The sequence below is a fragment of the Dipodomys spectabilis genome, unplaced genomic scaffold, assembly GCF_019054845.1.
Source record: "Dipodomys spectabilis isolate Male_0828 unplaced genomic scaffold, ASM1905484v1 ptg000573l, whole genome shotgun sequence".
NCBI classification, from domain to species: Eukaryota; Metazoa; Chordata; class Mammalia; order Rodentia; family Heteromyidae; genus Dipodomys; species Dipodomys spectabilis.
Genome location: NW_024871250.1, coordinates 130,680 through 265,790, shown reverse-complemented (window position 1 = coordinate 265,790; position 135,111 = coordinate 130,680). Strand labels below are relative to the sequence as shown.

The 135,111-nt window shown below is 62.1% G+C and overlaps 6 protein-coding genes across 7 annotated transcripts in view; 2 read left to right on the top strand and 4 right to left on the bottom strand.

Moving 5' to 3' along the window:
• Window positions 1–36,895, bottom strand: part of Myo9b (myosin IXB) — a 48,648-nt gene extending 11,753 nt beyond the window's left edge. Inside the window, exons 1-15 of the mRNA XM_042670645.1 lie at window positions 35,998–36,895; window positions 19,576–19,670; window positions 15,872–15,934; window positions 15,585–15,684; window positions 15,240–15,340; window positions 14,169–14,298; window positions 12,936–13,025; window positions 9,961–10,077; window positions 9,458–9,592; window positions 8,240–8,361; window positions 5,095–5,236; window positions 4,680–4,884; window positions 3,583–3,661; window positions 2,181–2,270; window positions 945–1,061 (exon numbers count right to left, since the gene is read on the bottom strand). Coding sequence (XP_042526579.1) covers window positions 945–1,061; window positions 2,181–2,270; window positions 3,583–3,661; window positions 4,680–4,884; window positions 5,095–5,236; window positions 8,240–8,361; window positions 9,458–9,592; window positions 9,961–10,077; window positions 12,936–13,025; window positions 14,169–14,298; window positions 15,240–15,340; window positions 15,585–15,684; window positions 15,872–15,934; window positions 19,576–19,670; window positions 35,998–36,828 — 2,417 coding nt within the window. The 5' untranslated portion in view covers window positions 36,829–36,895. The remainder of the gene's footprint in view (window positions 1–944; window positions 1,062–2,180; window positions 2,271–3,582; window positions 3,662–4,679; window positions 4,885–5,094; window positions 5,237–8,239; window positions 8,362–9,457; window positions 9,593–9,960; window positions 10,078–12,935; window positions 13,026–14,168; window positions 14,299–15,239; window positions 15,341–15,584; window positions 15,685–15,871; window positions 15,935–19,575; window positions 19,671–35,997) is intronic.
• A 16,756-nt stretch (window positions 36,896–53,651) lies between these two features.
• Window positions 53,652–63,856, top strand: Haus8 (HAUS augmin like complex subunit 8). Its single transcript, XM_042670601.1, has 11 exons — window positions 53,652–53,765; window positions 57,034–57,089; window positions 58,583–58,635; window positions 59,674–59,755; window positions 60,323–60,424; window positions 60,834–60,928; window positions 61,353–61,418; window positions 61,497–61,655; window positions 61,870–62,011; window positions 62,604–62,745; window positions 63,512–63,856. Exons 1-11 carry the CDS (start codon window positions 53,737–53,739, stop codon window positions 63,696–63,698), a joined length of 1,113 nt encoding a protein of 370 aa, XP_042526535.1. The 5' UTR covers window positions 53,652–53,736; the 3' UTR covers window positions 63,699–63,856.
• A 3,302-nt stretch (window positions 63,857–67,158) lies between these two features.
• Sin3b (SIN3 transcription regulator family member B) lies at window positions 67,159–88,763 on the bottom strand. The gene is given in 20 exon segments (XM_042670602.1): window positions 67,159–67,585; window positions 67,902–68,106; window positions 68,210–68,304; window positions 68,643–68,735; window positions 68,931–69,104; window positions 69,357–69,526; window positions 69,869–70,403; window positions 70,746–70,929; window positions 71,159–71,397; window positions 72,010–72,126; window positions 72,845–73,052; window positions 73,815–73,933; window positions 74,227–74,316; window positions 75,407–75,529; window positions 80,811–80,954; window positions 83,217–83,423; window positions 85,726–85,876; window positions 87,609–87,661; window positions 87,663–87,716; window positions 88,618–88,763. Coding segments are annotated over 20 exon segments (3,294 nt in total). The 5' UTR covers window positions 88,720–88,763; the 3' UTR covers window positions 67,159–67,354.
• Window positions 88,764–91,056: 2,293 nt separating this feature from the next.
• Window positions 91,057–110,899, bottom strand: Nwd1 (NACHT and WD repeat domain containing 1). 2 transcript variants are annotated; one of them, XM_042670677.1, is made up of 18 exons: window positions 110,816–110,899; window positions 110,060–110,176; window positions 107,766–108,063; window positions 105,610–106,918; window positions 103,840–104,043; window positions 102,870–103,029; window positions 101,660–101,777; window positions 100,797–100,955; window positions 99,340–99,537; window positions 96,505–96,627; window positions 96,065–96,273; window positions 95,463–95,735; window positions 94,620–94,710; window positions 93,874–94,030; window positions 93,398–93,546; window positions 92,219–92,769; window positions 91,502–91,607; window positions 91,057–91,355 (listed from the first exon to the last, which is right to left on the bottom strand). In XM_042670677.1, the coding sequence occupies exons 1-18, from the start codon at window positions 110,897–110,899 to the stop codon at window positions 91,057–91,059; spliced, it is 4,605 nt and encodes a 1,534-aa protein (XP_042526611.1). The 2 variants fall into 2 exon arrangements, with proteins under 2 accessions (XP_042526611.1, XP_042526610.1); XM_042670676.1 differs by having other exon boundaries at window positions 93,398–93,674; window positions 93,876–94,030.
• Window positions 110,900–115,052: 4,153 nt separating this feature from the next.
• On the bottom strand, window positions 115,053–126,134 carry Tmem38a (transmembrane protein 38A). The gene is made up of 6 exons (XM_042670683.1): window positions 125,969–126,134; window positions 118,732–118,888; window positions 118,441–118,625; window positions 117,611–117,698; window positions 116,545–116,662; window positions 115,053–115,507 (listed from the first exon to the last, which is right to left on the bottom strand). The coding sequence occupies exons 1-6, from the start codon at window positions 126,090–126,092 to the stop codon at window positions 115,265–115,267; spliced, it is 915 nt and encodes a 304-aa protein (XP_042526617.1). The 5' UTR covers window positions 126,093–126,134; the 3' UTR covers window positions 115,053–115,264.
• A 1,022-nt stretch (window positions 126,135–127,156) lies between these two features.
• Window positions 127,157–132,328, top strand: Smim7 (small integral membrane protein 7). The gene is made up of 5 exons (XM_042670684.1): window positions 127,157–127,252; window positions 127,335–127,376; window positions 128,160–128,212; window positions 130,042–130,132; window positions 131,931–132,328. Exons 1-5 carry the CDS (start codon window positions 127,227–127,229, stop codon window positions 131,944–131,946), a joined length of 228 nt encoding a protein of 75 aa, XP_042526618.1. The 5' UTR covers window positions 127,157–127,226; the 3' UTR covers window positions 131,947–132,328.
• The last annotated feature ends 2,783 nt before the right edge of the window (window positions 132,329–135,111 follow it).

Sequence of the window (135,111 nt, the reverse complement as noted above, 5' to 3'; positions counted from 1 at the left end):
TTTGGAAAATGAACGGGGCGGGGTGGCCAGAATCGAGGGCACCGCACAGAACTCGACGTACACCTCAAACCTCTTTGGATCGTTACTTCACTACACAGAAAGAAATGGATGTTAAAACCGCCTCCATGGGCTGGGAAGGTGGCTCAGTGGTAGAGCGCTCACCTCGCATGCCTGAGGCCCTGGGTTCGATTCCTCAGCACCACAGACACAGAAAAAGCCACAAGTGGTGCTGTGGCTCAAGTGGTAGAGCACTAGCCTTGGGCTGAAGAGCTGAGGGACAGCGCCCAGGCCCAGAGTTCAAGCCCCAGGACTGGCAAAAACAAACAAAAACAAACAAAAAACCCTCAACCCCCCCACAAACTGCTTCTCTGCCGAGCATGGTAGCATCCACCTGCAGTCCTAGAACTTGAGAGGCTGAGGCAGGAAAACGGCTTGTGAGCATCCTGGGCTAGGTGGCAAGACCCCAGCTTTGGATAAGAGGAAAAGGAAGACAAAGCATTAAAAAAAAAGAAAAAAAAAAGAAAAAAGTCCCCTGTGGCTGCAGGCACTGGTCAGCCGCCGGGGCCGAGCCGGGGCCGCTGTGCTCAGCCGCCAAGCAGGGGCCTGGCCGGCCATGCTCAACCCGAGCGAGAGCCCTGGCCACATGCTGGCAGCCCAGATGGCCCCTGGTGGGGTAGGACATGGGGTCCCCCGGCCTGAAGGCCAGCACCCCACTTTGCAGTGGGACCTGGAGTCTCGAGTCCTCTACCAGACATCAGGGGGGCTTTGCTGGGAAGCTGGGCTGGGGTGCAGGGGCCACCCCCATTTCCCCAGCTGTACTGGGCAAGGGGGGCTGGCGGCAGGAATGCGGTTCCAGCACCAAGGTGGGGGGCCGGGCTCGGGATGGAGGGCTGGCAGGGATGAAGCGCGGGGTGCGGGGCGGGGCGCGGGGGGCCGGGACTCACAGGATGAAGGTGTGGGGCGGCCTGTGCAGCCGGCTGAGGGACCGGAGGAGTCGCCGGGGGTCCCCACCCTGCCAGGGCAGTCCTTTGAGACTCTGGATGATTTGGTTATACAAATCGCTGAGGGCGGGAAGGGGTCGGGGGTCAGAGAGCAGGCGGGGAGTCGCAGCCCGCCACCGGAGCACCCCGCGTCCCGAGCCCCGGGCAGGCCGCTGTCCCCGTCCCGGAGGGCAGGGGTGCGGAAGGCACCTGACACCGTAAGAGGCCCCATGGTGCGGGGTTGGTGGACCGCAGCCGTGAGCTGGGGGTGGTGGTGGGGGAATCACTTTGCTCAGGCGGGGTCCGGCCAGGCCCCGCGCAGGGCTTGGAAGGAAGGTGCGGGGCAGGCTGCGGGAGTGTGCCCGCGCCTGCTGGCCATCCACCCCGCAGACAGAGGCAGCCATGCTGAGGTGAACTTCCAGTCCAGGAAGAGTGCTACCCAGGGTTTTTGGGGGACCAGGGTCTTGTGCTTGCCAGGCAGGTACCCCAACGCTTAATGCTACACATCTCAGCCCTTTCTCTGCATCGGTTTCTTTTTGGGTCAGGGGGCTTGAACTCTGGGCCTGGGCGCTGTCCCTCGGCTCTTTAGCTCAAGGCAATTGCTCTACCCCACAGTGCCATTTCCGGTTTTCTGGTAGCTTATTGGAGATCAGAGTCTCACGGCTGGGCTGGCTTTGAACCCTGATCCTCACCTCTCAGCCTCCTGAGTAGCTAGGATGACAGGCGTGAGTCACTGCTCTCTGGGCTAGAACTGAAATCTTTCTGGGGCCTGGTGTTTGCTAGGCAAGCACTGTACCACAGAGCCACGCCCTTCCCACCAGGCCACGCCCCTGGCCACCAAGCCACGTCCCAGCATCCTTAGTGGTTAGTCACGCTTAATCTCTGGGCTGCTGGCCTGGGCGGGGAGGGGGGTGCGCCTCAGTGGCCCCTCGTCTGTGTTCCAGGCACCACGCGAGTGCCCGGACGCACAGCGGCACTCACCTGCGCCCCGTCGCCCTCCAGGGAGGCACAGTCACCACCGTCACGTCTGGGCCTCGTCAGAGCGCTCAGGGCGCCTGCAGGCCCCCCCCCCCCCCCCCCCGCTGATCGGCGTCTGAGCACTGGACGCTGCCCTCAACTCTGCCCTGCATGGCCCGGGCAGGTGGCTTGTGAGCTGTGCCTCCCTGGTCTCAGGCGGAAAGAGCCCTGTCTTCTACTTACTTCTTGCTTTCACAGAAAGCAATGATGTCCTCAAAAGTGCTCCTATCGAACTCCTCAGAGCGGTCAAATGAGAAATCTAGCATAGAACAGCTGCAAGGGAGAAGGCCAATGAAGCTCGGCTCCCGGGTCCCGGGGGCGGCGCTGCGGGCCGGGTGGGAGCCCCTGCCGCGCATGCGCTTACAGGCCACGGCTCAGCCAAACAGGAGGAAAAAATGGAAAACTCCAAAGCGCAGAAGCACGTGGAGGATGGGCTGGGAAGGCGGCTCCGTGGTAGAGCGCTCGCTAGCATGCATGAAGCCTTGGCTTCCTCAGCACCATACACAGAAAAAGCCAGAAGTGGCGCTGCGGCTCAAGGGGTAGAGGGCTCACCTTGAGCAAAGCAGCTCAGGGACAGCGCCCAGAACCACAGTTCAAGTCCCAGGACTGGCAGAAGAAAAAAAAACAAAAACAAACCGGCACATGGAGGAATGTGTTCTTTTATCTTTTGTGAGTAAAAAAAGGTCAACTAGGATTGTTTTCTCTTTTTGGAGACCAGATCCGCCTGTGTGCCCTGGCTGCCCTAGACCGGGTGAGGTTCCCCCCAGCCTCCGGAATGCTGGGGTGCTGGTGCCAGCGCACGGGCCAGAACACCCCTTTCTAAAAGCAGATGCTGCACTGTGCCTCATACGGTCACTTAACCAGCGGCCAGCCCTAACTCCGCTGCCTGCTCTCAAGACTCCCTGAAGAAGCCGCGCCAATGGCTCCCGCCTGTCATCCTAGCTACTCAAGAGGCTGACATGTGAGGATTGGGGTTCAAAGCCAGCCTGGGCAGGAACATCCATGAGACTCTGATTTCCAATAAACCACCAGAAAATCAGAAGTGGCGCTGTGGCTCAAGCGGTAGCGCGCTCGCCTTGAGCTGAAGAGCTGAGGGACAGCGCCCAGGCCCAGAGTTCAGGCCCCGCACCCCACCACCACGAACAAAAAGACTCCCTGAAGTTTTGTGATGAAGAGGCTGAAAATGAACTGCTTTTCACTTTCAAAGGGAAAGTCTGGGGAGTTCCTGCTTTGGGAATTTGTGAACCTTGAAGGGAAAAAAAAAGTCCAGGACGGGCAGCCCCGAGCCCGTGCGCACAGCCTGCCTGGCCGCTCCACGCGCCCACGCCCATGCCAGGCTCTGCGCATGCTCAGCTGCCCGGGCCGGGGAGAGGGGCCCTCCTACGAGCTCCAGCTTGAGCTGCCCCCCTTTCCCCACAGCAGGGGCCCACCAGGCCTGGCCTGGAGGCCGAGCAGCAGCCTTCTGCTCCTTCTGGTGCAAAGGCTGCTGGGTGGCCATGGCATGGACACAAGGCGCCTCAGGAAGCTTCCACCGAGGCTGCTTTCTCTAACGGCTGTGGAATGGACCAATCAAGGCCTTGCTCACCGGTACAGCTTCTCCGACGGGGTGCCGGCTGCTCTGGGCTGCTCTCCGGGGCCCTGGGGACCAGGGCTACTCGCGTCTGCTGGGGACAGAGGGACGCTGCTGTGAGGGCCTCCCAAGGCCCCGCGCAAGCCAGGCAAGTGCTCGCACCACCTCGAACTCATGATCTTCCTCCACCTCACCTCCCAAGTACACAGCACCAGCGCTGTGTCTCACCACAGATGCCTGCCATCAGTTTTTGTTTAGGTTGGTGTTAAGGCTTGAACACGGGCCTGGCGCTGTCCCCGAGCTCTTTTGCACAAAGCTAGAGTTCCACCACTTTGATCCACAGCTCTGCTTCTGGCTTTCTGGTGGTTCATGGAGATTAAGAGTCTCACCAGGACTTTTCTGCCCTGGCTGGCTTCAAACCATGATCCTCCGACCTCAGCCTCCAGCGCAGCTAATATTCCAGCTCTGGCTGCTTGCCACCATTTTTCTTTTCTTTGTCTCTTTGCAGCACTGGGATTTGGACTGAGAGCCTCATGCTTCCTAAGCAGACACTCTACCACTTAACCCAAACCCCTAGTCTTTCCTTTCCTCATATGCTTTATTTTTCAGAGCGCTTGTATTTGTCCCTGGCACCAGCTTTGGATCACAATCCTCCAACTTGTGGCTTCTCACCTATGTGGGATTACAGTATGAGTCGCCATACCAGGCCTGTCGGGTGAGATGGCGGTCTTACCCAAGTAGCTGGGATTAGAGGTATACGCCACTGTGCCAGGCCCTCAGATCTTTGTTCTCGTGCTTAGTCCCTAAACAATGCAGCCTAACAAGAAGTGCTTTCATGGTAACTATTGGCTGCCGTGGCACAGGGGAGGAGGGTTGGGGGGGTGAAGTCTGTGGGGGGGGGAACTCCTCACAAAGATGACATGTGACCAAAGGGACGAAGCACTTACAGACTCTGCTCTCTGTGGAGGTCCTTACTGAAGGACCACTGTGGCTACGTCTGAGGGAATGGAAAGTTCTGGAGCCAGCTGGCAGCAGAAGCTGGAGAATGTGTGCATGCTGGGTGCTGGGTTACCGTGGATGGGGGGCATGGTGCTGGGATGGGGCGCCCCTACCTGCTGCGCTCTGGGCCCTCTCTGCGCGCAGGCGCCCTGCCTCCCGCAGCACCGCCATGGCTCGGATGGCGGCCCGCAGCACGGCCCAGCGGAACACGGCCACGGGGTCCATGCCGATGAGCTCACGCACGTAGGAGCTGTCGCTGCCTCGCAGCAGAGCCACGATGTCCGGTCTCATGTAGTCCATGTTCTTCTCCCGGAAGTCCTGGGGGGAGGGGGGGAGGGCCGCGGCATCACCCCAGGGGTCAAAGGGCTGGGGCGGGCGGGACAGGGCCATCCCGAGAGCTAGGGACTGGTCGTGCACCCCAAAAACCTATCCCACAGCCTCGCTTGCACGGAGACTTCAATCCAAGGGCGTGGCAGCCTGGTGCGCTGCCCCCCCCCCCCCCCCCCGCCGGGTGCGGGCGGGCCGCACCTTGATCTGGTACTTGACTTTGCCTGCGAAGTGCTGGATGATGAAGGCGGGCTGCAGCACCGGGGTGCCCAGGAAGTACTTGTTGTCCTCGTGCTGCTGCTTGAACTTGGCCAGCAGCGTCTGGCTGGTGGCGTGGGGGAAGCTGGGGAGAGATCACGGCTTCAGGGCGGAATGGTGGCGGGTGGCAGGTGGGCCTCTCTCTCTGCAGGGCGGGGGGGGGGGCAGCAAAGGCCAGCGCTGTGTGCGGCCAGCCGCATGCCCCGCCCACCCCCCACCTGGCTGCTCACCGCCCGGGCTTGGGGACATCTGTGAACATCTGTGCCAGCCGAGCCCTGGACACAGGCCCACCGCAGGCAGCCTTCAAAACCACCTCAGGCTGGAGAGGCTGCGGGTTTTGGATCATCTACACCTTCAGGCCAGGCTGGAGGGAGGGGGCACCCCCTGTGCCCTGGATGGAGAGAGGGGGCCGAGGGCGGACCCGTGCTCCCCGTGCCTGGCTGTCTGGCAGGAGCTGCCCTCGGCCTGGCGCACTCCGCCTGGGCCTGGCCTCACCGTGCGCACAGCGGTGCCAGGCGCGGGCAGATGCCCGGGGCTGGGGCTCAGCACTGCAGGAAGTGGGGGATGTGGAGCTGGGGACACAACTCAGCTGCGAAGAGCTACACCATGGTAGCGGACCGTTTTTAGAAAGGTCAGAGTGCAGGGACTAAAACCTCCAGAGAAAGGCTGGGAAGGTGGCTCAGTGGTAGAGCGCTTGTCTTGCATGCATGAGGCCCTGGGTTTGATTCCTCAGCACCACATAAGCAAAAAGAAAAAAGCCAGAAGTGGTACTGTGGCTCAAGTGGTAGAGCGCTAGCCTCAAGCTGAAGAGCTGAGGGACAGCGCCCAGGCCCAGAGTTCAGGCCCACAACTGGACCCAAAAAATAAAAAATAATAAAACCTTCAGAGAACAGAAGAAGACGCAGCTCACGCCTGCCATCCTAGCTACTCAGAAGGCTGAGATCTGAGGATCGTGGTTCAAAACCAGACCAGGCAGGAGAGTCTGTGAGACTCTGATCTCCAATAAACCACCAAAAAACCGGCGCTCACTTTGAGCAAAAGCTCAGAGACTGCGCCTAGGCCTTGAGCTAAAGAGCCGAGGAACAGCGCCCAGGTCCAGAGTTCAAGCCCCATGACTGACAAAAAAAAAAAAAAAAAAAAGAACAGAAGAGGCCAAGACTGGACCAAGGCTGATCAGCCAGGCCCTGCCTCACGAGCCCTGGAAATTCCTACCTCACCCTGTCTGTCTGTCTGTGCTGTGCCAGGCAGGTACTCAGCCAGGACTGGTGAGCGCCCATCTCAGGGCCGCTCGGCCTACCTCTGTGTATGCATTCCACCCGAGCTGGCCGCAGAGTAAAGCGACGCGTCCAACCCATCCTGAGCGGGGATTTGGTCTGAGGCACTGGGGTGCCTCACCTGAGACCCCACCAGCCCCGTGGGGTGTTGTGAGGTGTGACCATGTCTGCAGAGGGGACTTTCCATGGGAGCAGGGCCCTGGAACGCTCGGCAGGTAAGCAGGCATCACAGTGGATGCTGTACAATGTGTCTGATGTCCGTTGAGGAAGAGGAAGAGGAGGGAGGACAGGGAGACAGAGGCACGGGCAGGAAGAGGCAGCTGCAGGCCACAGAGCCCTGGAGGCTGGAAGAGCTAGGAACTGTCCTGTCCTAGGAGCTCTGCAGAGAACAAGGCCGGCATGCAAAGGCCTGTTCCCCGCCCTGTGGGGCTACTGGAAGGTGGTGGAGCCTTTAAGAGGCGGAGCCTGAGGAGGAGTTAGGTCACGGGGGCGTGGTTGAGGGGCATGGGGGGGCTCTGAGGCACTGTGAGGCGGGGCAGCTTTCTCGGCGGAGTGCTCCCGCCACAGTGCTCTGCCTCACCACAGGCCAAGCCCCCAGGGAGCAAGAAACGGGAGGAAAATGGAGTGAGAAAGGGCTGGGGCCGCCGGCTCGGCTGCGCCCTGACCTGGCTGCAGCACCGGGCTTGCCCCGGGAAAGCAGTGGGGTGGGGTCCCCCGATCTTAGCCGCCCTTCCAGCCTTGCCCAGGCCCAGACCTGTGTGCTAGCGTCTGCAGCAGCAAGCTGCACTTTACACACACGAGGCTCAGGGCTGGGGCTGAGAACATGTGAGACACCAGTGCGTGTGCGTGCGTATGCGTGTGTGTGCGTGAGTGTGTGCGCGTGTGAGTGCGTGTGTGCTGCGCGTGTGTGCGTGTGCGTGTGTGCACATGTGTGTGCGCGTGAGTGCGTGCGTGTGTGCGAGTGTGTGCGTGCGTGCGCGAGTGTCAGTGCGTGTGCGTGTGAGTGCATGTGTGCTCGCGCGTGTGTGTGCGTGCGTGCGAGTGTCCGTGTGTGCGTGTGCGCGTGTGTGCGCGCGTGCATGTGTGTGCATGTGTGTGTGCGTGTGTGCATGTGTGTGCGTGTGAGTGCGTGTGCGTGCGTGTGCGCGCGTGTGCATGTGTGCGTGTGTGTGCGCGTGCGTGCGTGTGCGTGAGTGCATGTGTGTGTGCGTGTGTGTGCGTGTGTGTGCGTGCGTACATGTGTGTGCGCGTGAGTGCGTGCGCGTGAGTGCGTGTGCGTGAGAGTGCGTGTGCATGTGCGTGCGTGAGTGCGTGTGCGTGCGTGTGCGTGCGAGTGTCCGTGTGTGTGTGCGTGCGAGTGTCCGTGTGTGCATGTGTGTGCACGCGTGCATGTGTGCGTGTGCATGTGTGCGTGTGAGTGCGTGTGCGCGTGTGTGTGCGCGTGCGTGCGTGCATGCGTGTGCGTGAGTGCATGTGTGTGTGCGTGTGAGTGTGTGCGTGCGTGCGTGCGTGCGTGTGCGTGTGTGTGTGCGCGTGTGCGTGTGCGCGAATGTGTGTGCGTGTGTGCGTGCGAGTGTCCGTGCGTGCGTGTGTGCTCGCGCGTGTGTGCGTGTGTGCGTGCGAGTGTCCGTGAGTGCGTGTGCGTGCATGTGTATGCGTGTGTGTGCGCGCGTGCATGTGTGTGCGTGTGTGTGCGCGCGTGTATGTGTGTGCGTGTGTGCGCGTGTGCACGCGTGCGTGCGCGTGTGTGCATGCGCGTGTGGTCACGCACGTGTTGGGCGCAGGGTCCCGGTGCCACGCTGGCGGCCACTCACCTGCTCTCCTCGTCCAGCAGGTGGAAGAGGCCGGTGGGCTTCTTGCTGATGAGGTGGATGCAGCCCACGTTGTCGGTGTAGTCGATCTTGTGCCAGGCGATGCCCTCGCTCTGGTACTCTTCCTGTGGGGGGAGGGGAGGGCGCAGCACCCCTCAGACTGGGTGTGTGAGTGCGTGAGCAGGTGTGTGCACGTGCACTAGTCCTGTGGCTTGAACTCAGGGCCTCACACATCTGCTGGGCTCTCCTGCTCAGGGCTAGCACTCTACCGCTCGAGCCACTCCTGCAGTCCCGCTCGGATATGGCGTTTGAACACTTGAGGTGCTGGGGATGAGGCCCCAGGGCTCCGTGTGTTGCGAGTCTGTGCGTTGGTGTCTAGCCCTTTAAAAGGCAGGGCCTGGCGCCTGGTGGCTGAGGGCAGCGTGAGGTCCTCCCTGGCCTCCACTCCGGGTGGCAGGAGGCCTCAGGGGTCAGCAGCGGTCAGCCGCCACCCGCGTGTGACACCAGCCTGGGAGCCTGGGAGCCGCAGAGCTAACGTCCTCACGAGGCAGCCGCCTCCAGCCTCGTTACAGCCACAGAGAGCCAACGGCTGACCCGGTGCTACGTGAGCACGCCCACATCAGCATGTGAGCAAGACGGGCACGGCGTGGATCCGGAGCGGCCCACGGCCACCTCAGCCTGGCTGTCCGTCCTGTCCCCCTCCCGCCCGAGGCTCAGCGCGCAGCAGCATGCTCCCTGCCCAGCAAGCCACAGCTTCCCAGAGAATGAAACCCTGCACGCACGCACGCACGCATGCACGCACGCACACCAGGAGCAAGCCAGAAGAACCAAGCACACCCACATCACCACTCACCCAGTCACGACACCCAGGAGGGCACACGGGGAGCAGCAGACAAACACAAGGGAAAACGACTGCCCTGGAAAATCCTGTATGACGCCACTAATACACCCTGTGACCACAGCTGGGGGCGGGGAACACACCGAGGTGCCCAGACTCGGGTCCCAGGGGACACGGAGGGCTGGGAGCGCGCGTAACGCCCTCCACCGCGCACCTGGTGGACACGGGGGTGGGGACGCCGTCTCATGAGCACTTTGCCCGGGATGGCCTTGAGTCCCAATCCTCCTGACCTCTGCCTCCCCAGCACACAGGTACAGGCACTGGAGCAGGCGAAGCCCGGAGATCTTCCCTGCATCTCATTGCAGTCCGTACCGGCGCCTTACCTGCTCCAGCTTGAAAATGTGCTGATTGAAGTAATACTGCAGCTGCTCGTTGGCATAGTTGATGCAGAACTGCTCGAAGCTGTTCCGCTCGAAGTCTTCAAAGCCAAAAATGTCCAGGACCCCGATGGACAAGCACTGGGGAGATGAGGGGCCGGCGTTCAGTGGGGCCTTCCCGGGGGAGCATGCAGGGACTGCTGCTACCAGCTTAGCCTTCACCTTGGAAGCAGCTCCTCCGTGTGTGTGTGTGCGCGCGTCCAGAACCCAGGGCCTCACCATGCTAGACCAAGTGCTCTACCTCAGAGCCACACTCCCACTGCCACTCCTGCATACAGCCATGCCTCCTGCCCCTGAATTCTGCGGTGTGCTCCGCCCGCCTGCCCACCCACCCGCCCACCTGTCTGCCTGCCCACCGGCCCACCCGCGTGAGAAGCCAGGGTCTTGGCAGCCTCTGGCGGCGGATGCAGCCCTCCCTGGCTGGCGCGGGCTCGGGCAGGCTTGCTCACCGAGACGGCCTCCTCCATGTCCTTCTTGTTGAGGAGGGCGTGGTTGATGCGCAGCACGATCCAGTCAAACAGGGCGCTGTACAGGGACTTGGCCATGGAGTCCCGGGCGGTGATGGCCTAGGAACACAGGGGTGGGTTTCTGTGTGCGCACGGGTCCTGGGTCTTGAACTCAGGGCCCGGGCACCGTTCCTAAGCTCTTTCACTCAAGGCTACAGCTCAAGCCACAGCTGCACTACCCTATCGGCTTTTTGTGGTTAACTGGAGATTCAAGAGTCTCAGGGACTTTCCCCGCCGGGGCGGGCTTTGAACCGCAACCCTCAGCTCTCGCCTTCCACAGGAGGACTGCAGGCGCGGAAGCCTGCTGCTGTGGTTTTTCTTTTCTTCTCTTCTTTTTGAGACAGTCTTTGCTAACTTGTGTGTGGGCTGTCCTTGAACTCAAGACTCCTGTCTCCACCTCTCGAGTAACTCAGCTGGGACTACAGGCGTGTGCTTACACACTGGGCCCTACAGGCCCGCCGCTGTGCGGTCACGGGCCGCGGGCCGCTGCACTCAATGGCAGCTTGCACACACACACTGGGTCCCACGACGTAAGAGAGCCCCAAGTTTTCCCATCTGCAGGCGCTCTGCATTTCTGCGCGTGGCTAGGATTGCGCCCGAGCCTGTGCAGGGCAGACTGTGTCTCACACTGTGTGCTGTGAGGCCTGTGCGGTGGCTCCTGGGACGGGGGCCGGCCGCTCTGTGCTGCGTGCGTTTGGAGCTTAGGAACGCGGCCGGCGGCTCGCGGAGCCAGGCGCGCAGCATGCTGCACTTCTGGTGGCATGAGGACCCCCACGATGACAGCGCAGCGAGGAGACGGCACAGCCCCGGCGGCCGGCACCGCGGGTCTGCGCCGCTGTCCGGGCGGTGCCGCTAACTGCGGGCCGCTGCCCCGGTTCTGGCTTTTCTGGATCCCGTGGGAAGCAGCTGCCCCCCGCATCTCTCTCATGGTGGTGCTGAGGGGACCCGGGACTGCCAGGGTGCCCACGGCACTGTGGGAAAGGCCCAATAGCTGCTCTGGGGTGAGGGGCCCCATGCCCTGGCGGCCGCGTGACCAGGGACTTTCCTGTGACCGGCGGTGCTGCAAGTCACGCTGCTCTCAAGGGGACCGGCAGAGGTGGTGGGGCCGACTGCCGGGGGGCCGTCAGCTGGCCGCCCTCCAGAGGTCACATCCGGGCCAGCCCGCCAGAAAACATCATTGCTTTTGGTCTTTGGAACCTGAGCTCTGGCGCTGAGGTAGAAGGCAGTGTTTTATAGCTCGTACGTACACAAATGTGTATGGTTGTGTGTCAATAAAACTTTATTAACAGGCCAGTGTCCTCTGTTAAGAACCAGGATTCTAGCGGGGTGCTGGTGGCTCACACCTGTCATCCTAGCTACTCAGGAGGCTGAGATCTGAGGAACGTCATTCAAAGCCAGGCTGGGCAGGAAAGTCCCCATGAGACTCTTATCTCCAAAGAACCACCAGAAAACCAGAAGTGGCGCTGTGGTTCAAGTGGTAGAGCGCTTGCCTTGAGCTGAAGAGCTGAGGGGCAGTGCCCGGGCCCAGAGTTCAGGCCCCACAACCACCACCAACAAATAAGAACCAGGGTTCCCACGAGCATATCGGGACCCAGAGCGAAACGTCCCGGCGCCAGCTCAGCCTGAGGACTACAGCGGGCCTTCCGTAACACACGGCTGCCCCCCATGCCTGCTGGCCGCAGCCCGCCGCGCTCAATCAAGACCGCATCCCGTGACCTGGGGGCACCAGGGGGCGCTGGGGGGCTGCCGGCTCAGGATGAGGGGCATGCCCACCCACACTGGGCTCTGTTCGTGAGTGGGGATTCCCCGCCCCCCACAGCACCGCGCGCTCACCTCTGCTTGTGAGTGGGGACCCCCCTCCCCGTGCGTTCACCTCTGCTCGTGAGTGGGGACCCCCCACCCCGCGCTCACCTCTGCTGGTGAGTGGGGATCCCCCACCCCCCTGCACGCTCACCTCTGCTCGTGAGTGGGCCCCCCCCGTGCGCTCACCTCTGCTCGTGAGTGGGGACCCCCCCCCGTGCACGCTCACCTCTGCTCGTGAGTGGGGATCCCCCGCCCCCCTGCACGCTCACCTCTGCTCGTGAGTGGGGATCACCCACCCCCCCGCGCGCTCACCTCTGCTCGTGAGTGGGGATCACCCACCCCCCCGTGCGCTCACCTCTACTCGTGAGTGGGGACCCCCCCCGTGCGCTCACCTCTACTCGTGAGTGGGGATCACCCACCCCCCGCGCGCTCACCTCTGCTCGTGAGTGGGGACCCCCCCCGTGCGCTCACCTCTGCTCGTGAGTGGGGACCCCCCCCCCGTGCGCTCACCTCTGCTCGTGAGTGGGGACCCCCCCCGTGCGCTCACCTCTACTCGTGAGTGGGGACCCCCCCCGTGCGCTCACCTCTGCTCGTGAGTGGGGACCCCCCCCGTGCGCTCACCTCTACTCGTGAGTGGGGATCACCCCCCCGTGCGCTCACCTCTGCTCGTGAGTGGGGATCACCCCCCCGCGCGCTCACCTCTGCTCGTGAGTGGGCCCCCCCCACGCGTTCACCTCTGCTCGTGAGTGGGGACCCCCCCCCGGCGCCATGTGCTCACCTCTGCTCATGAGTGGGGACCCCCCCCCACGCGCTCACCTCTGCTCGTGAGTGGGAACCCCCCCCCCCCGGTGCCGCGCGCTCACCTCTGCTCGTGAGTGGGGATCCCCCCCCCGCGCGCTCACCTCTGCTGGTGAGTGGGGACCTCCCCCGGCGCCATGCGCTCACCTCTGCTCATGAGTGGGGACCCCCCCCCGCGCGCTCACCTCTGCTCGTGAGTGGGGACCCCCCCCCCGCGCGCTCACCTCTGCTCGTGAGTGGGGACCCCCCCACGCGTTCACCTCTGCTCGTGAGTGGGAACCCCCCCCCCCCCCCCCCCCCCGGTGCCGCGCGCTCACCTCGCCGAGGCTGTAGGGCAGGATGAGCTTGTCGTTGACCGTCACCGCTTTTCTTTTGGTCAGCACCTCCACCAGGATTTCTCGTTTCACCTGTTTCAAGGTCAAGGAGAAGGTGAAGGAGATGAAGAGCTTGCAGGAGCTGCAGCCTCGAGTGGGGAAGCCCAGGACCCCTGTTCCCCCCCCCTCCCGCCCCCCAGGCCGTGCCCAGGGCTTGCCCAGGCCCGGCTGGTCCACGCAGCTCCTGTGCCAGGGCAGCCACCAGACTCCCACAGCCTGGCCCTTCTGTGTGCCAGCCTCTGCCCAGACAGCAGAAGCGGGCAGCAGGGCCCCTCCCCACAGCGGTGCTCCTGTACCCCTGGGAAAAAAGCTGAGCCCCTCTTGTGAGAAAACCCAGAGGAGAACAGACTTGGGGCGCGGGAGGCGGCTGGAGGTGCAGCTCCTGGGGGGCTTGGCCCTGCAGGGCTGGCTGCTCCCCAACAGGCCACCAAAAGAACCAGACGTCTGTCGCCCGGCGTCTGCTGAGGGTGTCTCCCTGCTGAGCACCACCAAACATGGACAAAAAGTCCATGCAACTACGCTGCCATTTTTTTTGGTCGGTCGTGGGGCTTGAACTCTGGGCCTGGGCGCTGTCCCTCAGCTCTTCAGCTCAAGGCGAGTGCTCTACCACTTGAGCCGCAGAGCCACTTCCAGTTTTCTGCTGGTTCACTGGAGATCAGAGTCTCATGGACTTTCCTGCCTAGGCTGGCTTTGAACTGTGATCCTCAGATCTCGGCCTCCTGAGTAGCCGGGATGACAGGTGTGAGCCACCCAGCCCAGCTTGCTGCCCTGTTTCATGGTTTTGTTTTTATGCGGTACTAAGGTTTGAACTCTCAGTTCCATGCTTACTACGCAGGCGCTCTACCTCTTCAGCTACACCGAAGCCCTGTTTTTTGTTTTGTTTCTTAAACACTTTTGCTGGTACGTGATGTGATTCAGGCTGGACTTGAATTCTGAGCTCATGCCATCCTCCTAAGTGGCTGGAACTCCAGGCGTGCACTACCATGCCTGGCCCAGCTACGGTTTCAAAGCCGCTTTCACTTGAAGGTCTGAGGCAGGTGGTGGCCCTGCCCGGAGGCTTCCTGGGGGGGCAGTGGACCCCCTCCGCGGGTGGACGCACTGAGGAGGCGGGCGGTCACTGCCTGCGTGGGCCCGGCTGCCCTGCGGCGGCTGAGGGAGAGGGGAGGGCAGAATCACCTTCAGAAGCTGGGACAGCGTGTCCAGCACCTCAGGGGGCCCCACCTCCAGGCCTTCGTCTCGGCCCGTGGCTCTCTTCTTGTAGGTGACATTCCCCAGGTACAGGATGGCCGAGAGCACGGCGAAGATCCTGGAGGGACACAGAGCGTGTGCGTTCCCAGAAGGACGGACTCCCGGGAAGCTGGGCGGAGGCCGGGTGCGCAGGGAAGGCCGGACCCGACTCAGCGTTCTGTGGACCATGTCCACTGGGGGATGGGACTTAAAAAAAAAAAAAGCTGGGAGGGTGGCTCAGTGGGAGGGTGGCTCAGTGGGAGGGTGGCTCAGTGGGAGGGGGCTCAGTGGTAGAGGGCTTGTCTCACATGCATGAGGCCCTGGGTTCGATTCCTCAGCACCACATACACAGAAAATGCCAGAAATGGCGCTGTGGCTCAAGTGGTAGAATGCTAGCCTTGAGCAAAAGCAGCTCAGAGACAGCGCCCAGGTCCCGAGTTCAAGCCCCAGCACTGGCAAACAAGCAAACCTAGTTTCTACTTTTTAATTTTTGCAGTACTGGGGTTTGAACTCAGGGCCCTGCCCCTGGTAGGTGGCCGTTCAGCCACTTGAGCCCCCTCCAGCCCTTTTTAAATTTTACTTTTCAGATAAGGTCTTGCTTTTCTTTTTTGGCCTGGGTTGAGGGTCAGATCATTATCTTGTGCAGCTGGGATCACAGAGGGAACCCCCCATGCCCAGCTTATGGGTTGAGATGAGAGTCTCAACATGTTTGCCTGGAGCTAGACTTGAATGGTGAGCCTCCCAGTCATCTCTGCTGGGATTACGGGAGTGAGTCACTGTGCAGGGCCTGTACTCTTTGCCTTGAGATAAGTGACCAAACTCACAATCCTCCCCTGTCCTGGGCTAACAGGCGTGTGCCGCCGTGCCCAGCTTCGTGTTGGTTTTGGCTGGTCTGCGCATGCACTCTGGCGCCTGGCTGTCCTGGGAAGGCCCCTATCGGCCTTCTGGGCTGGGATGGGGCTCTGGGAGAGGGGGGTGGCGTATCGGGCCAGGGCTGCCCCCTGCAGGCCGCTTGCTTACTGCTTCTTGGTGGCGGGGAGGAAGCCCACCATCTCCATGGCCTGCTTGAGTCTTTCGAAGTCATGCTTCAGGTCTTCTCCGTCCTCGATCTTCAAGTTATGCTGGAAAAAAAAAAACTGGAAGCATCCCGTTCAGGGCGGGGAGGGGGGGGCAGTGGGGGGGGCGGGGCGGGGCAGGGCGGGCGGGAGCTGGGGCTCGGGCTCCAGCCCAGGGCCAGGGGCCAGGTCCGGGGACACAGGAATGAATGGGCTCCTTTGTGCCGCCCCCTAGGAGCCATGTTGGGCCGGCCTCCGACCTCCGGCCGAACAGAGGTGGCGTCTGTGGCGGGCGCTGGCAGCCGTGTACCTGGTTGAGGTAGAAATAATCTTCAGGCTGTTTGAGCTGAAATTCCTGGCGCTCTTCCTCGCTGACTCCCAGTAACAAATAATAGAACACGTGGTAGTTCCTGCGTCCGGAGAGGAAGAGAAGAAAATGTCACTTGGGGAGGGAACGCAGAGCGGCTCTCCGGCCATCCCAGAGCATGCATTTGCAGAGCGCTGCCCGGGGCCCAGGACATTTGCTTTTCCCCTTTGGCCTGCACAAAGACAGAGCTGGGGCTGAGTCCCAAGACAGCCCGGGAATGAACAGCCTACCTCTCATCCTTCTCCTGAGAGACCAGGCGGGACTTTTCAAGCAGGTATTTCTCCACCACGGCCCTGTCATCACGAGGAGAAGGGAGGAACGGTGCGTGTGAATACTGTCTGCACACTGTTTCCACACCTCCGCCCTCCCTCCTGAGTGCGGTGATGGAACCCAGAGCTGCGCACAACCGGGAAGCCACAGTTCTGGAATGTTCCATGACCACATGGGTACTGTCCACCTGGCCACAGGCCTCCTGTGAGGCCTGTCCCTCGGTCAGGCCCGATCCGGTGTGGGGAACTGTCATCAGCATCTTTATTTCCCTACATCGAAGTGGTCGCTTAAACTAGAATTGCTCAAGAAAGGCAGACCACAGCCGGCCGTGGCCGGGGCGGCGACCTTCCATTTTTCCTTCCTCACCTTCGTTAGTTACCTGTGGGTCACCCAGGTCTGCCAGCAAAAATGGAAAATTCCAGAAATAAGAGTCCTAAGTTGTGTACTGCACAGCACCGATGGAGGCCTGTCCGCGTGTCCCTGCCCCCGCCGCTCGTGGCGTGGCGTGGTTGTGAGATCAGCCCACGCCGCACCGGCCCAGCCGTGGCCTTTGTTTTTTATCAGCGCTCCCGTCTCCTCGGTGACTGCAACCCCAGCGACCTGACCGTCCAGCACCACTCAACGCAAAGCTGCACACGCTTCCTTCCTAAGAGCCTGGTCAGGGTCTGGAGGCTCGGCTCAGCGGTAGAGCACCTGCCTAGCGAGTGCAGGACCCCGAGTTTTTGTTTTTTTTTTTTAATTTTTTTTTGGGTCCGGTCATGGGGCCTGAACTCTGGGCCTGGGCGCTGTCCCTCAGCTCTTCAGCTCAAGGCTAGCACTCTACCACTTGAGCCACAGCGCCACTTCCGGCTTTTTTCTTTTTGCTTATGTGGTGCTGAGGAATCGAACCCAGGGCCTCGTGCATGCAAGGCAAACGCTCTACCACTGAGCCACCTTCTCAGCCCCTAGGACCCCGAGTTTTAAACCTCAATACTGCCGAAACCCAAAAGCAAATGCCCCCCAAACTCGGTCCACAGTTGTCACTCTGGAGGTGGTGGGCCTTGTGAGAGGTCCTCAGGCCACTGTGGGGAGAGCCTTGTGGAAGGTCCTCAGACTACTGGGGGCGGGGCCTCATGGGGGTCCTCAGGCTGCTGGGGGCGGGGCCTCATGGGAGGTCCTCAGGCTGCTGGGGGCGGGGCCTCATGGGAGGTCCTCAGGCTGCTGGGGGCGGGGCCTCATGGGGGCCCTCAGGCTGCTGGGGGCGGGGCCTCATGGGAGGTCCTCAGGCTGCTGGGGGCGGGGCCTCATGGGGGCCCTCAGGCTGCTGGGGGCGGGGCCTCATGGGAGGTCCTCAGGCTGCTGGGGGCGGGGCCTCATGGGGGCCCTCAGGCTGCTGGGGGCGGGGCCTCATGGGAGGTCCTCAGGCTGCTGGGGGTGGGGCCTCATGGGGGCCTTCAGGCTGCTGGGGGCGGGGCCTCATGGGAGGTCCTCAGGCTGCTGGGGGCGGGGCCTCATGGGGGCCCTCAGGCTGCTGGGGGCGGGGCCTCGGAAGAAAGGAACTTCCCTTGGGGTCTGCTCGTGATGGAGGTGGTCTTTGCTCTGCCACGTACTCCTGCCATGACGGACTGCCCCTCCAGCCCAAGATTCCAGGCCTGTTCATCACACCCTGAACCTGATCTACCTCTCTCCAGGACTCCATGACGGGGGGGGGGGGGGGGGGGGGGGGGGGGGGGGGGGGGGAGGGGCTGACAGCTGACAGGGAACAGTAAGAATGGACAGGCAAACCACAGCGCACGTCTGTTCTGCAGGGTCTGTGGTCTCTGCCATTGCCTGAGTGGCAGAAAGTCTCTTATGCAGATTGGGGTAGGGGTGCTGTTTGGAAAAGGGGGGTCCTTGTAGATGTAGTGCACGGCTGAAAGATCGTTCTCAATGAGCTGGGTGGGCCTGAAGCCATCCACCACCGCATCCTGAGAAACTAGCAGTGGTGGCCCGGCACCGGTGGCTCCCACCTGTCATCCTAGCTACTCAGGAGGCTGAGATCTGAGGATCACGGTCCAAAGCCAACCCGGGCAAGAAAGACTGTGAGACTCTTATCTCCAATAAACCACTAGAAAACTGGAAGTGACGCTGTGGCTCAAGGGGTAGAGCGCTCACCTTGAGCTGAAGAGCTGAGAGACAGAGCCCAAGCCCAGAGTTCAAGCCCCACAACCCCCCCCCCAAAAAAAGAAACTAGCAGCGGAAGAGGCAGACGGGGGGGGGGGGGGGGGGGCTGAGGGGGAGGGGAAGGGAGGACTCAAGCAGAGACTGGAGGACGGGCCACAAGCCAAGGGAGGCCTGGGCCATCAGAGGAGGGAGGGCGGGTGGCAGGAGGGAGGCCTGGGGCCATCAGAGGCGGGAAGGCGGGTGGCAGGAGGGAGGGAAGGTGGCAGGAGGGAGGCCTGGGGCCATCAGAGACGGGAAGGCAGGTGGCAGGAGGGAGGCCTGGGGCCATCAGAGGAGGGAGAGCGGGTGGCAGGAGGGAGGCCTGGGGCCATCAGAGACGGGAAGGCAGGTGGCAGGAGGGAGGCCTGGAGCCATCAGAGGAGGGAGGGCGGGTGGCAGGAGGGAGGCCTGGGGCCATCAGAGGCGGGAAGGTGGGTGGCAGGAGGGAGGGCGGGTGGCAGGAGGGAGGGTAGGTGGCAAGAGGGAGGCCTGGGGCCATCAGAGGCAGGAAGGCAGGTGGGAGGAGGGAGGGCGGGTGGCAGGAGGGAGCGCAGCTCTATCAGCCCCTGGACAGCACGCTCTAGCCCTCTGGCGCCTCCAGGAAACCTGCTCCTGGTTCTTGTGTCTTCTTTTTTGGGGTGCTGAGGCTAGGACTCAGGGCTGGGCGGGTGCTCTACCCCAGGACTCAAACCAGCCCCAACGCCTGTGTTCCGTCCCCCGATGGCAGCACTGTAGCCGGCGTTGGGGCCCGGGGCGGAGGGCGCGGGCCGGGCCTCGGCTAGAGAAGCAGTGTCCGAGCTGCCCGCGGCCCACGAGCCGCCGGGCGAGAGAATAAGCACGACACTCCATTGTCTTCTTTTGTGTCAGGCCTAGGGCTTGAACTCCCAGCTCCAGGCTGGGGTGCTGCCACGGCAGCCACACCTCCACTTCCAGAGTTTGGGTGTTCACTGCAGATGAGCATCTCACCCATTTCTCTGCCTGGGCTGGCTTTGAACCACGATCCTCAGAGCTCAGCCTCCCGAGGAACTGGGACAGGCGTGGGTCCCGTGCCCACGGCTGCCGTCCCCGCCCCACAGCAGGGCAAAGCTGGGGGGGGGAGTCCTGGCTCGGGCGCGCCTGAGCCGCTGAGAAGCCACACCCTTCAGAAACACCTAGTGAAAAACAGGGCTGGAGGCGTGGCCCAGCGGCATCGCGCCAGCCTAGAGAGAGCAAGGCCCCGAGTCCAAACTCCAGTGTAGCCCAAAACCCACATCAACACAAACCCCCACAAAAAGCCACCTGGCCCGGGTACACGCCATGGCACCAGAACCAGCGCGTGACCATGATCGGGGGCCACGGCGCCCGCCCGGCTCAGGCCTCGACCCGTCAAAGCCCGGGCCTAGCCCCAAGCCTCGGTGCGCCATCACAGCAGTGGGGGGGGGGGGGGGGGAGCCCAGGCTTCCTCCCCAGTGTGTGGCCACGTCCGGGGAGGGGGCGCGCTTACCCTCTCACGATGCCGCTCTCCAGGTAGTTGACCTGGATGAACTTCCCGAACCTGCTGGAGTTGTTGTTGTGGGCTGTCTTGGCATTCCCGAAGGCCTGTGCGGAGAACGGAGGCCGGCAATCAGACCACAGTCCCTGTGGGTCCAGCTTCCCTGTCCCCAGAGCGGCCCAGTCCCCCACGCAGGGGCGGAGACAAGAGTGGGGAGGCAGGGGCTGGGGAGAGGGGGATGCAGGGGCTGGGGGGAGGGGGGAGGCAGGGGCTGGGGGTGGGGGAGGCAGGGGCTGGGGGGAGGGGGAGGCAGGGGCTGGGGGAGGGGGGAGGCAGGGGCTGGGGAGAGGGGGATGCAGGGGCTGGGGGGAGGGGGGAGGCAGGGGCTGGGGGTGGGGGAGGCAGGGGCTGGGGGGAGGGGGAGGCAAGGGCTGGGGGGAGGGGGGAGGCAGGGGCTGGGGGTGGGGGAGGCAGGGGCTGGGGGGAGGGGAGCTCAGTGCGGCTGGGAGAGGCCCCGGTTCTAAAATGGAGAAAAAAACTCCAAAAGCCAGTCACGATTCTGCACCGACAGGGACTCAGCGCAGGGACACACCTGGACACCAATATGGCGGCCACTCAGTCCCTTTTACAGGTGACGGAAACTGAGGTGCTATATGATATAAGCAATCACTAGAAAAAAGAAAAGAACAAAGCCAGCCCGGTGCCAGTGGCGCACGCCTGTCATCCTAGCTGCTCAGGAGGCTGAGATCTGAGGATCGGGGTTCAAAGCCAGCCCAGGCAGGAAAGTGCATGAGACTTATTTTCAATGAACCACCAAAAAACCAGAAGTGGCGCTGTGGCTCAAAGTGGTAGAGCGCTAGCGCGGGGACAACACCCAGGCCCTGAGTTCGAGCCCCATGACCGACAAAAAAAAGATAAAATTGGGAGATGAGGAGCATTAGTGGAGATACATGGTGGGGTTCGATAGTTTGGGGGTGCAGGACAGAAGGGTGAGGTGAACACACTGTACAAGCATGGGGGCACTTCATGCGAAGCCCCGGTAACGAATGTATACTAAGAAACAGAAAGCAACGCTGACCTCCTCTCCCCGCACATCGCCAATCCTTTTATTTTGGCACAGGTCCTGGGGCTGGAACAAGCGCTTGGGCTTTCTTTGGCTCAGCTTTGTTGCTCAAGGCGAGCGCTCTTACCACCGGACCACTGCTCCGCTTCTGCCTTTGTTTTTTAGTGGTTCGGTGGAGGAAAGAGCCTCACAGGCTTTTCCTACCCAGATCGGCCTCAAACTGCAGTCCTCAGATCTTAGCCTCCTGAGCTAGGATTACACAGGTGGGAGGTACCGGTGCCGGGTTCACGGAGCTGCAGATACGCAACCACAGCTATGGAGAGCGACGCAGAATGTTCCGTCCTTCCGCGGACAGGGAGCCTAACCTCTGTGGGAACAGCAGCCAAAGATGGCTTCTACTCGCGAGGGGTGAGGAACTCGGCTTCCTGACGCGAGGCCTGAGCCCCACGCGGGCAGGGCTGGGGGTTGTGACGCCGCCAGGTGGCACAGATGGCGCGAGGGTGCGGGGAGGCGGGGCTGGCGGGGACGCCACAGCGGCGCACACTGCGGGACGGCTGTCCACCCCGCAGGGAGGGTCGGGAGGGTCGGGAGGTCCCCTGGAACCTCCACGTGGGGCGCGGGGGACCGGGCCTGGGGGAGAGCGGGAGTAGAGCTCAGGAAGCTCTCGTAACCAGCTCTGTCTGGCCAGGCCTGGTGGCGGTGCCTGTAATCCCAGACACTGGAGAGGTAGAGATGGGACCATCACGGTCAAAGGCGCGGATAAACCAAAGCAAAAGGGCTGGAGGGGCGGCGCCAGCGGTCGAGCGCCCGTCCTGAGCTCAAGCCCCAACGCCGCGGGAGAAGGAAGGAGAGCAAAGGCAAGGAAGGCTGCGTCCTGTCCCATGGGGGGGGGGGGGCCTTCAGCCTGGGAAGTCGCAGCCTCCCCAGGCTCCGCTCACCCCAGGGCCGCGGAAGTGAAGCAGGAAGTTACCTGACACGGCCTGGGGCGGGGCAGCCCGGGCGGCTCCACCCCCAGGGGATCAGAGCCTGCCTGCTGCCCAGGTGGGGACCCCAGACACAGGCCCGGACGCCCCAGAGCGCCCAGCCTCGCAGGCGCTGCCGAGACCCCGCCAGGCGCAGGCCGGGCTGCGCCCGCCCGCCCGCCCGCCCGCCCGCTGACCTCACGCGTCTGGAATGCGTCTCGGCACACTGACACTTCTCCAGGCCCCGCTAAAAATATCCGGTCGGTGCCATTAGACATCCAGGGAGGAAGCGCTGGCCGGGGGCCAGGGCTCTGCTGAGAGGCGCTGCCTGGCCTGGGCAACACCGCCGGGGACACTCAGACCCCAAGTGCACGGGGGGGGGGGGGGGGGGGGGCGCGCAGACCCCGGCTGCAGCAGTGACTGGAGGCAATCTGGCTCAGAGGCTGGGGGGCCATACGCAGAACACCCACCAAGCCAGGGCCAGAAAGGTCTTCATGAAACTCAGGGAACACGGCTCCTTCTTTTCTTACATTAAAAAACAAAACAAAACAAAAAAACCCACGGTGTAGCAGGGCACAGTGGCTCACGCCCATAATCCCAGCTCTATTGTAATCTTGATCCCAGGGGATCAAGATTCAAGGCCAGGTTGTAAGTTGGAGAGACTCCATCTCGAGATTGGCCGGGAACAGAGACACTGCCTGTCACCCCAGTGACCCAGGGAAGCACAGAGAAGCACAGCAGGATCACAGTCTGGCCTGGCCATAGATTAAAAAAAGAGCAGCATGAACAGGGGCCGAGGGCTGGCTCCAACGCGAAGCCCAAGTTCAAAGCTCAGTACTGCTGAAGGTATTGCACAACAAAAGCCTGGCTGCTCGCATCCGCCCCGTGCTTCAGGGGAAAAGTTTAAGCTGAAGGGATCAGAGTTGCCCGGCTCACTTCTGCGTGGATGTCCAAGGGAGTGACATCAGCAGGGGGAAGAGCCACGCGCACCTGACATGACGTCCCAGACGCTGCTCACAACAGTGCACAGGGAGCAAGCGAGGGCCGCCAGCGACCAATGCAGAAAGGTAACGTGGCACACGCTCACAACAGAGCACTCCGCAGCCAAGCCAGGCGCCGGTGGCTCCCGCCTGGCATCCTAGCTACTCAGGAGGCTGAGATGTGAGGATCGCAGTTCAAAGCCAGCCCGGACAGGAAAGTCTGTGAGACTCTGCTCTCCAATGAACCACTCAGAAAATTGGAAATGGCGCTGTGGCTCTAGTGGTAGAGCGCTCGCCTTGAGCTGAAGAGCTGAGGGACAGCGCCCAGGCCCAGAGTTCAAGTCCCATGACTGACGAAAATAAAAATACCACTCAGCCATAAAAAAGAATGAAAGCCTGCCACTCGGGAGGACTTGGATAAAATGCCCTAAGCCAGACACGGAAAGACACACACATACACACACACACACACACACACACACACACACACACGGAAGCAAAACCAGGTGAACTCACCAAAGCTAAGCCTCCAAAGTTGGCTTCCAGGCCAGTGGGGTGCGGGGGAGACGCCGGCCAAAGGGTACGCGTGGTGTACCCAGGGGGCCATGCTCCAGAGACCACTGCCTGGCATCAAGCTGCAGCCTGGCGTCAAGCTGCAAGCCGGGCTGGGCCTTCCCATCTCAGCAGCTGAAGGCCCACACCAACAGCACACTTTGTCTCCCGTCCACGGGTGAGCCACGGACTCTCGGGGAATGGGGGGGGGGGGGGCGCGTGTGCGCGCGTGTGCGTGCGTGCGTGTGTGTGTGTGTCAACCTCCCAGACGGGCCACAGTCTCTTCCGTCGACAACTGTCCTCCCAGACTGACTTGCAGCTGCCTGAGAGGAACATTCTAGAAACTTCTAGTGGCTTCCTCTAGGTCACCTTTTCCGGTGGGGTTGTCCTTTGCTTTTCTGAGCTTCTGACGGAGCTTTCACACTCCCTGGTTGGCTGCCATAGTTTAGAATGTCTTTTTGTTTTGCCCAGGCTGGTCCCTCTCCGCCTTCCAGGTGGCCGGGACGCCGGGAGCGTGTGCCTGGCGCCCGCCGCGGGGTGCGGGCGGCCCCGCGGCTGCGCTGGCCTCTGTGACGTAGACCGTGTGCGGAGACTCGTGTGGGGGCTCCTGAGCCCCCCCCACCCCTCCCTCACACACAGGGGTCGGCCCGGCAGGGACGCAGACTCAGGAAGTGGGGAAAGATGGGTCTCCGTGGGGTCCCGCTCCCCAGGGGGGCAAGGGAGGAGGGCAGCGGAGGTGGGGGGCGGCGTGGCCTGTGGCTGGGGTAAGGCAGTGGAGTCGCTCTGAGCTCCTGGCTCCCGGCTCTGTGGAGGAGGAAGTGGAGGCTCTCTGGGGCCTGGCTCACACCCAGCTTCCGCTGGGCGCTGGGCGCTGGGCTGCTCTCTTCCGGTTGCCCAACAGGCTTGGGGCTCCCCGCTGGCACTGGCCAAAGGGGCCCGACACCGTCTGCAAAGAAGTGTGTCGGGGGCGCGCAGGGCTGCAGGGACGGGGCGCCCCTACCACAGCGATCCCCCCCACACCCCCCCACAACACAGCAACAAGAACTGCTTTAGGACGGGCGCCTCCCTCCTAGTCAAGCCCCCAGGTCCCGCTGCAAACCCCGCAGGGCACAATCTTAACGTGAACACCCCCCAATACAATTACTGGGGCTTTTCTGCCTTTCTGTACCAGTCCTGGGGCTTGAACTCAGGGCCTGGGCACTGTCCCTGAGCTTTGTCACTCCACGCTGGTGCTCTACCACTTGAACCACAACTCTACTTCTGGCTTTTTGCTGGTTCACTGGAGGTGAAAAGTCCCAGGGACTTTCCTGCCAGGGCTGGCTTTGAACCGTGATCCTCAGATCTCAGCCTCCTGCGGAGTGAGCCACTGGTGCCCAGCCAAATTACTGTATTTTGTGTATGAAACTAAGATTTGAACCCAGGGCTTTCCCACGCCGTGCACAGCGTTTCTAGAACTATCCATCCCACGTAACTGAGACTTGCAGCTGTGATCAGCGTCTCCCCATTTCCTGCCCGCTCCGCCCCCCAGCATGGGCTTGACTAATAATTTAGATTCCTCCCAGGGGTGAGATCATGTGGCATTTATGTTTCTGTGTCTGGCGGCCCGCGCCTCACGTAATGCCTTCCAGACTCATCACACGGCGGCGAGCGGCAGGATTCCATCTCCTCTCCCCATCCTCCATGGGCTGCGTGTTAAACCCAGGGCCGGAGCCACAAATCCCTCCCCCATTAGAGATGGCAGGCCCTTCAACCCACAGTCCTCCTGCCCCACCTTCCAAGTGCTGGGGTTACAGGTGTGTCCTACTGTACACCCAGCTAGAATATCCTTCCAGGTGACTCCATTGTATAGTTATTTCCCTCCTTCCTCCTCTCAACCTTTTTCCCCTGTCATGGCTCCCTCTCTTTCTCCCTTCTTTCCTAGAAATGGAAGCGGGGTCTCCTGCATGCTAGGTGTGCTGTACTGTACCCCTTCTGGAGATGGGGTCTCGCTTTGTAGCTTGGGGGGAGGGGAGTCCCCAGAACTGTCAATCCTCCTGTCTCAGCCTCCTGAGGATTCCAGGTGCTGGGACTCGAAATGATTTAACTCCTAGGAGAGGAGCCCAGGGCAGTGGCACATGCCTGTAGTCTTGGCCCTCAGGGGGCTGGGGAAGGAGCGCGTGTGGGTTGTTGCAGGCCAACCTGGGCTCCACGGTGAACCCCAGACTCAGAGCACAAACGAAGGAATCATCTCTGTGTGACCTCCAAGTGTCAGCCTCCCTCCCTCCCTCCCTCCCTTCTTCCCTCCCTCCCTCCTGCTCAGCTCAGCCACAGACATCGCCAAGCGAAAGGCCTGGCCCTGGGGCCACAGGCCGGCTCTGGCCAGCAGCGGCCGGCGAGGGCAGGCTGTTGCCTGGGGGGGGGAGCTCTGCGGTGCCTGACAGATAACGGCAGCGCAGTATTAACAGCAGCGGCAGCGCAGTATTAACGGCAGCGGCAGCGCAGTGTTACTAACGGCAGCGGCAGCGCAGCTCTGCAGCCGCCGGAGCGCGGCCGCGCTGCTACCCGCAGCACAGCGCGGCGCAGCGAGCAGACGGCTGCACACGCCAGCGGGCCTGTGCTGGCTTTCACGCCCCTCCTCCACTGTCCACAGACACTCTTTGCTGCTGTGCTTCTGGAGACGGGCCCCCAGAGCCCACCCAGGCCAGCCCCAAACCTCCATCCTCCGGCCCCAGCCTCCCAAGTCCCGTGACGGCGGCGGCGCCCCGCCCAGGGAGGCCTTCCAGGGCACCAAATACACCTGTCATTTCCAGCTTCCCTCAGATGTGGCTTCTCCACAAACACAGCTTCTACTTCTGTCTCAAACGGGCTTGGATCGTTCCGGAGGGTCGGGACTGTCGCCGGCCGGAAAGGCAGGGACTGGCCCTTCCCTCTGCTGGCCAGCGCCCGGCCCTCCCTGCTCTCTGGAGCTCGCCTGTCCCCGAGGCCCAGCCACACCACGCAGTCCCACGCAGTCCCCCGTGCTGCGCCCATCACCCTGGCCTCCGCTGAGCCCCCCATCACCCTGGCCTCCGCTGAGCCCCCCCATCGCCCTGGCCTCCGCCGAGCTCCCCCCCCATCACCCTGGCCTCCGCTGAGCTCCCCATCGCCCTGGCCTCCGCTGAGCCCCCCCATCACCCTGGCCTCCGCTGAGCCCCCCCATCGCCCTGGCCTCCGCCGAGCTCCCCCCCCCCATCACCCTGGCCTCCGCTGAGCTCCCCATCGCCCTGGCCTCCGCTGAGCCCCCCCCATCGCCCTGGCCTCCGCTGAGCCCCCCCATCGCCCTGGCCTCCGCTGAACCCCCCCATCACCCTGGCCTCCGCTGAGCCCCCCCCCATCACCCTGGCCTCCGCTGAGCCCCCCCATCGCCCTGGCCTCCGCTGAGCTCCCCCATCGCCCTGGCCTCCGCTGAGCCCCCCATCGCCCTGGCCTCCGCTGAGCTCCCCCCCCCCATCGCCCTGGCCTCCGCTGAGCCCCCCCCCCATCGCCCTGGCCTCCGCTGAGCCCCCCATTACCCTGGCCTCCGCTGAGCCCCCCCCCCATCGCCCTGGCCTCCGCTGAGCCCCCCATCACCCTGGCCTCCACTGAGCTCCCCCCCCATCGCCCTGGCCTCCGCTGAGCCCCCCATTACCCTGGCCTCCGCTGAGCCCCCCCCCCCATCGCCCTGGCCTCCGCTGAGCCCCCCATCACCCTGGCCTCCGCTGAGCCCCCCCATCGCCCTGGCCTCCGCCGAGCTCCCCCCCCCATCACCCTGGCCTCCGCCGAGCTCCCCCCCCCATCACCCTGGCCTCCGCTGAGCTCCCCATCACCCTGGCCTCCGCTGAGCCCCCCCATCGCCCTGGCCTCCGCCGAGCTCCCCCCCCCATCACCCTGGCCTCCGCTGAGCTCCCCATCGCCCTGGCCTCCGCTGAGCCCCCCATCGCCCTGGCCTCCGCTGAGCTCCCCGCTGCAGGCTGGTGTCGCTGCTGGGCCTTCCCGGGCCCCGAGGTCCCCGCGCGGACGCCCCGCCCCAGGTGCAGCCAGCGTCCTGTGGCCCTGGACACCCACTTCCAGTCTGGCCTTGTCACGGCACGCACCAGAACTGAGGCGGTTGGGAGGCGCGGGAGGGTGGGGTGCAGCGGGACGGTGAGCGGGGTCTCGGGCGTGTGAGCCCTGCGGTCCCGACCCCCAGCGAGTCCCTGGCAGACCGAGGAAGGAGGCAGCTGGAAGCCGTGGGCCCCACGCAGCCCAGACACGGGCGCCGCCCCCTGGGGACCCCCATGGGATGCGTCCTTCCACGGGGCGAGCGCACCTGCTGGGGCTGACGGGGTCGTCGGGGCGGGGATGGCGGGCGCGACGCCTGTGCCCGGCTCCAGCCGTGTTCTTCATGACACGGCCCAGCCGTCTACAGCAGCTGCCCGCGTCTTCCACTCAGCCCAGTGCCACGGGGCACGCGCAACGTCCACGCGCTCACACTGCCTACTTAGGGAGTGACAGCCCCAGGCTTTGGCGTGAAAGGAGTGAGCAGCCTCTCGCACTGTGTCACAGCAAAGGACGCTGGTCCCGAAGTGACAAGGAAAAACACAAGTCCGCCTGCAGGGCACAGGGTGGGCGTGCGTGCGTGTGCGTGCGTGTGCGTGTGTGCGTGCGTGCGTGTGCGTGTGTGTCACTTTTTCTCAAATACTTTGGGATGCGCACTGGACCGAATCGTGGGTCCGGAGGGCCGATTCTGTCAGGCAGCAAACCTTCCCCGCCAAAGGCCCAACCGTGTGGACTTTGGGAGCTGCGTTTGTCACTGGGGGAGGACAAGGTGGCTCCAGGCATTACGCAAAGGTGAAGGCATGGCCATGCGCCAATGAAACTTTATTTGTAGAAACAGGCGCTGGCAGGTGTAACCTACGGGCTGTGGTCTGCCAACCCCTGGCACAGGCAAAAACAACGGAAGCCCAGTTAGGAGAGGTGGTGGAGATGAACAGGGCAGGAATGGTGAGCGGCAGCGAGGGGGGTCAGGATGTGTGATGGGGGGGAAGAAGGGGGGGACGCGTTCCCTGCGGTGGCTCTGGCTGCTCTGCCTAAGAAGCGGAAAGGAGGGACACTTCTGGTGTTGGTTTAAATGGTGGCACACTCTGAAGCCCTAGCTACTTGGGAGGCTGAAGTCAAGAGGATCACAGTTCAAGGCCAGGCCAGGCAGAGTGTTCCAGGGACCCCCATCTTAACCTATACGTGTGTGTGGGCGGGGGGTGGGGATCACAGTTCAAAGTCAGCCTGGGAATAAACCACCAGAAAACTGGAAGTGGCACTGTGGCTCAAGTGGTAGAGCGCTCGCCTTGAGCTGAAGAGCTGAGGGACAGCGCCCAGGCCCAGAGTTCAAGCCCCACGACCGACAAAAAAAAAAAAAGAAATCAAACGCCGTGGGTGAGGGGCTTGCTGTGCGCTGGGCTGGAGGGTCACTTGTCAGCACTGGACACCCCGACTGTCACTGTCAGCACCGAACTAAAACTCCCTCCGGGCTGGGTGCAGCTGAGAGGCGGAATGCGTGGCCGGATGCTGAGCACCGCCACATGGTGACTAGACCAGCACCGGTGATGCACGCCCGCGTTCCCAGCTACACGCCTTGGGAGGCAGACGTCAGGACTGCAGGTGGAGGCCAGCCTGACCCCATTTCAACCAACAGCTGGGCATGGTGGTGGTGTCTGACATCCTAGCTTTGAGGGAGAAGTACATAGAAGGACGCTGCTCCCCTGGGAAAAGCAAGACTAAAAGTAACCACAGCAGCAGGCTGGGGATGCGGCTCGGTGGTAGAGTGCTCGCCTAGCATGCATGAAGCCTGGGTTCCATTCCTCAGTACCACAGAAGCAGAAAAAGCCAGAAGTGGCACTGTAGCCTTCTCAAGTGGTGGAGTGCTAGCCCTGAGCCAAAGAAGCTCAGGGGCAGTGCCCAGGCCCCGAGTTCAAGCCCCAAGACTGGAAAAAAAAAAAACAACAAAAAAGGGGTAATTCAGTGATGGAGCAGCTGCCTAGCAATATGAGGCCCCAGGTTCGATTCTCAGTACTGCCAAGATGTAGCAACTCCAGTGACACAGACTGCCAAAAAAAAAAACCAACCCTGACACAACAGGCCAAGAGGCCAGGCACTGGTGGCCACACCTGTAATCCCAGCTACTCGGGAAGCTGCGACCTGATGATCCTGGCTCAAAGCCAAGGGCAGGAAAGTCCTTGGGACTACTACAATTAAGTACCAGCTAGCGCTCTACCACCTGAGCCACAGCGCCACTCCTGGCTTTTTCTGTGTCTGTGGTACTGAGGAATGGAGCCCAGGGCTTCACGCATGCTAGGCGAGCGCTCCACCACTGCGCCCCTTCCCAGCTGAGGACGGGTCTGCACTGGCATCGGGCCAGCTATGCAGCACCCCGGAGCCCCGGAGCGCAGCCTGCCCCTCTCCGGGTTACACAAGCAGGCAAGCCCCTCCAATGAGGGTTGTGGGCGTCTCTGAGCACCCCACGCACTCAGTCCCGTAAACCAGGTTTTTTTTCTTTTGCTTTGGTCGGTCCTGGGGCCTGAGCTCTGGGCCTGGGCGCTGTCCCTCAGCTCTTCCGCTCAAGGCGAGCGCTCTACCACCTGAGCCACAGCGCCACTTCCGGCTTTTTCTGTGTGTGTGTGGTGTGGAGGAATCGAGCCCAGGGCCTCATGCATGCGAGGGAGCACTCTACCAGGAGCCTCCTTCCCAGCCCCCAAATCAGATTCTCAAAGGCACCTTTGACTCCCGCTCGTCTCCCGGATGACCTGTCCTTGCTCTGATGCTAGGGCCTCTGCAGCGGCTGCGGCTTGGCCTGTGGGCGAAGCAGCTCCCTTTCCCACTGGCCACGGGGCAGCACACGGCCCTCCCACCGCTAGGCCTGCCAGACCCTCAGCTCCCCACAGCCGGTGGCTGAGGAGCCGGGATTCCCCCATGCCACGGGGGTCAGGGGTGTGGGTGGGTCTCCATGCATCGCCTCGGATGTGAGGCACCAAGAGTCTGGAAGCCACACAAACCGAGGCGCCCCGTCCACTGCACACAGGAGGGAAATGCTGCTGTAACAGAGCATGGAGGAGCGTCCAGGCCCAGAGGTTAAGCCCCACGCCGACGAAGAGGAAAGGAAAAAAAGCAGCCAGATAAAAAGGCCCAGTGTGCCAGCAGCTCACACCTAGAATCCTAGCTGCTCAGGAAGATCTGAGGATGAGGGTTCCATGTCAGCCAGGCAGAAACACCTGTGAAACTCTTATCTCCAGTTAAGCACCAAAAAGCCAGAAGTGGACCTGTGGCTCAAGCAGTAGAACACCCGCTCTGAGCGAAAGGCTCAGGGATAATGCCTAGGCACCGAGCGCAAACCCAGGACTGGCATTCCCCCCCCCACCAAAAAAAGGCCACGTGGTATGACCCATATATCAGGTGGGCCGGGGGGGGGGGGGTCGAGGGGAGTGGGGGGAGTCGGGGGGGTCACTGACTGCTGATGAGGACAGGGTCTCCTTTCGGGAGCGATGGAATACTCTGGAACAGACAGAAGCCATGTTTGTACAGTTGCTATGACTGTATCCAACGAGGCTTGTCTGGGCAGTTCAAGCTCGTGTGGCACTGGCACGGGTTCAGCTCCCGCAAGGGCCTCGCTGGCTGCTCATGTCACGGGACAGGAAGGTTTGAAGGCGCACTCGCCTAAGGAGCGACAGCACCACCAAACCCTAAGACAGAGACGAGGTTCCCAACCTCCCTGGCCTCCACGCCTCCAAATGACTTAAAGTCCTATCGCTAAGCCCCGCCTCTCACAGGTGCCGCCCCGCCCACATCGCCACCCAGGAGCGCGAGCTGCGGCCTGGGCAGCGGAGGCTGCCCACTCCAGCCACCCCCAGCCCCGCCGCACCTTTGCACGGAACCCGGGATCAGAAGCCAAGAGCAGGGAGCTCCCACACGCCCAGCTCAGGACTTCAAAAACAGTGTCACCCTGGCTGGGTTCCGCCCGCCAGGCCAGGGTGGCAGTGTGCTCACGCTGGAAGGGGACAGTGACATACTGTCCCCAACACCAGGCAGAGGGGAGCCCACCCACACCCCACGGGGAGGGGAATGGGGCTCTACAGCACCACCAGGCGGGGCAGGGGCTACGATGACCCCTCCCCCCGGGCATCGCCCGCGGCCCCCAGAGATGGGGTGTCGGGGACTCCCCCTCCCCCGCGTCTGCATCAGCTGATGGACCCAGCTCTCTGCAGCGCTCCCGGCTCCCTTCCTGTTTGGGGGAGAACTGCAGAGCCAGGATGCAACCCACGACTGCGAGGTGGGGGTTGGGCGCGCAGTGACACCCTAACCTCAGAACATCAACTTCTCCTTTTGAGGCGCTGACAGAAACTCCCCAGGGGAGCAGGCCCTGCGGCCCGAGGCCTAGCAGCCTGGGGCAGGGCAGAGCGCGTTTTCACGAAAGCACACACCCAGGGTGAAGACAGGGCCCACCAAAGGCTTCCTGGGGCGTGGGCCGTGGCTGTCACCTGGTTTAAACACAGGGTCTTTGCAGATGTGGTGAAGACAGGGATCACAGGACGGGGTCATCTGTGATTCTGGATGACCCCAAAACCCAGTCATGAGAGCACAGGGAAGACAGTGAGGCGGACAAGCACCAGGTGCAGGGAGCAGAGACTGCACGCAGCAGGGCTGCAGCCATAAGCCAAGGGGTACCGGGCGCAGGCGGGGGGGGAGGGGGGGAAAGGGGGCAGGGCAGGCCGGGGGGGGGCAGGCGGGGGGGGGGGGATGGGCAGGCCGGGGGGGGGACAGGGCAGGCGGGGGGGGAGGTGCCGGGCAGGCGGGGGGGGGCGGGGCAGGCAGGGGGGGGGAGGGAAGGGGGGTGCGCCAGGCAGGCGGGGGGGGCGGGGCAGGCGGGGGGGGGGTGCACCAGGCAAGCAGGGGGGCGGGGCAGGCCGGGGGGCGGGGCAGGCCAGGGAGGGGTGCCGGGCAGGCTGGGGGGGGTAGGGCGGGGGGGGGGGGGGGCAGGCCAGGGGGGGGCGTGGGGGGCAGGAGGCTCCCTCTCAGGGCTCCGGCACATTGGTGCTCAATTTCTGGCCTACAGAACCCTGAGAGGGAATTCCTGCTGGCTTCATCAACCCGTTTATAGTGCTTCACTACAGTGGCCACAAGATCCTCATGTGCCAATATGTCTTTGGGACTCAGTTCCCTCATCTTTACACGGGCCCCGCTGCTGTGTGGATTTTGACAGACGGTGGATGAGCCCTAGGAAGCCCAGCGCCCGACACAGTGGACAACAGGAGGACACGTGAACCACTCAGTGCCACGCGGGGGAAATACTCAGCTCAGAAAGCGTGGGGCCTAGCCGGGCGCGGGCGGCTCACGTTTGTCATCCTAGCTGCTCAGGAGGCTGAGCTCTGAGGATTGTGGTTCAAAGCTGTCCTGGGCAGGAAACTCCATGAAACTCTTATCTCCAATAAACCACTAGAAAATCAGAAGTGGAGCCGGGCACCGGTGGCTCACACCTGTCATCCTAGCTACTCAGGAGGCTGAGATCTGAGAATAATGGTTCAAAGCCAGCCCAGGCAGGTAAGTCTGTGAGACCCTTATCTCTAATAAACCACCTAAAAACCAGAAGTGGCGCTGTGGCTCAAGTGGTAGAGCGCTCGCCTTGAGCTGAAGAGCTGAGGGACAGCGCCCAGGTTGAGTTCAAGCCCCACGACCGACCCAAAAAAACAAAGAAAAAGAAAAAGAAAAGCTCGGGGCCTACAGGTGACACCTGTGCGCTCGGCATCCGATGGCACGGACTCCGGGGGGGGGGCAGTCCCCTGGGGACACTCTGGTTGGCACCCCTGCGGAGGGAGGTGCCACTGGTGAGAGGAGGCCAGCGTGTCCAACGCCCTTCCGTGCTCCGGGACCGGCCCGCGCAGAAGAGCCTAGATTGGATTTGAACGCACCTTGCCCCTTGGCACAGGGTGGCCCCGGGAGGCGTGGTCGCGCGGACATGGCGCTGGCTCCGGTCCAGTCGGAGCCCTCGCGCAGCTGGGCACAGGCTGCTGACTCACGGAGGGTCACCACGTCACCCGCGCAAACGGGCTGGTGTGCCAGTCTCTGAGGGGACCAACCCCAGGCGCAGAGGCTGGCAGGGCCTTGCCCGGCTTAGGGCCAGGACCACCATGGTGGCAGGGCTAGAGCCCCCGGGGACAGGGGCAGCGAATGGCACCAGCCCCGCCCCCCAGGCCCCTGTGTGCACCCTGCCTCTCCAATCTGCGGACACGACTTTTTTTTGGAAATACGGCTACATGGATCCATTTTTTTTCTTTTTTTTGTCACTCGTGGAGCCTGAACTCTGGGCCTGGGCGCTGTCCCTCAGCTCTTCAGCTCAAGGCGAGCGCTCTACCCCTTGAGCCACAGCGCCACTTCCAGCTTTTTCTGTTGATGTGGTGCTGAGGAATCGAACCCAGGGCCTCATGCATGCGAGGCGAGCACTCTACCACGGAGCCACCTTCCCAGTCCCAGATCCATGTTTTCTAAACTGCTCAAACAAATTGCCTTTATCTGGCGCGGGTAAGCGATGACCCAGCTCACTGCTGGGAGCTGAAGAAACCCCAGGACTGGGGCAGAGAGCGGGCGGGAGAGGCGGGAGGCGCTTTGGGGAGGGCAGCCCGGCCCCTCTGCTAGGCCCCGCGGGACGGAGGCCTGCCACGCTCTGACTGGCTTGCGGCCTCCAGGACCGCGAGGCGGGGGCTGCGGAGGGAGCCTGCCCCCCTGCCCTGCGTGGAGCGTGCGCGCCGAGCTCCAGCCCCAGCCACGCCCTGCTGGGCATCAGCGCGGAACGTGGCACGGGCGGGCTCTGGTGTGTGCCGCCTGCTGGACCCCAGACAGCGAGCAGCCTGCGTGGTGAACTCCCCCGTCGGTAAATGCGCAGCCACACACTTCCATCCCAATGTCCCTGTCTCAGCCTGGATGTGGGTGCCAGGGAGGACCTCGCTTTTCCTCCTGGCACACGCAGCATGGTCTGGTCTCCGGCCGTGGCTGAGCTGCTGCCGCAGTCACCGGGCATCACCAGGGCCAGAGCTCCATCAGACAACCCTCCTGTGCACACACAGCCCAGCCGGGCACGCAGCGCGCGGGACTCGGGCACGCGACATGGTCTGTTCCGGGAGGTCACGCGGAACTGCAGAGGCGGAGCGAAGCCCGCCCCGGGGCTTGTGTGAGGGCAGCGCGCGTGCGCTGGGGCTGCGATGACAGAGAAAGCCGCATGCGCCACAGGCTCTGGGAAATGGGACAGGTGCGCGGCCACGAGGGGCAGACAGGACGGCGAGGCGCTTCCACTGACCGCGCTCCTCTGGGAACACTATTTCCTTCCCAGCCATGCACAGCCACGCACGGCCAGCGCAGGTAAGGGACAGCCGTGGCGTGGGCTGCGTGGTGAGAGGCAAACTGTAGCGAACAGAAGGAGGTTGATTCCGAGGTGGTTTTTAAGTTACGCGGGTGGGGGCTGGGAGTGGAGGAGGCGGGAGAAGCAGAGCCGTGCGTGGCCGGGCCGGCTCCGATGGCCCGCAGGGACATCCTGGCAGGGACCTGGGCGAGGTGGAGACACATGGGGTTTCCATGAGTCCACATGGTAGCCCCCAGCGCCACCAAAGACAACAGGCCAGAGGGGGTGAGGGCCCCCCAAGTCCCTGCCAGCCTGGAGGAGGGCTTGAGATCACACAGTCACCCTTGGGAGCCGTGAGGGCTCAGCTCCACGACACCCCGAGAGCCAAAGCTGCACAGAACACGGCACCCACCTACCTAGGCCCGGCCTGCACACCCCGCTCCACACCCCGCCACCACCCTGCGAGACACACACAGCTAACCACGCCTGTGTGCTGTGTGGACACTCACAGACAGAGGTTCAGAACCAAAACAATTCTGTTCATCAAAGGGAAAGGCAGATGACTGCACCCACACACCGTGTGCCAGGCAGCACCCCAACGCCGAGACCCATGGGAGCATCCTACCCAAGAATCCATTCCGTGAGAGCCAGGGCAATGGGCGTGGCGGCCACTCGCTGGCCCCGCCCACTGCCCCCGCGGTGGACGCCATGGTGTCCTTTCCCCATCTGGGATACTCTGAAGCTGGGGCATGGCTGGCTCTGGGGAGCCGGACCCTCCTGGGTCTCACCAGTTCTGAGAGACAGGGGGAGATGCTTCCAGAGCTTATAGGATGGTCACCGGCTTCCCTAGGCCCCCCGCATTCCAGGCCACGAACCCCGCCCCAAGAACCGCAGGCCCCCCGATGGCTGAGGATGGCCTCTGCGCTCTCGGAGGCGGCATCCCTCAACTCCTCAGCCCGCACCGCCTCTTCCTGCCTAAGAAACTCACGAGACTGGCTTCCCCGAAGGGCGCAGGCCTGCCGCTGGCCCTGCTGGAGTTGTGAGGAGCAAACCACCTCCAAGGGCGGCCATCTCTACACCTGCGGGCCGAGTAATAACATCTACTCTGTGCATGTGTGCGTGTGCGTCTGCGTGAGTGTGTCCTCCCGAGCTGTAATAACGTCTACTCTGTGCGTGTGTGCGTGAGTCCTCCTGAGCTTTTATGCTCAAACCTAGGGTTATACCACTTGAGCCACAGCTCCGCTTCCTGCTTCTTGGTTGTTCATTGGAGCTTTAAGTCTCATGAACTCTCCTGTCCAGGCTGGCTTTGGACCGTGATCCTCGGATCTCAGCCTCCTGAGATGCTAGGATGGCAGGCGTGAGCCCCTCCCACCCCCCAGCTTAAAACCTAATCTTATTAGTTTTACTATCATTTCCGTTGCTGGACAGAGACAGGACTCTGGACCTTTGCACATGCTGGCTATGCAACCACTGTACCGAGCAGCCCAGCGCCCACCCATCTGGAGGGCTCCCGGTGCTCACCTCCAGCACGGGCCCCGCGCCCAGGATGGTCCGCTCCACGCCGCTGGCGTAGCCCTTCTGGCTGAAGGCAGTGAGGCAGTGGATGAGGAAGTTGGTGCTCTGGGTCTTGCCCGAGCCACTCTCACCGGAGATGACGATGCACTGGTTCACGCGCTTGCGCAGCATGGCGTGGTAGGCCACGTCGGCCAGCGCGAACACGTGCGGCTCCAGCTTGCCCAGCTGCTGGTTCTCGTACATCTTCACGTACTTGGGGTTGTAGATGGGCAGGAAGCGGAAGGGGTTGACGGCCAGCAGGATGCTGCCGGCGTACGTGTAGATCTTGTGCTGCAGGAAGCGGCGGTGCAGGGTCTCCAGCAGGGCGCCCTCCGTCAGCTCGGGCAGGTCGCAGAGGTCGTCAAAGTCGGCCGGGGGCCGGGGCAGCAGCCCACGCTCCACCAGGCGCCGGGCGGGGCCCGCCGGGGCGCCCGGGGCGCGCGCGTACTGCAGGGCGCCGTCGGGGCCGCGCTCCTGCAGCAGGAAGAAGAAGCCGTCTTCCCGCGGGTGGTCGTCCTGTGCGCGGCGCGGCCACAGCAGCACGCGGTGCGCCGGGGCGTCCGCCGCATCCAGCACCCACTCCTCTCCGCCGCTCGCCCGCACCTCCACCAGCGCGTAGCGCCGCGAGCCGTCCAGGCGCAGGCTGGCCACCGCGGCCCGGATGACCTCGGACGCTGTGCTGTCCCGGCTGGCCGTCACGCGGCACGGTGCCCGGCTCCCAGGGGGCGAGGGCGAGCGCAGCCGCGGGTAGATGCGCAGGTGGAAGGCGCCGCCCGCCTCGGCCTCGCGCGCACTCATCCTGCCCGCCGCCGCCGCCGGGCCTCCGCATGCCTTCCGGGTCCCGTCCGGTCCGGGCGCTCCTGCAGCGGGAGGGGACGAAATGGGGACGGGGTCAGCACGGGTTGCGGCAGGGAAAGGGGGAGTCCTCCAAGGACAGGATCGTCCTGGGGGACTGAGGGGCCCCCTCCCTCTGGGAAAAACGGGGACCCCTCTGTGGATGGGACTGTTGAAGAGTCCCCTACCCGCCCCAGCAGGCTGGTCCACCGGTACCGGGCGAACCCCGGGCCTTTGCACACTAAGCAAGCTCTCTGCGGGGAGTCACAGCGCCACAGCCCCTTCCGCTGTCATTTTTGGATTTTTGGGGGGGAGGTAGTACTGGGATTTGAACTCAGGGCATCGTGCTAGGTAGGCTGGTGTTCTACCACTTACACCCCACCTCCAGCTTTTTCTGCTATATTTTACTTTTTTTTGTGGGTCCTGGGTCTTGAACTCTGGGCCTGGGCGCTGTCTCTCAGCTCTTCAGCTCAAGGCAAGCGCTCTACCACTTGAGCCACAGCGCCACTTCCAGTTTTCTGGTGGTTTTATTGGCGATGAGTCTCATGACCTTTCCTGCCCGGGGTGGTTTTGAACCCCAATCCTCAGATCTCAGCCCCCTGAGTAGCTGGGATGACAGGCATGAGCCATGGCGCCCGGCTTCACCGTATTTATTTGTAAAACAGCCTCGGTCGTTGGCTAGGCTGGCCTGAACCCCGCAGGCCGCAGGCAGAGAGCAAGTGACCCTATCTGGAAAATAACGAAAGCCAAAGTGCTGGGCCCTGAACTCCGGGATCCAGGGTCTGTGCTTGGCATGAGGCCCTGAGTTCGAACCCCAAGATTTCAAAAGCAAACAGGAAGGTGCACGTGGGCTGCTGGAGACGTCTTTTGGATGCTGGCTCCACGGACAACGCCCGGACACCCACGTCTCTGAGTGACGTGTGCGAACGGCGCTCCATGGGGGGGTAGGGGCTACGGTTTGGATCTGGTTTGAGTATGTCCCCAAGCTTCATGCCGGAGTCTTGCTGCCTGACCTGACACGGGAAGGGGGCCTTTATGAAGCGGGCCTCGCGGGCAGTGGTGGGGCCCTATCAGCTCCCTCCAGGGTGGGCGGTCAGGAGCTGCAGGCCGGGGCCCTCCATCCCTGGGGCTTTCTTGCCGTGTGACCCATTCACCACAGGGGCGGCTCTGCCCATGCCATCCGCCACCAAGAAAGACCTCACTAGAAACTACCAGAAAAGGACGGATGACCCTCCTTCCAACCTCCAGAACTCTGAGCTAAATCAACCACTCTTCACTTATTTTACCAGTCCTGGGGCTCGAACTCAGGGCCTGGGCGCCGTCCCCGAGCGGCTTCTGCTTGAGGTGAGTGCTCTACCACTGGAGCCACAGCCCCATTTTCAGCTTTTCCTGTGTGTGTGGTGCTGAGGAACAGAACCCAGGGCTCTGTGCTGCCAGGCGGGAGTCTACCCCTGAGCCGCCTTCCCAGCCCCCAACTCTTTTGTGTTGCACAAAAGCCGCAGGGCGTGCCGGGTCCTGGGGGGTGGAGAGGCCGTTCAGACCCATCCAGGTCAAGCCAGCAGACTCCCTTCTCCTCCTCCGAGGATGCTGGGCTTTGGGGTTGTTGTGTGCCAGTCTCGGGGATTGAACCCAGGGCCCAGGCACCTTCCCTCCACTTTTTGCATTCAACCGCTTGAGCCAAGCTCTACTTGCAGCTTTTCCCTGCTCAACTGGGGTTAAGGGTGTCAAGGACCCCCCCCCCCCCGCCCCAATTCAAACCACCATCGTCAGATGGATCGCAGCCTCCTGAGGCGGAGTAGGTTTCAGGCAAAAGCCTTGGGCGGGCGCCGTGTCCAGGGCTGGTTTTCCAGGGAAAGAGTGAGCGAGAGGGGAGCAGCCGGGCGGCCGCCGTGCAGCGGAGCCATCACCGCCGAGCGAGCCCGGGCTGAGAAGGCTTCAGGTATTTACCGCGTCCTCATTTCTAGAAGGCTCTGCCCTCTCACGGAGCAGGCACAGGAGCCAGCACCGCAGCCCGGAGCAGCTGGGGACGGAGGCCGCGCGGCCATCCACGCGGGTAAGGAAAGGGGCACAGGAACACCCGCCCCACGTCCCGGGACGCAGACCCAACAGACGAGGCTCCGTAACCTGTGCTCGGATAACATCCGGATCCCCCTGGGCCGACCAGTGCCCCCCCCAGCACTGCGAGACCCACAAACAGAAAACCCGGGTCACGATACACACACAGAGCCAGGCCGCCCTGCGGGTCCGTGGGCTCCGCCGCAGAGCGTGCCTGGCCGGGTGTGGGCCGCGACGGGTCGCGCACCGCATTTCCAGCCGATCGGTCGCCGGCTCAACCATCAACCCGAGATGCTTCTTTTCTCTTTACCGTGGCCCGGGCTGAGCGGAGCTGACCGTTCTCCCGCCTCAGCCTTGCCAGGGCCAGGATTACAGCTGGCGCCTGGAACGCACCGAGTTTCCCGTCTCACAGGTGGGAGGAAGCCACGTGTCCACCAGTGGGCAACAGACACAGGAGCCCTGCTCCATGCACACCGTGGAATATTACTCAGTCAGGAAAAGGAGCACAGGAAGCTCCCACACACCCTACGACGTGGACAGGACTGGAACACAGGGAGCTGAGCGACAGAAGCCACACACGGAAGGCGGCACACAGTGACCCACGGACAGGTAACAACCCAAACAGGCCAATCCAGAGTCCCAGAGACCAGGGGCGGCCTGGGGCTGGGGCGGAGCCTCCTCTTGGAAAAGGTAGGAATGTTCTGGAACCAGATAAAGGTCCTCCTTGCACAACACTGCCAATGTCCAGATTTCACACTTTAAAACAGAGAGCCAGACACCAGTGGTTCATGACTGTCATCCTAGCTTCTCAGGAGGCTGAGATCTGAGGATCCCCGTTCAAAGCCAGCCAGGGCAGGAAAGCCCAGGAGACTCTTATCTCCAATGAACCACTAGGAAACAGGAAGTGGCGCTGTGGCTCAAGCCACAGAGCGCTCAAGACAGCGCCCAGGCCGAGTTCAAGCCCCACGACCGACCAAAAAAAAAAATCAACAGGGTTTTACGCTCTGTGATTCTCACGTCAGCAACAGCTAAGACTCAAGGCTAGCTCATCCCACCTATAGAAATGCTAGAAAACGCCAGCTTGCCCCCAGGGCAGGAAGCAGGCTGCTAGCTGTGTGGAGGGGGGGAGGGGGAGGGAGGACTGCACACCTTCCAGGAAGTGGCTGTGCGGTGGTGCAAGCCTGCAATCCCCGCATACAGCCTGCTCAAGGCCAGCCCCAGCCTTACACACACACACACACACACACACACACACACACACGCACGCAAGCTCCCATCTTCTGGTCAGTCCTGGGGCCTGGGCACTGTCCCTGGGTTTCTCGTGCTCCAGGCTGGCGCTCTACCACCGGAGCCACAGCACCACGTCCGGCCTTTCCTGCCAGGCTGGCTCAAACTGCTGACCCTCAGACCTCAGCCTCCTGAGCAGCTGGGATGACAGGCGTGAGCTGCCAGCGCCCCGCTGCAAGACCCCATTTCAAGAACGGTTCAAAATGACGGGAACCCTGACGGAGCTTGTCTAGCCTTTATGGAACACTTTGTCATGTGCCAGGTACTGAGTTCCTGGAACCACACTGCAGGGGAACATGGGGGGCGGTAAGCACACCCCAGGAGCTGAGGGGGGCAGCCCTGCCACCCGACAGCACCAGGGTGGACAGCCAGGAGGAGGAGGAGGAGGAGGACGGGCGAGGAACGCAGCCCCCAGACTGCCGTTCTGCGCCTCCGTCAGCACGGAGGGCACACCCCGCACCTGCACACGCACGCGGTACACGCGGCCAGTGCTGCGCACGGTGTTTGTCGAGGGGGGTGGGATCACCCGAGCCTGGGTGACACCACACGCCCTCAAAGTGGGGTCCTGCTGAGACATCGACGTACACGCGCGTGTTCAGCACGCGCACACTCCACGCACACGCCACATCCATGTACACAAGTGGTCAGTGTGCACAGTGCAGACACACAGCCCGCACGCTCCCGCACAGCCACACAGCCCCGCGGGTGGCATGCACTGGGGGGCAGCGGGGGTATGCACTACTTGTGGGGCGCACACGCCCCCAGCTCTGGCCACTTGTGCTCTGGAGCTATGACAGGACCTTCGAACCCTGTGGCGTCCGCCACCTGACCCGCGGGTCCCCAGCCTCTCCTGGGACCACACGGGGCCCAGGGAGCCCCGCTGGGGACAAGGCCTGAGATGGGGGCTCCCAGCTTGGGGGTCCCTTTGTTGAGAGGCCAGAGAAGAGAAGGCGTAGGAAACCATCCTGCCAGTGATGGGGGTTTGGGGGGGCCAGGCCCAGGAACAGCCCCTCCAAGGCCCCCCCCAGGCAAGAAGGAAGTTGATCAAGCTTGCTTGACGCCAGGCGGCCAGCCGGGACCCAGGAATCGTGCCTGTGACGGGAGGAGGGGGGGGGCGGGGGGAGGGCCACCGGGGAAGGACACCCGGGAAGGTGTGCAAGCTGACAATGAAATCCAACGGCTATCATCAAAGTACGGAGGGACCGATGTCTTTATAAAAGAACTTCTTGATAAAAGATGTTCTTTATAAAAGAAACCCTGAGCCGGGCAGGCGCCGGTGGCTCACGCCTGTCATCCTGGCTCTCAGGAGGCTGAGATCTGAGGATCGCAGTTCAAAGCCAGCCAGGGCAGGAAAGTCCATGAGCCTCTTATGTCCCATAAACCACCAGAAAACCGGAAGTGGCGCTGTGGCTCAAGCGCTCGCCTTGAGCTGAAGAGCTCCAGGCCCAGAGTTCAAGCCCCAGGACAGACAAAACCAAAACCAAAAAGAGCCCTTGGCCCGGTGTGGTGGTGCATGCCTGTCATCCTGACTACCCGGGAGGAGACAGGACGGAAAACTCCACCCAGGGGGCCTAGGGCCGCGGCTCCAGTGGCAGAGTCTCATCTGGCCGGCAGCGTCCTCTCCCCTGCTCACCGCGGTGGGTCCCGCGTGGCCCCTTCCCTTCCCTGCTAACGTCAGAGGGGCCCAAGCTGTACACGCCAGCCCCGCGGGGCGGAGGCCCGGAGCGGGATGTGAAACCTGTGCTGGAGTCCCCCGCTGTGCCTGCACGAGGGAAGGGGGTTTCGACCACCAACCTGTGGGCCGCAGGTCCCACAAACCATGACCTCCAGTGTGCCAAGGCTGCCAATGCCTCACATGGGGGCCAACAGAACGGCCCCCAGGATCTGTCAGGCGAAGCTGTGTGCCCGCCGCTCATGCCTGCCCGCCACTCACGCCTGCCCGCCGCTCACGTGACTGGGGAGGCTGGCACCGAGGGGACTGTGGCCCCAACCCATGGCCGGCAGAAGCGCTGGAGGCCCCATCTCAACAGAGAAGATGGATGGAGACAGACACCGTCACCCCAGGGACAGCCGCAGACCTAAAGTAGGCAGATCGCAGCTCAGGAGAGCATCGTATCTCCAAGAGAATCCGCAAAAACAGGGCTGGAGGCAAGGCTCGGCAGAAAAGCTCCTGTCCAGAAAGCAAAAGGCCGTGGGTTAGAACGCTTTGTCCCATAAAAATTCTGAAACTAGCCGGGCGCCGGTGGTCACGCCTGTAATCCTAGCTATTCAGGAGGCTGAGATCTGAGGATCGCAGTTCAAAGCCAGCCCGGACAGGAGAGTCCATGAGACTCTTATCTCCAATAAACCACCAGAAAACCGGAAGTGATGCTGTAGAGCTGAAGAGCACCCAAGCCCAGAGTTCAAGCTCCACGACCGACCAAAAAAAAGAAAGAAAACTCTGAATCACCAATTCCAACACAAGTAGAAGAGTCTCGCATTCTTGCTCAGTTGTTTTTTTTTTTTTTTTTCCTCACAGCTGGGGCTCTACCACTCGAGGTATACACCTCCAGCCTCGTATTTTGCTGGTTAATTGGAGACTAGAGTCTCAGGGGCTTTTCTGCAAGGGCTGGCTTTGAATCGCGATCCTCAGATCTCAGCCTTCTGAGTAGCTGGAATGACAGGCGTGAGCCACGGCACCCTGCAGTACAAGGTTTTGCAGGGCTTCACACTTGCTAGGCAGGTGCTCTACTATTTGGACCAAGTCCCTACCCCAGGTCTCAAAGCCTCAAACCCTCAATCCTCTTGCCTCAGTCTACCCAGGTCTGGGATTACAGGTGTGCACCACAGCATTTCAATAGGCCTTTTAAAAACCTGAGACCTGCCGGGTGCTGGTGGCTCACGCCTGTAATCCTAGCTACTCAGGAGGCTGACATCTGAGGATCGTGGTTCAAAGCCAGCCCGGGTAGGAGAGACCGTGAGACTCCTATCTCCAATGAACCACCAGAAAACCGGAAGTGGCGCTGTAGCTCAAGTGGTAGAGCGCTCGCCTTGAGCTGAAGAGCTGAGGGACAGCACTCAGACCCAGGGTTCAAGCCCCACAACCAACAAAAAAAAAAAAACAAAAACCTGAGACCTGCTGGGCACCTGTGACTCACATCTGTAAGCCTAGCTGCTCAGGAGGCTGACATCTGAGGATCACAGTTCAAAGCCAGCCTGGGAAAGAAAGTCCATGGGACTCCTATCTCCAAAGGACCACCAGAAAACCGGAAGTGGTGCCGTAGCTCAAAGTGGTAGAGCGCTAGACTTGCATGAAGAAGTCCAGGGATAGCACCCAGGCCCCGAGTTCAAGCCCCCGGAGTAGCTGAAACCTGAAGATGACAGGTTCGGTGGGGGCAGTGCTGATGTAGCCTCCCCGGGCCCATCCTTGGTCCTGGGCTAAGTCTGACTCTTTATAGGAAGGAGGCTTGAGAAAAAGAGAAGCATCCAAAACTGGGGCCCTGGGGGCGGGCGGGCTGCGCTCCAGGGCTGGCTGAGCCGGCGCGCTCTGACCATCATTTTGGCGACGCTGTGGATTCACCGGAGGCGGCAGCCGGGGGCCTCCACGGAGCGCAGCATGGCTGTTTCGTTTATATAAGGCCATAATCCACAGCTGCATGTTTAGGGGATGAAATCATGCACGAGGCTAAAAGGAGAAGCTGCCATTACGGTGGGATGGTCTGGGGAGCCGGGCGCACAGCTCAGCATCTTCGCCAGAGCCCGCGGCACAGGCGCGCCGGAGCCGTCCCTGGGGGCTGCCGGGACGGGCCGCCAACGACGCAGCTCGCAGCGCCAGGCAGGCACATGCTGCGGACCGAGCCGGACCGTCACCCCAGCACCCGCAGCCCGTGCTTCCCCACTGAACCCCGAAGACGCGCCTACTCGTGGACCTGAGGGGACGCAGGAGAGGTGGCCGGGCCTTCGGAGGGATGGCCCATGTGGGGGGGGGGACCCCAGAGCTCTTCAGGAGTCAGTGATGGACGGGGTCCAGCTCAGGGGTACCACACATGCTGACCTCAGCGACCCGGAAGGGCAAGTCGGGCAGCTGGGGAGGGCGGGCGGTGCACACCCCCTCAGCACCCCTGACGGCAGGCGTGCGGGCCGGCGCACCCCACAATCCAGCCACTGCTGGGGCCACCAGGTTGCGGCCATCAGTCACAGCAGCCCGGGACGCAAGCCCCGGTACACGGCAGCAGGGATGCTGGGTGACGCCGCCCCAGCCTGACCCCTACCCGGCCTGGCCAGCTGGGGGCTTCCGAGGGGTCCCCCAACCTCTGTGTGCCCCCACACCAGGCCTGCCATCCGACCCGGCGGGTCTGAACCCCGCCATCTGAAGGCAGCCTCATTCCCGGTGTGTGCCTGGCAACCCCAGACCCTCAACCCCTCCCCTCCTCCAGGGTCTGTCTAGGTCTGGTGGGTGAAGCTACCTTCTTTTTTTTGGGGGGGGGGGAGGGGTGCCAGTCATCAGGCTTGAACTCTGGGCCTGGGCACTGTCCCTGCACTTCTCAGGCTCAAGGCGACCTTCTAGTTTTCTGGTGGTTCACTGGAGATAGGAGTCTCACAGACTTTCCTGCCCGGGCTGGCTTTGAACCGCGATCCTCAGCTCTCAGCCTCCTGAGTAGCTAGGATGGCAGGCGTGAGCCACCGGCGCCCGGCAGGTGACCTTCTTATTTTTGTTTTGTTTTCTTGAGACACAGTCTGGATACGTGACCCAGGCAAGACTGGAACCTCAAATCTTGCTCAGCTCTGCAGGGCAGGGATTACAGGCATGCACCACCACACCCAGCCTGACTAGCGTCTCCCTCTGTTTTCTGTCAGTCATGAAGCCTAAACTCTGGGTCTGGGCGCTGTCCCTCAGCTCTTCAGCTCAAGGCTAGTGCTCTACCACTTGAGCCACACAGCTTTTCCTACTTATGTGGTGCTGAGGAATCCAACGCTGGGTCTCATGAATGCGAGGCAAGCGCTCTACCACTGAGCCCCCTTCCCAGCCCTATCTTCACTCTTTTCAACCAATCAATGTTCTTCCAGCTGGATCAAGACTAGCCTAGGCAAGGTTAGCAAGACCCCATCTCAACAACAAAACACACACTAACAGGGCTGGGAGCATGGCGCTCGCGCAGGAGCAGCTGCCTAGCATGTGCAAGGCTCCGTGTTCCATCCTCAACCTCACCAAACACCTGAGTGCGTCCTAAGACAATTATCATCCCTCCAGCGTCCGCCCCAGGCCAGTCTGGCACTGGACAGGAAGTACAAGACCAGGAACCTGAGGACGGTGCAGAGGCGGCGCCGCCGCGCACTGGCCTGCCCCCACCCACCACTTCCGCTGTCACCAGTGGGGTGGCCGCCGGTCCCAGCACTTGACGGACAGAGGCTGCCAATGCTGCTCCATGGCAGCCTCCCTCCCCCCGCCGGACACTGACATCCCAGGGCAGGAGGTGGGGCCAGGAGGCAGGGGGCGTGGCAGGGGCGGGGCCTGGCATGGTCAAAGTCTCACCCCAAAGGCACCACAGAGTGGGGGTTCAGAGTATCACAGGAGTGACTAGGGGAGCCCCCGGGCTTGAAAACCAGAGTGTCAGCACTGGGCATTCCCAGGAGAGGTGGCACAGGGACTGGGGGGCCTGGGCGGCGGCAGGGGGTGCAGAGCCCCGTCCCATCCCTCTCAAGGAAGGTACAGAGAGGCCACGGGACAGCTGGCCCCTCGGGCCGTGCGAAGTGCGGAGCCTTCCCTCCGGAAGCTGCTGGGGGACAGGGACACGCACGGGTCCGCTCTTTGGTTGGTTTTGCGTTTTGTGCTACTAGGGCTTGAGCCCCGGGGCCCACGCACGGAAGGCCCAGGCCGGCCTGGGGCTCGAGCTCCTGACCGTCTGAGTGCCTGCCCCGCACCTGCCCCGCACCTGCCCCGCGCCGCTGCTGAGGCCGCTCAGTTGACCACTGAGGGAGCGGGAGAGCCAAATTAGGGCAGGGAAGAGCGGCCGCCTCCAGCAGGAGCAGCTGGAGCTGGCGGGGCCTGGGGCTGGAAGGGTCACCGGGACGCGGGTCAGCCTCCCGGGGCCTCGGCAGCCACCCGCCACCAGGTGACAGGAAGAGGCTCAGTTTCGCCTTCACCCAGGCAGGCCACTATGGTCTGAGGGTCTGTTCCCAAAGACACCCCGAGTAATCAGGTCTGCTGGGCGGGCTTGGGATAACAACAGCCGTTCAGCCCGGGGCCAGGAATGAAGTAGCTGCTCCAAAAACCCTGGATTTTTTTTTTGTTTTTGAGCACTGATAGATCAAGCATTCCTAATCTCAGATGTCCAGAACCAGAAGCATTTTGAAGTTGGGAATATTGACAATACTCCGTAAGTCATCTTGGGGAGCCAGGCATACTTGGCTCCTCCTTTAGTCCCAGCACTCAGAAGGCAGAGATAGGAGGATCACAAATTTGTAGCCAGCCTGAGTTACAGAGCAAGACTTTGTCTCCAAACAAACAAAAAAGGCCAGGTTTGGTAGCACAAGCTTGTAATCCCAGTGGCTCGGGAGGAGGAACTCGAGCAACTCAGGAAGCTGAAATCTGAGGCAGCGAAGGGAGTCCAGGAGACTCTTATCTCCAATTAATCACGGAAAATGCCGGAAGCGTCACTGTGGCTCAAGTAGTAGGGCGCTAGCCTTGAGCCAAAGAAGCGGAGGGACAGCGCCCAGGCCCCGAGCTCAGCCCCAGGACTGGGAAGAAGAAAAAAAGAGGACAGGGGCTCCCCTTCCGGGGTTTCCCATGATGCCCTTCAGCCCCGCCTTGCAGATGGCACTGCGTGCTTGCTTTTTAACAAGGCTTCCTGTCATTTTACACAGTCGACCCTCAGTACACAAGGGACTGCTCCCTGGCCCCCCATGGGGGGAGGGGCCTGACCCCCACGCGCAAGTCCACTGCATGAACGGGGCAGTGTCTGGGAAGGCCAGTGCCCGCGCTCTGTCCTCTGGGTGGCCCCTAGAGGCTGGGCACCACGAGCACGCAAGGTCAAGAACCCAGATTGTGAGCCGGGCGCTGGTAGCTCACGCCTGTCATCCCAGCCAGGAGAGGCTGAGATCTGAGGATCACTGTTCAAAGCCAACCTGAGCAGGAAAGTTCATGAAACTCTTATCTCCAATAAACGACCAGAAAATCAGAAGTGGCGCTGTGGCTCAAGCGATAGAGCGCTAGCCTTGAGCTGAAGAGCTGAGGACAGCGCCAGGCCCAGAGTTCAAGCCCCACAGCCGACAAAATAAAGACAGACCCTACTGTGTGCGTGCTGCTCTCCCACCCCTCCGGCCGCCGTGGGCTGCCCGGCAGACGCAGGAAGCTGCAGTCTGGGGTGGACTGCACTCGGCACGCAGCTGCGTCCACAACTTCACTGAACTCCGCCACCACCTCTGAGCCACCCCGGGCCTCTGCGCCGCGGCCATTCCCCGTCCCTCCCTCCCAGCAGCCACAGTCCTGACCCCTGCGCAGGAGGCCTAGGGGGCTCCCAGCTTCCATCACCCCCAACCCCAGCCATGGCTCCGCCTCCTGCCACGAAGCCCCGCCCTGCCCACGGTCTCCAAAGAGCCTCAGCGACCGGGTGCTGCTCCCATCCCGCCGTCTCTGGTCACCCATGACAACAGCTAGCCAGGATGGGTGGCACCACGACGCGCCACCACACAGCCAGCTCTCCAGAATACGCATCCAGGCGCCACGAGCCCGGCTCCCATCTCAGACCAAATCACTGCAGTCCCCAAGGCCGCGCGGGGACACAGCGACTCAACGGCCGGGCCTCGGTTCTGAAGCCCCGCCTCTGCTACGGCAGGGGTCCCTTCTGGGCGATGCTCCCCACACCTGGAAATGCGGGGGGGGTCCTCCAAGGGGGGCGGCCCAGGCCAGCAGGGTCCCCGCAGTCCCAGAGGAGGGGCACAGCTGGCCGGTGGGGTGACCAGAGCCAGCACCCCTGCCCTGTCTCCACCGGAGGACCACCAGATGCCCACCCTCATCACCGCCCGTTCCCTCCCGTTCTCCCGCCCGCCCTGCAAGTGTCACCTGGATGCGACCCGTGGCCAGGGACGCGTGGCTCACCAGTTACAGTCCCAGGTGAGCGCCCTGGTTCACCAATCCCAAACACAGCCCAGCCCTGGCAAAGGCTGGGTGCCTCCCGGGCCCCGCCCCCAGGCTCCAGTGACAAGCCCAGGCCACTGTCACAGCTTGCCCACTGCTAGGCACCCTGCGCTTTCCCTAAGATAAGATCGCCATACAGAGCTCACGCTGGCCTCGAACTCGCCATCAGACTCCTGCCTCAGCCTGCCAGTGCTGGGACTACAGGTGTGAGCGTCCGGTCCACCTGTGGAGTTCTCGCCGGGCTGTTCATCCAAGCCCTAGCTGAACAGAGTGGAGCCGCATCTCCCACAGAACCCCCACGGCCGGTCTCAAGCCACACGATCCACAGAAGGATTTTAGGTTCCAGAAACTTCTTGGTACAATCGTCACCTGGGGCAGTAGCTGGTCCCAAAGCCATGTCCGGTGAGTGGAGCTGCTTCTGGATGCCTCCTCCCTAGACAGCAACGGGAGCAGGGAGCCTCGGGCCTCGCCCCATAACCTGCTTGTAAACTCCATCCAACCCCCGCCTGACACACAGCGCTTCCCAACTGGCCTCTAAAATACCCTCGGGGAAATCCCTCGAGAGGCCCTCCTCCTCCTCCTCCTCCTCCTCCTCCTGCCTCTCTCCCGTCACCCTTCAGAACACGAGAAGATCCAGAAAATTCCCTGCACCGTTAGTGTGTGGGCCCCCTCCCCCATCCCCACCTGCTGAGGTCCTCTCCACCTCAAGACACGCCGGAGACAACAGGCCCACGGCAGTCACCGGAGAGGACGACTACCCACTACCGTGGACACAGTGTTTTCCTCTTCTGAGACAATCTCAAGATGCCTGCCAGGCTGGCCTGGCCTCAAACCCAGGGTCCTCCTGTCTCTACCTCCCAAATGCTGGGATTACAGGGGTCATGCCTACGCTCAGCTTGGAGACACAGCCCTTCCTCTGTATGGCTAGCATCTAGAAGAAGATACTGGGATATGGAGACGGGCCCTGCGGGGGAGGGGTGGAAACCGACCTTCCAGAAGCATCCAAACCTGCCAACACCTTGACTGTGCACGCAGGCCTTTTGAGCCAGTGTGTGGTTCTCGGTTCCCGCCTCTGTGACAAGCTCATGCCGGCAGCTCAGTAATGAACCTCCGGGAGCAGAGCCGGCTCCCACCCGAGTGGCAGGGCTGACCGCGCGTGAGTCACAGCAGGCCGGCTCATCCCCGGCCCCGCAGGCTGAACCCCTGAATCACCGCTGGATTCATCCTCAGGCTCCGGCTCCGCTCCTCTAGGAAGTGAGCACCAGTCCAGCTCACCGGCTGCGTGGTGAAACACGTCTAATGGCGGGGCTCTGCCCTGCCAAAGGAAGCTGAGGGCCGCCCGCCCGCCGGCCGAGGCCGTGGCGCTGGTGGGCCGTGCGGAGACAGGGCCCTTTGTTCTGCCACTGGGGATGACGAGGGCAGAAGAGAAGGGCCTGTCTTGCTCCGTAGGGAGGCCACGCCTGGGCTGGCTGGCTGGGGGGGCAGAGCAGGGGCTGCCTGGCACAGTTGGGCTTTGGGGACACCGAGGGGACAATGGGCAGCACCCACAAGGGGTCATCAGTCAGATGGGCCCGCCTGTGGGCCGTCTCCCCATGGGGGGGGGTTAAAGAGCAGCCAGAGGGGAGGGGAAGGGTCACGGGGCGGGCGAGTGAAAGGTAGGGGTAGGGGCACTGGGAACCATCTGGGAACAAACGCTATCAGCGTGCACTGGGGAACAGACGGGTCGTCTGGGGCACCCGGGCACAGATTGCCGGGCTCACAAAAGCCACATTCATCCGGGCAACCTCCAAAGTTTATTTGGGGAAGAGAATCTCGAATCGGGGAAGAAAACCAACACTGTGTTCCCAGATGAGGACAAGCCCGCCACAAGAGCAGGTCGGCGGTGACAGGAGGGAGACACACAATGGCCCTGGCTGTTCCTGTCACTCCCTCCCGTCCTTCTGTCCCCCCCCCACCCGACTAGTCCTCCCTTTCTTTTTTAAATCTAATTCCCTCCCTCCCAGATTAAGAAATAAGCATCTGGCAGAACTGCGTGGCTGGAAGCCACAGGATGCAGATTGTATCACAGAGTATCTGCTGGCCACCAGTCTGTGTTCCCTGAGTGACCTCAGGCCCCGGCTGGGGATGTGTTTGGTTGTAGGGAAGCACTAGCACTGGCAATCTGAGGAGTGAAGGCCAGAGGTGCTGCCTGACTGCCACGGGGCACAAGGGGGTACCAGCACGGTTGTGATTTTTTCTGGGGCTCTACTCTCCATCACAGAGGTGCACAGAGATACTTCAAGTTGTTGATGGTGGTCGCGGGGCTTGAACTGGGCCTGGGCGCTGTCCCTCAGCTCTTCAGCTCAAGGCAAGCTCTCTACCCCTTGAGCCACAGCGCCACTTCCGGTTTTCTGGTGGTTCACTGGAGATAAGAGTCTCACAGACTTTCCTGTCCGGGCTGACTTTGAACCACAATCCTCAGATCTCGGCTTCCTGAGTAGCCGGGATAACGGGCAAGCCACTGTGCCCTCTTGATGTTTCAAGCTTTTTGTTTGTTTTTTTTTGTTTGTTTGTTTTTTGGGGTCCAGTTGTGGGGCCTGAACTCTGGGCCTGGGCACTGTGGGCCTGGGCTGGGGAGGTGGCTCAGTGGTAGAGCGCTTGCCTTGCATGCCTAAGGCCCTGGGTTCGATTCCTCAGCACCACATAAGCAAAAAGAAAAAAGCCGGAAGTGGTGCTGTGGCTCAAGTGGTAGAGCGCTAGCCTTGAGCTGAAGAGCTGAGGGACAGCGCCCAGGCCCGGAGTTCAGGCCCCAGGACTGGACCCCCCCCCAAAAAAAAAAAGAATCACTTGATGCTTCAAGTTTTAAGAAAGCCCAGGGAGCCAAGCCTCGGTCACGACCTGCCTGGACTGCTTGGGAAAACAGGGTCTAGGTCGCTCTTGGCTGGCGGCTGGCTCATAGAAAGGCACCCGCCGCACCAGGGCCACCCTGTCCTCCTTGCTGGATCCAACGCTGACGTCACCACGCAGCCCTGAAGTGGCAGCAGCTACCCTTCGGGGAAAACCTGCTGCCCCTGCCCTCTAACCTGAGCTCCGTCACTCTTCCCGCATGGGGGGACTCCAGATGCCCCGTCAGAGAATGAGGGTTCTGCTCCGTGCTCAGGCACCCGCACACCCAGCCCTTGCTCAGCTGCACTGAGGCCACCCAACGGTGTCTACCTGAGATGGAGCAGCTACGTGGCAGCTGTGGCAGCGGGAACACATCTCACAGCCAAACAGCAAGGGAATTCCCAAGCCCCCACCTGATCTACAGAGTCACCAGACAACTTAAGGCTGGATTTGCCCAGGAATTCCCAGCCAGAAAATTCTGAAACTTTGGGAGCAGGTGCTGTGGCACAAGCCTGTCTGACAGCCCTGCTGTGCATCTATGTGGCAGGTGCGGCGCGGTGGTAGCGTGCTTGCCACGCACACCAAGGCCCATGAGCTGCAGACTCCCAAAGGCAAAGCTCCATCAAACCAAGGGAGGGCGGCTACCAAAGCAAAGCTAAGCAGAGAGCGGCTGGGGGTTCGGAGATGCTGATAGAGGCTGATGCATTCATCCTGCAGGTGGAGAACCCGACGGTCCTCCCTAAGATCCTCCCTCACCTCTTAAAACCAGGGCAAGGGAAGATGGGAAAAGAGTTCACTGCGGTGTCTTGGCCAGAGCAGCCCTAGTCATTATCTGTAGAAAAAGGCATCAATCCACCGCTGTAATTGTGTATCCTGGGGCAAGAGAGGCTGGAAGCTTTCTTCTTTCAAGGCCAGAACATTCTGGAAGTGAATGTGGTGGTGATTTCTCTGGGGCCTCCGCTCTATTCAAGCTGCCCAGATTCATCTATAAAAGGAGCTATAGACCAGCCCACCCCCCTCCTTTTTTGGGCAAATGTAGATAAAGGTTCTTCACAGTGGGGGTCAAACGGGGCAGGGGGAGCAATGTCAATCAAGCCTGGCCGGCTCCGGGCCCAGCCAGGACAGACAAGCCTGGTGATAACGTTCTAGTCAACACATACACCTGACAACTGGGAGACAGAAGCTGGGACCCTCAGGCTGCAAAGGGGGTGTCTTCTCCAACTCCCTCCCCCCCCACACACACATCTCAGCCCAAAGAAACATGTGGGAGAGAGGCTTTGTCACCGAGCCCTGGGTGCTGAGGGGCAGAACCCCTGTGCTGTCATTCAAGTCCAAGGATGAAACTCCGGCCCTACACAAGGGCCCCAAGGTGCTCAGAGCAGCTCCTTAGCTTCCGAAACACAAGTTGGGGGGGGTCCCCTGATGCTCCTTCTTTGCTCCCGGAGAGCGCCCCCCCCCCCCAAATCCACCTAGTCCCATCTAAAGGGAGCAGAGCACTTTCCAAGACAGGAAACGGACCCAGTGGGTTCTGCGATTCACCCGCGGGGTGGGTCCGACTGTCTCAGGGTTCAAGGAGGAAAGGGGGGGGCAGTGCCGCCCTCAGGGCCTGCACCCCACTCTCTGCACCGCGTGTCTCCGGCCTTGTCCGTCTCCGCGCTCCTCCCCGTCGGTTCCCCGGCGCTTCCCGGCGGGTCCCCATCCACGCATGCCCCCTGCACGCACCCCTCCTTCACGGCGGCCAGCGCCCAGGCAGCGGGTTCGCGCGCCGGGGGCGCAGGCGCCGCCCCGACACCCTTCAGCGATCGCGCCGGCGGGCCCCGAGCCCCCCGCCCCCCGCGCGCCCCCCGCGCCGCCAGCCCGGGCCCCCGCCCGCTTCCTGCGACCCCCAATCACCACGCGAGCCACGTCCTGCTCCTCGGAAGCTGCTGGAAGCCGCCGTCCCGGGGCCCCCCGCCCCGGGCGCGCCCGCGGACGCCGCTCGGCCGCCCGGCGGCCCTGACCACTTCCTCCCGCCCCGGCCCTCCCCGGCTCCCCGCAAGCGCCCCCGCGCCCGCGGCGGGTCCCCCGCCACCGCCTCACGCACACACAATGCGCGCCCCGCGCCGGCCCGCCCCGCAGCCGCCCCCGGGACTCACCTGGGCCTCGGCCGCCGCGCGCCACCGGCCCCGGGCCAGGTCCCCGCGCGCCGCCCGCCAGTCGCTCCCGGGCCGCTCCGCCCCGCCGCGCCCGCCGCCGCCGCCGCCGCTCCCCCGCGCGCTCGCGCCCACTTCCGGGTTCCGGAGGGGCGGGGGCGGAGGGCGGGGCGCGCCGGGGCGCTGCGGGGGGCGGGGCGCCGCCAGAGCCACGCCCTCGCCCCGCCCCGCCGCGCGCGGGCCATACCAAGTGTGCGCCGGCCGGGGGGAGGCGCGCTCAGGGCGCGCCCGCTGGGCTCGGGGCCGGGCCCTCCGCGCCGCGGCCACCCCCACCGTTACTCCGCAGCGTGGTACGGCCCGAGGCCCAGGGCGGCGCGCAGCCCTTAAAGCGCCGGCTTTTGAGTGGAAGGCGGGAAAATGGCGGACTGCTCAGGACTCGGGCCTGGGTGAGTGGAGGCTCGGCAGCTGCGGGATCGGGGGTGCGGAGCGGCCCTGCGGCGGAGCGCCGGGGAGCGAGTCGGAGGAGCCCGCTCGCCCGGCGCTGTGCGCATGCTTGGGAAACTCGGGCTCGGACCCGAGTTCGCGACGCGAGCCCTCCGTCCGCTTCGATGCCATCGGCTCGGCCTTTCCCGGGCCAGGAAACGGGGCTGACGACGCCCTCCGTGAGGCACAGAACGGCCCCGGACGGAGGGCACGGAGAAGAACGCGGGCCCGGGAGCGAGAATCCGGCCCTGGGCCCCGGGCCCGGCCTGGGCGGCTCGGCCCCACTGCGCGTGCGTGCCGCCGTTGGGCGCCTGGGGCCTGGATCGCGGTTCGAAGCCAGGCCCGGGCAGGAAAGGCCCCGTGAGACGCCTATCTCCACAACAACAACAAGCTGGAAAAGGAGCCGTGGCCCAAGTGGATGGAGTGCTAGACACGAGCGAAAAGGCTCAAGACAACACCCAGGCCCTGAGTTCGAGCCCCGGGACTGACTCACAGGCCCCGCGGCCCCGCCCTTCCCGGATTGACCCGCAGTCGGGTCTTACGCTGTGTAGTCCATGCTTTTCCTTTCTTTGAGCGGTGGTTTTGGGGTTGAACCCGAGGCTGCTTGCTTGCTAGGCGAACACCAGATTCAGCCGTGCCTTTCGCCCTCTTTGGTTTTGGTTTTGGCCCGGAGGGCGCGTTTTTAAGACAGGACTCCCCGAAGACCGTGACCGCCCTCCTAATTGCATCTTGCCATAGGTTTTTTGTTTTGTTTTGTTTTTCCTTTTTTGCCAAGCTAACCTGGAACGGTGATCCTCCTGCTCTGTGCTTCTCCCCGACCCCAAATCCTGGGGCTGAACTCTGGGCCTAGGTGCTGTCCCTGAGCTGCTTTGGCTCAAGGGTAACGCTCTACCACTCGAGCCACTTCTGGCTTTTTCCGTGATTATTTGAAGAGTCTCATTAACTGCCTGGGCTGGCTTCAAAGCACGCTCCTCAGATCTCAGCCTCCTGCGTAGCTGGGATGACAGGTGTGATCCACTGGGGCTGTCGTGATCTTGGCCTTCGGCGTAGCTGTGTTGGTAGGAGTGCAGCATCATGCCTATCTATTAAGATGGGGGCTCTCAGAGCTTGTTGGCTAAGCTGATCTTGAACTAAAACCTAGCTGCAACTACCTGATGTGAGAAAAGTGTTTTTTCTATCAATGTAATTTGCTTCCTTCCCGTTAATCTTGAAGGAATTGTTTTTCTTCAGGTTCCTGCTTTGGCCTGGTGGCCTGGCCCTTGTTTGGATTCCTGTTTGATCACATACATTTGATTAAGGCATCCTGTTGGACATTCCTTGAATTTAGTAGCATCCTTTAAGCCTCTTCCTTTTGCAGACTGTGAACCTTAGCTCAGCCAATGGGAGCTGAGGGGCGTGGCCTGGTTTAGGGATACAAAAGGAGCAGCCTCCCTGCTCTTGGGTGTTTGCTTGCCAGATTTTTTGGTCGGTCATGGGTCTTGAACTCCGGGCCTGGGCGATGTCCCTGCGCTCTACTCTTTAGCTAAGGTGTGCACTCTACTACTTGAGCCACAGTGCCACTTCTGGTTTTCTAGTGGTTTATTGGAGATAACAGCCTCACCGATGTTCCTGCCCGTGCTGGCTTTTAACCACGATCCTCAGATCTCAGCCTCCTAAGTAGCTAGGATGACAGGCGTGAGCCACCAGCGCCCGGCTGCTTGCCAGATTTTTGGCTGATGGTGCACTCTTCTGCAGAAGTTAACTCGGCCTTGCCAAGTTCTTGTCAAGGTGGTGTCTTCATTCCTGTGTGACACTCAGACATTCTGAACTGTGAGCTGTCGGTCCCAGGTGGCTTCTACACCGTGTGCATGCGTATGCCAATCCTTGGTCTTTAACTTGGGGCTTGAAAGCTGTCCTAGGGCTTTCATGCTCAAGACTGGCGCTCTACCACTTGAGCCACAGCTCCACCTCTGGCTTTTTGGTGGTTCATTGGAAATAAGAGCCTCAGGGACTTTCCTGCCTGGGCTGACTGGGAACTGCGATCCTCACGTCGCTCCAGCCTCCTGAGTAGCTGGCCTGACAACGATAAGCCACCAGTGCCTGGCTGCCTGGGAGTCTTTATGTCACATGCCTGGCCTACCCAAACACACACACACACACACACAGCACCTCCTCCAGGCCAAAGGCTTGGGGTGCTCACCGCCGCACCCCAGGGCATGCGGATGCACAGAAGCCTGGAGGAACGGGTGGCCAGCCCATAGCTGATTCCACACCAGACAGCCTCGCTCAGAACTCTTCCCATTCTTTCCTTGGCCCAGGAATTTGACCCACAGGGGCTCATGTGACCCCCACTTACGTTGTCCTGGGACGGCCTTGGGACCAGACTTGTCACTAGCTCCAACTAATGGACAGACCTCTTGATTTCTCTGCTTTTTTATTTAGTGGTCCTAGGGATGGAACTCGGCTTCACAGTGCTTTACCACGCATGCGTGGGTCTGCTACCAGTACTGGGGCTTGAACTCAGGGTCCACATTCTCACGTAGCCTTTTCCCCCAAGGCTAGCACTTTACCCCCTTGAGCCACAGCTCTCAGCATTTTTGCTGGTTAATTGGAGAAAAAGAGTCAGAGGTTTGTCTTCCCAGGGCTGGCTTTGAACCGTGACCCTCGGATCTCAGCCTCCTGAGTAGCTGGGATGACAGGCCTGAGCCACCCACCCTGGGCTGACAGAACTCTACCACTGAAACCACACCTTGGCCCTCCTGTTTGCTTTAGCTAGTTTTCACATGGGTTCTGGGTTTGCCCAGGGCTGGACCAGGCAGAGCTGCTTGTTCTTACGTCTCCTGCATAGCTGGAGCACAGGCGTGTATCACCGGAGCTGAATTGTTCATTCATTGATTAGGGTGGGGTCTTGCTGCTGGGCTTGGTGGCTTGCACCTGTACTCTAGCTCCAGGGAAGTTCCTGCAATACAATAAGCTACTCAGAAGAAGCGGGAGGGGGCGCTGTAGCTCTGGTAGAGAGGTAACCTGTACTAAAGGAAGATCAGAGACAGGTGCCCAGGCTCAGAGTTTGAGCCCCAGGAATAGCAAAAAAAAAATTAAGATGAGGTCTTCCTATCTTTTTGCCTAAACTGGCCTTTGTTTAGTCCTCCTGATCTTGGCCTCCGAGTGGCTGGGATGCAGGCCTCCGCCTTGCATGGATTCAAAAGGTGCTGTTTCCGGGGTGACGTGGCTGAGCCGTCTCTTCTCTTGTAGGAAGCTTTCGGGGCCTGCCACCCCCTCGGCCAGGGCGAAGGGGAAGCGAGCACAAGGTAAGCACCGTTCCGCCGGGACGCCGCAGTGCGTCTTCTTTTCCTTGTTCTTTTTTTCTCTTTGTGTTTGGTGTGTCCTGGGTCTTGAACTCAGGACCCGGATGCTACCCCTGAGCTATTTTTTTTTGCTCAAGGCTAGCACTCTTGCCACTTTTGAGCCATGGCTCAAAAAGCATTTTGACGATTCATTGGTGATAAGAGTTAAACACAGTTTCCTGCCCTGGCTGGCTTCAAACCACAGTCCTCCGATCTCAGCCTCCTGAGTAGCTGGGACTACGGGATTATGTAGCACAGGTTTCTTGCAGTGTGTTTGGGGAGCACAAAACCGGCTACAGAAAGGGGGCGGCTGCTCTGCCTCTAGCCACACACTTCAGGGGCTCCGGAGTCTGCTGACCGCCGCCCTGCGGCTCGGAGTGTGTCCGGAGAGAGTGGAGTCCTCTGGGGCCCTGGGGGTCCCTCTCCACCTTGGGGGTGGGGCTGTGTTCGAGAACACGTCCCTGAGCATGATGTCCCCAGAAGTTAGTGTCACTCTAAGCCCCACCTGCTCACCCTTAGCAGAGCTCACCCTGGCAGTGTGGTGCTGCCTGTGGGCACGCTTAGAGGCCAGCCTGGCTCCGAGAGCCGCGTGCACCGCGCCCGTCCCTGCAGGCTGAGCTGAGCGCAGCCGCGTCCCCGCCCCTCGCTGCCCAGCTGGCTGAGCTTTGCCTCCTTCTCTCCGCCAAAGCAGCCAAAGCAGAGTCCGGCTCCTGGCGCAGGCAGTGGTGTTGCCGGCCGGGCTCGCCCTGCCAGGCTCGGGGCCTCAGCCTTGGCGCTCTCCTCAGTCTCCCGAGGCCGGAGGGAGAGCTCTGCCCAGAACACCTAGAAAAAGCCCGAGACCTGCATGGCGGCTCACGCCTGTCATCCCAACTACTCAGGAGGCTGAGATCTGAGGATCGTGGTTCCAAGCCAGCCTGAGCAGGAAAGTCTGTGAGACTTTGATCTCCCATGAACCACCAGAAGACCAGAAGTGGCGCTGTGGCTCAAGTGGTAGAGCATTTGGCTTGAGTTGAAGAGCTGAGGGACAGCGCCCAGGCCCCTAGTTCAAAACCCACCACCGACAAAAAACAAAAGGCCAGCAGTCGTTGGAGAAGGGCAGCAATGCGCTCCCGCAGGCAGCCCAGGCCTCTCGCTGGCGAAGGGCAGGGCGCAGCACGGCTGCGCGCACCCCGCCCTCCACTGGCGCCTCCCATCGCTGCCGCACCTGCTGCACCCTCGCCCGGCCCGCGTGCCGCGCGTGCAGCTGGGCCGGCTCCGCACCCACCGTGTCCTGTAGGTTTTCCCGCAGGCAGCAGGGGGCGCACAGGCGCTGGCGGGCACAAGGAGGCCGCTTCCTTTTTCTGTTGCTGAGCAAGCCGGGCTGTCCACGCCCGGGTCTGGGTGAGGCCGTCCTGCCGGTCAGCCTTCCCCGGTGCCCCGTGGTGGTCTTGTCATCAACCGCCGTGTGTCACCCGCAGGAGGAAGAGTGGTCGAGTCCCGATACTTGCAGTATGAGAAGAAAGTCAGAAAGGTGAGGCGCATATGATACTTGCATAGCTAGCGATTTCGGTAACTACAAGCAGTGGCTAAGGGTTGAGGGCCCCTCATCCAAAATGCCGGGACCACGAGGAGTCAGGCTTGGGGTGTCCGCAGCTTTCCTGAATCAAAATCTGAATTGCAAGTGCCTCAAGATCTGGAACTTGAGTCAGGCGCCTGTGGCTCCCTCCCGCCCATCAGCCTAACAACCCAGGAGGCTGCGGTATGAGCATCATGGTCCAAAGCCAGCCTGGGCAGAAAAGTCCCAGTGGGACTCTGATCTCCAAGGAGCCACTCAAAAACAAAGTAGAGCAGTGGCTCACGTTGGGCGCCAGCCTCGGAAAAGCCCATGACGGACAAAAAAGGAAAGGGGAAATTGGAACTTTCTGAGCTTCCATCGCATTGGCCCTTAAAAGGTTTCTGGTTTTGGGGTTGGGAGTTAGGGTTCCAGCAGTGTGGACGCTACGCCCCATGTGCGCTTCACCCGAGTTTGGGGGTCCTGGGAGGGTGCAAGGGGACCCCAAGCGGCCCCCGCTGGGCGTGTGGTGTAGACTTGCCTCTCTCTGGGATGCGCATGTGCTCCTGAACCCCAGCTCTTGATGGAGATGGGGTCTCAGAAACTTTATGCCTGGACTGGCCTCAAACCACAATCCTCCCCACATCTGCCTCCCCAGTAGCCAGGATTATAGGCGTGAACCACCAGAGCCGGGCTCTTTTCCTTTTTGATCAAGGTAATGATCAGGGCCGAACTCCCCCAGTGACAGTTTTCTTTGTAACCATTGAAGACGAACGCTGGTGTAAAGGCTCATGTTCCTGAAGCCCGGCGCAGTCTGTCGTGTGCTGAGCACACTCCAGGGCTAGCCGGCAGCCCCCCTCCGCTGCATCTGCTCTGGTGCGCGTCCAAGCGCGAGGCTGGCCCCAGTTAGGGCAACACGTGTTTGACCTTCCTACGTGGGGTCACACCGGAGCCCCCTGAAGGAAGAGCGGGCTCAGCGCTGGGCACACGCTCTCACTGGCCCCCACTGGCCCCCAGGAGCCTGCGTCGGACCCGCCCAGGACCCGCGGCAAGGCACCCGAGGTAGGGCGGAAGGCCGGCGCGCCCCACAAGGCCAGAGGTAAGGCACGGTGGGGGGACACTTTGTGCCATCAGCACCACCCTTCGTGGGGCGCCGGTGGCTCCCGCCTGTCATCCCAGCTCCGTAGGAGGTTGAGATCTGAGGACTGCAGTTCGAAGCCAGCCCTGGCAGGAAAGTCCATAAGACTCTTACCGCCAAAAAGCAAAGCATAGAGCTGTGGCCCTGAGCGTAAAAGCGCCCTGGGGTGTCGGCTGCCACCCCACAGGGAGCCCCCCCACCCCTCACCCCCCGCCTGGCTGCTCACCAGCACCGACACACAAGTGGCTCTCCTGACCCCTGGTTCTAGAAGCTTCCACCAGAATGAGAGAAGTCGGTTCTCGTGGTGGCAGGGGAAGCGAGGGCCACTTTGGAGGGTGTTCTGTCTCTGACACGTGCGAGGCTGCCCCTCGTCTCCTGGGGAGGTTTTATTTAGCTTGCCTGTTATCTGGGGCCGCCCCTCGCCCCGCGCCCGGGCGGCAGTGGGTGGGAGCGGCCTGGTGGGAGCGGCAGGTGCCGGGTCTCGGCGCGCATGCGCAGAGGGTCTGACTCGAAGGCTCTGTTGGCCAGCGGACAGCGGGCCCCGGCGGGAGCTGCAGTCCTCGGTGCTGGAAGGACACGGCTCCGCCTCCCCCCACCGCGACCTCGACCTGGACCTGTCCGCCATTCATGGTAGGTCCTCCCGCGGCGACGCGGCCCGCCGCGGTCTGTGCGCCGCGGTTCTGTGCGTGCAGCGGTGGCGGGTCTGTCCTGGGCTAGGGCGCTGTGATTCCACAACGTTCTGCGCAGGGGCAACCGCGGTGAGCGCGGCTCTCGGGCAGCCCCGTTGCCAGCGCGGGGAAGGGGGACCGGGTCCCCTTGAGATGGGCCAAGATGCGTGCGACCGCTCCGCTCACCGCCCTCTCCCGCTGGGAGCCAGGGGCACGCCTGCCGTCCCAGCACGGGCCAAGGCAGGAGGGGCAGGAGTTGGAGCCTGGTGGACTCCACCGCAGGAGCCCGTCTCAGACACTAGAGACGGGCGGGGCGAGGCCCGGCCTCAGGCCCTGCAGACAGGTGGAGGAGGCCCTGGTGTTTGTCTTAGACTCAAGCATGCTGAGAAAGACGCTCCCACTGGAAGAGACCGTGTACAAGCAGGCCAGGACGGCTGGCTCCGGCGCCCCGCAGAGGAAGAGCCCAGTAAGAGCCTGGAGGGGCGGCGGGGGCTCTCCCCGGCTGCCACGGTCATCTTCATTCCCAAGCGGGCAGTCAACGGCCCTATGGGGGCAGGGCGTGGGTGGGTGCCTTGCCCAGCTGGAAGAGACCCTGGTCCCTGGGCCTTCATCTGAGGGCCTGGATGCTGTCCCTGAGCTTTGTCACAGAAGGCGGGAGCTCTGCCACTTGAGCCACAGCTCCACTTCTGGCTTTTCGCTGGTTCATTGGAGAGCTGAGTCTCGTGGACTTTCCTAACCGGGCTGGCTTTGAACCGCGATCCTCTCATCTCAGCCTCTTGAGTAGCTGGGTTATGGACGGGTGCCGGGTCTGGCCTGGCCCGGTCGTGCGTGGATTGGGCTCTGGGCCTGCGCCGGCTGACGGGGAGCTGAGGCCTCTGCGGTTCCCTCAGGATCTCCTGGAGATGTTGGACATGATCGAGTCGCAGACATTGCTCCTGTGCCTGCTGACCGTGAAGGTGAGGGACCCTGGCGCCTGGCCAGGCCGGGGCGGCACTGCCGGGCCCCCAGCCTCACCCCACGTCCCATGTCTGCAGATCGAGAACAACGTGGCGCGCATGGAGGCGGCGGGCGGGCGGCGGCTGTCGCTGCTGTGTCGTGAGTGGGCGCAGCTGCAGCGCCAGGCGCACGAGTTGCAGCACCGCTGCGCACTCCGCGACCGGAGGCAGGCGCTGGCCGTGCTGCTGGACACCCAGGTCTCCCCAGCCCGGCCCCCCGCGCCCTGGCCCCCCCCAAAGACCCACCCCAGGCCGAGCACCGCAGTCACCTCTGCAGACCGGCCACTCCTGAGGGGGAGGAGGGAGGGGTCACGTCACGGTGCAAGAGCAGCCCCCGGGTCCGGGGTCCCTCCCCTCCCCGTCCGGCCCCTCGCTCCGGCCCCCTCACACCCTCCCTCACCCTGGATTGCAGGATGAGATGCTCCGCCCGTTCCGAGCTGTGGCGGACCGCTTCCGGGAGCAGTATCGGGACTTGGCCTCGGCGCTGGACAGCACCAGACACGAGCTGCCCGTGCACGCCATCCACCTGCCCGGGGATGGGCCGCGGCTCCTAGGTATGCACGCACATGCGCCCTGGGCCTTCCCGCACCCAGGCTGAGTGTGAGTCCCAGTACTGACACTGAAAGAGGCAAGTTTGGGTTTTTTTGTTTTTTTTTTTGTCGTTCATGGGGCCTGAACTCTGGGCCTGGGCGCTGTCCCTCAGCTCTTCAGTCAAGGCTAGCGCTCTACCACTTGAGCCACAGCGCCACTTCCGGCTTTTATCTTTTTGCTTATGTGGTGCTGAGAAATCGAACCCAGGGCCTCATGCACGGGAGGCGAGCGCTCTACCACTGAGCCACCTTCCCGGCCCTAAAATAATTTTTTAAAAGAATTAACGGTCGGGCACCGGTGGCTCCCGCCAGCCATCCCAGCTACTCAGGAGGCTGAGATCTGAGGATCGCGGTTCAAAGCCAGCTGGGCGGGACGTCCTGGAGACTCTGATCTCCAGTGCACCGCCACACGCCCTGAAGCGAAGCTGCGGCTCCAGCGGTGGAGCGCCAGACTTGCACCAAGTCCAAGGGGTGGAGCGCGGCCAGGCCTGCGGAGCCTTCCAGGGCCCCAGCCCCGAGGCCCTGCTCCTCACGCACCCGCCCCTGCTCTTCACAGACGCGCTGCAGCCCGAGCTGCTGGAGACGCAGCGGCTGCTGCGCGCGCTCGGCGTGGACGCGGCGGTGGGGGAGGCGCCGGTGCTGGGGCTGCTGAGCGAGCTGCGCACGGCCTCGCGCGAGAAGGACGCACAGCTCCGCAGGTAACGCCCGCCGCGCTGACCCTCCCTGCCCCGCCGCGCCCCCCGCCCCGGGAACCCCACGCAGCTCCCAGCCACAGAGCCCCCGAGCAGCCAGCTGGGGCGACGGCCGCCCTGTGCTGGGGGAGTCGTGGCGATGAGCTGTGACCCTGGCCCGGGGTCCTCTTCCACCAAGGTCCCGCCGCGCCCCGACTGCTCTTGGCTGTGCTGTGAGCTGTGCGCCAGCGCGGGTGCCCACGGTCAGGACTTGAACTCTGGGCCTGGGCCCTCACAGGCTGGCGCTGGCCACTGGAGCCACTGCTCCCAGGATGTTCATCCTTTTTTGCTCCCGAGTAGGATTGTTTTTCACTCCTGTCTGGAGGAAGATCTTCCTCTCCTCGTTTTCTTTTTCTCCCTTTGTCCTAATTGGGGCCTGGCGCTGTCCTGAGCTTTTGCTTTTCGCTGGTCAAGGTGGTGTCTTACCGCTTGAGCCACAGCTCCATCTCCCACTTTGGGGGGCTCGCTGGAGACAGTCTCACGGGCCTTGCTGCCCGCAGCTGACCTCAAAGCATGATCCTCATAACTCAGCCTCCCGAGTAGCAGGGTGCCTGGCTTGAAGAACCGCAATCCTCCGGATGCAGCGGGCAGTGAGGATCCAGGGTTTGGGTGTTCACTGACACACAAGCACACCCAGAAAGACGTGGGGGGCCGCCTGGCCTGGCCAGCCCTGTCCAGTGCCGGCCTCCCCCCCCCCCCCCCGCCCCCGGGCTGAGCCTCGTCTCCCCCGCAGGTTCTTCTGGCAGGTGCTGGAGCTGGACGCGGAGGCCAGCCATGAGGCCGCGCTGCGGAGCCAGCAGCTGTGGGAGGAGGCCGTGGGCCCGGCCTGCGGCCGCTGGTACTTCGGCACCGACGGTGGCCCCGCCGAGCCGGTGGGCATCGCGCCGCCCGCGGGCCGGGCCCACGAGCGCCGCCCGTGACGCCCGCGGCTGCGCTTTTTCCGGGGACGACTCGGCGGCCTCGGGGGGCCGGGTGCGGTGGTGCGGGCGCAGGTGGTGCGGGGCGCAGGTGGCGCGGGGCGCAGTGGCGGTTACCTTCGTGATGGACACGTGGATTAAAGGGCGGCGCGGGCGCTGCGCCCCGCGAGTGCGGAGAGCGGAGAGCGCGGCCTCCGGTGTGGCTTCCGCGACGCGGGACGGGGGGGGACACGGGACGGGGGGGACAGGGGAGGGGGGGGTCGCGGGACGGGGGGGGACGGGGGGGACGCGGGACGGGGGGACGGGGGAGGGACGCGGGACGGGGGGATGCGGGACGGGGGGGACGGGGGGACGGGGGGGACGCGGGAGGGGGGGGACGGGGGGGACGGAGGGGGGGACGCGGGACGGGGGGGACGCGGGACGGGGGGACGCGGGACGGGGGGGACGGAGGGGGGGACGCGGGACAGGGGAGGACGCGGGACGGGGGGGACGCGGGACGGGGGGGACGCGGGACGGGGGGGACGGAGGGGGGGGACGCGGGACGGGGGGGACGGAGGGGGGACGCGGGACGGGGGGGGACGCGGGACGGGGGGGGGGGGGGGAGTCAGAAACTGACTTGAGGCTGCCTGGTGTGAGAAAGTTCCAGAATGCCAGGGTAGCCGTGGGCGGGCCCCGTTCGCGGGGCGTTTCCACCCGGGTGCGGGGTCAGGGCCCGCGGGGACGCGGCGCGGGGGAGTCGCGGGCGGCCCGGAGCGGCAGGCAGCGCGCAGCGCAGCCGGCGAAGGCGAAGGCGAAGGCGCTCCCGGGTCGGGGTCAGGTCCGGGCCGCCGCCAGGCTCCCGAGGCCGCAGGTCAGGGCCCGGAGCGCAGAGGCCCCTCCCCAGCTCCGGCCCGCACCCACCCCGCAGCGTCCCGCCGCAGCCGCTCCCACCCGCCACCCCCCCCAAGCCGGCCGCGGCCTCTGTCCGGCCCAGGAAGCATCTGGGGGCCACGGGGCCACTTGCTGCCACCCGCGCTCAGCTCGTGTCCGCGTCCCGGCTGCCCCGTGGGGCCAGGCCGCCCCCAGAAGGCCGGCGCCCACCACACACCCACACCCCGTGCTGGGGCACGCGAGGTGATGACGGGGGACGCCAGGGGACCCTCACGCCCTGCTCCTGGACCCCACGCGGGGGGGGGGGGGGGGGTTACATGAATTACTGCACCAGGAGCCACTGTAGAGATCAAACAGCCGGGCGTGGGCGCTCACACCTGTAATCCCAGCCCTGCAGTTAGAGGCAGGAGGCTCAGGAGTCCCAGACTCCCTGTTCCAAAGGGGGGGGGTGGTCAAGAGGGCAGAACACAAAGGCTCAGACATCTGAGCCTTCCGGGGGTTCGCGCCTGGCCCCAGTGGTCAGATAGGCAGAGTGCCAGCATCAGAAAGGTGAAGGTAGAGATGGGGTCACCTTGGGGTTGGGGTGAGCCAGCGGCCAGACACGCACGCACGCACGCACAGGAAGAAGTCTAGACGGATGTTCAGAGGTGCAGGGCGGGCAGGATGCCAGCCAGCCACTGTGGGGACCGAAAGGCAAGAGCCAGGCGCGGCGCTCACTGTTACTGCACACTTGGGAGGCTGAGAACGGGAGGATCGTGGTTCTGGCAGGGCAGAGAATTCGTGAGCCACCTCACCCCTGCAGCCCCAGCACAGTGCAAAGCCGATGTCTAGGCAGATGCCAGTTCAGATGCGCTGCTCAGCTGGGAGACAACAGCATCCCCATAACCAGTGCCAAACGGGGCTGAGCTGGGTTCTGGCGGGAGGCGGCGGAGATCCTGCCTGGCAAGCCCAAGACTCAGGTTCTATCCCGGCCGCCGGCTCTCCAGGCTCTCACAGGAGCACGCAAAGTGGGTCTGTGCAGCCGGGCCGGACGGGACCGGGAGCACTCACATGCCCAACGTGGCAGGGACTTTCACAGGGCTCAAAGTCTTTGTGTTTTTTTTAAGCTGGGCACCTGTTCACGCCTGTTCTCCTGGCTACTTGGGAGGCTGAGATCTGAGGATCACGATTCAAAGCCAGCCCAGGCAGGAAAGTCCGTGAGACTCTTCTCTCCAATAAACCACCAGAAAAACCAAAATGGCACTGTGGCTCGAGTGGTAGAGTGCACACCTTGAGCTGACGAGCTAAGGGACAGCGCCCAGGCCCCGAGTTCAAGACCCAGGACTGACAAAACCCTTTTCCCCCTCTATTCACTGTGCGGCGGTCAGGTCTTGAGCTGCTCCTGCCCTGCCTCCAGGTGCTGGGATTGCAGGACTCACAGCGCTCCGGGGGCCTGAACGCAGGGCCTGGGCGCTGCCCACGCCGAGTGCCTAATGGCTCCTGCAGACCCGCCCGCACAGGGCAGGGCCGGGCAGGGCAGCGCAGAGCCGGGCCGGGCCGGGCGGGGCAGCGCGGGGGTAGCGCAGGGCGGGCAGGGCAGGGCAGCGCAGGGCGGGCAGCGCAGGGCCGGGCCGGGCGGGGCAGCGCAGGGCGGGCAGGGCAGGGCGGGGCAGCGCAGGGCGGGGCAGGGCAGGGCGGGGCAGGCAGGGCGGGGCGGGGCAGGGCAGGGCAGGGCAGGCAGGGGAGTGCAGGGCAGGGCAGGCAGGGGAGCGCAGGGCAGGCAGGGCAGCGCAGGGCAGGGCAGGCAGGGGAGCGCAGGGCAGGCAGGGGAGCGCAGGGCAGGGCAGGGCGGGGCAGCGCAGGGCAGCGCAGGGCAGGGCAGGCAGGGGAGCGCAGGGCAGGCAGGGCAGCGCAGGGCAGGGCAGGCAGGGGAGCGCAGGGCAGGCAGGGGAGCGCAGGGCAGGGCAGGGCGGGGCAGCGCAGGGCAGCGCAGGGCAGGGCAGGCAGGGGAGCGCAGGGCAGGCAGGGCAGCGCAGGGCAGGGCAGGCAGGGGAGCGCAGGGCAGGCAGGGGAGCGCAGGGCAGGGCAGGGCGGGGCAGCGCAGGGCAGCGCAGGGCAGGGCAGGCAGGGGAGCGCAGGGCAGGGCAGGGCGGGGCAGCGCAGGGCGGGCAGGGCCGGGCAGGGCAGCGCAGAGCCGGGCCGGGCGGGGCAGCGCAGGGCAGGGCAGGGCAGGGCGGGGCAGTGCAGGGCGGGGCAGGGCGGGGCAGGGCGGGGCAGCGCAGGGCGGGGCAGGGCGGGGCAGCGCAGGGCGGGGCGGGGCAGGGCGGGGCGGGGGCGGGGCGGGGCAGGGCGGGGCGGGGCGGGGCGGGGCAGGGCGGGGCAGGGCAGGGCGGGGCAGGGCAGGGCGGGGCGGGGCGGGGCAGGGCAGGGCGGGGCAGGGCAGCGCAGGGCAGGGCAGGCAGGTGTTTGGCGCCAACGGGCACGCCTGCGGTACGGGGACGCGCGCGTGCGGGCCCGGCGCGGGGCCGGGGGAGACGCGGGGACCCGGGCCTGTAGTCAAGATTTATTTTTACCTTTAGTGTGCAAATAAATAGAAAAGGAAAACTACATTCAAAACGGCTGCGCGCGCATGCGGGGGGCTCGGTGGCGGCCCCCAAGGCGGAGGGCGGGGGCGAGGTCCACGCGGGGTCTCACCCCAGAAGCCGCGGGGCGTGGCCCACGTCTGGGCGCTAGGGGGCGTAAAGGAATAAATATGTGCGTTGGAGGATGTTTCTGGAAGGCCCTGGGCCCCGCCTCACGCCTGGGAGGGCTCAGGGCGAGGCCGGGCGGCGGCTGTACTGCACGCGGTACCGGGTCACCGGCAGCCCGTGCACCAGCGCCGTCTCGCACAGCGTCTTGCAGGGCACCATGTCCTCGTCCTCCTCGCCCATGAGCCAGTCCTGCACCAGGCCGGCCGCCTCGGCCGTCACGTGCTGCTCCAGCCAGCGCCCGTGCCAGCGCGCGAAGTGCCGGTGGTGCCGCCGCAGCACCAGGGGCTGCACCTGCGGGGGGCGGGGCCGGGTGAGGGGCGGGGCCTGGGTGAGGGGCGGGGCCTGGGTGAGGGCGGGGCCGCCGTCATCGGAGGAGTGAGGGGCGCGCGCGCGCAGGGGGCGTGGTGGGGGGCGGGGCCTGGGTGAGGGCGGGGCCGCCGTCATCGGAGGAGTGAGGGGGCTGAGGATGGCACAGGGGGCGGGGGGCGGGGCCTGGGTGAGGGCGGGGCCGCCGTCATCGGAGGAGTGAGGGGGCTGAGGATGGTGCAGGGGGGGCGGGGCGCGCAGGGGGCGGGGCCCGAGGGGGCGGGGCGGGGCTTGCGCACACCTGGCGCGCGCGGCCCAGCGTGCCGCGGCGGTACATGTAGTCCTCGGAGTTGACCACGAAGACCATCTTGTGCGAGCCCAGGCGGAAGCGGCAGGCCACGTCGCACGCGCTCTCCACGCCCAGCAGCCGCTTCCAGGAGCTCTTGGCCTCGCCGCGCAGCGCCCGCACCTGCTCGCACTGCCAGCGCCGGAACTTCTTCAGGTTCCTGCGGGCGGCGGGCGCGTGAGCCCCGGCGTGGGCCCTGCGACTCCCCCGGCCCGGCCCCGGCCCCGGCCCCGCGACTCCCCCGCCCGGCCCCGGCGGCTCACCTCTGCAGGAACACGGGCTTCAGCAGGAAGCCGGCGGCGGGCGGGCCGGCCGCGCCGTCGGGACCCACATACTGCTCCACGTAGCGCGCCAGGTGCTGCGGGCGGACAGGAGGGGCCTGAGCGGGGGCTGGACCCCGCGGCGGGGCGGGGACCGGGCGGGCCGGCCCCCCCACCCCTGCCTGCCCACGGCCCGGGGTGCTCGCTGGGCCGGGCTGCAGACGGTCAGCCTGAGATCCGGGGAGCGGGGCCTGGAGAGCCCCCTACACCTCCTTGTCCTGAACCTCGCCGCCACCGCACGGCCCAGGCCGCAGCGCCTGTGAGCCGAGCCCTCAGCCCTTGGGGTCCGGGCCGGGCCCGGAGCTCCCTGGTGCCAGAGCTGGGCGGCGGGAGGGAGCGACCCCGCCGTGCTCTGCAGGGACGCGGGGAGCCTCACCTGCACCTCCACGGGGTCCTCCGTCTGGGCCTCCTCCGTGTCCAGGAGCTCGATGGTCATGATCACCTGTCCTTTGCGCTGCAGGAACATCACCTGGGGAGGGGCGGGGCCGGGCGTGGGGCTCTGGGGGCGTGGCCTGAGCCCAGGGCGGGGCTGGCTGGGGGCGTGGTCTGGGGCAGGGCCAGCAGGGGCGGTCACCATAGGGGCGGGGCTCCAGCAGGGGCTCTGGGCGCGGCCTGTTGGAGGGCCGGGACGGGGCCGGGGCCGGGAACCGGGGGCCAGGCTCACCTTGAAGCAGTTCTCATCCGCCATGCAGCGCTCGGCCTTCCATTGGTAGCTGGTCTCCCGGGCCGCACGCACGCAGCGGGAGGACAGGTTGCCCCCAGCGGCGCCCCGCTTCTTCTCGTTCAGGTAGAGCTCCACCACCTTCAGGCACAGGTCGTCGCTCACCAGGTGGTGCAGCTGGAGAGGGAGAGCAGGCCGGACGCTGCCACCTCCTCTGGGGGAAGTCGGCCAGGGTCCCAGCCGTGAGGATAGTTCTGCTAGGTGCGGGGGAAGCCTGGGGTCCTGATGGGCCACACAGGGGGACCTAGGTGGGGCCCACAGCCTGCCAGACCACACCAGACTACCACGCCACAGCCAAACCAGACCAGACCACAGCCTGACCTGCCAAATGGACCCCCAGGGCCGGGTGTGGCCGCCCCGCCTGCTCACCTGGCGGGCGATGTTCTGCACCAGCTTGTCCATGGTGAAGCCGATGTAGGCGTGAATGGTGAACATCTCCCGCAAGGCGTCCTCATACTGCGCGGGGTCGATGCTCCCCTCCAGCAGGCTCCGCACCATGTCCAGGAAGGCGGGGTAGTACTCCTCCAGCTCCACCTCACCTGGGAGGGGACAGTGCCCGCTCATGCACACCGAGCATGTCGTGCAATAAGACTCAGCCAGGAAAGAGAATGGGGCCCTCTAATTCACTACGGCATCAGGCTCTGGGGAAGCCAGGGAAAGGCAACGTGTGTCCCTCAGCCCTCGCCAACCCACACAGCCGCCCCTGGAGGAACCCATGGTCACCAGGGAATGCAGCATCTGCCTAAACCTGTCCGCGGGGCTCAGGAAAGGCAGCGCCTGAGCAAACAGTGACTGCGTGCCAGGAGGGGCAAAGTGTGGTGTCCTGCCGGCGTGGAGCGCTGGGGCGCTGGGGCACACTGCCTCTGGGCTGCGGGTCTTACTGGGCTGCTTGAGACGCAGCTCCATGGCGGGGTCGCCACCCTTCTCCCTGCGGCCAGCGCACAGCAGCTGCTCCCGCTCCTTCTCCGCCCTGTACTCCAGCAGCTGCTTCTGCGCCTGCCGGTAGATCTTGAGCAGCCGCGCGCACAGCGTGTGGTGCAGGCGCAGGAAGAAGTACCAGTTGTTATTGGCAAAGAACAGGCTGTACACGTCATCCCGGGCCGCCTCCTCGGGCCCGGGCCCCACGGGCTTCCCAAGCTCGGCCGGCTCTACGCTGGGCCCCGCCGGCCCCTCGCGCTCGGGCCCCGGCTCCTCAGGCCCCGGCCCTGGGTGCTGGGAGAAGAAGAGGCCGGGCAGGAAGCGGAGCAGCAGCTGCTGCATGGTGGCCTGGTCCTCCTTCTGGATGGCCGGCTGCCGCTTCACGTAGTAGCCCACCAGCGCCGCGGCGTCCTCCAGCACCTGCCGGTCCTCATACACGAAGATGAGGTGCGGCTCGCTGGCCGGTGCACTGCGCCCCTCCGAGTGCTGCTCCTGGTGCTGGGCAGGCAGGGGATCAGGACCCGCCTCACCCTCACCCCAAGTGTGCACCCCCTTCCCAGGCTCGGGGCGGGGTTGGACAAGAGCCCCTGCCCAGATCCACTGGTGGGTTCCTGATGCATGAGTGGGGCAGGGGCCGGACTGTGGGGGGCAGAGGGGGGCAGCGTGTGCAGGAAGCAGCTTGCTTTGCCTTGCTCTTCTGCAGCTGAGCTGCAATGGAGGCAGCAAGCAGGGCGCGCAGGGAGCAGGGCCCCCAGGGAGCAGGGCGCGCAGGGAGCAGGGCCCCCAGGGAGCAGGGCGCGCAGGGAGCGGCCGGACCCGGCAGGGCAGCCTGGGCCTCACCTCATCGTAGACGCTCTCGATCTCGTTGAGCAGGCTCTTGGAGCGCAGGGCCTTGGTGTCGTTCTGCTTGAAGTTCACAGCCTGGTGGTCCAGGGACTTGAGGTACGCCTTCTCGTACTGCTCCCTCCAGATCTTGTTGAAGCCCTGCTGGGCCTCCCGCCACTCCTCCTCCTTGGCCTTCAGCCTGCGGGGTGAGGGGGCTCAGGGCCGGGGTGGGGGGGTGCCAGGGGCAGCCTACCCTCCTGCTTGCCCCAACCGGTGCTGGGAGGGAGCCAAGAATGCAGTCACAATGCCAGCATGCAGGCGGCTGAGGCCAAAGGATCCTGAGTTCTAGGCCGGCCTGGGCCACAAAAGAAAGGCTGTGGGGGGAGGGGTGGACAGATGGAGCGAGGGGTTCCCCGGGGCCAGCACACCTCTTCAGGACAACGGGGACGGCTGTGACTGGGTTCTTCTTGAGGCTCTCGATGATCTCGGGGGCCTTGTCCCCATAGATGCGGTGGATGGCGCGCCGCTGGATCACCTCGGATGTGCCACCCAGTGCGTCGTCCAGCCGGAACTTCTCCTGGTCCTCAGGCGCCATCCGTGACAGCTTCTTCTGCACGCTCTCCAGCACCCGGATCGTGGCCAGGTTGGTCTCCAGGACCACGTCTAACTACGGAAGGAAGCAGGAGGTCGGCTCCAGCAGAGGCTGGCAGCCAGACATGGGGTTCAAGGAGGGCCAAGGCGAGGGGCGGGCTGCGGGGTGGTGTGGTCCTGGTGACAGTTACACCATGTGAGGACAGGGATGGTCCTCAGGGCCCAAGAGCTCAGTAGCGCCCAGTAACTCAAGGGCAGGAGTGAGGACTCGGCCCGGGCCACGGCAGCGCAGGGCTGGCGTGCTGTTTGCACCATTCCACAAGGTCCTGAGGTGGCGAAGTGCCGGTGTGCGCAAGTGCAGCAGTCTCACCTGGACCTGGGCTGTTCAGGATCCTGACTGGAGGATACAGTGCGACGTCACAGGACTGACACACGTGCAAAGCACAGACGTGCACAGCTAGACACACCTTCTACTACTGCCTGAGGCCCCATCCCAAGCTCACAAGGCTGGACTCAGCATGCGGCAGGGGGCGGGGTCCTGGGGGCGGGGCCTCCAGGAGAAGCAGTGGGCGGGGCCTCCTAGGGGCAAACGCTCTCGCCGGTGAGCGGCCCCGAGGTCCTCCCCACTGCAGACGAGCAGCAGGAGAGTAGGGAGGACAGAGAAAGGCGGCAGGGGTGGCGCACGCACCTCGAAGCGCTCATCCTCACAGCGATGCAGCTGCTCCTCGTAGGGCGTCTTCTTAGAGCTAACGAAGGTCGAGTCTTCAGACCAGGAGGGGAAGGACACCCAGGTGTCGTTCAGCACCTGTTTAGGGAGGAGCCAGTGCAAAGCATCATGGGACACACAAAGACCCTGACTTCATCATGAGCCCGGTGAAGTCGTGAAGGAGTGTTTTAACTTTGATGGGCCGTGGCTCTGTCTGCAATGCTCAACTCTGCCCTTGTGCTAAGTAGCCACTGGCTGCATCCACACACGCGTGTGGCTGTGTGGTGTGCCAATACAACTATTGACGTAGCCAGGCGTCGGTGGCTCACACCTGTCATACCAGCTTTTCAGGAGGCTGAAATCTGAGGATCGTGGTTCAAAGCCAGCCCGGGCAGGAAAGTCCGTGAGACTCTGATCTCCAAGGAACCACCAGCAAACCAGAAGTGGCGCTGTGGCTCAAGTGGTAGAGCGCTCGCCTTGAGCTGAAGAGCTGAGGGACAGCGCCCAGGCCCAGAGTTCAAGCCCCAGGACAGACAAAAAAATAATTCACAAACACAGGCAGTGGGCCACCGGGGCCTCATAGCACGTTGCTGACCCCGGGACTATAAACCTGGAATGCAGTGGGCACACCTGGACTCTGGAAATGCGCCACTCATCTGAATGTCCAAGGGTGAAGCTGGTCAGGGGCCGCAATGCTGTCAAATGTTCTGATGGAGTCTGTCACTCAGTCTCAACTGTAACAGGAGACCCAGGGCATCTGCTGAGGAAGACGGGGTCCTCAGCCTAGCTGGCCTGTGACCCCCCTAGGGAGAGTTACCTCCTTGCAGATGGCCGTCCTCCCGCTGCACCTTGGCTGCTGGTAGGTTTTGGGGAGCGCCCGATAGCTGGACCCAATGCGCTTGCAGGACGCGTAGTCGATTTCTCGGCTGATTCCATCCCCAGACCGCTCACTCATGGGTGGTGCAAACGACAGCTCTTTCACCCCCAGGAAGGACTTGAACTGTGCAAAGAGTTCTGGAAATTTCCTTCAAAGACACATCATACATTAGCATCCCACAGGCCTTTGGACAAGAATGATCTGGAAATGTGACAGTGGCCTCGATGGAATTCAGTGCCAGGAAGGCCAGCAGAGAAAGCAGGCGTGGAGACGGCCCTCCTCCGGTCAGTGAGTCTGTCCTACTCAAGCCTGTTGCAACCCACTGCGCGGCCCTTAATCCACCGCAACCAGGAGCAACACAGCAACGGAGACTGTACCATGCAACTGAGATTTGGGGTACCAGCGGACCTGTACCCTCTGCTGGCAAGGTTTTTTTTTTTTTTTTGGGGGGGGGATCTGGTCGTGGGGCCTGAACTCTGGGCCTGGGCGCTGTCCCTCAGCTCTTCAGCTCAAGGCTAGCGCTCTGCCACTTGAGCCACAGCGCCACTTCCGGCTTTTTTCTTTTTGCTTTATGTGGTGCTGAGGAATCGAACCCAGGGCCTCAGGCATGCAAGGCAAGCGCTCTACCACTGAGCCACCTTCCCAGCCCCCTGATGTTGTTTTTTGCATTTTTTAAATTTTGCTTTTCTACCTTTTTCTAAATTTGGCCAGAAAAAGCTGGTACCTGGAGGAGTTGGGTACAGGGTACCCCAGCCTTCCCCCTGTGATTTCTTCCTAATGCTTGTGCATCTGTAGTAATCTCAGCAACAATTTAAAGCAGCTGGTAAGTCACCCACAAACTAACCCAGGCGGTGGGTGGACGTGCACATGCGGAATCCGGAGCACCTGGCGGCCACATGGGGCTACTCACCCTAGAAACGGGCTAACGAGTTGCAGGAGCTCAGAGCCCGACACCAGCTCCTGGTTGAAGAGGGCAATGCAGCGCAGAAAGTTCTCGTACACCTCCTGGCTCTTCAAAACCCTGCGCACCTGTGGAGGAGAGGGGGCAGGGTCAGGACCCGGCCACTTACCAGAGCGCCCTCGCTGGCCCTGGGAGTGCGCCGAGCCCTGCCCCCCTCAGCCCCACCCACCATGGCTCCACCCCCTGCTCCCCTCTGGCTCCACCCACCCGCCACGGTCCCACCCCTGTCCCTCTATGGGCCCGCCCCTCCATGACCCAACCTCAGGTGGCTGTGGGCCCGCCCCTCTCTCAGCTCTGGCCCCGCCCTCCATGGCTCCGCCCCTGCTCCGCTCTGGCCCCACCCCCAGGCCAAAGGGCCCACCTTGTCAAAGAAGGAGAACTCCTGCAGCGTGCCGTACTTGCCCACGGCGGCGAGGGACAGGTCTTTGGTTCCACGGAGCTTCATCTTCTTCTGTGGAGACATGCGGAGGGTTAGGGCAGGCAGCAGGGGTGGCCTGGGGGCCTGGGGGGGCCGCTCAGTCCTGCTGCCCGTCCTGGCAGGGCTACCCCGCTGCCCTCCTGACTCGTGTCAACCTGGGGGGCAGCGCCATCATGGACGTAGGGGAGGAGTGACGGCCACAGCAGCCCCAGCCAGGCCAGGGGTTCGAGGCCCTACCTGGTCCTGTCTACTGAGCCAGCCAGCAACAAGGGGACAGGCGGGAAGGGCACGGGAGGGCTGCAGCACCTGCAATGGCTCTGCAAAGGTTTCTCTACCTAAGATGGACAGACAGCAGACCCGAGCATGGCCACAGCCCTCGGCCTGGCGGACACCACTGCCCTGCCAAGCCCCCCACAGCACGCCGGGGACAGCAAGGGCGTCCAGCCGAACGCCCACAGCAAGGGACAGTACTTTGAGTCTGGCGCATATAACGAAAGGGAAGGAAATTTTACTACACTAGAAACTCAACTAAGAAAAGCCCAAGGAGGGGCTGGGAAGGTGGCTCGGGGTAGATGCTTGCCTAGCACGCATGAGGTTCAAGTCAGCACCACATAAGCAGAAAGAGCCAGAAGTGGCGCTGTGGCTCAAGTGGTAGAGCGCTAGCCTTGAGCTGAAGCACTGAGGGACAGCGCCCAGGCCCAGAGTTCAAGCCCCATGACCGGAAAAAAAAAAAAAAAAAAACGGCCAAGTAGGCGGGCACTGGTGGCTCACACCTGCCATCCTAGCTATTCTGGAGGCTGAGATATGAGGATCACAGTTCAAAGCCAGCCCAAGTAGTAAAGTAGTAGTAAAGTCTGTGAAACTCTTATCTCCAATGAACCACCAGAAACAACAACAACAAAAAATGCCCAGGAGATGATGGGTTCAGAAGCCACCATAGCGGAGCCCTGAGAAGGGAGGCGGGTGCTCGATTTCCTCACCGGTGCAGTGGACATGAGAGCCCCATGAATGCAGAGCGGTGACCAGGGAGGGAATAGACCAGCGACCCAGCCCCAGCGCCCGGCACTCTGCAGGGCTCAGGTCAGCAGGCAGAGGCCGGCCTGGGAGGACGCCGCTGCGTTACCTTGGCCGGCGCGGACACCGGACGGAGGAGCGAGGGCCGAGAGCGCTTTTTGCTGTGCTCCAGGCTCTTCTCCTGCTCACTCTTCGGGATACTGTTCATCTCACACGCCCCGCTGCCTGTGAACTGGGGACATGGCACACGCATCGTTATGGCTGGAATGGAAGCCCGCTCGGGCTCAGCCCCAGCGTCGGTCACTCGCCACAGGCCAGGACCTCTGCATGCCAGGTGACGCCAACACCTGGCTCTGCAGATGCTCACGGCGCTGATGCAGTGACTCATGACTGTAAGGCCAACTGCTTGTGAGGCAGAGACTCTGAGAATTGGGGTTCAATGCCAGCTTGGGTAAAAAGGAAGAGCTGAGCCAGGCACCGGTACATCACCCTGTCATCCTAGCTACTCAGGAGGCTGAGATCCAACGATCGTGGTTCAAAGCCAGCCTGGGTGTCCTTGAGACTCTGATCTCCAACAAATCACCAGAAAACCAGAAGTGGTGCTGTGGCTCAAGTGGTAGAGCGCTCGCCTTGAGCTGAAGAGCTGAGGGACAGCGCCCAGGCCCAGAGTTCAGGCCCCACGACTGACAAAAAAAAAAAAAGAACCCCCATGGAAACTGAGCATGGAGGATGTGCCTATAATTCCAGCTATGCAGAAAGCCCTAGGTCAGAGCAGAACATAGTCCAAAGCCAGATTTAGGCCAAGGCCAAAAAAATATGCGTTGATCAGAAAAGCACCTAAAGCAAAAAGCTCTGTAGGTAGCTAGCAAGCACAAGGCAGAAGCCAAACACTAATACCACACACACACACACACACACACTGGAGACATGGCTCAGGTGAAAGAGCTAGCCAATGAATGAACGCATCAGAGACTGGGTTCTAGTTTGGGTCTCCAACACGATTCTCCACATTCTCTGGGGCAGAGGCTCGTGTTCCCAGCAAACTCACACAACCAGAAGACGCAGGAGACCAGAGGCAGAGGCCCGGGCTGAAGGCACCGGAGGGTACACTGAAGGTGCCGGTGCAGGGGGTGGCCCATCAGCCAATCACGCTGCCTCACATGTGAACACTCAGAGATGCAAAGCATCTTGGGTAAAAGGCAGCAGGTGCAGCAAGCCGGTGCCCTCCAAGCCCCAGGTGCAGGTGCCTTGCAGGCCAGGGTTTGGATTCTTTGGCAGAACAGTGCATGTCTGAGGGGTGGAAGTGCATCCTAGCTGATTTGGGGCTTATCTCCGTATCATGGACTGTCAGCAATGCTCATTTGAAGCAGAGTACCTCTGGGGAACACCCCGAAATGGGGTCCCCTGCTGTAATCCCTGCTCCCAGGCCACCAGGGGGACCTGGACAGACACACGAAGCACACAGGAAGCACACACGGCTGCTGTGGAGTGGTGGCATACCAAACAAGCCGGACAGCACGTGCCACCCTCCACAGCACTAAGTGAACGAGATCAGCGCCGACAGCCCCCGCCCGGTGCCAAGGGCTGACCAAGGGGCAGGGCAGTGCACTTTTTATTTTTTTGGCAAAGGATAAATTCAACTAGACAAAGGAAACTTTTCCTCTGAGTCACAGGGAACTGAGGGAGGAGGGAAGTCTACTTTCCTTGGGATGTCCATCCTAGCACCTGGCCTTCCCAGCCGACAGCGTGAACGGTAATGATGGTAACAACGCACAGGTGAATGAACACACCACTACGAGGTGGAATTAGTTCATCTCCTGGGGCATCTGGTGCTCTAACTTCGAGGGATCAAGAACACACGTCCACGGACACAGTGTGCTGAACTGTAACCAGTTTCCTTGGAAAGATGCTGAAACTTGGTTCTAGGGAACCTATTCTTGGAGAGATATTCCACTTTTGGCTATCAAGGGGAATAAAAAGTAAGGAAGACTTTGGGCCTAGATGAAGACTTTTGTCTCTTAAAAGAAAGTTACAGCCAGGCATTGGGGGCTCACTCCTGTCATCCTAGCTACTCAGAAGGCTGAGATCTGAGGATCATGATTCAAAGCCAGTCCAGGCAGGAAAGGCCGTGAGACTCTCATCTCCAATAAACCACCAGAAAACTGGAAGTGGTGCTGTGGCTCAAGTGGTAGAGGGCTCGCCTTGAGCTGGAGAGCTGAGGGACAGCGCCCAGGCCCAGAGTTCAAGCCTCATGACACCCCCCCCCCAAAAAAAAAAAAAGAGAAATAGCTGGAGGAGCAGATGCGTGCCTGTGATCCCAGCACGGGCTTAGAGGCCAGCCTGGGCTACACAGCACGCCCTCCTCACAAAGTTGCACTTAGTAACTTAATTCTTGAAAGGCTCAAAGCTATTCCAAGAACTGTCACTGCAGAATGTGTACCCATTGAGCTGAATTCCTTTTTATAGGTCTTCAAACATGAAGGGGGACAGGTGAGGATGGGGACCCTTGCTCCAGGGGTGAGGCCGGCTTAGCACCTCCGCCTGCAGCCCCTTCACCCCTGTGGTCAATGCCCTGCAGCCACAGGCACCACGCGGCCGGCGGGCTGGGCCACGCACAGGAAGCACCCAGGGTCTCCTGTGTTTTTCCAGCTGGGCCTAGCTGTGCTGGCCGCTGCCGGCCCTTCCCTGTGTGAACATGGCGAGGTGAACTCCCAGACACGCTCCCACTCTCCAGGGCAAAGCTAGGCTGCAGCAGGTGGCCGGTGAGAGCTGCTTGTTCGATTTGCCCCTGCACAGGAGCGCGTGCCGGGCTGGGCCTGCGTGGCACACTACAGCCCCACCGCTGCCCTGCTCTAAGATGTGTCCAACATGCCGTGTGCAGAACCCACGTGGCGGGTGCCTGGCCCGGGGAGGTCTAGTGGGGAGCTCCATCCCCGAGGTGCTTGACTCCCTGAGGTGGGGACCGCCCCTAGTGGGGGGGGCGCTGCCCTGGGGCTCCCCACTCCAGCTGGCTGGGGTCTGACTGGTTCCTTGGTTTGCTGGGATGGGTTGAGGCCCCAGTGCATGTGGGACACCTGTGTCCCCAGCTGCCCCCCAGCCCAGGCCCACGCTGACTGTGGGGAGGGGGCTGTGCAGGGCGGGGCCTATGCAGAGGACGGGGCTTGCAAGTGGGATTCTGGGAAGGGGCTGCCCAGGCTGGGAGTCTGGCATGGCTTTTGGGCCAATGGCCCTCAGGAGGGGCTGGATCCTGGGCAGGGTGGCAAGGCCAGCCGCACCCCACCCACCACCCCATCTCCAGCGGAGGCCTGTGGAATGCCCCTCCCAAGCCCCACCCTGGGTGCTGCTTGGGGGAGTGTACGAGGATGCAGGGTGTCCCCCCTCCCTGTGGGGACCAGGGTAGGGTGGCCCTGGAGCCAGGCAGCCTGCAGTGGGGCAAGCTGGCCCCAGACCACTCCCCCCAGAGAACAGGGCCCACCCACAGGACATAGGTGACATGGGCACAGGGAGATGATCTAGAAGGGGCCTCAGGAGGAAGGGGCCCATGGGCGGCCCAGATGCCCAGTGTGGTGACCCTCCCCCATGTTGCAAGTGTGTGCTGACATGCGGCCTGGGGCCCCCCACAGTGGCCACAGGCAGTGTCACCAAGGGCAGGGGGTGACACCCGTGTTGCCCCATGTCACACGAGACACAGACAAAACAGTGACACAGCACTCAAGCAGACAGGACACTCAAGGGGGGCTCCCCTACACCAGGACGACACCCCGGGATCCAGCATCCCTGCCGCTCCCACAGCAGCGCCGGGAAAAGCTGTGGCTCCTGCAGTGGCCTCCTGACCCCGTGGCCACAGCCCAGCCGCCGGCAGAGCGGCCCGGCAGCTGCCCAGGCGCAGGGCGCAGCTGAGTGGGCCACCACGGGGGTCTGCTTGTGGACACCCCCGAGACACCCTGCCCTCATCTAGGGAACCAGCCTCACCTCACCAAAACCCCGATGCCTACCCCGCAAAAATCCAACTAAGGATCGTCACTGAAATTCAGTCTCCAGCCTGGCAGGCAGCCCTGTAATCTCAGCAGCCACGGTAGGATGAGGAGATCCAGGGCAGCCTGGGCTGCGCGGGGGGCACTGCAAGGACTCTGCCTCAGGGCACAGGCCCCCCAGCGGCCTTCCACACAGGCCCAGGCCAGAGCCACAGGACTGCTGCAAGCCAACAGCGTGGGGGGACCCCAGTTTGGCAGGGAGATGTGGGCAATGGCGCACATCGGGGCGATCCAAGGCTCCCGGTGGACGGGACGGGCAAGGGACAGGCTGTGCGTCTCCAGGGCGGTTCAGACGCAGCCAGCTGGCCGCAGCGGGGGATCCCACCCGAGAGCCTGTGCGAGGAGCACCACCCACACCCACGCCACCTGGGAGGACAGAGACCAGAAACCAGGACAGGAGCCTGGAAAGGGCACCGGGGCGCTGCTGGGAACTACTTCACAGACCACAGACCGCTGCCAGATCCCACAGCAGCCAGCGAGCTGACTTGCAATAAAGCAAGCATGGGAGCCATCCTTCTTCACACCACGGCACGGATAACCGGCCGCACGTGGGAGCCAGCGCCCAGCGCTCCATCACCTCAGCTGCTCAGGAGGCCGAGACCTGAGGATCACCACTCAATCCAGCCTGGGTAGTGAAGTCCATGAGACAATCTCCAATTAACAACCCAAAAGCCAGAAGTGGTGCTGTGGCGCAAGTGGTAGAGTATTAGCCTTGATCAACAAAGCTCAGGGGAAGGACTCAGGTCCTGAGTTCAAGCCCTAGGATTCATTTACACACACATACACACGCACGCGCACACATGGAAACCAAACTCAGCCATGGGAAGTAGAACACTCACCCCAAGAACGCAGACAGGGAAATATGACACTGAAAAACACACAGAGACCCCACGAGGGAAAGTGAGGGCAGGAGGCAGGCCATGGCGGCTGGGGGCTGGGAGGGGCTGCTCCGGGGACGGGCCTCCTTTCAGGGGGGGGCCTAGGGGCTGAAAGGGAACTTAAGAGGTGCCGGCTGCGCAACATGGGGTGTAGTAATGCAACTCAAGGGTGCGCTTTAACATGTGAACTTTATGTTGACACAGATTTCATGTCAAGTTTTCAAAAGAGCCTTCTGCTGATCCAGAAAACAAAAATGAGAACCAAAAGGAAAAAGCAGCCTCCGCCGGTCTCAGGCCACAGCTGGGGGAGAAAGTGGGGTCAGTGCGGGCCCCAGACCTGCCCAGCCCAGCCCCTCCTCACCCACCTCTGCACCCCACCCCCACCCCCAGCTCCTCCTGCACCTCCCACAGCCGGCTATGCACAGGCGGGCTCTCGAGAGTGGGCACGGGGTGGTGGGACCCCAGCCCCACCCCAGGGGCCTCTAAACCAGAGAGGCCCAGAGGACCTGGCCAGGGCCAATCTGGCAGCCCGCACCCCGAGTGGGGGGTCCCGTTCCCCCCTGCCAAGCCCGCGCTCACTCACCGGGCAGTGCTCACTCACCAGGGAGCGCTTGGCCTCGGGCAGGAACTGGCCAAACTCGGAGAGCAGGTCCTCCTGGCCACGGAAGAGGTTGGCCACCTCGGTGAACACCTCCTCCTCCGACATGCCGCGGAACGGACGGCCCTTGGAGTGCAGCTGCTCCTTCTAGGGGCGGGGCGGGGAGGGAAAGGAGGCGTCAGCATGCGCCAGGGGTGCGGGGAGCCGGGGCGCGCCTGCAGCCACCACAGAGCAGCGGAGGAGCAGCACAAGACTGGGGCCGGGAGTGTGGGCACACTGGGAGCGGGTGGACGCAAGGCTGGCTGAGCTGGGCGGGCATCATGCGGACACTGAGAAAGAGGGGGTGCGGAAGAAAGGCTCCCCACAGGGGCCTGGGAGGAGAGCCCAGGAGGAGGGGCTGGAAGCTGGACGGCTTTAGAAGCGCGTCCAGGCCGAGCCCACAGGGAGCGCAGAAGCTGCGGCCGGGCTGGGCCGGGCTGGGCCTCCGTGGGCTCACGGCTCCTGAGCCCCTCGGGCACCGCCCCACCCTCTCAGCCCCTGGCCCGGCAGGCAGGGAGCCAGGCAGCCTCGCCTGGGGCGTCTGCCTTTTCGGCAGCTTGGATGGACGAGGGGGCCTTGGTGCTCCCACGTGCTCAACCCTCCCCGCCAGCCCCACGGCTCGGGAAAGCCAAAGCAGAAAGGAGCAGAGGCCACTCAATCCACACTTAATTGAGGGCCAGGGGCGGTAGCACACGCCTGTAATCCAGCTACAAAGGAGGCATAGGTAGGAGGCTCATGGTCTGAAGCCAGTTTCTTTGAGGCTCAGCCTGAAAAACAAAACTAGAAGTAAAAAGATTGGGAATACAACTTGAGTGGTAAAGCATTTGCCTAGCAAAACCAAAGGCCCTGAGTGTAAAACCCCAGCAGCTCTAGCAGGCCCCATGACTGGCAAAAAAAAAAAATACAAGTTGGAAGAGTGGCCCAGCCATCCCACGGCCACCAGCAGACCTGGACAAACGGGGTCCCTCGGGATCCCGGGGCCTAGGCCCCAGCGACTCAGGGAGGAATATCCCAGGACAAGTTCAGGGCGGTGTTGACTGGAGGCCACACACCCCACCGTGGGAAGGCGGGGGTGGGGGGGTGGGGGGAGGTGGGAACAACCTGAACCACTTGCTCTGATGCAACTCAGTCGAGGAGAGCCGCAGGCGGCCAGGTGCAGGGCTGTGCACTCAGGCTGGTGGCGGCCAGGTGCAGGGCTGTGCACTCAGGCTGGTGGCGGCCAGGTGCAGGGCTATGCGCACACCAGGTTCCCATTGAAGACACAAAAGACTGTCCTTCCTTGCCCACCCCTCCTCCTCTTCCCTTCGCCTCCAACCTGACAGCCGCCTGGTGTGTCTGCGCTGGCCAGGCCCGCCCGTGTCACCCACACCACGGACAGCAAACATTTCCACAGCAGCTCCTATCTGACCCGTTACTCGGGAGGCAGAGAGTAGGGGGTCACACGTGAGGCCAACCCTACGTGTGAAAAAGGACATCCCATCTCAAAGAACGAATCGGGTGTGTCTCACACTTCCTCCGCTGTGCGTGGGCCACACAGCTTCTGAGTACTGAACTCGCACTGTCGGCCTTGCGTTGTCCCTCAACTTTTTCACTCAAGACTACCATTCTACCATGCGAGCCTTACACAGCGCCACTTCCCGTTGTTTGCTGCTTACTTGAGTCACTCCGATCGATCTACCTGGGCTGGTTCTGTCCTGAGCGGCTAGGATCACAGGTGTGAGCCACCGCTGCATGGCCTGTGCGCAGGTACCACCCTTAAATGACTTGTGGGGTGCCAAGGCCCACCACAGTCCTCCCAGCTACTCGGGAGGTCCAGAAGACACGATGGGGCCAGACAGACAGAAAGTTGAGAACCGTCCTCCCAGAGAAAGCGGATGATGCAGTCATCCAGCCACAGTGGGTCAAAATCCAGGAGAGCGTGAGACAAAAATGAGACCCTAGCTCAAGAAACAAAGCAAGCTGGGCGCCAGTGGCTCACGCCTGTCATCCTACAGCTAACTCCCGAGGCTGGGATGTGAGAACGCAGTTCAAAGCCAGGCTGGGCAGAAAAGTCCACAAGACTCTCATCTCCAATTAACCACTCAAAAGCCAGAAGTGGTGCTGGGGCCCAAGTGGTGGGTAGAGTGCTAGTCCTGAGCACAAAGAGGCTCAGGGACAGCGCCCAGGCCCCAAGTTCAAACCCCACAACTCACAAAAAAGGAAGAAAAGAGCTAAGAGGCCTGTCTTTCAAGAGGTAATGTGTCAGCCGTGAGCAATGTGAGTTCATAGCCCCAAAGGAAACAAAGCAAGCCAATGGCTGAGGCAGAGCATGGGCAGCGAGCTGGGCAGGGGGGAAGGCTGGGGGGGGGGGGGGGGGGCAGCGGCTCTGACCTGGTAGGTGTGCAGGATCTCCAGGAAGGAGCGGTAGATCTCCGGGTGGTCCAGGAAGCGAGTCTTAATCTTGTTCACGTAGCTGATGGCATTGTTGAACTCCACCGAGTCCGCCTCCAAGGGCCCCGGGCCCCGCTCCTCCTTGCAGGCTGCTGCCGCTGCGGCCTGCGGCTTGAAGTCGGCCGCACCTTCGCCATGAGCATTCTCCTGCAACAGGACCGACCCCATGAGCAATGCCAGGCCCCGCCGCTGTGGGGACAGTGGCTGCTGTGGGGACAGTGGCCGGGCACCAGGCACCTCCTCTTTTGTCTTGGTGTCACCCTGACACTTCAACTCAGAGACTGGGTGCCACCCAAGCTGTGCCAGCTGTGGCACACGAGTGTGACAGGCCATCTCAGGAGGCAACAGCACCTAAAGCCCAAGCAGGGCTGCCTCAAGGCTGAGAGCTGGCCAGGGCTGCAGCTGTGCACCTGGGGACACTGGGAGACACTGTGGCTGGAGGCCAAGGCCGCTGGACACCCAGGATGTGTCCTGGAGAAACAAGACAGCGTGAACCGATCCATCAGAGGCAGCAGCTCGACACCTAAGAGGCGCTCAGCTGCAGCTGGCGATCTTGAGGACAGAATGAACAGAGACCTACGCTGAAGGCCGTGTTCACTGCGGGGAGAGTGGATGCGTGAATGCCACAGGCCATGTGTGTCCGCAGCTGGGGACACGCATGGGGGAGGAGCCACTCCAAGGATCTAGGGAGCCAGGATGGGGAGGGGTGGCCTCCCAGTGCACCACTGTCCCTGAGAAGCCTCCCTGGGCAAAGCTGAGGGTGGGTCGGAGGGGCAGGAGGCCACCTCTTCTGCAGGGACGACCTGGCCTGCCTGGGGCTGGCAGAACGAGAACGCGATGCCCAGATGGACTAGCACCCTGGGAGGGGCAGCCACGCCCCTCTGGTAAGAACTCGAGGGCTGAGTCTCCAGGCCCACAGCTGAGGAATTCAGCGGCCTAGGCTACTAAATCTTGAAATTTTCCACTACATCCTCATCGTGGAAGCACGGAGAAAAGCAGTGTTTCAACCCACCCGGCACCACCACTGCCAGCTCCCCTGTGGACTCCTTTCCCCAAAGTCCATGTCTGTTCTGTTGGTGGCAGGTCTGCACCGGCCCAGCTATGGCTCCTTGTACTGGAGAGCTAGTGGCTCACAAGAGATGAGATGCTAGGCTGGGAAGGTGGCTCAGTGGTAGAGTGCTTGCCTAGCATGCATGAGGCCCTGGGTTCAATTCCTCAGCACCACATAAGCAGAAAAAAAGCCGGAAGGGGCGCTGTGGCTGAAGTTAGATCGCTAGCCCTGAGCTGAAGAGCTGAGGGGCAGCACCCAGGCCCAGAGTTCAGGCCCCATGACCGGACCAAAAAAGAGGTGAGATGTTCTGTGTGCACTAGTAATGGGCCTTGAACTTGAGACCTAGAGCTTGGCAGGCACTTCCTTGGAGCAGCACCGCCTTACCAGTTTTTGTGGGGTTTTTTGCTAGACTAATTGGCGATGGAACCCCAGAAGCTCCCTGCCTGCATTGGTCTGAAACTTCAATCTTCCAGATCTGTCTCCAAAGCAGCTAAGACTACCAAAGCCTGAGACAGCCATTTCTGCAGGAGACAGAGGCCAAAGGTGCAGCTAGACAACCCACAATGCACTGCGAAGCCTTCCATGTACAGCTGAGACTAGAAAGACCATCACACTCACAGCGCAACGACAGTTCAGCGTGCTCTTGCTCACTGTCCACACTCCTTCCTCTAGCAAGGAGGAACTACAGAGGCGAGGGACGGGGGGACGGGACGGGACACGACAGCGCCCCAGCATCCCAGAAAGGCTTGATTGCCAGCTGAGAGCTAGTCGAATGACCCTGTTCAGCACTAACTAGTCTTCCACTTTTTGCTAGTGGCAGCAACGGCTCGTGGCCAGGTTCAGGGGTGGGGTCCCCCAGCCCGCCTCGGCAGCTACAGAGGGGCTGACATGTTCCTGACCCAGGAACCTATCATTCATGGACCAGGAATGGAGCCCGCAGCCTTGTGCTATATACCCTGAGCTGCCCTCCCTCTGAATCCTTTTTTTTCGGGGGGGGGGGGGGGTGAGGAGGCAGGACGGGGGATTGAACCCAGGGCCGGGGACCTGCTAGGCAAGTGCTCTGCCCCTGAACACCCCCAGCCCTCTTAAAAATTTTGTTTTCAAGATGGGGTCTCACTAGTTATGTCCACGCTCACTTCAAACTCTAAATCCTAAAACGCAAAAACTTGAAGTTCTGTTGGCATTTCCTCCTAATTAAGTTAGAGGCACGCAGCACCCGCTCAGCTTGGGGGGGGGGGGGGGGATGCAGAGGCTGCAGTCTGTGTGTTTGGATCCATTCTGATGGGTGAGAAGCAGTTAGTCTAGCAGAAGCAGAGACCATGCCTGGGGTCTTGTGAATAACAAAGGCAGCCGCACAGCGACAGGCTGAGGCCCCTCCCCTGCACCCCGGCAGCGTACCTGGCCCCCAGGGGACTGAGTGTCCACCTTGCCGTTCTTGGGAATGTCTATCCGGTACCCAAGAGGCAGGAAAGCATTGAATCCCACGATGAGGTCAGGATGCTCGTGGAAGAGCTGAGACACACGTCGGATGACCCCAGGAGTATCAATGCTGAGAGAAATAACAGCACAGTGGTTAAGAGGCTTGGAAACGAAAAGCAAACACAGGTCCCACTCTTAGGCAACAGCACAGCACATTTCATTGTACCTGGTATGCCCACTTGCTGCCCTGACTCCATTTCTCCTGCTGCTTCCCTGAGCCCTCATGGCAAAAGCCACACACACAGCACAGAGCCAGCCGCAAATCACTGTAAGCATGCGCACTAGATTCTGAAAAGAAGTCAAAGCGCAAATGCCCACTTTTTCTCTCGTGACAGTACTGCTACTCCTTAGCTTTTTTGTTGTTGTCAGTCACGGGGCTTGAACTCTGGGCTTGGGCGCTGTCCCTCAGCTCTTCAGCTCAAAGTTAGCACTCCATCACTTGAGCCACAGCAGTTTTCTAGTGGTGTATTGGAGATAAAAGTCTCGCCTTTCCTGCACAGGCTGGCTTTGAACCGAGATCCCCAGGATCTCAGACTCCTGAGTAGCTAGGATGACAGGAATGAGCCACTGGAACCTGGCTTCCTTAGCTTTTTCATTGAAGGCTGGAGCTCTACCGCTTGAAGCACAGCTCCACTACTAGCTTTTTATTGATTGGAAGACCTCACATTTTCCTGCCTGGTTTCAAACTGCCATCCTCAGAACTCAGCCCTCTGAGAAGCTGGGACTGCAGGCATGTGCCACAGGAAGCCGCTTTTCTTTTTCACAAGGGAGCAGCTGAGGTCTGCCTCAGGACCACAGGCACCCACTGAAGGCCAGTCCCTCCACACCCACTAAGAGCAGCACAGTAGGATGAGACCTGAACATCGCCTTAGAGGCGTGAGTTCCGGGTCTACCTCTGCCACTGTGGTGTGGGGCATACCAGGATTACAAAACCTAGAGAGACCGAGGTACCGGTTTCTTTAACCCTCCTGATGCTGTAACCCCAAAAAACTAATATCGGTATGTTGTAGTATTTCCTATTAGCAATAGCAAGGTCTTAAGAGCTCAGCAGCGCCTCCTTCGCGGCAAGCAGGCCTGGTCGGGTGGAGCCACCTTGAACACAGAACGAAAGATACAAAACCACCCCTGTAAAGCCAGAGAACAGACTAAGGCCTCCGTATCTTTCCAGAACAAAACAGCAACATTTTACATAAAAGCGAGCTCCGACTGCACCCAGGCTGGCCCTCCCCTCCCCCGCAGCCTCTCCCGGCCAGCCCGAGAGGAGCCGCGCAGGGCAGCCCTCCCCTTCCCGAGCCCCCGCTCAAGGTCGGCGGCTGCAGGGGGAAGGGGATGGACCGGCCCCCACCCCTTGCTCAGTCTATGGCCAACCGGACCAGGGGAGGGGCTCCCGGAACTGTGGAGGCCTGGGAGGGGCTGTCCCCGGCGAGGGGGGCGCCCGGGGTCTCCGGAAGAGTGGGGAGGGGTTCTGGGAACATGGAAGAGAGGCTACCAGAGCAGAGGCCTCCCAGGACCCGGGGGGGGGGGGGGGCAGGGGGACAGGGCTTGCTCCCAGCTAGCGGAGCTCGTAGCAAACGTCGGAGACGTTCTCTGACGTTGAGGGTTTAGCGGGAGAAGATGGGCTTTTGGGGTGTACAGGAGGGGCTGCCGCGGGGCCTGTCTCCGGGAGGCTCTGTGGGGCGGGATGGGCCTCCTCTCCCGTGGCGCAGGTGGGCCTGGGGGCGCGGGGGGTCCCCGGGGGAGGCTCCCGGAGTGGGGCGCGGCGTCCAGGGAGCTGGGAAGCCCGTCGGGCCGGCCCGCGCTACCTCTGGCTCTTGAACTCCTTCATGATCTCCAGGAAGCCGTTGTAGGTGGCGGGGGTCGCTGCCGAAACGGATCTTCACCTGGTCCAGGTAGGTGAGCGCGTCCTCCACCTGCGGGGAGGGGCGTTCAGGCGGGCCTGGGCCTGGGTCCGGGTGGGGGGCCGGGGCTGGGGCGGGGAGGGGGGGGGGGCCCGGGGTCGGGGCCGGGGGGTGGGGGGCCGGGGCTGGGGCTGAGGCCGGGGGGGGGGCCGGGGGGGAAGGGGGACCGGGGGGGGCGGGGCTGGGTCGGGGTCGGGGCCGGGGCGGGGGGACCCGGGCCGAGGTCGGGCCGGGGGCGGGCGGGGGGGCGGGGCTGGGGCCGGAGTCGAGCCGAGGGGCCGGGGCTGGGTCGGCCCGGGTCGGGGTCGGGGCCGGGGCCGGGGCCGGGGTCGGGGCGGGGGGGGGGGGCCGGGGTCGGGGTCGGGGCCGGGGTCGGGGCGGGGGGGGGGGGTGCTGGGCCGGGGCCCGGGTCGGGGTCGGGGCCGGGGCCGGGGTCGGGGCGGGGGGGGGGGTGCTGGGCCGGGGCCCGGGTCGGGGTCGGGGCCGGGGCCGGGGTCGGGGCCGGGGCCGGGGCCGGGGCCGGGGCCGGGGTCGGGGCCGGGGCCGGGGTCGGGGCGGGGGGGGGGGGGGGCCGGGGCCGGGGTCGGGGCCGGGGTCGGGGCGGGGGGGGGGGGGGGGGCCGGGGTCCGGGTCGGGGCCGGGGTCGGGGCCGGGGTCGGGGCCGAGGTCGGGGCGGGGGGGGAAACTGGGCCGGCCGGGACCGGGCCGGAGTCGGGGCCGGGACCGGAGTCGGGGCCGGGGCCCGGGAGCCCGCCCGCCCTCCCGCGGGGCGGCCGCGGCCTGAGGAGGCCGGGGGGCGGCGCGGCCCCGGCTGCGCAGCGCGGAGGCCCCGGGCGCGGCCGCGGCGGGGGGCGCCGGGCTGCGGGGACTCTGACAGAAACGCGTCCCACCGGAGAACCGAGCCGCCACTCACGTGCACCGGCAACTTCTCGTGGCCTCCGGGGCCCGGACGACCCCAGCGAGCGCCGCCCGGTCCCCGGCCCGCGGAGCCGCTTCCACCTCCTGCGTGCGCCATGTTGGAAGTGAGAGCCTCGGCCGCCGCGCCCCCGCCTCGGAGCCCGCCGCGCATGCGCACGCCCCGCCTCCGCACGGGCCGTGACGCCCGAGGGGGCGTGGTCGCCTCGGGAAGCGGGGGCGGGGAGGGGGCGGGGAGCGCGGGGAGGGGGCGGGGAGCGCGGGGAGGGGGCGGGGAGCGCGGGGACGGGGCGGCGCGGGGAGGGGCGGGGAGCGCGGGGGCGCGGGCCGAGCCCCCGGGGCGCGGGCTGTGCGGGCTGAGCCCCGCGAGCCCACGCCCGCCGCCCACCCCGCACCGCGCGATCCTTTTCTGTTGTTAACTGCAGAAAATGGGGGGAAACTCGGAAGACTCAGGTGAGGACTCGGTGCCGGGCGCGGGCCCACGCCGTAATCCCTACCACCGGGAGACCCAGGTCTGAGGATCGCGGTTCGAAGCCAGCCCCGGGAAGAAAAGCCTGAGAGGGGCTGGGAAGGTGGCTCAGTGGTAGAGCGCTTGCCTTGCATGCCTGAGGCCCTGGGTTCGATTCCTCAGCACCACAGAAGAAAAAAGAAAAAAGCCGGAAGTGGCGCTGTGGCTCAAGTGGTAGAGCGCTAGCCTTGAGCTGAAGAGCTGAGGGACAGCGCCCAGGCCCAGAGTTCAGGCCCCACAACCGGACCCAAAAAAAAAAAAAAAAAGCCTGAGAGACTCAGATCTCTTTATTTGCCAGGCCTGGGTCTTGAACTCGGGGCCTGGGCGCTGTCCCTCAGCTCTGCAGCTCAAGGCCAGCGCTCTACCACTTGAGCCACAGCGCCACTTCCGGCTTTTTCTGCTTGTGTGGTGCTGAGGAATCGAACCCGGGGCCTCATGCATGCAAAGTGAGCACTCTACCACGGAGTCACCTTCCCAGCCCTGACACTAATATTCATCTCCAATAAACTACCTCCTAAAAAAGCCAAAAGTGGAGCCGTGGCTCAAGTAGTAGAGCACCAGCCTGGAGCCAAAGCAGCTCAGGGACAACACCCAGACCCCAAATGGAAGGATCTGCAGATAGGAACACACTAGCTAGCGCTCACACTCAAAAGAAAGTCTTCTGACAGCCAGACTCAGGTGCCCCCCACCTATAATCCCATTTTCTCAAGGCAGAGATCTGAGGATCATTGTTCTTTGCCAAGCCAAACCCAGCTTGAAAGTTCCCTTAGCCACCTGTTTTACCATTCACTAAAAAAAAGGCAGAGGTGGAGGGGCTGGGAAGGTGGCTCAGTGGTAGAGCACTTACCATAAGCAAAAAGAGAAAAAAAGCCGGAAGTGGTGCTGTGGCTCAAGTGGTAGAGCGCTTGCCTTGAGCTGAAGAGCTGAGGGACAGCGCCCAGGCCCCAAGTTCAGGCCCCACAACCGGACCCCCCCCCAAAAAAAAAGGCAGAGGCGGAGCACTAGCTCGAATGGTAGAGCACTGGGCCTTGGGTGGAAAAAGCTGAGGGACAGCAGCTGCCCCCCTGAGTTCAAATCCCAGTACCAGCACACACACACACACATTTGGAAGAGCGTTTTATTAGTAAAGGTCTGTCTCCAGGGTCTGCGTGGGTGTAGGCCCCATATACAACATCCCCAAAGTCCCAAGGCACCAAAGCTGCCTCAGTGTGACCCTGCCAGACAAGTGGGTTCTTCCCAGAGCTGTGGAGGAGACCAAGGCCAACATTCTCAACAGAAAGCTCTTCTGATTCCCAGAGAAGAGATAACCACAAACTTGTTTTCCCCCCAGGGACTTCTGATCAAGTGGAGACAAGCCAAGAATCCTAAAGTTAAAGGTCACAGCACTTTGAAAACCACTGCTTTGGGGCTGGGAAGGTGGCTCAGTGGTAGAGTGCTTAAAGCCCTGGGTTTGATTCCTCAGCACCACATAAGCAGAAAGTGCCAGAAATGGTGCTGTGGTTCCAGTGGTAGAGTGCTAGCCTTGAACAAAAGAAGCTCAGGAACAGTGCCCAGGCCCTGAGTTCAAGCCCCATGACCCACCCCACCCCCCAAAAAAAAAGATCAGGCTAAGTGCTAAGCCATGGATGCATGGAGAAAAGAAAATGCAGGTATATATGTGATGGAATATTATTCAGCTATTAAAAAGAATGAAATCCTGTCAGGTATAGCACAATGGAAGGAACTAGAAGGCACTTTAAGTAAAAGGAGCCAGACGCAGAAAGACAAAAGACCACAATACCGGCGCCAGTGGCTCACGCCTGTCATCCTAGCTACTCAGGAAGCTGAGATCTGATGATCATGGTTCAAAGCCAACCAGGGCAAGAAAGTCCATGAGACTCTTATCTCCGATAAACTGTTCAGAGAGCTGGAAGTGGAGGGGGGCGCTGGCTACAGCAGCAGGCACACTTGTGAGCGCTTGTTGGGGTTCGTTTCCTTCTCCCGGGCCTCTGAGCCGGGGTCCTGAGCTGATCCCGCACCGGCCACCAGCTCTTCTCTCCTCCTGGTCTTCACCATCCACACAGCCTTCTGGAAGTTCTGCAGGGCATCCTGCGGCGAGGCACTGGCCGCTGGGCACTGGAACCGCACCCGGATGAGCCGGCCCTGCCTGGTGGGAGCCAGGAAACCATTGGCCGTGGGGATGATCCTGTTCACCACGGCGTGGACGAACTGGACTGTCAGCAGAGAGCCTGTGGAGTGATCCGCAGAGGACTCATGAGAAGGCCAGCAGCCGGGCACGGTGGCCCATACCTGTAATCCCTGCTGGAAGCCACCCAGCTGCATCCTCCAAGACCAGCGAGTGAAGAAAGAACACGGAGGAAGACCATGGACTCACCATCCAGTGCTCTCCACACGAGGATTGAGCCGTCCCTCCAGGCTGAGAACAGGTACTTGTCGTCTTGGGAGAAGCACACGCACTGGACACCCCTGATGATGGAGCCCTGTGGAGAACACACCCCAACATCCCGACTGCACCCCCAGAAACACTGGCCAAAGGAGACCCAGGACCCAGAAGTAGATTAAAAATAATAGCACTGTTTTTTCTCTTTTTGTCTTAGACGGGGTCTGGCTCTGTTGATTGGCTAGACTAGAATTCATGATCCTTGCTGGGATTACACTCGGATGCCACCATGCTCAGCTGATTGATTTCCTCTGTCCCCCGGAACGGAGGTGAGTGTATCTCTTACCTTATCTTACATCCTTATTCTGGTATTTAATATGCACCAACTGGGCCTGGTGCCAGCCACTCACACTTGTAATCCCAGCGACTCAGGAGGCTGATAGCTCTTCAGCTATCACAGTTCAAAGCCAGCCTGAGCAGGAAGGTCTGGGAGGCTCTTACCTCCAATCCTGTACCACCAGGAAACCAGAAATGGAACTGCGGCTCCAAGTGGTAGAGCACTAGCCTTGAGCAAAACAGAGCTCAGAGATAGTGCCAGGCCCTGAGTTCAAGCCCTAGAACTGACTGAAAATGAAATCAAGCACCAGCTGCTGGTTTGTCCCCGCGACGTAACCCCGCGTTCTCAGGACTGGGGCGTGGTGGTCCACGCACCATGTAACTCATCTCGAGTTTGCACTGGCAGGTGCCCAAGTCCCACAGACACAGCAAGCCTTCCTCGGAGCCGCTCACCGCCAGCTGCCCCCCGTGGCTGACCTCCACGCACGAGACTCTACTGGCGTGGGCCTCCAGAGGGCACACCTTGGAACTGGCACACTCGTACAGGAAGAGGTCGCCGTGGGTCATGCCATAGGCCACGCGGGAGTCGGCCAGCACGGCCACAGTGGCGATGGTGTCAGGGAGCTGGGTGTAGAAGGTGAACGTGGGGCCATCGACGACCGGGCAGGGGTCCCCGGGCCCGACGCCCAGCACCAGGACCATGTTGTTGTAGGCCACGGCCAGCCGCTCCTCCTCCTTGCTCAGTGCCATGCAGGTGACGGCCTTCCGGGCCTCGGGGGGAGGGATGCACAGGACGTCCTGCGTGGAGTTGAGGGGGAACACCAGCACGGCCCCCGAAACCAGGCCAGCGAATAGGAGCTTGGTTTGCTCGGCCACCTCCAGACACCGGACCTCACTGGACGTGTCCAGCGCGCCGCGCGCCTCGCCTAGCCCCAGAGACAGACGACACGGCTTCGCTGAGCCGCCTGCCCCCGGGACTTGTTCTTTGGGGGTACCCAGGGAGCTGGGGTACAGCACCCCACTCCGGAGGGACACGCCCCAACCCCCCTCTGAGCTTCCGATTGCTTACGGAATTCCTCGTGATTTGGTTTTGAGCCACAGCTCTACTTCCTGCTGCTTTTGTGATTAATTGGAGATGAGAATCCCGGGGCTGGGAAGGTGGCTCCGGGGTGGAGCGCTCGCCTCGCATGCATGAGGCCCTGGGTTCCATTCCTCAGCTCCACAGTCACAGAAACAGCCCGAAGGGGCGCTGTGGCTCAAATGGTCGAGCACCAGCCCTGAGCAAAAGAGCTCAGGGACAGCGCCCCAGGGCCCAAGTTGGAGCCCCACCAACAACAAAAATAATAGTAACGATAGCAGTGATCGTTGAAAGACCCCAGAGTTGTGTGATCCACCCACCCGCGTCCTGTCCCAGCAAGGGACGGTGACCCAGGACCCTGGTGCAGGTCAGGCTGTCCAGATGTTGGATGCGAGCCCCTGTTGGGGCGGACGAGCATTGGGGACGGGTGCCCGCCCCGCATGGAATTCCGACATCCCCGGGCACCGGGTACCCACCCTCCGCCAGGTCCCAGATGGTGACTTGGTTTTTCTCGCCGACTCCGGGAAAGTAGACGTAGCTTCCGTTGTGAGACACGGCCGTGAGCCCCGTGCGGTCCGGGAAGGGGGCGCAGGCCCCGCGCTGGCGGGCCCGGCTGACATCCCAGGCCCTGAAGGTGGAAGACCACCGCGAGGCCCCGACCACCAGCGCCCCCGCCCGGACCAGCGTGCCCAGCGGCGCCCCCACACCATCCAGGAGGCCCAGCAGCGCGCCCTGCTCCGACAGGCTCCACACCTGAGGATGCAGACCAGAGGGGCGGCAGGCACCGTGGCTCACGCCTGTAATCCCAGCTACTCTCCCGCCCCGCTGCTGTCTGGCCCCAGCTCAGCTTTGTGGCTTTTTGTGCCATTGGGCCAAAGAATGTTGAAGAATCTGTTTTTCTTCCAGAGCAGGATGGCGGGGGAGGGGGGATGGAGGTCCTGGATCAACCCTCACCTGAATGAGGGCGTCCCGTGATGCAGTGACAATCAGGTTATTCTTAGGACCGAAAACAGCTGTCTCAACCGCGTCCTCGTGTCGCAGGTCAGTAGCCAGGAATCGCTGGAAACCCTGGGCGTCGGCCAGAAAGATCCGCACAGATTTCCCGAAACCTGCAGCAGCACAGACCCGGTCACACGGCGCGGGACTTCCCACGCCAGGAGAAAGTGAGTTAAAAAACGAACTTAAGAAGTAATTTAAACTTAATGTTAAAAAGTAATTTAAGAAAACACACAAAAATTCTCTTCTTCATGAGGTGAGGGCTTGGGGTGGGGGGGGGGGCGGTGTACAAGTGTGCGAGTGGAAAGGCTCGGAGTTTCCAGGCCAGGCCAGCCAGCCCTGGCTTCCCGGGAATTCAGATCCATCCAGGATGTGAGCTGATCCCACCCAAAACTTCCCGGGAGCCTGGAGGTAAACTGAGGTTTATACAAACTGTAAGCTGTTTACCGTTTAGCTCAGATTCCAAACATGAGCCCAGCCCAGCGGCTCACGCCTGGCATCCCAGCTACTCAGGAGGCTGAGATCTGAGGATCTCAGTTCAAAGCCAGCCCGGGTAGGAAAGTCCGTGAGACTCTGACCTCCCTGCTGTGGACATGACGTCTGTCCTGCAGCTGTGGAGATTTTGGGGGACCCCTAGCTAAGCGAGGAGCCGATAATTTCCCAAAGGCGGGCACCCCAGCACCCAGTACTCCTCCATGTCACCTGCAGCCAGGAGAGATCCGTCTTCCGACACCTCTACCAAGCCCACAGCTTCTGGAAGCTTCTCCAGCAATCTGTCTCCCTTCGAGGAAATCTGGGCAGAGACAAGGCTGGCTGTCAAGTATTTTGCCAGGGCTGAGGGCGAACAGCTCAAATGTTTAATTCCCCACCCCCACCCCCAGCTGCACAAATCTCTTTCCCCCTTCCCTGCCCCCCATGCCTCAGTTTCCCCTGTTAAATGAAAAGTGATACCAAGAAGCTGAATTGTGTGGACAAACGTTTCCCTACCAACATGGAGGCTGTCATCACTGGTTAACATTATTGTCGCTGGGGATATAACCCACCACCACAAAGACAGAGAACATTCTAGAATTCACTATCTGCCTGTGCCAGGAGTGCTGGCATTCCACACGAGATAAAAACAGGCTGGAAGCCAGGCGCCAGTGGCTCATGCCTGTCATCCCAGCTACTCAAGAGGCTGAGATCTGAGGATCGCGGTTCAAAGCCAGCCTGGGCAGGAAAGTCCGTGAGACCCTTATCTCCAATGAACCACCAGAAAACTGGAAATGGCACTGTGGCTCAAGTGGTAGAGTGCTAGTCTTGAGCAAAAGAGCTCAGGGACAGCGCCCAGGCCCTGAGTTCAAACCCCAGCACCGACAAAAAAGAAAAAGAAAAGGCCCAGGTTGGAACAGAAGAAGGAATGTGGTTGGGATGTGGGTCATGGGGTGGAGTTTCTAGAACTCTCCATCCTCTTGATCCCTCCCGAGTCTGGATTACGGGCGTGAGCTACAGCACCTGCTCTGGAGATGGGGTAATACTGACGTCCTGGGTCACAACGCCGCTTACCAGGGAGACAGAGCCGTTGCTAAAGCCAGCGACCACGGTGCCCTGCTTGTGGAGGGGAGCGGCGCACGTGGGGGTCTCTCCCCGGACGCTGCTCAGACGCTGCTTGCCCTGGAGCGCGCCCGAGGCTGCGCTCCACACGCTGACCACGCAGGCCCGGGACACGGTCAGCAGCCGCGTGGGGGCCGCCAGCCAGGCCGCGCACAGCCAGGGGTCCGAGGCCTCGCCCAGGACACGGAACAGCAGCGCCGCCGTCTCCAGCGCCCACGCGCTGATCTAACCAGGAGCCAAGGGGAGATGTCACACACCACTCACTCCTTCCAAATGCCAGTCCCGGGGTTCGAACCCGGGGCCTGGGCGTTGTCTGGAAGGAGCTTGTGTGCTCGGCGCTGGCGCTCTGCCCCTTGAGTCACAGCACCACCTCTGACTTTTGCAGTGGTTCGGTGGAGAGGAGAGTCTCCCTGACTTTCCTGCTCCGGGGCTGGCTTTGAACCTCGGGCCTCCGATCTCAGCCTCCTGAGGAGCTGGGATGACGGGCGCGAGCCTCCGCCTCCGTCTGGGAGCTCTTTGGTCCCCCCTTTCCCGAGGGACCCGGCACCCATTACCTTTGACCCCGACGCCAAGTACAGGACTTGCTTTGCTTCGTCCACGTGGAGGCTCCGGGTCTGGGGCTCGGTGGAGTTTGCTGCGCCTCCGTCCCAGATGCTGAGCTGCTGCTGGCCGGACAGCAGCCCCCACACGCGCAGCGTGCGGTCCGTGGAGGCGGAGACGGCGCGGGCGCCCTGCGCGAACACCCGCACGCACCACACCTCGCCTGCAGCGGGGCACGGTGGGCGCCGGGTGAGGGCCGACCCACCCACGCAGTCCGCTCAGAACCCTGTCCTCCCACGTGGCTGGGGTTACAGGTGTGCGCGCCGGCGCCCGGCTGAGATGTGTTTCGAAGGGCTGTGAGTTTCTGCGGTAGTTCTCGGCTCAGCTCTCTCTCAAATCACTGAATGAGCCAGGAGGGACCCCCGCCCCCCCCCCCCCGCGTCCTGAGCCCCACCTGAGTGTGCGGGGAGGAAGTGGACCGGGCATTCCTCTTCCACGTCCCACATGGCCACCACACCGTCGTGCGTGCCAAGCACCAGCAGCCGCTGCTCCTGGCTCCAAGCCACGGCGGTGATGCCTAGGGCCCCACGGAGACAGATGACTGCCTGGAGTTCAGCGCCGGTGGCGTGAGTTCGAGGCCAGCCACGCGGTGGGCAGCAGCAGGAGGGGGGGTTCCAGCCCGCCTTCTGTGTCTGTACCCATCCTGGGTCTTGAACTCAGGGCCCTGGGCACCGTCCCTCAAGGTGCGTGCTCTACCGCTTGAGCCACAGCTCCACGTCCAGCTTTTTGCTGGTTCATCAGAGAGGAGAGTCGCAGGGACTTTCCTATCCGGCTGGCGTGACCCCCATCCTGACGAGCTTCCAGGCGGGGAGCCACGCCGCTCTGCTCGCGAGCAGACACAGGGCGCTGGGTCCTCAGCACCCCTGGATCCGGCCCAGCCCGCCACGTGAGCCCACCACCGCCAGGCGCGGCCACCATGGTGGCCCCAGTGACAGCCACGGCGGGGGGCACTCGGACCCCAGCCCCCCTCCGCCATGGGTGACTCGGGGTCACGTGCGGTTGTGGGGAAGGGACGAGACTTCTCGCCAAGCCTAGTCTAACAGCCCCTTCCTTCAAATCCCCGGCTGAAGGGAAGGCCTGGCGGGCCTAGGGGTTGCTAGGCACCCGGCCACGGGCATTATGGGATGGCAGCCTGGCACATGCGCAGATCCCTTCAGAAAAATAATTCTGCCAAGTCATGCTCCCTCCCCCCAGCCCCCCCGGCCCCCTCCCCCTCCACAGGCTGACATTTTGTATCGAGGCGCTGGGCTGCAGCACAGCCCCCCAGCCCCCACTGCCGGGGTGTTCTCTCCAAGGCCTGGCCTTCTGTGGATGGGGAGGCCAGGAATCCGGGGCGCCCCCCCACACCCCAGGAACACCTTAGTGCTGCCCACCCCCCCCAAAAGCTGTCCACTGACACCTTTTGGCAGACCCCGAGGAGACAGATGGACACCCTGTATTTTGGGCACATATAACCCCTGCCTGGCACTAGCAAGGTGTGTCTGCGCCGTGCCTCAGTTTCCCCACTCAGGGAGTGGCTGGCTGTAAAGTCAGGGCCACTGCCGACCTGGAGGAGTCAAGGCCTCATGGAGGAGACATGGGGGGCAGGGTAGGACCTCCGTGTTTTTGTTCTCAGGCCTAACATGGGGTCTTGTCACTTTTTTTTCTGAACCCAGAGTGGGGAGAAAGCTTCTCAACAGGGACCTGGCTTAGAGAGCCAGCCCGAGCCCCCCAGGCCGGACACACTGGCTCAGACCAACAAGACACCGGACGTGCAGCAAAGTCCCTAACCTGGCTGGTGGCTCACGCCTGTAATCTCAGCCACTCTCGGGAAGCTGAGATCCGGAGGATCACAGTGGCAAGCCATCCCTGGGGAAGTGCACGAGGCTCTTACATTTCCAATTACCCACCAAAAAGAAAGGAAATGGAGCAGAGCGCCCACCTGCACAAAAACCGCTCTCCGAACAAACCCCAGGCCCTAAGTTCAAGCCCAGGTCCTGCACAAAAAGAAAAGGAAAGAAAGGAAGGAAGAGGGAGGGAGGGAGGGAGGGAGGGAGGGAGGGAGGGAGGAAGGAAGGGCGAAAGGGAGGAAGAGAAGCGGGCAGCCCGTGGCAGAGCTGGCTAGGTAGGGTAAATTGCACAGTTCAATAATAAAGTGGGGAGACTCTGCGTGTGGGCCCCAGAAAAGCAGCTCCCAAAGAGAATTGCCTCACTCCCCCCTGCCCCCCAGAACAGAACGCGGCCTCCACACGCACACCCTGGTTTTTGCATTTTACATCCCCCAGTTCTTTTCTTCTGCTAGTGACCCTGGCGCAAGGCTGGGGAGGGGAGGGACCTGATGGAGGACTGCAGCCACAGCTCTTCTCTGATTGGCTGATTCCTTACACCTCATTTGCATGGGGTGCGCTCTCCTGTGCTGGCCAGCTTGGCTCAGCCCCTCTTCTGCTGAGGTTTGTTTTGGTTTTTGCTTGCTAGGTGGTGGGTGCTGCCCATTCGCTTTTTTGCCCAAAGCTGGCATTCTGCCACTTGAGCCATCTGATTATAGGCAGCGTGAGCCACTGGCACCTGCTCTGTTTAAGCTGTTATTATTATTCTTTTTTTGTGCTGGTCCTGGGGTTGGGCTCAGCTCCTGGGCACCGTCTCTGAGCTTTTGTGCTCAAGGCTAGCGCTTTGTCACTTGAACCCAGCATGATGGGACAAATTCCTATCTGTGGATGTCACCTCTCCCATCTACCAGACAAGAACTGGAGGAGGAGGAGGCTGCAGTGTCTGCTGGACAGCAGGAGCAGGAGTGGGAGGAGCAGAGGCCACAGGCTCCGCCCGTCTCCCTCCCAGCAGCCTGAACCAGCTCAAACCAGCTTGAACCACTCATCAACCTCTGCTTGAGGTCCCACGGCAAAACCAAAGCGCATCGGTTTTACCTTAATACAGTCGCCAAAGGCATTGTTGCCGGGCGCCCGTGGCTCCTGCCTGTCATCCCAGCTACTCGGGAGGCTGAGATCTGAGGATCACAGTTCAAAGCCAGCCTGGGCAGGAAAGGCCGTGAGACTCTGATCTCCCATGAACCACCAAAAAGCCAGCAATGGAGCTGTGGCTCAAATGGTAGAGTGCCAAAGCTCAGGGACAGTGCCCAGGTCCCCTCCCCTGTGCCCATCAGTGGGGCGGAGGGGCAGTATCTGCCCCGGGAGGCAGAGACCAGGACCTTCTCCCAGCACAGCCCGCCGCCCCCATGAGCGTAGGGGCCACTCACCCTTGTGGCACCCAGTGAGGGTGGCCTGCAGGGGGCCTCCAGGGGGCTGCAAGAAGCCGGCCAGGGGCACCAGCACGGGGTGCGGGCATGCGCGGAGCCAGCTCTGGGCCTGCTGGCACAGCTGCCCCACCAGCGCGGGGTGGGACTTGGAGAAGAAAAGGAGGCGCGCCAGGAGCTCCGTGTACAGCGTGCTCTTCTCTAAAGGAAAGGGAACGCTTGTTAGGTGTCACACAAACCCCGTCCCCCAGACCTCCACGGGATCCCTGCATGTCCTGACACCCAGGACCTTGGATTCTCCTCCCTGGCCTCTCTCCCTCCCCGCTGGGGTACACCTGTAATCCCAGCCCTTGGGAGGCTGAGGCAGGAGGATGCCAAGTTGGAGGCCAGAGGAGGTGATATGGTGAGACCCTGACTCCAAACAACAATAACCAAAAGCAAGATCAGCTGGGCGCCTGTCATCCCAGCTACTCAGGAGGCTGAGATCGGAGGCTCCCGGTTCAAAGCCAGCCCGGCAGAAAAGCCCAGGGGACTCTTATCCCCAATAAACTACTCAGAAAAAGCCAGCAGTGGTGCTGTGGCTCAAGCGATGGAGCGCCCGCCTTGAGCAAGAGAAGCTTAGGGACAGTGCCCAGGCCGAGTTCAAATCCCAGGACTGGAAAGAGAGAGAGAGAGACAGAGGAGAGGGGAGTGCGAGCTAGCTGGCACTCGGCTGGAACACCGATTCTTCTAGGATGTTGTGCTTCTCTTTGCCCAGGCTTGGGATATGTTCCGGAAGGTTCTGAGAGCACAGGGCTGTCACCTGGCGCCCTCTGGTGGTAGCCTTTGTCACTACACCTCAGCCATGTCTGGGGTGCTATGGTTTGGGAGTTGGGGTGCTGAGGGGTGATTGTGGGGTGCGGGTGCTGGCTTTAACAAGTTCTCGCCGCCAGCGAGGGGTGATCACATTTCAGCCAACACCGTGGGGTGCCAAGGTCTTGTTCTCTGCCAAGGATCGCAGCTTGAGGTCACCCCAAGCCAACTGTGAGCCAATGCAGCACCCAAAACCAAACCAAACCAAAAACCGATCACACAGCCAGTGCTGGCGGCTCCCGCCTGCCTGGCATCCCGCTACTCAGGAGGCTGCGATCTGAGGATCGCGGTTCAAAGCCAGCCCAGGCCCACGCAGGAAAGTCCGAGAGACTCATCTCCAATTAAATCATCAAAAAAATAAAAGAATTCTTTTTTTTATTAGGAGATCTGAGCCACCAATAAAAGCCTTTAACTGTATTCAATGACTACTCAGTTTTTCCTCCAAATTCAAAATCCATTTTGAGCTCCAAACTCCAGCAGCTGCTGCTGTGAAGAAACCCACTGGCTTGGCAGGGAAAGGGGAGAAGATGCAGTTTGGGAGCTTCTGGAAGTTTCCAGAAGCCAGGGCAGAGGGTGGGCTCCGGGCGGGGCGGGCCGCAGGAGCTCACCGGTGCCTCGGAGCTCCAGCGCGGGGCGGCTCAGCCGCACGGCCTCGCGGATCAGGCCGACCTCGGGGCAGCGGAGGTGCTGCGTGCAGAGGTCGAAGTCATCCAGCAGCGCCTCGGCGCCCCCCGAGAGCGCCCGGCACGCCAGCCAGCTCACGTTCCCTGCGAATGGCGGGGGTGTGGGTCGCGCCCCACGGCTGCAGGGCTGCAGGGGTGGGTGAGCTCCAGGGGTGGAGCGGGGCCTTGTGGGGTACAGAGCGACCCCCTGCACCTGCTCCCCACATGGGAGGAGACACGGCCAGCGGTCTCCAGGAGGGGGGCAGGGTGAGTGGGGGTGGATGGGAGGACAGGTGGTAGATGGGCAGGTGGGTGGGTGGACAGGTGGAGAGGTAAAGGGGTGGATTGATAGATGGATAGAAGAATAAATGTCCAGGTGGGTGGACAGGTAGGTGAATGGATGGACAGGTGGAAAGGTGGGTAGGTGGGTGGGTGGAGAGTTGGGTGTATGGATGGACAGGTGGGTGGACAGGTATGTGGGTGGGCAAGTAGGTGGGTAGATAGACAGGTGGCCTGGTGGATGAACAGGTGGACAGGTATGTGGGTGGACAGGTAGGTGGATGGATGGACAGGTGGGTGGGTGGATGGACAGGTGGACAGGTGTGTGGTGGGTGGACAGGCGGGTGGGTGGACACATAGTCGGGTGGGTGGACGTGTAGATTGCTTGGGTAACCAAGCATCTGTCATGCTGGACGAGGCCCCCGCGGCCCCCCCACATTAGTCGGGATAATCCTGGGGTGCGGTGAGCGTCCCGGGCCCCACCCCCACGTCCACCGCATGCCTCCCGCACCGGGCCCGGCTCGGCCTACCCAGCAGGTCCTGCCGCAGCTCCCGCGTGCGGCCCGCCAGCAGCAGGTGTCGGGGCAGTTCCTGCAGCCGCCGCTCGTTGGCCACGGAGTCCGAGAACCACAGCGGCTGCGGGGCCACCTGCGGGGAGAGGGACGCTGCGGGCCGGCCCCACGGCGGGAGGGGGCGGGCCCCACGGCAGGAGGGGGCGGGCCCCACGGCGGGAGGGGGCGGGCCCCACGGCGGGAGGGGGCGGGGCCCTCGGCGCGGGAGGGGGCGGGCCCCACGGCGGGAGGGGGCGGGCCCCACGGCGGGAGGGGGCGGGGCCCTCGGCGGGAGGGGGCGGGGCCCTCGGCGGGAGGGGGCGGGCCCCACGGCGGGAGGGGGCGGGCCCCACGGCGGGAGGGGGCGGGGCCCTCGGCGCGGGAGGGGGCGGGCCCCACGGCGGGAGGGGGCGGGCCCCACGGCGGGAGGGGGCGGGGCCCTCGGCGGGAGGGGGCGGGGCCCCACGGCGGGAGGGGGCGGGCCCCACGGCGGGAGGGGGCGGGCCCCACGGCGGGAGGGGGCGGGGCCCCACGGCGGGAGGGGGCGGGCCCCACGGCGCGGGAGGGGCCGGGCCCGAGGAGCGCCACGGACCTGGCCTCTGAGGATACGCAGAAAGCACTATAGAGTAACGGCCGTGCCGGGCACTGAGGCGCACAGCACATGGGGGGGCGGCCTACATGGGAGGCCCTCTCTTCAGGATGATGGAGCTGATGGTGGTGGTGATGATGATGATGATGGTAGCATAAGCACAGACCAGGAGTGTGGGCCGGCGTGGCTGGGGTGGTCTCCCCCCCCCACCCAGACCACCAGAGGAGAGACCAAGAGGAATAAACTAGGGCAGGCTGGGCTCAGTGGCTCCTGCCTGTAATCCCAGTTACTTGGGAGGAGGCAGGGAAGGGGGAGGATCGCCACTTGAGGCCGGCCCAGACGAAAAGTTCACAGGACAACCCCATCTCAATCACCAAGGGCGGGCAGGGGAGGTGGGGAGGGCAGGAGTCCCAGAGCTCCCAGCCCCCGTGATTTCCACTCGGAGCAGCGGCCAGGAGTTCCAGGCTCCCTTGAGAGACTGTTAATCCCGTTCCCGTGGGGATGCTGGGGAGGGAGGGAGGGAGGGAGGAAGGGAGGGAGGGAGGGAGGGAAGGAGGGCACACCCCACACCCACTCCCCTGCTGTCCCTGCCGCACACACCTTGCGGTCCAGGCTCAGGGGTACCCCCACAAGCGGCAGGGTGATGAGCTTCTTGGTGCCCTGGCTCCAGGCACCCGAAAAGAAATCGGCCAGGACGCTGTGCCTCTGGGCTCTCTCGGGCCCTGACAGGTAGCGCACGCTCACCACCTCAGCCAGCTGCCTGCAGGGTGGGGTGGGGCACAGGGCCGGCTGTCAGAGGCCGCCAGGTCGATCCTCACAGGTCCCTGCCTGGCACAGTGCTGCCCCCCTGGAGTCCCAGCAACTCAGAAGGGTGAGGTAAGAGGGTTACTTATCTCGGAGTTACAAGCCAATCTGGACCAAGATAGCCAGACACACCCCCATCTTTTAAAAAAGAAAAGCTGGGCGCCAGTGGCTCCCGCCTGTCAGGAGGCTGAGATCTGAGGATTGTGGTTCAAAGCCAGCCCGGGCAGGAAAGTCCGTGAGACTCTTATCTCCAATAAACCACCAGAAAACCGGAAGTGGCGCTGTAGCTCAAGTGATAGAGCGCCAGCCTTGAGCTGAAGAACTCAGGGACAGCGCCCAGGCCCATGACCGACAGAAGAAGAAGAAGAAGAAGAAGAAGAAGAAGAAGAAGAAGAAGAAGAAGAAGAAGAAGAAGAAGAAGAAGAAGAAGAGAAAGAAACAAAACAAGGGCAAGGGCTGGCACTGGCGGCTCACGCCTGTAATCCCAGCCACACAGGAGGCTGAGATTTGAGCATCGCAGTTGGAAGCCAGCTTGGGCAGGAAAGACTCGTGAGACTCTAATCTCCAATAATAATAATAGCAACAGAAAGCCAGACTGGAGCTGTGGCTCGAGGTGTAGAGCCCCTGCATGGCCTGCTGGAGGCCTTAGGCTCACCCCAGCTTCCGGGCCCCCCGAGCCCCACGTTCACTGTGTGCAGGGTGCACACCACGCGGGCATCGCCCCAGGACCCGCTTCCAGGCGAGGTCTGGTTTTCGGGTCTCCTACCTGTGGGCAAGGGTGAGGAGCTGGCCGCCGTCCGCGGGCCTCCGGGCCAGGCAGAGGCCCAGGTCCCTCCGCAGCCGCACCCAGAGCAGGGGCGGGAAGCGCAGCAGCCGGCGGCTGGGTGGCGTCCAGGCCCGGTACGCCTCGCACAGCAGCTCATCGTCCAGGGACAGCACATCCTTCAGTTCCGCCTCCGACAGCCCGAACCTGCGGGGCCGGGAGGCTGGGCCTCGGGCCTGGGGCTCCCAGCGCCCCCAGATCCAGCACCCGGCCAGGGCCAAGGCCAGAGGGGCCCTGGCCCCCCCCTCCCCTCCTCCTCTTCCTCCTGCTTGTCTGCCTGTGTTCCCTGCTGACCCAGGCCACTCCTGCAACCCAGGTTCAACAGAAAATCTGGGGTGCGTTGACCAGGACCAGCTAAAGGTGGGACACCCCAGATTCCTGTGGGGTACAGCATGCCTTCCTTCCCTCACCCTTCTTCTTCTTTTTTTTTTTGTCACATGGGGCCTGAACTCTGGGCCTGGGCGCTGTCCCTCCACTCCTCAGCTCAAGGCTGGCGCTCTACCCCTGAGCCACCTTCCAGCCCTTTACTGACACCTCCCGCTGCCACGCGCTGAGCACTGATGGATACTTCGCCGCAGTCTGGAAATGGCGGCTCTGCCCAGGCCGGGAAGCCACAGCCGTGGACAACCCTCCACCCATGACTGAGACCGTCTGTACATGTGAAATGACTTCCAAGTAAAAACTGGGCTAAAAGAAATCCTTTGGGGCTGGGAAGGCGGCTCAGTGGTAGAGCGCTGGCCTTGCATGCATGAGGCCCTGGGTTCAAGTCCTCGGCAGCACATAAGCAGAAAAAGCTGGAAGTGGCGCTGTGGCTCAAGAGGTAGAGCTCTAGCCTTGAGCTGAAGAGCTGAGGGACAGCGCCCAGGCCCAGAGTTTAGGCCCCACGACTAGCAAAAAAAAAAAAGAAGGAAAGAAACAAATCCTTTGGCTGGGCTCCAGTTGCTCTTGCCTGCCATCCTAGCTACTCAGGAGGCTGAAATCTGAGGATTGAGGTTCAAAGCCAGCCTGGGCAGGAAAGTCCAGGAAATTCTGATCTCCAATGAACCACCAGCAAACCGGAAGTGGTGCTGTGGCTCAAGCAGTAGAGCGCTAGCCTTGAGCTGAGGAGCTGAGGGACAGCGCCCAGGCCCAGAGTTCAAGACCCATGATCAACCAAAAAAAAAAAAAAAAAATCCCTTGGCCTGGGTACCGGTGTGGTAATCTTAGCCACTCAGGAGCCTAAAACCTGAGATCTGAGATCTGGAGGCTCGTGGTTCAGTACTGGGGGCTGTGATTAGGGTGTTACATGGTTCACACATATAAAAACATCACCATAAAACCCTTTTGTACCACTGAAACAGGCTAATAAAAAGGAAAAAAGAAAAAGCAAGCCGGGCCCTGGAGGCTCACGTCTGCAAATCCCGGCGACTCTGGAGTCTCACTTGTGAGGACCACGGTTCAAAGCCAGCACAGGCAGAAAACTCCACGAGACGCCCTGATCTCTAAGCAACCGCCAAAAAGCCAGAAGTAGAGCTGTGGTTCAAGTGGGAGAGCGCCCGCCTTGAGCCAAATCAATAAGCCCAGAGATGGTGGCGCCCAGGCCCTGAGTTCAAGCCCTGGGACCGACACCAGAAAAACAATCATCAGGGACCCCCCCTCCTGCCCCCGCCCCTCCCCCCTCCCGCCCTCCCCTGTCCCTCTCACCCCCTCTCCCGTCCCCCCCCCCAGGCTCACCGGGAGGCGGCGATGTAGCCCAGCACATGGGACACCAGCAGCTGCCCGTGCGCATCCTCCAGGCGCGCGCACAGGTGGTGCGTGGCCTCCTCGGCGGTGCCGGCCAGCGGGGCGGGCACGGTGAAGGAGGCCCAGCGGCGGGCCTCCTCGAAGGCCAGCCTCAGCCGGCCGGGGTGGCCGCAGTCTGGCAGCCAGGCCCAGAGCGCGGCCTGCTGCGCGGGGCTCAGCGCCCTCCCGGCGGCCGCCAGCAGGCCGCGCACCAAGTCCTGCCCGGGGCCGGCGGCCAGCGGCGGCACCTCCACGAAGGCGTCGGCGTCCTGGATCTTGGCCCGCAGCGCGTCCAGCGCGTGCCGTGGCCGCCGCCGGCCCCCGGAGCAGGCGGACAGCACGACGTGGACCCGGGGCGGGCAGCGGGCGGGCAGCCAGGGGAGCGGGTCGCGGCCGGGGCCCAGGCCGTCCAGCGCGTCCACGTCGTCCAGCACCAGCACCAGGGACTCGCAGTCCCGGCGGGCCGCGGCGTGCAGCAGCGCCTGCAGGAACTGCGCCAGGCGGCCGCGGCGGGCCAGCACCGGGCCGGGCGGCGGCGGCAGCCCGAAGGCCAGGCTCAGCTGCAGGGCGAGGGAGCGGGGCAGCGCGCCGGGGTCCACGCTGCTCCCCGACGCCCCCAGCACCCGCAGCGCGGTGACCGCCTTGCGGCCCAGCAGCCCCGGCGCGCCGCCCGCCAGCGCGCACAGCAAGGCGGTCTTCCCCACGCCCGGGGCCCCGAAGAGCACGAGCGGGGGGTGCGGGCGCTGCTCCCCGTCCCGCAGCCGCCGCCCCAGCCGGGCCAGCAGCTCCTGCCGGCCGCACAGGGGCGCCGCGGCCTCGGCGGCCTGGCGCCGCTGGTGCACGCGCAGCTCCTCGAAGAGCCAGGCCTGGTCCCGCGGCGCCCCCCGCGCCCCCAGCCCCGCGCCCCGCTCCCCCAGCCCCGCCAGGATCTGGAGACGGGCGCTGGCCACGAACTGCTCGCCCAGGCCCCGGAGGTAGCGGGCATGGGCCTTGTTCTTGGGGTTCAGCAGGTCCCGGCTCCACGGCAAGGGGTGGGCCTGCATGATTTCGGGGTGCTCCTCCGCCAGGCGTTCCTTGAGGCGCTGCAGGAGGCCCCGGGCCCCCGTGTCCGGGCAGCCGTCGGGCAGGCGGTCCAGCGCCAGGAGCGCGCACTCGTCCAGCAGGTGCTTGTCGAGGTCCCGGATCTCCCGCAGGAACACGGTGACCCCCCGTGCCGCCGCCCCGGGCCGCAGCACCCCAACTTCCAGCTCCCACTCGAGGACTGCAAGAGCCACAGCGGGGAAAGAGTGGACACCACGGCCACTGGCCGGCCCGGGGTGGCCGGAGAGACGCTGGTGTGTGTGAGAGTGAGAGTCCTGGGGCTTGAACTCAGGGCCTGGGCGCTGTCCCTGAGCTTTTTCTGCTCATGGCTGGTGCTCTACCACGTGAGCCACAGTGCCACTTCAGCTTTTTGGTGATTCTCACTGACTTTCCTGTCCAGGCTGGCTTTGAACCGTGATCCTCAGATCTCTGCCTCCTGAGGAGCTAGGATCACAGTGACAGCAATGGGGCCTGGCTCTGACAGCTGGTATTTTCTAGACCCAAGGGCAGGCCTCCTCTCAGGAGGCAGTGTTGTGAAGGCAATGGGGGTGTTATTTTTGGAGGCGCTCTGGGCTCCTCCATTGTTCGCTTGCAGCTCCCAGTGGCTGATCGCACCAGGCCCTAGAGACAGGCTCCAAATCCAAGTCAAAGACAGCAACCATGCCAAAGCCAACCCTTGGCCGGGCTCACGCTGCTGGCTCACACTTGTCATCCTAGCTACTCAGGAGGCTGAGATCTGAGGATTACGGTTCAAAGCCAGCCTGGGCAAGAAAGTCTGTGAGACTCTTAATGCCAATGAACAAGCAAAAACCAGAAGTGGCACTGTGGCCCAAGTGGTAGAACACCAGCCTTGAGCGAAAAAGCTCAGGGACAGCGCCCAGGCCCTGAGTTCAAACCTAAGACACACACACACACACACACACACACACACACACACACCCCTGAAACCCTTTTCCATAGCCGTGGAGCTACACCCACTCGGGCTACCACTCTTCCCCAGTGAGGCCCACGGGCGTCCCCAGCCTCACCTGACCGATGGTAGCGATGCCACTGCTCCTGGCTGAGGAGGCCCAGCCTCCGGGCCTCCAGCGCACCGGCCTGGAGGACAGAGGCCAGCGAGGCCTCCTCGGGCCCCCGGGCCTCGCCCACGTCTGGCTCCTGCAGGACGTAGGTGGGCGGCACTGCGTTCTCGTCCCTCTGGAAGCGGCGAGCCACCAGCTCCAGGTCCCGAGGCCGGGCACGCAGGGAGCCCGCCAGCGCCTCCCACTCCCGCTCCTCGATCAGCCCCGGGACAGGGCAGGGGCCATAGCGGTCACCCAGCAGGGCCTGGGGGGGACATCGGACACATGTGGACACTACACCGCGGGTGAGGCAGCCCGCGCTCCCATCCCAGGGCAGGGGGTAAACCCTGGGAAACCATGACCCGGGCACAGGTAGCTGGGCGTGGCGGCTCCCGCCTGTCAGCTCAGGGACTCAGGAGGCTGAGATCTGAGAATCTTCGTTCAAAGCCAGCCCGGGCAGGAAAGTCCATGAGACTGTTACCTCCAATGAACCACCAGAAAACTGGAGGTGGCGCTGTGGCTCAAGTGGCAGAGCACCCACCTAGAGCTGAAAAGCTGAGGACAGCACCCAGGCCCAGAGTTCAGGCCCCACGACCGACGACAACAACAGATAATAAATAAACAAGGAAGTAAAATAAGTGACTAAATAAAATAAAATAGATTAATAAATTAAGTTCCATCAACAAGACATAAAAAGAGAAAGGAAGCTAAAAAAGCCTGGGGGCCCTGACTCAACTGGAAGAGCACCTGCCTGGCTGCGCAAGGCTGCGGCTCCATGCCAGGCTCCCGGCCACACACACACACACACACACACACACACACACACACACGCACACGCACACGCACTCGTACACACGCACACAGGCACGCACACGCACACCCACACACCCACACACACAGCACTGGCATGTGTGCAGGATCTGAGCAGGGACTATTACAACTCCCCAGGAGCCTCTTGGGGCATGCCCCCCTCCTTCCCCCCCTCCCCATGAGCCTGCCTGGCTGATGGCTGCCTAATGACCTGGTTACTAGGGCGCCAGGCCAGGCGCCCGGGGAGTCATGGGAGATCCCCGGTTGGGAGTGTGGGGAGGAACGGGGGGTGCCTGGCTCAGGAGGGGGGCAGGAAGACGCGGGGGGGGCACCAGTCCTGGGCCTTGGAGAGACTCCAGGGATGGCTGGAGGCACCGCCCCCCCCCGTGTGCGCCCCGCAATCACAGGCAGAGAAAAGCACAAGGCAGCTGGGCCCTGAAACACCAGGCCCTGACGGGCGCAGGCGCACTGCTACTTGAGCCAAACCTCGAACCCTTCCAGCCTCAGTTAAATAGTTTGGATGGGGTCTCGCTGGTTGCTCAGGGTCAGAAGTAAAGCCAGTCCTAGGCCTGGCTTCCTTTGAAAGGGGATCACAGGTCTCCGCCACCGTCTCGGCCTTAGTGATTCAGATGAGGTCTCATTAACTTTTTTGCCCAAGCCTTAAACCAAGATTCTCCCAATTTTTACCTCCTGCGTAGCTGGGATTACCGTGTGTCCCACTGATTGGCTTAAAAAAATGTGGGTGCTGGGAAGGTGGCTCAGTGGTAGAGTGCTAGCCTGCCTTGCCTGCATGAGGCCCTGGGTTTGATTCCTCAGCACCATATAAGCAGAAAAAGTTGGAAGTGGCGCTGTGGCTCAAGTGGTAGAGTGCTCGCCTTGAGCTGAAGAGCTGAGGGACAGCGCCTAGGCCCAGAGTTCAGGCTCCACAACCGACGAAATCAAACAAAACAAACAAAAGTTTCAAAAGCTGTCTTGCCTGGTCTGGCTTTGAACTGTGATCTTCAGATCACAGCCTCCTGAGGAGCCAAGATTATAGTTGTGAGCCACCAACGCCCAGCTTCTTTTGGAAATTCAGCCCAATCTTTCACTGGAAAATTAAATCTAAAACGCTGGAAATAGAACTATGAAGGAAGGGATTTGCAAGCCTGCGTCATGGGCTGGGAATGTGGAAGGGGGCTCAGTGGTAGAGCGCTAGCCTTGAGCAAAGAAGCTCAGAGACAGTGCCCAGGCCCTGAGTTCAAGCCCCCAACCGACAAAAGAGATACAAAAACAAAAAAACAATCTGGACAGCTTGCTATCTGCATCAGCATTCGACTTCTAATGTCTGGGCCCAGCTAGCATGGGAGGGAAGGAAGAGGGCTGTGATGGACTGGTAATGTCTGCCGTGGGCAGGGTAGGGGATGTGTGGGTGGGTAGGGATGGGCCCGCCCTGTGGTGATGGACAGACTCACGACGAAAGTGGGCCCTATGGATGTTTCCTGACACCGGCTGAGTTCCTCCAGGCAGAGTTCAGTCATGGTGTAGTCTGAGACATCTGCTTCCCGAACACCCCACCTCAGATCAACCACCTGGGGGTGAAAAGCACACAGGTTTGGTTGGGGCTGGGGTGACGGGAAGGCTCTGTTTATCATCATCACCACTGACAGCCTGGGACGCTCTCAGCGGTTAGTTCCTGGTTATCCTGTGTGAGGCCTTGAGTTCAAATCCCAGCACTGCCAACCAAACAAAGGAACAAGTAGGAGGTGGAAATCCAGAGGATCTCAGTTTGAGGCCAACCCAGCAGAAGAGTTCACAAGACCCCATAGCAATTGATTCCTCAGCACCACATACACAGAAAAAGCCGGAAGTGAGACACCGGGGCCTGGCTTAGGATTTCTACTTTCATGGCTGCAGGGCGTGGAAGATTCGCAGGGCCCCACTGCAAGAAGCAAATGTAAGTCTCTTGTTTAGAAGACTCAAGAGGTGCCAGGTGCCCGTGGCTCGCGCCTGTCACCCCAGCTACTCAGGAGGCTGAGATCAGGATCACGGTTCAAAACCAGCTCGGGCACGAGACTCTTACTTCCAAGTAACCACCAGATAACCGGAAGTGGCGCTGTGGCTCAAGTGGTAGAGCACCAGCCTTGCGTACAAAAGCTCAGGGACAGTGCCCAGGCCCTGAGTTCGAGTCCCAGGACCAGCACAAAAGGGGGAGGGGAGAAGACACTCACCTCAAAGCCCAGGCCATGCCTCTGGCAGAAGGCTTGCACTTCGGGGTAGGCACTGAGCAGCAAGGCCTCTCTCTCGGTGTCCATGTCTGAAAGGAAAAGCTTGGATGGGGTTACGGGAGGCTCCAGGAGGCTCGGAGCCATGCCAGCAAGCTGCCTCCACCCACCCACCATGCAGGGGAGTCTGGCCACCCCAGCTTCCTCAGGAGGCTGAGGTCTGGGGATCGCGGTTCAAAGCCAGCTCGGGCAGGAAAGTCCGTGAGACTCCTATCTCCCATAAACCACCAGCAAACCTGAAGTGGCGCTGTGGCTCAAGGGGTAGAGCGCTCGCCTTGAGCTGAAGAGCTGAGGGACAGCGCCCAGGCCCTGAGTTCAAGCCCCATGACTGACAAAAAAAAAAGCTGGAAGTGGCACTGTGGCTTAAGTGGTAGAGAGTCCAGCCTTGAGTGAAAAAGCTTCAGGGCAGCATCCAGGCCCTGAGTTCAAGTCTAGCAACTGACCAAAAAGAAAAAAGAATCAGGGGAGGGGCTGGAGGGTCCCCGTGAGCCATGGGCAGACGTGGGTGTGCGGGCTCGCCCCGGGCCCAGCCCGGCCGCCTTACCTGCGGGCGCGCTGCTGAGGTAGATGGCCACGGAGCTGGGCGGCGGCGCGGGCAGCGGCCCGGCCTGGCCGTGGAGGAGCCGCCGGCGGGTGCCCGGGCTGAGGGGGCCCCCACTCATGCTGCCCCTGGGACCCCAGACCTCACAGCTCGAGCCGGGGGCCACCCGGGAGGGGCCGGCCAGGGCCGTCAGCTGCTTTGGCCTCACAATCGAGGTGTCTGCAGCTCACCCCAAGGCGCCGCTCACCCGCGTCTCCCCGGGCTCCATAGTCGCCAAGCAACGGCGGTGCAGAGGCCCGGCCCTGCGGCCTCCCCGGCCCTGCCTCCCCAGCCGCTGCCTCCCCGGGGTGGAATCGGCGCAGGGGAGGGGGAGGGGAGGAGATGCCCCATCCCCACCCTGGGGGGCGGGCTTTCTGTGATTCAGGGACATCCCAAAATGTGCTCCCCCCACAACATGACTTTTCCCCTCCCTTCTCCCCCACCCCAAACTCCAGCTGTCAATCAATGCTAGCGCCCAGCCTCCCCCCCAGCCCGCCTCCCCGCTACCTGGGAGGCTGAGAGCTGAGACGGACGTTCAGTGCCAGCCTGGGAAGCGGAGGCCACGCCTGACCAGCCCAAAGCCAGACCTGGGGGCGGGTCAGGGGCGGAGCACCACGCTGTAGCAAAAAAGCTCAAGGACAGTGCTCAGGTGCTCAGTTCAAACCCCAGGACCAACGCGCGCGCACACACACACACACACACACACACCCCTATATACACAAATACACACACGCACACATACACACATGTACATGTACACACATGCATATACACATGTATACACATACCTATACACACATACACACACATTCACATATATTTACACATGCACACATATACACACATGTCCCACAAAAAAACACAATGACCCCAAGCCCACGGATGAACTCATTTCATCATCAGGGCTTTTTTTTGGGGGGGGTCCAGTCGTGGGGCCTGAACTCTGGGCCTAGGCGCTGTCCCTCAGCTCTTCAGCTCAAGGCGAGCGCTCTACCACTGGAGCCACAGCGCCACTTCCAGCTTTTTTCTTTCTGCTTATGTGGTGCTGAGGAATCGAACCCAGGGCCTCATGCATGCAAGGCAAGTGCTCTACCACTGAGCCACCTTCCCAGCCCACCTCAGGGCTTTTATATGGACTGTAGTGAAGTTCTCCAACTTCCACTTTTTCTCTTCCTTCCCTTTTTATTATTATTGTTGTTGTTTTACTTTTTTTGTCTGTAGTGGGGCTTGAACTCTGGGCCTGGGCGCTGTCCCTCAGCTCTTCAGCTCAAGGCGAGCGCTCTACCACTTGAGCCACAGCACCACTTCTGGTTTTCTGGTGGTTCATTGGAGATAAGAGTCTCAGTCTTTCCTACATGGGCTGGCTTTGAACCAAGATCCTCAGATCTCAACCTCCTGAGCAGCTTGGATGACAGATGTGAGCCCCGGTGCCCGGCTTTGTGGTTAGTTTTGGAGGCAGGACAGGGAGTCTCTACGCACTGAGGCTGGCCTCAAACTCGCGATTCCTGCACCTCAGCCTCCCAAGTGCTGGGATGACAGCTGCGGCCACCTGCTGGGTTTTCCTTGCTGACACTGGCCCCCATTCTCCACGGGGCACTCCCGGAGGGGCCGGCCCCTGCCCTGTCCACCCCGGAGGGGCCGGCCCCTGCCCTGTCCACCCCGGAGGGGCCGGCCCCTGCCCTGTCCACCCCGGAGGGGCCGGCCCCTGCCCTGTCCACCCCGGAGGGGCCGGCCCCTGCCCTGTCCACCCCGGAGGGGCCGGCCCCTGCACTGTCCACCCCGGAGGGGCCGGCCCCTGCACTGTCCACCCCGGAGGGGCCGGCCCCTGCACTGTCCACTGGCGGCCGGGCTCTGTCACCCCGGGGCACGCAGGGAGCAATCCTCACAGCCATGGCTCCGGCCGGGGACCCTGCCTGGGGCCCTCTGCTTCCGTCCTGTTCCTGCTGCTGGGGAAGGGGTGCAGGGAGGGCAGGGGAGACGTTACAGGAGAAAGCCTGCAGTGACTCCGGCCGGGGGTTATTTCCAGGCCCGCGTCTCCCAGCAACAGCTGAGGTCAAGGAGCTGGTTTGCCAGGGGTCGGGCGCCCGGCCAGACGCGGTGCTGCCCGCGGGGAGTCGGGCTGGGACAGCCACCCCCGGAGGGGACACACGGGCAGCGCGTGTGGCCCCCGCCCTGGGCCCCGCCCCAGGGCACCCGCCGCCCTCCCGCGTCACTCGGGGCAGAAGTCAGGGTCCCCGAGGCAGCGCTGCCCTCGGCGCGTCCTGGCTGGGCGGGCAGTGGGCGGGCGGCCGGGCTGGGCGGGCGGCCGGGCAGTGGGCAGGCGGCCGGGCAGTGGGCGGGCGGCCGGGCTGGGCGGGCAGTGGGCGGGCGGCCGGGCTGGGCGGGCAGTGGGCGGGCGGCCGGGCTGGGCGGGCAGTGGGCAGGAGGCCAGGCGGCCTGGGCAGGCGCGGGAGAGCGGCGCCCTCTGGTGGCCGCGGGCGGCACCGCCTCCGGATGCGCGGGGCGCAGGGCGGGTGATGGGCGGGGCGCGGGGCGGGTGATGGGCGGGACAGCGCGACTCCAAACATAAACCGCACATGAGACAAAGCGCGCGGATCCCGCAGTTCCGAGCAAAGGAGAAGCGACGTTTATTTGCTTATTCGGTTGTGGGGCTTGAACCCGGGCCCGGCGAGTCCCTGAGCGTCTGTGGCTCGAGGCTGGCGCTCTACACGGCACCACTTCCGTTTGTCTGGTGGTTCAGTGGGGAGGAGGCTCAGGTCCTTCCCTGCCCAGGATGGCTTTGAACTGCCATCCTCAGACCTCAGCTGGGTAGGTAGGATGACAAGTCACCCACACCCGGGGCCTGCCCTCTGACCTGCCCCAGCCCCGCCCCCCGCAAGCCACACCCCACACCTGAGGCCTCTCCTGAGCTTCTGCCCATCGCGGAGCCACGCCCCTACATCTGAGGCCTCTCCTCTGCTGAGCTCCCGCCCATCGCGGAGCCCCGCCCACCGCAAGCCACGCCTCTACATCTGAGGCCTCTCCTCCTGAGCTCCCGCCCCTCGCAAGCCACACCCCACACCTGAGGCCTCTCCTCCTCTGAGCTCCCGCCCATCATGGAGCCCCGCCCACTGCAGGCCACGCCCCCACAGCTGAAGCCTCTCCCGCTGAGCTCCCGCCCATCGCACAGCCCCGCCCCCATGCCGGAGGCGTGGCCCCGCGGAGCCCCGCCCCTCCCCGCGGGTCCTCCCGCCCCGCTGATCCACGCTGAGCCTGCAGGCCGGGCCAGCTTCGGTCTGAGGGTTCGAGCTCACAGGCCCCCCAGCAGAATGTGGCTTAGAACTCTTCTGGGGGTGTGTGCGGGCTTGGGGGTTCATGATGCAGTTTCTAGAGCAAAAAGGAACCAACCAGAAATCTGCCAGGGTTTCTGACTGAATTCTCTGTCCCCAACCCCAAAGCTATGGCTTTATGGAGGGGCCTGGCAGAGGGGGGGGAGAGAGAGAGGAGGGCAGAGAAGGGGGAGAGAGGGGGAGAGAGAGGAGGGGAGAGGAGAGACAGAGAGAGGAGAGAGAGGAAGGGGAGGCGGAGAGAGGGGGAGAGGAAGGGGGGAGAGAGAGAGGAGAGACAGAGAGGGGGAGAGAGGGGAGGGGGGCGAGTGACAGAGAGAGACTCCATTCCCATGGAAGTCCTTCATGCCACTGAACCCCACATCAGGTCAGGTGGGGAGCAGGAGGCGAAGGCCACTCACAGGGGAGTTCTCCAGCCAGGAGGCTCCCCATCCCGTCCCTACGGGGGGAGGGGTCCTGGGTGTGGGGCTGCTCCCCTCCCCACACCCCCTAATCCGCCTTCTTGGTTTTCTTCTTCCTGGAGCCCTCGCTCAGCTCCTCCTTGGACCTGGGCAGTGGGGAATGCTGGGGGCCAGGCCCCACCCCGTGGACACCGCCACCACTGTGGGCGGCCCCGTGGTTGTCATGGTGATGGTCGCCACCACCCCAGGAACCCCCAAACAGCACGGGGCAGACGTAGGCCTCCAGGACGTCGAACGGACAGCTGTGCGAGTGAGTGGCTGTGAGGAACACCTGCAGGGCGGAGGTCGAGGGGCCGTGGGAGGGAGAGGAGGGGAGAGGAGAGGGGAGTAGGAGTCACAGAGGTGGCCTGGCCCTGCATGCACCGCAGGACCCCAGCTAACTCCCCAGCTGGCCAGTTCTGGGGTGGTGGACTGGTCCCCACGAGTCCTCCCTATACCTGGTCTAGACCCTGTTGGCAGTGACCAGCTCATTAGGGCCCAGAGGTGGTCTGGGGTGCAGATGCTTTCTAATACACCCAAGGTCCTGGGTTCAATCTCCAGCACCATAAGAAAACCCAAACCCAAACCAAAAAGGGGTAGCTGGGCTGGGTGTGGTAGTTCACGGCTGTAATCCCAGCACATCTGGCACAGGAACCCAGCCCCTCCGACACCAGCACACAATGAGGGTCTGAGAATCAATCCCCCCAGCCAGGAATGCCTGGACAGTCAGTCCTGGAGCTTGAACTCGGGGCCTGGGCGCAGTCCCTGAGCTTTTCTGCTCCAAGCTAGCGCTCTACCCCTTGAGCTACAGCTCTACTTCTGGTGTTCTGCTGGTTGATTGGAGACAAGAGTCTCAGGGGCTTTGCTGCCCGGGCTGGCTTTGAACCTTGAGTCTCTGATCTCAGCCTCCTGAGCGGCTAGAATGACACGCGGCAGCCGCCAGCGCCCGCCTCTTACATTTTTGTTTAGTTTTATTTTTTCTGTCTTTTTTTTTTTTGGTCCTGGGGATGGGACCCAGGACACTGCACTTGCTAGGCAAGTGCTTTGCCACGGAGCTACAGCCCTAGCTAGCTCTCACATTTTTGACAGAGTCTCACTATGTCCACCTAAGGCTGCCTCAAACTCTCCATTCTCTGGTTTGCGCTTCCCCAGGGCTAGGATTCCAGACAGGTGCTACCATACCCGGCAGCTCCCAGCCTTTCCTCCCTCTGGTCTCCGCACCCGAGGCACTGGTCCCTCAGCCTTACGTGGGTGGGGCCCTGCACCTGCAGGCCTCCCCGGAGCCCCCCTGTGCCCCCCCCCAGCCAGGAGGAGGCCCCGGTGGCTTACTTTGCAGGACACCATGAACATGGTGAAGAGGAAGATGAGGCTGGCCTTGGACACGGGCAGCCAGCGCGTCTGCTGCAGGGTGAACAGGATGGCACCGTACAGGCTGGCCTTGGTGGGGCTGTGGGAGCAGACGCAGTGACCAGGACAGTTCCCGGCCGACCCCCCCTCCCGTCCCCCCCCCCCCCTGCCCCAGGCCCAGCTGCAGTAGGACTAGGCAGGTGGGTTAACCTGGGATAACCTGGCCCAAAGAAAGACCTAGCCTGGGCTCAGCTTCCGGAAGTTTCCCTGACGCTCTGACCCGGCCGAGCAGCATGTACCTGGGCCTCCACAGGCACCAGACCCTGGCGGTGTGCCCACGCGTTTGGGTCTGTGGGCAGCCACCAGGACACACAGGTCACTCCGGTGAGCTTGGGTGGAAGTCTGCTCGCCTCTCTGTCTGTCCCTCCGTGCCGGCCCTGGGTTTTGAGTGCGGGCCCGGGGTTTTGAATGCGGGCCCTGGGTTTTGAACGCGGGCCCTGGGTTTTGAGCGCGGGCCCTGGGTTTTGAGCGCGGGCCCGGGGTTTTGAGTGCAGGCGCTGGGTTTTGAGCGCGGGCCCGGGGTGTGGCGCCTTACTTCTTACTTCTCATTCTTTATTTTTTGCTCCATCACTGGAACGGTAGATCCACTCCCAGCTTCTTGTTGGCTCATTAGACACCAAAGTCTCACAGACTTCCCTGCCCTGGCTGGCTTCGAACCACAATCCTCACATCTCAGCTTCCTAAGCAGCAGGGATGACAGGCGCCAGCCACCCTAACACCCGCCATATTGCTTTTCTTACTTGACCAGTGGCAGAGATGTTGGATTCTGTCCAGAAGCTTCTTTTGAACCAAAAGCTCCTACTTACCCGTCAAAACCCAAATCAAATGTGCCCTTCCCCTCTGCAGCTCTCCCTGGCTGAACTGTGGCCTCAGTGTGTGTTTCCCCAGCCAGAGTCTCTGGAAGCGTCTACAAGGCAGTCAGGGGCTGAGGCCCTAACTCAGGGAGGGCTCCTCTGGCACAGGGGGGAGGGGAGGGGGCAGTACTCACAAGGACATGTGCAGAATCTCATTGGTCTCCGGCTTCCACACGCCCCGGAGCAGCTGCTCCACGCTGGACAGGAGGGCGACCCCAGAGCCTGTGCACAGGACAGGGCGGGGAGTGCAGGGCTGAGCTGGGAAAACTATCAGGGCCTTCAGGCGGGTGCTCAGCTGCTGAACCATGCCTCTGGCCCAGGCTTACACCGGCTGCTTTTGAGATGTGGGTCTCCCTTCTTGCTTGGACATGCACCTGTACATCCATCTGCCTAGTCTGTTTTACTTTAATTAATTAATGAATTGTCAGTTGTGGGGCTTGAGCGCTGAGCCTGGGCGCTGTCCCTCAGCTCTTCAGCTCAAGGCGAGTGTTCTACCGCTTGAGCCACAGCGCCACTTCTGGTTTTCTGGTGGTTCATTGGAGATAAGTCTCAGGGACTTTCCCACCCAGGTTGGCTTTGAACTGTGATCCTCAGATCTCAGCCTCCTGAGTAGCTGGGATGACAGGCGTGAGCCACCGGCGCCTGGCTCTTGTCTATTTTTTTTAAGGCTTCTGATCATTGCTGGGATGACAGGCTCCCATCATCAATCACATGGAGATGGAATCCCACAGGCTTTGTTTTTTCTTTTGCTCCAGGCTGGCATAGAACCGTGCTCCTCCCAATCTTGGCTGCCCCTGTGTAGGGTGATACACCACCCAGTCCGGTGACAGGCCATGAAACCTGAGTTGGCCTCAGACCAGAATCCTCCCCTTCTCAGCCTCCTGATCGGCTGGGATCACACAGGGGAGCGGCTGGCACCTGCCCAAGACGATTCCTGGGAGGGGCTGTGCCCGGTCCTGCTCACCTTTGACCCAGCCTGTGGCGATCATGATGAACCAGCCGTGGTGGTAGTGGTGGTGGGCGTGGTGGATACCCACGGCGATCTTGCGGACTCTCACCACCTCCTTCATGGCCACGAAGATGAGCTTCACGGGCAGGAAGCACACACACTTGTAGAACAGGTCCAGCGGGCAGAAGAAAATCAAGTACCTGTGGACAGCGGCAGGCGGGGTGAGGGGGACGCCCAGGCCATCCCGGGGTGGAGGGGGGATGTTCCTGGGGCCGAAGTGGTCGTCCGTCCTCCCCCCCCACATACCAGACGGCAGAGGCCAGCAGCACGCTGGAGTTGTTGCTGAAGTAGTCGATCACCGGCTCTCCCAGGAGCAGGTCGGCCAGGATGTAGCTGCCAAAGCAGTGCAGCATAGCGCAAAGCCAGGAGGCTGCAGGGTGGCGCCGAGACAACTCCACGGCTCCTGGAGGCAGGGGGCGGGAGGTGCCTGGGGTCACCACAGGGCCCACCTGCCCCGCCACAGCCTGGCTACTCAGCTGCGCCCTCCAGCTCAGCACGCCAGCGCTCAGCACGCCGGCGCTCAGCACGCCAGCAGGTGCAGCATTTGTAAGGAAAGAGGAAGTCTTCAAAAGCGCCTGGTCACCTCTGATCCCAGAAGTCTTTTGGCCGCCGGGGGGAAACTGAGGCGGGGGACGCTGTGAGGTGGCTATGCTACCTAACCAGATGCCAGGGTCCCTAGGAGCCCATGGTGGTCCTGTTTCTGCCTTCTTTTTATTTTATGGTCGTTGTAGGACGGACATAGAACTTACTGCTATGGGTAAGTTGTCCGCCCTGGGGCTTGAACTCCTAGCCCTATGTGCTGTCCCTCAGTTTTTCAGCTCAAGGCAAGTGCTCTACCCCTCGAGCCACAGCGCCACTTCCAGTTTTCTGATGGTTTATTGGAGAGAAGAGTCTCATGGACTTTCCTGCCCGGGGTGGCTTTGAACCGCGATCCTCAGATCTCAGCCTGCTGAGTAGCTAGGATGACAGGCTTGAGCCACCAGTGCCTGGCAAAACTGTTGTTTTTAAGAGTTCAAGGATGGGGGCTGGGAAGGTGGCTCAGTGGTAGAGCGCTTGCCTTGCATGCCTGAGGCCCTGGGTTCGATTCCTCAGCACCACATAAGCAAAAAGAAAAAAGCCGGAAGTGGCGCTGTGGCTCAAGTGGTAGAGCGCTCGCCTTGAGCTGAAGAGCTGAGGGACAGCGCCCAGGCCCAGAGTTCAGGCCCCGCGACCGGACCCCAAAAAAAGAAAAGAAAACTTAAGGGACAGCACCCAGGACTGACTGACACATACACACACACAATCACTCACACATATACACCAAAGAAGGGTCACCATAACAAGACCCTAGTCTCAACATGGAAGAATAAAAGCAGGAAGTCCAGTGGTGTCTGAGTAGGTTCATGGGATCACAGGTGCTAGGGATGCGGGATCAGTATCCATTCCCACTCTCATTCTTGTCGCTCCCCACCAATTCGTTTATTTTCTAGTCCTGGGGATGGAACCGGGGCCTGGTACACGCTAGGCTGGCGCTGCCCACCGCCCCCTCCCCTGGTACCATGCATTTTGTCTTCAGAGTCCTAATGCTTACTTATATCCCATTTTTATGTTCATATCACCACCTCCTCTTCATGCTGCACCTGAGCAGGGCCTGGGCTCTCCAGGGCCTAAACTCTGGGCCTGGCGCTGTCCCTCAGCTCTTCAGCTCAAGGCGAGCGCTCTACCACTTGAGCTACAGCGCCACTTCCGGCTTTTTTCTTTTTGCTTATGTGGTGCTGAGGAATCGAACCCAGGGCCTCAGGCATGCAAGGCAAGCGCTCTACCACGGAGCCACCTTCCCAGCCCCTCCTGGGGGGGGTGGTCTTAGAGCAGAATTTTATCAGGCTGATTCCCCGCCTCCCTGAGGCACAAAGCACCACCTGATGATCGTACTGATCGATTACTTCTGCAGAAATCTCAAAGCCTTGGACTCTTGATTTCCAGTGAGCAGGTCTTAAGGCAGTGGGACCTTTAAGAGGCGTGGCTTAGTAAGGCAATCAGCTGATTGGGAGGGACCTTGGCAGAGGCAGGGCTTCAGGAGATGATTAGGTCATTGGGGGTGTGGTCTCGGCAGGGGCGGGGCTTCGGGCACTTGGGGGCGTGGCCCAGGCAGGAACCCGGCTGTCCTCCAGGGTTGGTTGCTAGGAAACATGGGTGAGTGGTGAGGCTCAGAAGCCTGGCAGGGTTCTGGGGTTCCCAGCACCTACAGTATATAAATGAATGAACCAACCCACAAAACCCAGCAAGCCTGCCCGCAAGCCCCGTCTACCCGCTCCACCAGGGCCGCCTTCCTTCTGCACACAGCGCCATTCTTCCCCCATCCACCACCGGATTTGTTTTTGGTGGTAAGCTGGAGATGAGTTTGGTGGAGGTCGGGAAGGTGGCTCAGTGGTAGAGCGCTTGCCTCGCATGCCTGAGGCCCTGGGTTCGATTCTCAGCACCACATAAGCAAAAAGAAAAAAAAGGAGAAGTGGCACTGTGGCTCAAGTGGTAGAGCGCTCGCCTTGAGCTGAAGAGCTGAGGGACAGCGCCCAGGCCCAGAGTTCAGGCCCCACGACCGACAAAAACAAAAATAATTTTAAAAAGGGAGTTTGATGGACTTTCGTGCACCGGCTGGCTTTGAACCAGGATCCTCAGAGTAGCTGGGATGACAGGGTGACAGGCGGGTACCTGGCGGTACCCTCGACGTTTAAAGTTGCTCCTCTCTAGAGTACGTATGTCCTGTCCTGGCTTCTATTTAAAACACGGCTCAGAGGCCGCCGTGCTTTGCAGAAATGGATCCCTGTACACCTAAAAATAACGCCTGGGCTTGAATTCCTTCCTGGGCCTCTGTGTCCTCTGGGATCAGGCCTGGAGCAGGGGTGGGGCGGGCCTGTCAGGCACCTGTGCTGCTGAACCCATGAACACAGGCTCCCCAGCTGGCTCCGCCACTCACACCCATGCCCATCCCCCAGCCTTCTGTGGCAGGCAGCTGGGAATGAGCTCTCCCGTGTGCAGAGGCCTGGGCTCCATCCCCAGCCCCCGCGGGAAGAGAAGAAAGCAGAACGCTGGCTGTGGAATCCATGAATCCTGTAATAGCATCTTTTTTATTTTATTTTTTTTGCCAGCTCTGGGGCTTGAACTCAGGGCCTGATCGCTGTCCCTGAGCTTCATTTACTCAAGCAGCGCTCTACCACTTGAGCCCCAGCGCCATTTCTAGTTGTTTTTGTGTATGTGGTGCTGAGGGATTGAATCCAGGACCTCATGTGTGCAAGGAAAGCGCTTTACCACTGAGCCACCTTCCCGGCCCCACCCTCTTTTTTTGGGGTTGGTGGTGGGGCTTGAACTCAGGGCCTGGGCGCTGTGCTGAGCTGCACAGTCAAGGCAAGCGCTCTACCACTCGAGCCGCAGCGCCGCTTCCTCCCAGCCCCTTTTCTATTCTGTGGAGCTAGGGTCTCACTGTGTAGTCCAGGCTGGACTCTTCATCTGCCTGGCCTCCACTTCCCCAGAGCTGGGCTGACAGGAGCGAGGCATGACCAGGCCTGGCAATACTGGACTTCTGGGTAAGTCCTGGGACCCTGGTTCAATCAGCCCTTGTACGGGGCTCCTTGGAGGAAGAGGGCGCAAACTGCTTGGAGTGTATACGGAAGATGTTTCTGGTAATGGAAGGAAATAGAAAAAGCTGAGGGGCTGGTCGCTGGTGGCTCACACCTGCCAGCCTAGCTACACAGGAGGCTGAGACCTGAGGATGATGGTTCAAAGCCAGCCCAGGCAGCAAAGTCCATTGAGATGCTTAGCTCCCATGGACCACCAGAAAACTGGAAGTGATGCTGTGGCTCAAAGTGGTAAAGCGCTTGCCTCAAGCTGAAGAGCTAAGGGACAGCACCCAGGCCCTGAGTTCAAGCCCCACCACTGACCCCAAAAAAAGAAGAAAAAAAAAAAAAGATAGTGAAGGTAGAAATCTGAGTGAATTTTTATTTGTTTTTGCTAAAGGCTAGCATTCTACCACTTGAGCCACAGCGCCACTTCTGGCTTTTTCTGTGTCTGTGGTGCTGAGGAATGGAACCCAGGGCTTCATGCATGCTAGGCGAGCACTCTACCACTGAACCACCTTCCCAGCCCAGGGGAATGGATTTTTTTACAGGAAGCCTGGGGAGGGAACGCAGGGCCTTACACAGGGCTGGCAAGCACTCTGCCCCTTAGCCCCTGAGTGGATGGAGTTTGGATACCAGGCTGTGTTTGGGGGAGGACAATGCATCTAAACACATGTGCTGTATTGTCTGGATCTCTCAGTGACTGAGATAAGCCTTGTTCTGCAAACTTCTGAACTCAGATGTGCCTCAGTTTCCTCCCTGGAAAATGTAGATCTTAGCCCCAGACTCACAAAGTTGGAGGAGGAGAAGCTCCTATTCCCTCCCCCCTTCCCCCCCCCCTTTCACACACACACACACACACACACACACACACACACACACACACACTCACACACAAAAGGCTTATAACAAGGTCAGAGGCAGGAGTGGTGGTCCAGGCTTGTAATCCCAGCACTTGGGAGGCTGAGGCAGGAAAACAGCAGGTTCGGGTCCGGCCTGGCCTACATAGTGAGATCAAGCCCCACTCCTCAAAGCAGCAGTCTCCAACCAGGGATCAATGAACTGCAGCCATTAGCTGGACCTGGGGGCGTGGCTTTGTGAAAGGGGCGTGGCCTGGGCTTGGGGGTGTGGATCAAGTGTTACACACTAGCCTAAAGGCCTGGAATTCAAACCCCAGTACCCACCTAGGTAACAACAACATGTGTGTGTGTATTTTTGGGTATGTGATGCTCAGAACATTCTAGAACCAAGGTGCAGCTTTTCTGGGAAACAATGGCTTTGGTGGTCCCAGCTCCAACTTGGTGGGTTCTTACCTGGATGTCCTCACCTGACTTGCGGATGGATAAATCTCAGCTGGGGATGGACCCTGTGTCCTCCCCCCACTTCGAGGACCGTTTTGGGGTGTTATAGTGGTGGGCCAGCAGCATCCCTTTGGTGGTGGGGAGGTTGGGAAACAATGGTACAGAGAAATGGGTCTAAATCTGTGACCTTCCAGCCCCGCGGTCAGCCCCCAACCTGCCAGCAACTCTCCGGAACTAAACACGGCCCAGGTCTGATCCTCAGATACCCGCCTCTGGAGTAGCTAGAGTCCAGGTGTGAGCCACTGGTGCCTGGCTACAAAGGGGTCTTTCTGGCTACAGAAGAGTTTTATTGTATTTTATTTTTCTAGTCCTGGGGCTTGAACTCAAGGCTTGGGAGCTGTCCTTGAGCCTCTGTGCTCTACTACTTCTGCCTTTTTCTGGAGATGAGAGTCTCAGGAGCTTTTGTGCCCCAGTTGGTGTGGAATTGCGGTCCTCAGATCTCAGCCTCCTGAGTACCTCGGTGACAGGAGTGAGCCATCGGCTTCCGGCCCGTAAGAATTGTTTTCTTTTTTAAGTTACCCAGGAGAGCCTGGGTGTGGTGGCTCACACCTGAAATCCCTGCTATGTGGAGGCTGAGGTCTGGAGGACTGCAATTTGAAGCCAGCTGGGAACCAACAGCTGGGTGTGTGCGGTAGTCCACACCTGTCACCACTGCTACTCAGGAAGATTAAAGAAGAGGACTGAGCGTGACTCCAGGCATAAACTCCACACCCGGGGCCTCAAAATAAAGGCAACAGTGCTGGGAGGCGTGGCTCCAGTGTCTGAGCGCAGACTTAGCAAAGCACAAGGCCCTGAGTGCAAACCCTTGAACTGCCAAATAAAAACAAGAGCTGGGCGCTGGTGGCTCACGCCTGTCATCCCAGCTACTCAGGAGGCTGAGATCTAAGGATCACGGTTCAAAGCCAGCCCCTGCTCAACCAATCGAAAACCGAAGTGGCGCTGTGCCTCAAGTTGCAGGGCACTAACTCTGAGCGCAGAGAGGGGGCAGAGAGGAGAGGTGAGAGGCAGGCCCTGGGGTGCGTTGCGCAGCTCCCACACTGCACCGTGTCTCCCCACACGCCAGCATGGCCGGCCGTGCTCCTTGGAGCTCCTGTAATCCCAGCGCCAGGAAGGCGAAGGCAGGAGAACCCAGACTTTTCCAGAATAAGTTCAAGACCAGCTGAGCTACCTGTAAGGCCTAATCCCAACCTCTGTCCCCACCCCCCACCCCAAGAAAAACAAGCTCCTAGAAGCATCTAGTATGTGCAAGTCGGGGCTGAGAACCTGGACATTCAAATGTCAACTTTATGGAACCTTCTGGCACTTCTGGAGGTTCCCGCGTGGGCCTGGATTCTTGCCCCGGGGGGGCTGCTGCTCCTGGCTGTGAACGTCCCGGGCTCTCCACACACCCTGAAGGCCAGGGCTCCCTGGAAGCCGTCTTGGAAGGCCGGCGCGCTCGGGCACGTTACGGGCAAAAATAGCAGGGCTGAGCTGGTGAAGGGCAGATTCCCGCACCAGGCGGGCACAGCGGGGCACGGCCTGCAGCTGACCGGTTCCCTTCCTCCCGCTCCCCGCAGCTGACTGGTTCCCTTCCTCCCGCTCCCCGCAGCTGACTGGTTCCCTTCCTCCCGCTCCCCGCTTAGTAGGAGCCGCTGTTTTTTACCACCTGAAAAAATGATAACGCTATCTCCATTCTGGGGGGGGGGGTGCTTCCCTTCTGGGGGTGCTTCCCTTCTGGGGGTGCTTCCCTTCTGGGGGTGCTTTCTATCTATCCAAGCGGGAGGCAGGGCTGCACGGTTCCAGCCACTGACTTCTCCTCCTCCTCCTCCTTCCTTTCCCTCAAGCTGCCACCAAACCGGCTGGCGACTCGAAGAGAGTCGCCGGAGACGGAGGGAAGCTCCGTGGCGGTGTCGCCCTCGGGGGCGAGCTCTGGGCGAGCACAGGGTAAGGGAAGGAGTAGGTGCCGCCGGGCCGCCCGCGGGGCGCAGGCGCGGGCCAGGGCAGGGCGGGGGTCCGGGTGACCCGGGGGCTCGGGTGTCACCCCCCCCGCCCGGCGCGGCGCGCCTTCCTTATATAGACAGCGGCCGCCGCCGCCCCGCGCCCGCCAAGGGCGGCCAGGGGAGGTCAAGGCGGCCGGGACCCCAGCCCGCGCCGCACCCGGGCCGCCCCGCCGCCCTCCACACCCCGGCCCCCGGCCCGGGACCCCGCGAGCCCCACGACCGGCCTCGCGCCCCCGGCCCGCGCCGCGCGGGGCGCCCCGCACGTCCCGCCGCCCCGCTCACGCCGCCCGCGGCGCCCCGCACGCCCCAATCATTCCGCCCCCGGCGCCCCGCACGCGCGCTCACTCCGCCCCCGGCGCCCCGCACGCGCGCTCACTCCGCCCCCGGCGCCCCGCACGCCCCGCTCACTCGGCCCCCGGCGCCCCGCACACGCGCTCACTCCGCCCCCGGCGCCCCGCACGCCCCGCTCACTCGGCCCCCGGCGCCCCGCACGCGCGCTCACTCCGCCCCCGGCGCCCCGCACGCGCGCGCCGCGGCGCAGGCCCCCGCTCACCTGGCTCGTACTTGAGGTAGAGGATGGAGACGATGAAGTAGCTGAGGTCGAAGACCGGGAAGAGCGGCACCCGCGAGAAGCTGAGCGCCAGCTCGCCCAGGCTCAGCGCCGACAGCAGCTCCATGCCGCCGAGACCGCGGGCCCGGCCCCGCGCCCCACACTGCGCCCCGCCGGGGCCGCCCCGCGCCAGCGCCGCCCCGGCCCGGCCCCGGAGCGGGGCGGGGAGCCCGGGAGGAGGGGCCTGGAGCCCGGGAGGAGGGCCCGGACACCCCGGGAGGAGGGCCCGGACACCCCGGGAGGAGGGCCCGGACACCCCGGGAGGAGGGGCCTAGGAACCCCGGGAGGAGGGGCCGGGCACCCCGGGAGGAGGGGCCTAGGAACCCCGGGAGGAGGGGCCGGGCACCCCGGGAGGAGGGGCCTGACACCCCGGGAGGAGGGCCCGGACACCCCGGGAGGAGGGGCCTGGAGCCCGGGAGAGGGGCCGGGTCTCCCCGGGCGGGCTGGGGAAGGCCCGGCCGCGGAGCAGGTGCCCGACGCTCCCGGCCCCGCCCTCTGCCCATCACGGCCCCACCCAGCCTCCCCTCGCCTTTCCCGCCCTCCGGGAGCAGGTGGACAGGAGGCTGCCCATCCCGCAGGCCTGTCCCCACAGGACCGTCCCCGCACTGCGGGTCCGCTGGGTGCCGTCCCGGGGGCCTCGATGAACACCGCTGGCCTCTGGGGCCGAAGCAGGGCCCAGAGGCGCCGTGCGGCGGTCGGCGTCCCGGCTCCCGCGGGGACCCCGCAGTGCCCGCGCGGCCAGGGCCGCCCTCCAGGGGAGCCCCTTTTGGGGATCTACTGAGTTGGAACATGTGTCGGGGAGGCCACGCGGGGACCGGAGGACCCCGCCGCCTCCCCGCAGCTCAGGGGCCGAGGACCCCCGGCACCATCCCCCAAACTGGACCAGGTCGGCAGGCCTCGCGCAGGCGCAGTCCGCTCCGAACGCGTGACCCACTTCCAGGGCCACAGATGCTCCACCCCTTCTCTACGTCACTTTATGTCCCCGCCCCACTTTCCCAGAAGCACCGCCTCCTCAACGGGGAGCGGCGCGCGCACTCCCCTGAGGTAGTCCGGCCTGAAGAGGGCGGGACCCTGAATAACTAAGCTTTCGATTGGTGCAGCCTTCGCAAGAGGTGCCCCATGATTGGTCGACTCTTGCTCCTCTCCCCGCCTTTCCTCAGTACTTCCGCTTCCGGTTCGGACGGACGCCACGGCAGTAAAGATGATCGGGGACATCCTGCTGTTCGGGTAATTAGTGGGGGGACCGGAGAGTGGGAACGAGAGCCCTATGGGCTGGGAGGCGTCTGATAAACGCGTTCTCCTCCCGCAGGACTCTGCTGATGAATGCGGGGGCCGTGCTGAACTTTAAACTGTGAGTAGGCCGCGTTGGGTTGCGGCGCCACCAAAGAGCGCGCAGGCCCGCCCCCTCCGGCCCCGCCCCGCCCTGCCGGCCCCGCCCCGCCGGCCCCGCCCCGCCCCGCCGGCCCCGCCCCGCCGGCCCCGCCCCTCCGCGTCTCCCTCCCGCCCCGCCCCCTCCGCGTTTCCCTCCCGCCCCCTCCGGGCCCGCCCCGCCCTACCGGCCCCGCCCCGCCCCGCCGGTCCCGCCCCTCCGGGCCCGCCCCGCCCCTCCGGGCCCGCCCCGCCCCGCCGGCCCCGCCCCTCCGCGTCTCCCTCCCGCCCCGCCCCCTCCGCGTCTCCCTCCGGCCCCGCCCCCGCCCCCGGCCCCGCCCCCCGCGTCTCCCTCCGGCCCCGCCCCCGGCCCCGCCCCAGTCCCCCGCGTCTCCCTCCGGCCCCGCCCCCGGCCCCGCCCCCCGCGTCTCCCTCCGGCCCCGCCCCGCCCCGTTCTCCTCACTTGACCTTGTGGGCAGCCTGGGCTGGTGAATCTGGGCCAGACGTCCTGATCTCCCCTCCCCCGTGCCGAGAGCCTCAGGTTCATTCCCCTCCCCCTCCCAAGAAGCAGCCCCCGAAGTCGGCGTTGGAGGAGGACCTCGTTCACCCCTGTGGCTTCAGGCCTGCTTGGACACTAGCTGGACAGCTGTCCAGAGAGGGACAGTCCACGCCCCACAGTTACACAGCAGTGGAGCTGAGCAGTACCCACAGCTTCTGAGCGGCCCTAGGCCCCATGAAAGCTGGACATTGTTGCTTGTCTTTGTAGGAAAAAGAAGGATACGCAAGGTTTTGGGGAGGAGTCGAAGGAGCCGAGCACAGGTAAGGTTTTCTTCCCGGACCCTGGACTTGTACAGTCTACATCAAAGGGCACACTTCTTTCCCCCCACGTCATCCCCACATTTTCCTTTTTCTTTCTTGTGCCCATCCTGGGGCTTGAACTCAGGGCTTGGGTGCTGTCCTGAGTTTCTTGTATGTCAGGCTAGCACTCTACCCCTTAGCCACAGCTCCACTTAGAGCTTTATTTTGGGTGGGAGGGGGAGGTAGCTTATTGGAGGTAAGTCCCACAGACATTTTTGCCCAGGCTGGGTTTGAACTGTGATCCTCAGATCTCAAACCTTTTTTTGTTGCTTTGTTGTTGTTGGTTGTGGGGCTTGAACTCAGGGCTCGGGTGTTGTCCCTGAGCTTCCTTTGCTCAAGGCTAGCACTCTACCACTTGAGCCACAATGAACGCCACTTTTGGCTTTTTCTGTGTATGTGGTTCTGATGAACCGAACCCAGGGTTTCATGCATGCAGGTCAAGAATTCTACCACGGAGCCACCTTTCCAGCCTGCCTAGCTTTTTCATTGATTGAGATGGGAGTCTCACAAACTTTTTTTGCCCAGAGTGGTCTCGAACCACATGCTTTCAATCTTCTCCTGAATGGGTAGAATTAGGCATGAGAGCCTTGTGCTGGAATTCACTGTTTAGGCCAAGCTGGTCTCAAACTTGAGATCCTCTTACCTTAGGCTGCCGGGTGGGGGGACTGCAGGTGTGTGTCACCACACGGCCATCTTTGGGGGAATTTGGTTTTGGTGCTATTGGGGATTGAACTCCCCCAGCTCTGGAGATGGAGCTCTAAATCAGTTGGTGGGTGATCTGGCCATGCACTTCTGTGTGCTCATTCAGGCGGATCTGCCCATTGGTCACAGCTCTTGGAACAGACTGTAGTGATCTTCTGGATTTTAATCTCCCGTTAGCTGGGATGACAGGCGTGTCTAACCATGCTCAGCTGGTTGTTGAGAATGGAGCTTGTCAGCTTTTCTGTGACAGCTGGCCTTAAACCTAGATCCTCCTGCTCTCAGCCTTCCAAGCACCATAATAGGTGTGACTGCCATGTTGGCTTCTCTCTGGCCTGTTTTTTTTTTTTTTTCCTGTTGGTCATAGGGCTTTGACTCAGGGCCTGGGCACTGGGTCCTGTCCCTGAGTTTTAGTTCTCAAGGCGAGCGCTCTATTGCTTTGAGCCAAAGTTCCACTTCTAGTCTGGTGCTTTATTAGAAATAAGAGTGTCTTGGACTTTTCTGCCTGGGCTGGCTTTGAACAATGATCCTTAGATCTCAGCCTCCTGAGTAGCTACGATTATAGGCGTGAGCCACTGGTGACCAGCTTCTCTGGCCTCTTAATATACTGGATTATCCACCCCCCCCCCCCCAAGTGGGGCTTAGATCCTGACATCAGAGGAGACCAGACGGAATTATCATCAAAGCATGCTTTCTGCTTGAATTGCTCGAACTAGAGATGCTTTTTTTTTGCCTGGGGGGGGGCGGCGGGAGGGAGGGCAGTTGTGGGGGTAGGGGTGTGTGACATGGATGTTGTGGCTGAATCCTAGGCTCTGTGTGTGCTAAGTAAGTTAGGATTCTACCACTGAGCTACAACTTAAGCCAAGAGTGACTGTTTTCCCATGTTTGGGGTTAAAGTCCCTGGACAGACTCTCATTGGACAGACTTAAATCACATGCTCTTTTCTGAGCCAATCAGAGGCTGCAGAGCCTGGTATTGTTAGGGGATTGGTCGGTGGCCGGTCCAGTGGGGAGGGCAGAAATCACAGTAGCTGCAGTGGCTGTGGTGGGCTGGTGACCTTTGTAATGGAGAAGTGGTTTTTGGCTTTCCAGGCGACAACATCCGGGAGTTCCTGCTGAGCCTCCGATACTTCCGGATCTTCATCGCCCTGTGGAACGTGTTCATGATGTTCTGCATGATCGTGTACGTGGGTCCCTCGCTCGGCCCTCTTTCAGACCAGCCCCTGCTGGTCATCCTCTATCCTGCCGAGTGCACTTGGGAGCTCTTGCTTTCTGCTTCCATTAAAAACTCTCCAAGCTAGTGGGGAGCCTGGGGTGGAGGTGGAGCACGAAACCACGCGGCAGTGCCCAGCCCCGCCCCGCGCCCAGGCCTCTCCCTTCTCCCACCTCTGTGCTCAGCCGGTACCTATGTTCAGTCAGGTGGGAAGGTGGGGTAGTGGCCTGCTAGCTGCTGGCTCCTGCCTGCAGCCACGCCAGGAGGTGGCAGATCTGTTTCTGTGTTTATGCCTCCTTCATGTTCTCACGAGGCTAAAAAATGCCCAGGTGGTTGCTTTACCACTGGAGCCACGCCATTGGCCCTGCTTTTTGCCGGTTAATTGGAGATGATGTCTGAGGCTTCTGCCTTGGCTGGCTTTCAACCTCCTCCAGGTCGCAGCGCCTCAGAAACTAGGATTACAGGCGTGACCCACCGGCAGCGGGCTAGTTTTGCTGCAGTTTGAGTTTTTATAGCTGGCATGAGATCGGGGGCCAGCTTCATTTCTTTGCAGGTGGAGATTCAGTTGTTCCTGAAGCTGTGTTCTTTTTTGTGTGTGTGCTGGTCTAGGGGCTTGAACTCAGGGCCAAGGCTCTGTCCCTGTACTATCGCTGATGGCAAGCGCTCTGCTGCTTGAGCCACAGCACCACTTCTGGTTTTCTGGTGGTGAATTGGAGATCAGAGCCTCAGACTTTCTTGCCCTGACTGGCCTTGAACTGCGATCCTCAGATCTCAGCCTCTTTGAGTGGCTAGGATGACAGGTGTGAGCCACCAGTGCCGGGCCACATTTCTTTTTTCTTTCGGAGTAAGTTTAGATTTATGGGAATGTTACAGAGATGATTCAGGAAGTTCCCATTTTGGGGGGAGGGGTCACTGCTGGGGTCTCACACTTAGGGCTTCCTGTGTTGTGACTCCATACTGTCTCCAGACAGCACAGATACTGGTCCTGTCTTCTGGGTTTTTTCCAATGAATAGATCTTTGTTTAGTCAAAGTGTCAGTGCCTCATGAGTGTACGTTTAGGTGCTTGGGAGGGTGAGCTGGGGAGATCCTGGTTCAAGGCCAGTCCCGGCACAAAGTTCACGGGACACCAACTCAACAGTAGCAGGGTGTGTTAGTAGATGCCCATCACCCTGCCCACAGCTGGAAGCATTAAAGTCAGAGGATTGAGGGCCTGGCTGGCTGGGCAACGAATAAACCCGACTCCAGTGTAACCAAAGCGCTGAGGATGTGGCTACAGTGGTAGGCCACCTATCTGCCTGGAAGCCTGAGGTCCCAAGTTCAACACCACCCCCCCCCCCCCCAAAAAAAAAATCTTTTAGTGATGACAGCTACCACAGCTGCAGGAATGAAAACATGGGCTGAGATATAGACTGCTGGGAAGGGTTCAGCCCTGTGTCTGGCGGGGTTTGGATCCAGGACCCCATCTGCTTGCAGCATCTCTAGATGGTTCGGTCTCTTCTCCAACATGGTCACCTGGGCCCTCCTCCTCCTCCTCCTCTTCCCCATCTTCCTCTTCTTTTCCTCAGCTGCCCTCTCCCCTCCCCAGCGAGAGGACATGCTTGTGGATACAATCGTTATGTTGTATTACTGAGTTACTGATCTGAAGGAACTGGTTCCGGGTCACTGGGTACAGGATGGTGTCTGCCATCTTGCCGTGCAGTGGGTCACGTGTTTTACTGGAAGGAACTCCCTGCTCTCATGGCCTTTTTTGCCCTCTGCCTTTTCCAGATTGTTCGGCTCCTGAACCTGCAGACAGAACCCAGGCCTCCCCTCCCCGGGCATCGAAGCTGCCTCCTCCCTTCCCGATATTGACTTCCAGCAAACCAGGGACCTTCCCAGCAAGCCCAAGGTCGCGGTGGGTGGGCAGGGTCACGCGTGGCCTTGCGTGCCAGTGTGGCGTGGCTCACTGGGGTTTGGAACTGGGAAGGCCTCCTGAAGGCTTAAAGGGCTGGGCTAACATGGCAGTCCCACATGAAAGAAGGACTTCTAGAACCTTCCATCGTGGTGGACTCTCTCCTCTGGCCAGTGCTCACGTGTAACCTGCTTCCGGATATTTCTTGGTTGACTTATAATAACTATGCTTTTGGTTAGAGCTGTACAGATTTTTTATAAATCGTTTCACTCCACAGATCTGTGCTTTTTTTGCCAGGGTTTGGCCTCTCCCACTTGAGACTCACTCCTTTCCACTTTTGCTGGATCGTTGGAGATAAGAGTCTCTTGGGGTTTCTGTGCTTGGGCTGGTTTTGAACTAGGATCCTCAGCTCTCGGCCTCCTGTCTAGCTGGGATGACAGGCGTGAGCCCCTGGCGCCTGTCTAGCTGTATCTCTTGTACCGAACTTTACCCGGGCGCAGGGCTGGCTGGGAGCAGGAGCCTGTCTTTTGGACAGTTTATAAATAACTGTCTTGGACAGTGTTGCTCTCCGGGGATGGGGCCCAGATTCCTCCTCCAGCCCGCTCATGCCCAAGCCTTCCCCGCAGCTTTCAGGAGCTTGTCACCTGTCACGGGGTGCCGCTGGGGCGCCAGGCCCTGCCGAGCTTGGCCTGGGTGAGCCCTGGAAGGACGGCAGGGACGGGCGGAGGGCGCCCTGCTTCGGCCCCTGCAGTAACGGCGATGCCGAGTGCTTGCTTGCGCACCGCGCTCCGCTCTGAGGTCGGCGCTCCCGCGTGCGCTTCGTGTAGGTGATTTCCAGGGTGTGGCAAGTGGAGCGTTCAGTCCAGAAGCTTCTTTGGGGGACAGCACGCTCCCAGTCGCAGCACTGTGGGGTTGGTTGGTTGTGGTTTTTGAAATTCTGACTCGTAGCAGAGCCCAGAGCAAGGAAGCCACAGTGGAGGGTGCTGGAAATAAAGCTCATTTCTAAAACTGTTTCTGCTTAATATATATCCTGTATAATTTAAATATGGGGGATTCTTGGGTTAATTGGTTTTTCTGTCTCCCCCACCCTTACCCCCCAAGTACCTGGGACTATAGGAGTGCATTTCTGTGTTTGGCCCTTTTTACAGTCTTGAGGTTGGAGGTCTGATTCCAGCTTGAGACAGGGCTTCATGACGGACCTCATGCTGGCCTTGAACTCCTGCCTCAGCCTCCCACCTAGCCGAGATTAAGTGTGTACCACTTTGCCCAGATTATCCCCCCTCCCCCAAACCAGCCACTGGAGTTTGACCTCAGAGCCGAGCTTCCTAGCCAGGCAGGTGCTCCGCCCCCCAGACCTTTCGATTGGGGACCGATGTTTTTCCTGAGGGCTAGCCCTGGCTCATGGTCCTCCCTGCACCTCCCCTCCTGTCCAGTCTGGCCTTGTGTGTCCAGTGGCCACCTGATGTCGGCCGGTCCTCCCGTGTGAGGGGAGCTGGGGTTTATGCGAGAGATGCCCACTCTGAGGAGGGAACGGGGCCGGGGTTGGAGGTGGTGGCATTTTCTCCTGGTGAAGCTGGATAAGCTGAGGATCCTTCACCCTGCCCCACGTCACCTCAGTTGTGAGAAAAATGTCAGGCAGGGGGCTGGTGTATCATGCCTGTAATCCTACTAAGTGACTCAGCAGGCTATGATCATAGGTTTGAAGCCACCTGGGACAGGAAAGTGAGAATCCCATCTTCCAACTACCCTTCAAAAGCCAGAAGCGCCAGGTCCTGGTGGCTCATGCTTGTAATCCTACTCAGGAGCCTGAAGTCTGAGGATCACAGTTCAAAGCCAGACTGGACAGAAAAGTCCGTGAGACTCTTAACTCCAACAAACCACCAGGAACTGGCGCTGTGGCTCAAAGTGCTAAGAATGCTAGCTTAGAGCAAAAAAGCTCTGGGATAGTGCCCAGATCTGGGGTTCAAGCCCCATGACAGGAGTGGCAGGATGAACGTGTCAGGTAAAGCACCAGCTTCAAGTGAAAAAGCCAGGCAAGAGCATTAGGTCTTGAATTCAGGGTTTGAACTCGGGGCCTTGCATTTGCGAGGCTGGCACAATGCAGCCGAGTGACAATGAACCCAGCTCTTTACTTAAGATGAGGCTCTGCTTCCCACCCCAGCGGAAGCCTGGGCTGCCATTGCCCATTCTGTGCTTCGGTCCCTGCTGGGTTGTCTGGCCTGCACTGTCACACCCGGCTTATTCAGATAAGAGGTCTAACTTTTTGCCCAGGCTGGTCCGCAAGTGCAATCCTCCACCTTGAGTAACTGGCATTACAGGTGTGCCCAACAGCACCTGGCCCTCCATTTCCTGTCTTTATTATGAAACGTGTCTTAACATTCATGCAGGCAGGACAGGTGCGGATTTCCCAGGGTTTGTTTTATGGAGCTAGAGCCCAGGTTTTCCCCCACACACATAGAATTGTGCTCAATTGTGGCTGTGAAACTTGACCCAGATAGAAGGTGGCCCCTGGACTTGTCCATGTGTGCGTGCACACACACACACACACATGCGCACCCCGCCCCAATCCTGCGTCTCTGGGAGGAAGTGGGCTGAAGTGGCAAGTCCCTGTAGCACAGAGTGCGTTTACCTGGCACACTGGGAGCGGGTCCCTGGGGGTCAAGGGCACGCGGGAGCAGCTGTGGTCAGCCCACGGGACCGGGTGTCTGGGGAAGTGGTGGGTGCTGTGTGTGGGTGGTGGACAGCCCCACAGCACAGCTGTGCCTCCTCTGTTCACGCTTCCTGGGGGCTGGGAGCCGTGCTGTCTCTACCCATCAGCACATGGCAGGGGCCACAAGTCCTGACGCCATCTCCTTACTATGCATTGCTTTTTTCTTTTCTGGTGGGTCATGGGGCTTGAACTCTGGGCCTGGGCGCTGTTCCAGCTCTTTAACTCAAGGTGAGCGCTCTACTACTTGAGCCACAGAGCCACTTCCTGTTTTCTGGTGGTTTACTGGAGATCAGTGTCTTATAGACTTTCCTGCCTAGGCTGGCTTTGAATCATGATCCTGATTTCAG

Bases quoted from the DNA above. Each gene is read 5' to 3' on its own strand.
- Haus8 (XM_042670601.1), top strand. From the start codon at position 53,737: ATGGCGGACTGCTCAGGACTCGGGCCTGG. The intron at 58,636-59,673 runs GTGAGGCGCATA...ACTGGCCCCCAG, and splicing joins ATGAGAAGAAAGTCAGAAAG to GAGCCTGCGTCGGACCCGCC. The intron at 60,929-61,352 runs GTAAGAGCCTGG...CGGTTCCCTCAG, and splicing joins CCCCGCAGAGGAAGAGCCCA to GATCTCCTGGAGATGTTGGA.
- Nwd1 (XM_042670676.1), bottom strand. From the start codon at position 110,899: ATGGACACCGAGAGAGAGGCCTTGCTGCTCAGTGCCTACCCCGAAGTG. The intron at 103,030-103,839 runs GTAGGAGACCCG...CCCACCCTGCAG, and splicing joins CTCCTCACCCTTGCCCACAG to GCAGCTGGCTGAGGTGGTGA. The intron at 96,274-96,504 runs GTGGGGCTCAGG...GCCCCGCTGCAG, and splicing joins CTTCCTCCCCGCACACTCAG to GCGAGGTGTGGTGCGTGCGG.
- Tmem38a (XM_042670683.1), bottom strand. From the start codon at position 126,092: ATGGAGCTGCTGTCGGCGCTGAGCCTGGGCGAGCTGGCGCTCAGCTTC. The intron at 116,663-117,610 runs GTGAGTACTGCC...CTGCTCCCACAG, and splicing joins GAGATTCTGCACATGTCCTT to CCCCACCAAGGCCAGCCTGT. The intron at 115,508-116,544 runs GTAAGCCACCGG...TCCGCCCTGCAG, and splicing joins TGTTCATGGTGTCCTGCAAA to GTGTTCCTCACAGCCACTCA.
- Smim7 (XM_042670684.1), top strand. From the start codon at position 127,227: ATGATCGGGGACATCCTGCTGTTCGG. The intron at 127,253-127,334 runs GTAATTAGTGGG...CTCCTCCCGCAG, and splicing joins GGGGACATCCTGCTGTTCGG to GACTCTGCTGATGAATGCGG. The intron at 127,377-128,159 runs GTGAGTAGGCCG...TTGTCTTTGTAG, and splicing joins GCCGTGCTGAACTTTAAACT to GAAAAAGAAGGATACGCAAG.